This window comes from Lemur catta, chromosome 9, assembly GCF_020740605.2.
Source record: "Lemur catta isolate mLemCat1 chromosome 9, mLemCat1.pri, whole genome shotgun sequence".
Classification (NCBI taxonomy): Eukaryota; Metazoa; Chordata; class Mammalia; order Primates; family Lemuridae; genus Lemur; species Lemur catta.
This window is the reverse complement of record NC_059136.1, coordinates 72,685,040-72,790,477: the sequence shown is the minus strand read 5'-3', so window position 1 is coordinate 72,790,477 and position 105,438 is coordinate 72,685,040. Positions and strand designations below refer to the sequence as shown.

At 35.8% G+C, this 105,438-nt stretch overlaps 1 protein-coding gene and 1 non-coding gene across 4 annotated transcripts; both read right to left on the bottom strand.

Moving 5' to 3' along the window:
* Positions 1-26,222: 26,222 nt before the first annotated feature.
* SNX16 (sorting nexin 16) lies at positions 26,223-69,818 on the bottom strand. 3 transcript variants are annotated; one of them, XM_045560974.1, is made up of 9 exons: positions 69,640-69,818; positions 67,605-67,852; positions 67,378-67,517; positions 61,189-61,275; positions 56,484-56,632; positions 45,869-45,938; positions 29,700-29,836; positions 28,985-29,107; positions 26,223-28,242 (listed from the first exon to the last, which is right to left on the bottom strand). In XM_045560974.1, exons 2-9 carry the CDS (start codon positions 67,750-67,752, stop codon positions 28,146-28,148), a joined length of 951 nt encoding a protein of 316 aa, XP_045416930.1. In that variant the 5' UTR covers positions 67,753-67,852; positions 69,640-69,818; the 3' UTR covers positions 26,223-28,145. The 3 variants fall into 3 exon arrangements, with proteins under 3 accessions (XP_045416930.1, XP_045416929.1, XP_045416928.1); XM_045560973.1 differs by having other exon boundaries at positions 67,378-67,699; positions 67,805-67,852; XM_045560972.1 differs by having other exon boundaries at positions 67,378-67,852.
* LOC123645299 lies at positions 40,980-41,086 on the bottom strand. The gene has a single exon (XR_006737492.1). It is a non-coding gene; the product is annotated as a U6 spliceosomal RNA (small nuclear RNA).
* Positions 69,819-105,438: the final 35,620 nt, after the last annotated feature.

Below are 105,438 nucleotides of genomic sequence, written 5' to 3'. Positions count from 1 at the left end.
TGGTCTTGCTAAGTTGAGAAAATCTGTGGAGAAGAGTCCTAGAAAGGAAGAAAGGAAGTTGCTGCAGAGAGAAAGGAGGGCAGAGAGAGAAAGTGCCACAAGCAGCAGGGCACAAGCTATGCTCTGAATGTTTGTGTCCCCCCAAATTCAAACGTGGATGTCCTAACTCCCAAGGTGATGGCATTAGCTGGTGGGGGTCTTTTGGGAGTGATTAGATCATGAAGGTGTAGCCCTCATAAATGGGATTAATGCCCTTATAAAATAGGCCCAGAGAGCTTGTCCGTAACCTTCCACCATGTGAGGACACAATGAGAACATGCATCTATGGACAAGAGATTGAGCCCTCTCCAAACACCAAATTTGCTGACACCTTGATCTTGGACTTTTAAGCCTCTAGAATTGTGACAAATAATTTCTGTTGTTTATAAGCTACCCAGTCTATGGTGTTTTGTTTTGGCAGTCCCAACAGAGAGAGAGAGAGAGAGGGAGAGAGAGAGAAAGAGGTGGGAGGGGAGAGAGAGGGAGGAGGAGAGGACTCTGGGGATTAGCATAGGGGTCTTTTTAAGTCTTTGGCTGAGAACTGATCTGCATGCATGTATGAGAAGACTATTGATGCCAAGAAGAACTGCTGGAAAGACATAGGTAGATCAATCCCCAGAGACCACACAGGGCCAGGAATAGTTTGTACTCCTACCAGCCAGAGTGGAAATATTTCCTAATACAGGAATCATCAGGTTGAGTCCTCACAAAGGTATTGGCTTAGTAATGGGTTCAAATTATACCTGGACAATTTTGGGACCTTCAAAGGACCAAATGATTCCAAATGACCAAACTGCATCCCAAAACAAAGCCCACAAATACTTAAAGGAATATAATAACTAACAAGTCATGATAACAAAACAACTATAACAAAACACTGGCACCCAATAGCATAAAATTCACAAGCCCCAGCATCCACCCAAAAATTGTCATGATGCGAAGAAGCAGAAAAATATAACCCATAACCAGGAGAAAAATTAAACAGTAGGAACATATTCAGAAATGATGTAGATGATAGAAGGCAAGAATACTAAAACAGCTATTATAAATATACTCCATGTGTTCAAGAAAGGGAAGTAAAGCATGATCATGATATGTAGGCAAAAATGGAAGATATATAAAAAAAGACCCAAATTGAAATTCTAGAGACGGAAAATACATTATCTGAAATGAAAAATACAGAATACAATGAATGGTATTAACAGCAGATTAGACACTGCAGAAGAAAACATGAGCAAACTTGAAGACATAGCAACGGAAATTAGCCTGAATAAAACACACAGAGAAAAAAAAGACTCGGGGGAAAAAAAAAAAAAGAACAGAACAAGAATGAGCCAGGAGACCATATTAAGCAGCCTAACAAACATGTAAGTAACTGGAGTTCTGGAATGGCAGTGGTGGGCTGGGTGGGTGGGTAAGTGTGATTTGGGGGAGGGAACAAGACAGGAACAAAACCTCTGAAGATATAATGGCTAAAAAATTCCCCAGTTTGAATGAAACTCAATATACCTCAAGCAGAAATCCTTGCACCTTTTAATAACAAAAGTTATTGTGGAATGTTAAAGTGTCAAAACCACATGATTGAGGTCTAAGAGATGCCTAAACATGCCTAGCCAGTTCAACTATACCTCTGAGGTCTAAAGAGTATTTATTAGCCACATGAACTGAGCACTTCAAATACAGCTAGTACAATTGAGGAAATAAATTTTTAATTTCATTTAATTTTAGTTAATTTCAAATTTAAAAACTAGTACTCCATTCATGTATTAGAAAACTTTAAGTATGTTTGAAACAACTTGGGTATGTGAATCTACTTTTTCAACTGTAAAATTTATGAAATCTATATACAGACCAAGTATTTTGAATGGAAATTTGCATCTGATTTGAAATGCTCTCTAATTGTAAAATATACATTGGATTTCAAAGATTTAGTATATTAAAAAAGACTATAAAAATCTCAATAGTTTTATATCAATTATATCCTGAAATATTATTTTAGATATACTGGGTTAAACAAAATATATTATTAAAATGTATTTCACCTCTTTCTTTTTACTTTTTAAAAATGTAGTCACTGGGAAATTTAAAATTACCTATGTAGCTCATGTTATATTTCCTTTTTTCCTTCATTTTATTTATTTATTTATTTATTTTGAGGTAGGGTCTTGCTCTGTTACCTGGGCTAGAGTGCAGTGGCATCATCATAGCTCGCTGCAACCGCAAACTTCTGTGCTCAAGTGATCCTCCTGCCTGTGCCTCCTGAATAGCTGGGACTACAGGTATGTGCCAGCACATCTGGCTAATTTTAAAAATGTTTTTGTAGAGATGAGGTCTTAACTCCTGGCCTCAAGAAATCCTCATACATTTGCACCTCAAAGTTCTGGGATTGCAGACATGAACCACTGTGGCTGGCCTACATTGTATTTCTGTATATAAATATACATACAAAAATATATGATCCTGGACAAGACCAACTCTTCACTATCAATGAGTGTACAGATAACATATGATTTGAAGTACTAAAATGCTAAAGTACTAAAAATAAAAGAAATTTTTACAAAAGATGACATTTTACCTTGAAAAGAAAAAGATACTTTGAAATAAATCATAATGCTGCCCTTCTGCCTTTCACAACAAGGAAGGAGTGAAACAAATGAGAGAAAAACTGGAAAAGTAGATCATCCTTAGATTGGTATTAAAAAGAATACAGGCATTAATCCAACACTACAGTGTTTTCAGTAAAGCAACCTTAAAATGGGGAAACTCTTGTTTGGAAGTTATAAAATCTGGGATGTTGGCTTAAAATTAGTCCTACTACTTTAGAGAAACACTTCAGTGGTGGACCTATTTGGGTCATTAGCTGGTCTGTTGGTGTTCTGTATTTTTAAATGAAATGTTTTTTAATATATCAGTTAGGATATTTTTGTTTTGGTTGTAATAAATACATTCAAGGTAACTTAATAGAAAAAGCTTGGATTTATTGGAAGTGATTTGGATAGTTCCAGAATTGAAAGAAATACTTAAAATGCAAATCTGAGGAAGGTCCAAAAGCAGGGAGGATTGCTTTGGAGCTCCGGACAGCCAAACCTAAGAAACTCCTTCTTCTGAGTAGCCAACTGTTGGGAAAAGCAAGCTATCACTGTTTTCAGCAAGCTTTCTGCTCAAGAGTCAAATCCCAGAGCCAGAACATTTGAGAATCATTCATAACCAGAAGCACTGCCTACTTGTTCAGTGTTTGTACTTGTCTCTTCTAAATAACAACTCTATTGCTTTGCCCTGTCTGTACTCCCCTAATGTTTACGAAGTCTCTTTCTTCTGAAAAATAGCTCAAGTGTCTTGTTAAGTAGTACAATAAAACTTCTGATAAGCCCAGACACAAAATGATGCCAAGTAGACTTGAAGTTAGAAGAGGATTTGAGGCACTTTAAGAAACACTTTCTCCAATGAAACATTAATGTCTGTCTTAAATTAAGGAGACAGGAAAAAAGAAATGGAAAGATGAAATAGAAATTGACTAACATTTCATCAATTCATTCCCTAAGGCTGTAATGTAATGGTACCAAGATATCCTTATTAGTCCTAGCTTCTTTGGATTTTTCCTTTTTTTACTTTCTTTCTTCTTGCTAGTTTGCTAACTATAATACATTATCCAATTTGTTTTAGTAAGACACATACCATTGTAATATATATACTATTTGCTACTCCAATTTCTACTAAGTCTGTGCTCAGGCTCTATGTTTACCAAGAGTGAGAAAATGCTACATTTCAGATTTAATTATTCTTAGTTATTGAGTGAGCATCTATTGTTTTAGGTGCTGTTTTAGATTTTACGTGGCCTACATCCATTCCCCCTTCTGCAAGTAGCATCGCCTTGATTATACTTTAGCAAACTCCCTTCCTGCTTCTCAGTTTATGAGGGTCCAGATGGCTGACTCTGCCCTTATGAATGAGATTAATACTCCCATAAAAGTGGCTTCAGAGACCTTCCTCGTCCTTTCAACTTTTCTGCCATCTGAGGACACAGCATTTGTCTCATTTTCTCCTTTTACCCTTCAGTCATATGAGGATGTAACTTCTCTTTTTCTGCCATGTAAAGAAGATGGCCTCACCAGACACCAAATTTGCTGACACCTTGATCTTGGACTTATCAGCCTTCAGAAGTGAAAGAAATAAATTTCTATTGTTTATAAATTACCCAGTTTGTGCTATTTTGTTATAGCAGTAGGAACAGATTAAGACAATGTCTTATGTCTGTTTTGTTTCTCAATTTTTCCATTACTTTTTTCTTTTGTGTTAAATATATTCTGGTAGCATTTTAGTTCCCATTTAGTTTAGTTTCTTTTAATTTAGCTGACCACTAATAAAACAGAAACTTCAAGGAGTACATAAAAAATTAGCTTAGAAAATTCACTAAACAAACAACTACAGCAAGAAACAACAACAAACGTTAAAAAATGAGTTATAATATTTAAATGCATAATATTCAAAATATCTTACTTTCAAAAAAAATTTGAGAGACACAAAGAAACCAAGAAAATATGGCCCATGCACAGAAAATATATTCCACAGAAAGAAATACCATTTAATTTAGATTTTACTATATATTTTGAGTTATTTTCTTAGTGATTTCCTTGGAGATTACAATTAACACCTTAATTTACAACAAATTAGTTTAGATTACTACAAACTTAATTTTAATAATATATAAAAACTTTAACCCTATATAACTCCATCCTTCCTCTACTCTACCTTATGCTGTATAAATGACATTGTTATACATTATGTATCCATCAACAAAGATTTGTAATTATTGCATCATGAACTTGTCTTTTAAATAAAATTGAAAAAAAGAGGAGTTACAAACAAAAATACATTAATACTTGGACTACATTTTAGGCTTACAAAAATACATTAATACTATCTTTTATAGTTACCTATGTAGTTACTTTCACTGGTGTTCTTCATTACTTTGTGAGGATTCAAATTACTGTCTAGTGTTCATTTATTTTCACTTGAAGGACTCCCTTTAGCATTTCTTGTATGGCAGGTCTACTAGCAGTAAGCTCCCTCAGCTTTTTTTTTAATCTGAAAATGTCTTAATTTTTTCTTAATTTTTTGAAGAACAGTTTTGGTGAATATAGAATTCTTGTTTGATAGTTTTTTTTCTTTCAGAACTTAGTTTTTTTCTTTCAGAACTTTGAATATATTATTTTACTGCCTTCTGGCCTTCTGATGATAAATCAGTTATTAATTTTGTTGAGGCTCTCTTGTACATGATAAGTCTTTTCTTTCTTGCTACTTTCACAATTCTCTTTGTTATTGGCTTTTGAGAGTTTGATTATAATGTGTCTAAGTGGGAGCCTCTTCGAGTTCATCCTATTTGGAGTTTTTTGAGATCTTTAGATGTTTATAGTCATGTCTTTTATCATATTTGGTAAGTATGTGGTCATTATTTCTTCAAATATTCTTTCTGTTCCTTTCTCTCTCCTCTCTTTTTGGAGCTTTCATTATTTATATGTTGATATGCTTGATGGTGTCACACAGGTCTCTTAGGCTCTGTTCATTTTTTATTCATTTTTTTCTGCTCCTTATACTAGATAATCTAATTTTCCTAGCTTCAGGTTCACTGATTCTTTCTTTGCCTGCTCAAATATGCTGTTAAATCCCTCTGAGAATTTTTCATTTCAGTTATTATATTTTCTAATTTTAGACTATTTAGTACCTTTTTAGAATTTCTTTCTCTTTATTGATATTTTCTCATGTTCTTCTTTAGTTCTTTAGAAATTGTTTGCTTTAGCTCTTTGAATATATTTGAAATCACTGATTTAAAACCTTTGTCTAATAAGTCCAACATCTGGTCTTCCTCAGGAGCAGGTTCTATTAATGGCTTTGTTTTCATGTATAGACCTTACTTTCTTGTATCTTTGTGCATCTCATAACTTTTTGTTGATAACAAGATATTCTGAATGTTATATATTTGAATTTTGTAACTCATCCCTTAGGGTTTGTTGTTGTTGCTTTTTTTTGCAATTGCTTTTTCATTCAGTGACTTTTCTGAAGTAATTTTGTAACATCTGTATTCTTTGTTGTGTGTGTCCCCTAAGTCTCTGTTCCATTGGTGGTCAGCTAATAATTGAACAGAGACTTCCTTAGACACCTGGGACCAAAATATATTGTATAAAACAAAATATGTACAAAGTGGTATGTAACACTCTCTGAACTTTTTATGAATCCCTAATAACAATGTACATGATTTCTTGAAATTTCAGTAAGATTCTTGTCTTGAATGTGACATACAAAGTCTGTACTACATGAGAAGTAAGTTTTATATTTGGTCTATACATTTCTCAATTTATTCATTTGTTCATGTATCCATTCACCAAATACTATTTAATGACAGGTGTTGTGAATTTAAACAAGACACCAGATCCTGGTCTTAGGTAGATCGCAATCTAGCTGTGTGACCCTGGGAAAGCTTTTTAATCTCTCTGAGGCTTCAATTCTTTAATCATATAGTAGAAATGTTATTGTCAATCTCTTTGGATTGTTATGAGAATTAAATGGGAATATGTATGTAAAGATAGTGCAGTACCTGGTACAAATTCAATGCTTAATAAAGGTTTTTTTCCTGCACTTGTCTATTCTCAATGTAACAGAGGCCTTTTACATAACAACTATCACCATCTGTCATATGCTATTTGTATACCAACTGAGTGAAAAGAGTCTTATTCAATATTTTCTTTAGTTTAAAAAACATGGCTATGAAGTAGGTATCAATATATTAGATATTAATTAATTAATATTTGTAGCCATTAAGAGTATAGTTGAAAGTGTTTTTCCATTCTTGAGATACTTCACTCAGGCTAAGGGTTTCCAGTGCCTTCCAAATTGCTACAAAAAACATTAATTCATTCCTTTTTATGACTGAGTAGTACTACATGGTATATATACCATGGTTTGTTAATCCACTCATGAATTTTGAGGAGCTCTTGAGTTGATTCCACATCTTTGCAATTGTGAATTGTGCTGTAATAAACAGCGCAGGTGTCTTTTTGATAAAATGACTTCTTTTCCTTTGGGTAGATACCCAGTAGTGGGATTGCTGGATCAAATGGTAGGTCTACTTTAAGTTCTCTGAGAAGTCTCCATACTGTTTTCAATAGAAGTTGTATTAATTTGCAGTCCCACCAAAACTGTATAAACATTTTCTCTGCATGCACATCAGCATCTATTGTCTTTGGAGTTTTTAATAAGAGCCGTTCTGACAGGGTTAAGGTAATATCTCATTGTGATTTTAATTTGCCTTTCCCTGATGATCAGTGACATTGATCACTTTTTCATATGTTTGTTGGCCATGAGTCTATTTTCTTTTGAAAAGCTTCTGTTTATGTCTTTGCCCACTCTTTAATGGAGTTTTTTGTTTTTTTCTTGCTGATTTGTTTGAGTTCTTTGTAGATTCTGGATATTAGCCCTTTATTGAATATACAGTTTGCAAATATTTTGGCTCAAAGATTAAGCAACTTCCTAAGGCCAAAAAATTGCTAAATTAGGATTAAGAATTTGAATTCAAGTTTTCTTCAGTCCAATACCTTTACTCCTAACCTCTTGCCTGCATCTCTGTTAGTGCAAATGCTTCCCTCACAAAATGACACAGGCATAAAATCCTTAAGGAAATAATAGTTCCAGAGCAATTGGACCTAAGGAAGGGTCTTTTCCTGCCTTTCCTTGACTGTAGAGGGCAACAAAGAGCCAGTTGGGCCAGCATGGCCGGGAGCTAAAATGCAAGGAGTGAGTACCTCATAGTGTAAACATACATTCTACCCTTTCCTTGTGTTTTGCCTAGAAGTTTATTTTAATTTGGACAGCGCAAAATTATGTAGGTTTAAGTTGTGTAATAAACCCCTGGAAAGCTGGGCCAGATTGACAGGGCTTTTAAAATGTTAATTAATTAATTTTTCTGACAGCATTTTTTAAAGAACATTTCTCAGTTTTCCAAAGACAAAAAGCAAACACCAACCAGAAAGATTATGCCAATAACAGTTCAGACACTGTTAAAGATGCTCCCCTCAGCACCTATTTGAAAAGTTAACCCTTCTGTAGCACAGTTTCCCAAACAAGATTGAAAAGTTCAAGATTATATTTTAAAACTAAGGCTTAAAGGAATTTGAACTAATTTTACTTTGGTTTCTTTCCTGAAGACATTTGCTGGCAGGATCTAGAGCACTCGGCCGTAGCCAAAGGCTTCAGATGGCTGCAATGCTTGAAATCACCAGCGCAGATTCCGAAGTCCCGGGAAGCTAAACTTGTGACATGGACATCCCTAGAAGACCAAGGGTCATTATGTGTTCATGAAACTGCTTCTCTCTTCTTTTAAAATGTTTTGCTTTTGAACGGCCTTAAAGGTATTTAGTAAAATAACATAAATAAGATATGGATCAGGCTTGTGTTTAAGAAGAAGACATATCAGTGCTAAAATTTTGGGTTTCTAAAAGTAGTGATAAATAAAACAAAGTCTAAACTTAGAGAATGTTCATTTATTGTTTGAAGTAGTTAATTACCACTTATTGATGTGATCTTAAAACAATAAACTTTAGGATATAATTTGCCTGCCCCTTCATGAGCAATATACTAGATTGTGAGGTTCTTGAGGACAAAAACTGTAAACAAATGGCACCAACCAAATAAACAAAAAAACAGATGAACAGTGAACTGGTAAATATTTGAGTACCTATGCTTAGTACCAGGCCTACAAAGATAAGCAAGGCTTGTGTATCGTAGGAGGTGGTATAGACTAGTAGGCCAAGAGCACAGCTGCTGGTTTAGACTGTCTGGTCCAAGTGTTGGCTCCATCGTTTATTAGCTGTGCGACTGTTACAAGGTTATGTGGGGAGCAGACTCTGCGATGGAGAGTAGAGTGCAAGAGGTTTATTAAGGAGTGCTGTCAGCATCAACACTCATTAAAAAAAGGGAAGGAAGAGGGATTGGATTGAAGGAAAAGTGAGTCTCAAAGGAGGCCTCATGGCTGACCCCATGGGATGCTCTGAAATGACATCGGAGTTGAGGTGATCCCTCCTGGAGGTCACTCATTGACTGTGCCTGTCCTGGAAAGAGGGCGCAGCATTGGTGAGGAGTCCTGCAGACAACGGTCACACAGATGAAGCAGTAAGTTCTTTCTTGAAGGGGGATTTGGAAGGTACATTACAGCTTCCACCACAGTGAATGTACATAACTTTGTTGACTTTTTCTTGACTTTGTTGATGCTTATTTTATTCATTTGTAAAACAAGTATTAAAAAATATCTTCATAGGTTCAAATATGAAGATTAAATATACCAATACATGTAATACCTTGGTAGAGCCTGACACATAGTAAAAAGTCACAAAGTATTCTGTGTTATCATATTGTTCACAATTTCTCCAACAAATATAACAATCACTCTGTAGGACATCAGATTTTTAGAATTGAACAACAGTTTCTGCCCTCAAGAAGTCTAGTTGAGGAAGGGGCAGACACACCAAAAAGACAATGCAATGCAATGTGATAGGTGTTCCCATGTTGCTGGAACACCTTTGCCTTTCGCTGACCTTCTGGATGACCTGTTGTCTGAGTTGAGTCCTGAAGGAACTAGCCCAAGGAAGTGGTTGACAGGAGGTAGACAGGGAGGTGTGAGAGGGAATGCTGATGCCTAGGATGGCTGGAACATGGTGAATGAGGAAGTTGAGGCTGGAGAGGTGGTAGGAGTCAGATGATGAAAGTCTTGACTGTCCTCATATAGGAGTTTGGATTTATGCTGAAGGTATTGGAGAGCCAATGAAAAATTAAGTGGTGATCAATTTGCATTTAACAATGTTCAATCTATCACAAAGATAGAGAATAGATTTCAGAGAAGCAAACTGAATACAGGGAGAACCACTGAGACCCTGTAGTTGTTATCATGGTGAAAGACAATGAAAGGGTAAACTGAGAGAGTGGCAGTGCAATTTGGGAAAGGTCGAAGGGGAGGGAGGAATTATAGATATCCCTCAATTTCTGGTTTGGGTGGCTCAGCAGATGGTGGTACCATTCTCTATGAGATGAACGGTATTAGGGGAGGAGGAGCAGACGTGGTGGGGAAAGAAGAAGAAGATCAGTTTGGTATTAAACGTCAAAGTTGATGTGTTTAGTGCCAGTTGATTACTACAGAGCTGGAGCACAGGGGATAAAATGTAGAAGAGTTTGGAGTCAGCAAATTACTCCTGCAGAGAGAAGAGGATGGAGTGGAAGAGGAATGGCTAACATCCAGTTAGTGGAAATTGCAACCAAGGAAGAGGAGTTGGATAAACAGAAATCCAGGAGGTTTTCCAGTTTCTATGGTGTGTTTCCACAATATAGAAAAATGTCCCATTTTCAGCTAGTCAAGTAGCAGCTTTCTATCTTTAAAATTCTTTGAACAAAGTTACTTCTCTCAGAATATCAAACTCTTCCTCTAAAGGAAGATATGGATTAAATAAGAGGAATTTTATTTTTACAAAATAAGGTGACAAAAAGTTATCCAATATAGCACTTTTAGAAAACTAATTGAAAATGGAACTAAAGAAATGAAACTAAAAAAAATGGAGCTACAGAATAAAGAGAATGTTTATAAAGAAATAAAAAGAATGTGAGAAAATGAAAAGGGTACAGAATTATTAAGGCCTATGAGAAACAGACACATTTCAACATTGTGCAGCTATCATCCTAGTGAAAAACAGGTAAAATAACAGAAATGAATAAATTGGGAGGTTATTAAAATTCAAAACCAGTTGATAATAACTTCTAGCATTCAGATATAAAAATAGATAAGTCAAGAGTCAACTAATTACTTATGTTTCCATAATGTTTGTACTTTATGAAGGGAAAGGAAAAAATTCACCAAAATAGTCTACAGTAAATGAAATACACTCCTGTTTAGGCTATTTGAGACCTGGATGGGATGAATACCCCGATTCGGCTAGTGTAATTTCTTAGATGAGGTAGTCACTCACGACAAATCTCCTTGGAACATGTTTCATTTAGGTCAAGCAAGCCCCCTAAAACAGCAGCCCGTCCCAGGACCTGGCGATTTTCCATTTGCAGCGTTCCTGTCCTCCATCCCCCTTGGTAGCTTTTCCTGAGCGCGCCGGCGGGTGCTGCCACTCCTCGTCCCCACTAGGCGGCACTCGAAGCTCATCGCAAATGCGGAGACCGCGCACCGGCTGAAGTCTGGAGGCATCTCCGTCGTGGGGAATTGGTAACAGTTTGGATTTTATTAATTGAAACTTTAGCATTGAAAATGATTATTTCTAAACGAGGCAACAAGGCAGACCATATGGTCTAACTGGGTCTGAGTGCATGTAGTCTTTGGAAACCTGGTTTTTGCATCGTTTCACTCTCCTCTGCGATGCATCGTCTCAGACCAGTAGGCGGCCGGTGACGGTAACAGGGTTCGGGGGATACTTGGGGGCGGCCTTCTCGTCCCCAGTGCAGGTGGCTTGGGACTATGTAATGGAGAGATGCCTTGTTCTGCTGGGAAGTCTACTACTGCTTCTCAAGGGATTCCTAAGCCCCCACTGTCTTGCTCGGCTATGCATGTGGGAGTAACTCCTCTGACAGGCAGGCAAGGAGGGGCTGGTTTTCAGTCCGCCCTGGGAGGGGCAGGCCCACCGCGTGACCGCAGCAGTGGCCCTGAGAACAGCTCTGTCCTTACTTCTGAGGTTCCAGGCATTGTATTAAGTGTCTGCATTCTTCATTGTATTTCCTCCTCATGGGAGTCCTCTTAGGTAAACACTTATTGTCTCTACTTTTATAAATGAGGTCATGGAAGTTCTGAATGCGTCACTCTCTAGCTTGCCAGTGGCTGGGTGCGGGCTGTGTACCAGTTTCCTATTGCTGCTATCACCGATTATCATAACCGTAGTGTCGTAAAATGACACAGATTTATTCTCTCACACTCTGTAGGTCAGAAGTCCAACATGGGTCCCACAGGGCTAAAGTCAAGGTGTGGGTAGGGCTTCATTCCCTGGGGGAGGATCTATTTTCTGGCCTTTTCCAGCATGTAGAGGACAACTACATCCCTTGGGTAATGGCTGTCTTTCTCCATCTCCAAAGCCAGCAGCTCTCTGACCCTTCTTCCATGGTCATATCACTCTGTGACCATAGACAGGAAATGTTACCTGCTTTTAAGGACCTATAAGATTAAATGGGCCCCTCCCAGTTAACCCAGAATAATCTCTCCATCTGAAAGTCCTCAATTTCCTCACATCTGCAAAGTCCCTTTTCCCATGTATTTACAGGTCTGGGGATTAGGATGTTGACATCTTTGGGGGACCATTATTCTGTCTACCATAAACAGGGAAGTTTAAATAGACACTTGTAGTCTATTTTCATGAGTTGTAATCAGCTCATGAAAGCAAAATTCTGTTCAGTGTTTTGACTTTGTATATATATATATGGAGAAAAGATGTAAGACCTACCTCTTGGTAATGATTAAAGCACCTAAGCAATCTATACAGTAACTTCTAGAAGCCTAGCTAAGCATGATTATATAAGATTTATTTATTAAACTCTTACTGCCTCCCAGTCATCATAATGGGCAGTAGTCATGCAATGGTAAAAAGATAAGATCTTCTCTGTTAATACAGTTAAGTAAAGGGAGTTATACAAACAAGTATAATGAAATAATATTAATATTAGTGCTATGAGAGAACCCTGTACTAAAGAAAGTTACACTGAAGGAGGAGAGTTTAAAACTAATATTCTACAAGTTCTAAACCAGTCATTGACTTGCTGTGCTTATTTAACTTCTCACTTGTAGCTCCTGTGAAAACAAGGAATAAACCTTCCCTGGAACATATTATATGCACATTAAACTGTCATGAACCTCTTTGACTATTATGTTGCTCTTCTGAATGCTGGAAGTCTGCCCTGAATTTAGAAGGAATCTCTGCAGATGAGATAAAAGGGGGAAAAGATCATCTTGTTTGTCTGGACAGGGGAAATGGCTCCTAGGTCAAGATTGATTTAATAATATAAGTGATGGTCTACCAGTGGTGTGCCTCCCTGTATTTGTACCTGCTGGCTCCTTGTCGTTTACCTGACACTGCAACCAGTCCATGAGACAACAGATGGATTGGCTCATTCAACCCCCTCCCAAGTTCTACCACAGAGAAGATGAAAAGCATTTGGCTCACTCTCTGCTGCTAAACCTGAAACACGGGGGCCACAACCCTTCTTTAGGAACCTGTATTGGAAGTGAATGTGGATTCTGGGGTCAGAAGTGGAGGGTTGAGGGATAGAGACATTTTTAGAGGGGCTATGACTTCTTCAAGAGAGGATGTAAGATTTTGTCTTTCCCTACCTACTTCCTATGTCTGATGGAGTTTTCACGCTAAATAGATATTTTATTCTGCGGATTCACCTTCTAACTCCTGTCCTTACTCCATCCTTACCCAGGGGTTGTGGCACAGTCATAACACTTAAGGAGACAGAGTTTATTCCAGTGGGATCAGGATGAATCTTCACTGAGGCCATGGAGCTGGTATGTGCATGAATGGCATTGGGATGGGAGCAGTTCTTACCTCAGGTAGCCTGCAGCTACCTCAGGCTGGATGGGGGTTGTTAACCCTTGGTTGATGGTATTAAAATGTGGCTCACGACCCTCTTTAACAATCTCCTTCATCCTCCTAAGCCCAAGAGGTAAAACTGAAACCTGGAATCCGGGACAAGATTGAGAACTCTCCTTCCACTGGCTATGGTAAAAGTATAATTCACAGATGATGGCTATGATCTCTCATCCATGAAATCTTTATAGATATAACCAAATGCAGGAAACATTTGTATGAAATAAAGTAGCATCAGGATGGGAGCCAAAGAACCTTGTTTTTCATAATGCTCTATCATCCACTCACTGTGTTCATGTAACCGTTGTGTTTTGAGGTTTCATCTGTAAAATGTGGGCTTTGGAGCAGAAAACCTGGCAGGCTCCTCAGGCATAAATGCTCTAGGGTTTGAATCTAGCCAGGTACACTATGCGTGCAAACTGCCATCCTATAACCACCGCCAGAGATCTTTTCAAATCCCAGTTGCTTCTGTGGGCCTGGTAGGTTTGCCATGGGTGGCATGTATGCCCTGAGGATCAGTGTGGACCAGCCACTTTCTAAAGTATTTCTAGTGATGAAAGCCCCTAGGTCCATCTTACTTGTGAGTAGATTATAAAGTATTAATTGACTGGAATCTAAGAGTTCCAAATACCCCATTTTCAAATGTTATTTCCAAGATTGGTCACAATGTTCTCATATGCAGAAAACATGTACTGAGCCCCTGCAGTGTACATGCCTGCACTGGGACGTGATAAGCCGTGAAGGGCAGCTTAGAGTCAGTCTATGGTGGCGGATGGACTTCAGACGAATGAGCGCAGCCCACGGTGGTGAGTGGTCTACAAGAAGAAGGAAAGTACAAGGTGCCATGTGGCTAACCTCCTGGGCATTCCAGTGTAGCACATGCAAAGCTGGGACATAGCATGTCTGGAGCTTAGGGCTCCAGGTGGGGATTGGTTGGCAGAGGGACTGGAGAAGTAGCTGGGTCACAAACGGCCTTGCTCATCATAGCAAATGTCAAGCACATGCCCTACCACGCAGTGGTAGGTCAGTAATGTTTGCTGATTAAGTGCCTGAAGGTACACAGATTACAAAGTGTTGAGTAAATACCAAGTATTGAGAACAATACCTAAAATATTTCTGAGATCTTTCTTTAGATGGAACCCAAGCCTAGTGTACGGTGTTGCTATCATCTTTCCAGACTACACGCACATGGACAGGAATCTCAGCATGTACAGGTATACTGGTTGAATTGAAGGGAATTCTTATTTTCATATCTCTAAATTTAATTCACTTTCTTAGAGTGTATCCTGCCACTTCAGCAGAAGCTAATGACAAAAAAAAGTGGAATGAAGTTACTCAAATATTTCCTTTCAAGCATTTTTAAGTGTGTAACTCCCTATATAATTGATCGAGGACCCAACCAGTGCAGAAGGGCACTCTGTATGTTTAGTCACAGTGACCATTTTGTACCTTGAAAACAAATTTGGGAAGTGGCTTCCATATCAGTTTTTTATGTCTTGACAGCACGCAAAACCAATAGTATTCCTCTGACATATTTGAAAGGTGAGACTGAGCCAAAAGAAAAATGTTTCCACAAAAAAAGTTTAAAGGCATTTGATACCTGGCCACGAATAGATCAACTTCTTTAATTTCCCTATTTCTTTGTGTCCTTAAATACCATCCCTATTTGTTTAATGCATTTGCGTGGGAAGTTTCATTTTTACTTTCAGTGCTTTTAAAACAATTTGTAAGCATCACTCAATGAAACAAGATTTAATGGAAAGGCTGCAGAAGCAGGAAGTTGAGATTTCCCTAGGTAAGGTTTGGCTTTATTTCTCTATAGAATAACGTGTTGAGAAACTGTTGTGTTTGAAGCGTTGGAGGTGGGAAAGGGTTTAGAAAACTCAGTGAACTGAAAAAGGCTCTCATGGCCAGTGAATCAGAAGAAGAGTGACAGGAGATGAGACTGAAAAGGTGAGCTCCAATTTATTGTCACCTGGGGTGCATTAAAAATGTATTTCCATGAAATTATTTAAATGCAGATTCCACTATCACCAAGTAGGCCTACAAATGGTAGGCATGTGGATAATTCAGTATTGCAGGTAGCTTTCGTTTCTTGTCCCCAGAACGACTGAATGGTTACCTTTTTATAACAGCTTAGCGGGCACAGGGTGAGGCATAAATCCCTGACTGGCACACACATCTTTGCGTAGGCATGGAAGGCTGCCTCACTTAGCACCTGCACAACATCCACACTGACCTGGGGCTACGGTGCTGTTTCCTGGCCCACCGCAGATGCCAAGCACTCTGCTGAGCACTTTGCATACTTTTCACATGTTCTCCTTTCAGCACACCAGATTGGTGGGCATTATATTATTGCCTCCCTTTTACGTGAGCGCTGAGGCTCAGAAATGCAAAGGAATTCGCCCCACTTGGTGAGAGGCAGAGCCCAAACTCAAACTTAATGTCTGTCGAATTTTAGAGTATATTCTTAACTAGAATTAGATTAGAAGCAGGTGAACTTAGAAGGTTCTGGAGCTTTAAGAAGCTGGAGAAAATTAGGAACCATTTTGCAGACATGAAAAGCTCAGAAAAGTAAATCTAACAGATTTTTTTTTTTTTTAAGACGTGGTCTTGCTCTGTCGCCCAGGCTGGATGGAGTGTAGTGGAGTGATCGTAGCTCATTGTAGCCTCAAACTCCTGGGCTCAAGCGAGCCTCCTGCTCTGCCTCCTGAATAGCTGGGATTACAGGTGCATGCCACCATGCCTGGCTAATTTTTAAATTTTTTGTAGAGATGAGGGTCTCACTATGTTGCCCAGGCTGGTCTCAAACTCCTGGCCTCAAGTGATCTTCCTGCCTTGGCCTCCCAAAGCACTGGGATTATAGGTGTGAGCCACTGTGCCCAGGCCCAATAGATTTTTGGAAAATATTTTCAGCAAGGTATTCTAAATATATTGATGTACTTGACATCAATCTTTACTGAGTAATTATCAGTTAGCTGAAAAACAAAAGACAGTTCTAAATGTCTTTTATTTTATTTATGTCTTTCAGCACATACAATAAAGGTCTTCTTTTGAACATAAAGTTGTTCACATGTTATATTAATAAAAGCAGTTTCTCCAAGACCTTACTAAATAAATCCTTGACCAAGTACTTGAAGGATTGAGTCTGGCACGTACCAAATTATAAACCCCTCAGACCGAGTACCCTCCTGCTTTTGCCTGGCTCAGCTTTGTCTGCCACTTTCCTCTGATCGTCTTTCTTTTCTCCTAGATGCTTGAGTTTACATGCTGTTGTAATTTTTTCTTTTACCATGCACACTTTCATTAATTCAATTGGAGACAAATTCACTTCTGTCTTCTAACTCCTCTCCAGCTACCACAGGAAAAATTTTATTCCATTTTAGGCAAAAGAACAGCCCTTATTTTGATTATTAAGCATAAAATTAAAGCTAGTGATTGATAGACTTATACCAAAAAAAGAAAAATGTCCAGTGCTATCTTTTGATAAGCCCCTGTGTGGCAGGCCATGATATGACATGATATGCTTTTACATGGCAGTAGGTTTTGGCGGTGGATATAGCTTCACCCCAGCCTACTGACACAGAAGGCAGGAGGGAGCCAGAGGTTTTGTTCCTGTGATCTGTACACTCATGGCCCCACGTGCACTGTGTAAACCGCCAGGTCAGCTTCCATGAGGAATCAGGAGGATTTGGCAAACTGTCCTCACTGACCTATATATCCTTAAGGCATAAATCTTTTGCCTTGTTTGTTGACCTGTTTAGTCGAGGCAGTCGGAGTTGTCCATTTTTAGCAGACTTCGACCTTGTACCAGCTCTGTGTGTTTGTCCTCTCTTCCTCTGAAATCTCCTGTTAGATTGTTTATGAAAGTCTCCACTTACCTTTCATCTCTCTCAAGCCCCATGGGTCCAGATAAATATCTGCTGTTACATTATTCTTGTTTAATTACTAGTTCAAACCCATTTTGTCCAGTTGCAAACACGATACAAATTTCCAGTATTTTATAGATTAAAAAGGCATTGTAAGTTAAGTTTGATAAACCACTATTTATCAAATAAATGTGTCACTGGGAAATGCAGTTAGAACAAAAGCCATTTGTAAACTGGATAAACCCTATTCAGGCTTTCAAAATTTAAAATACAGGGTAACCAACTAGAATAACATGGTTAGTTAATGAATGACATTAGGTCTGTTCACCAGTATCAGTTTAATAAAGTATTTCCACTGTGTTTTAGGTTTTAGATGGACTCTCCTGAATGGCCAATGACAATGGTATTCAACACAGAGGTTGGATGTCAGATTCTACCCATTTACTTATGTGGCAGAATGGGTTTAGCATATTCACACTTCATTTAGGCCACACTAATGTTGTAGCTTGGGTGGCATTATCTTCCCTTTAGAGGAGACAGACATGTTGAGGAATTTGCCCTAAGTTAGTTGGTATTAATAGACATATTAGTTATTATTAGTTTAAAAATAATTTTAAAAAATACAAAGTAATACATGCTATTGTAGAAAATTGGGAGAATACAGGTTAATGAAAAGAAGAAAATAAAATTCCTTCATAATACCATTGAGTACAGATCACTATGGTTATTATTTTACTCTATTTATTCTTTCTGTATAAAAATACATAAATGCAAATCTTTTTACTTATATAATAAAACTTAAATCATACTGTTTTGTAAGCTGCTTCTTTCAATTAGTGATTTTCTATTGCTATAACAGGATGACCCATGTAATTGATGATGAACAGAAATTTATTTGGCTTGTGGTACTGGGTACTGGAGGCTGAGCAGTCCAAGAGCATGGCACTGGTGTCTGGTGAGGATATTTTTGCTGTGTCATAACATGGCAGAAGGCATCACATGGCAAGAGAGAGCAAGAGATCAAACTCACAGCCTCAAGCCCTTTTATAACTGGTATTAATCCATTAATGAGGGTGGAGCATCTATGACCTAAACAATTCCCATTAGGCTCCACCTCCCAACACTGTTGCATTGGGGATTACGTTTCCAACACATGCTTTTTGGGGGACACATTCAAACAGTAGTAGTATACTATGAACATCTTTAATATTCTTCTGTAGCATCACTTTATTGGGTATAAAGCAGTCCACTTTTTTATATGCCATAAAATATTTAAAAAATACTCTAAATACAAGGCAATTTAGTTGAAGTATTTGTGATAAATGTGATGCAAACCCTTTGAACTAAATCTTTACACGTCACATATATGTCCTTAGTTTAAGCCCATAGACTTAAACAATTGCTGGGTTGAAGGTTATGAACATTTTTAATGGTTTTGATATATGTTAAGTCAGCTCCAGAGGTACTATTATTAGTCTTAAACTAATTCACACTTCCACTGGTGATGCACAGAGTTCATTTCCATTACTCTGGTAAAAACACTGTTTTATAAAAATTCATGCTAATATTTTTCCTTCTTGTAGTGGCAGTGACATTTCTTTGATTACTAGTGAGATCAAAGTTTTTTCATTCTTTGAATTTCTTCTTAAACTTTGTTTTAACTATTTTTTAATTGACACATTGTAGTCATACAAATTTATGGGGTACAATTTGATGTTTTGAAAAATATGTTGTATTATGATCAAGTCAGGGTATTTAGTATATCCATCACCTCATGTATTTATAATTTCTCTGTGGTGAGGACATTCAAAAGCTTCTCTTCTATTTATTTTGTAACAGAATGCCTTACTGTTAACCATCATCATCCTATTGTGCAATAAAACACAAGAACTAATTTCTCCTATCTAATTGTGACTTTATACCCATTGACTAACCTTTCCCCATCCTCCTCTGCCCCTTCCCCTCCCCAGTGTCTGGTAACCACTGTTCTACTCTTTGCATCTATGAGATCAACTCTTTTTTTTTGGATTTCACATGAATGAAATCATACGGTAATTGTCTTTCTGTGTCTGGCTTATTTCACTTAATATAATGTCCTCCGGGTTCATACATGTTGCAAATAAATGGCAGGATTCCATTATTTTTTATGGCTGAATAGTATTCCTTTGTGCATATGCGTGTGTGTATCATATTTTCTTTATCCCTTAATCTGTTGTTGGACACTTGTGTTGATTCCACATGTTGGCTATTGTAAATAGTGCTGCAATAAACATGGGAGTGCAGATATCTCTTCAACATACCACTTTCATTTCCTTTGGACATATACTCAGTAGTGGGATTGCTGGATCATATAATAGTTCTATTTTAAATTTTTTGAGGAATATGCATACTATTTTCTGCAGCAGCTATACTAATTTACAATCCCACCAACAGTGTGTAAGTGTTCCCTTTTCTCATCCTCACAAACACTTATTTTCCTTTGTCTTTTTGATAATGGCCATTCTGACTGGAGTGAGGTGGTATCTGAATGTGGTTTTGATTTGTGTTTTCCTGATGATTAGTGATGTTGAGCTTTTTTTCATGTGTCCATTGGCCATTTATATGCCTCGTTTTGAGAAAGGTCTATTAAAGTATTTTGCCCATTTTAAAATTATTTGTTTTATTGTTGTTGAGTTGTTTAAGTTCTTTATATATTCTGGATATTGACTGCTTGTCAGATGTATACCTTGCAAACATTTTCTCCCATTCTTTAGGTTTGCTCTTCACTTTGTTATTGTTTCATTTGCTGTGCTAAAGCTTTTCAGTTTGATATAATCCCAGTTGTCTATTTTTGCTTTTGTTGTCTGTGCTTTTGAGATCTTATTTAAAATATCCATACCCAGTCTAGCATTGCAAAGCATTTCTTTTAATGCTTTCTTCTAATAGTTTCATAGTTTTGGTTTTACATTAAATCTTTATTCCATTTTGAGTTGATTTTTGTGTATGGTGAGAGATAGGGGTCTAGTCACATTCTTTTGCATATGGATGTCTAATTTTTTCAGCAACATGCATTGAAGACACTATCCCAATGTGTGCTCTTGGCACCTTTGTCGAAAATCAGTCGGCTGTAGCTGTGTGAATTTATTTCTGATCTCTCTATTCTGTTCCATGGTCTATGTGTCTGTTTTTAATGTGAGTACCATGTGTTTTGGTTACTATAGCCTTAGAGTGTATATTTTGAAGTCAGGTAGTGTGATGTTTCCAGCTTTTGTTCTTTTTTGCTCAAGATTGCTTTAGCTACTCAGGGTCTTTCATGGCTCCACAAAAATGATAGGATTTTTTATTTCTGTGAAAAATGTCATTGGTATTTTGATAGGGATTGTATTGATTCTGTAGATCACTTTGGGTAGTATGGACATTTTAACAATATTAATTTTTCCAGTTCATGAACACAGGGTATCTTTCCATTTGTTTGTGTCTTCTTCAATTTTTTTCATCAATGTTTTATAGTTTTCAGTGTACAGTACTTTCATCTCCTTGGTTAAATTTATTCCTAAGTATTTTTTTTTTTTGGTAGCTATTGTGAATAGAATTGTTTTCTTCATTTCTCTTTTGGATAGTTTGTTGTTGGTGTATAGGAACACTAGTGATTTTTTTCATGTTGATTTTATATCCTGTGACTCTACTAAATTTGTTTATTAGTTCTAACTATTTTTTGGATTCTTTAGGGTATTTTTTTTATATATAAGATCATGTCACCTGCAAACAGAGACAATTTTACTTCCTCCTTTCCAATTTGGATGTCTTTTATTTCTTTCTCTTGCCTAATTGCTGTGGCTAGGACTTCCCATACTACATTGAATAGGAATGGTGACAGTGGGCATTCTTGTCTTGTTGTCTTGTTCGTGATCTTAGACAAAAAGCTGTCAGCTTTTCTCTCTTCAATATTATGTTAGCTGTGGTGTTGTCAGATATAGCCTTTTAAAACGATTAAATATTAAAATAGTCACAGAACAAAGACAAAACTTTGTGATATTGTGCCATTATGGTATCTCCTTTGAAGGAAGAAAAACACCATCTGTTATAAGAAATTAATTATGAAATGAAAAACAAATTAACTGGATGATACACCTGGGTCCATCAGGCATATTTCCATGACACTTGTCACCACAGTGCACATGGAGTCATGAATTTCTGGTCTTCATTTTAGTACTGAAAACATATGAGTCCCTAATATGTTCTAGACCACTGTACTGTGAGCAAGGGATAAGAAGAACAAGAGGGGTAATACTCCCTAATTAATCTGAGTTCAGTTCTCTAAGGCAGGCCTGTCCCCTACATTTTAGACTATTTTATCCAACTGCCCGATTGAGAGCTCCACCTGGATTGCCCATAGTATTTCACATGTAGCAGGTCCCCAGCTGAATGTGTCCTCTTCCCCTCAACCTCCTCCTCCCTCTGTAAGTCTCTATGTCAGCACAACAATTTACTCCGAGAGTATCAATCCCCAAGATTTAAGTTTTCTTTCCAAATATTTTTTTTGCTAATGACCTCTATTTTCTCTAATAATTCCCCAATTCAGGCTTTTATAATCCTAATTATTTAGTAAATATTTTTGAGCACTCACTATGTGCCAAATCCTCTTCTAAGTGAGGAAAGGGGCAGAGATTAGAGGAAAATAGACAAAGCCCTGCCTTTTGGGGGAAGGACTGGGACTGGGGAGGAGAGCAGGTGAAATAGCTAATAAGAAAGTAAATAATAAATTTGAGATTAAGGTGACTGTTTTGAGGACTATTTTAGGTTGCCTAAAGAGGAAAAATCTAGCGAAGATTTTAAGAGAAGTCAGCCAGTGAAGAGTCTGGAAACGGCACTATAGACAGGGAATGCGGCAAGGCTGGGAGGTAGGAGAGCTTGGGACTCAGGGAACAAAAGGCAGCTATGTGGGCTGGCATTAGAGGAGCACAGTTGGTGGAGGGGAAACCATAGTTGGAGGCCATGTAAACAAGTGTGAATTTTACATTAAGTGAAATGGGCAGTCTTTGAAAGTTTTTAGGTAGAGAGAAAACATGATGTGATTTAGGTTTTTCAAAAAGAAAACTGTGGCTCCTATGGGGAAATAGAGTATAGTGGGGGCAAAGGTGGAAGCAGAGAGATCAATTAAAATACTGTAGTAATGGTTCATTTGAGATATTTTGGTGATTTGGACTAGGGTGATGGCAGTGGAAATAAAGAGAATTGGATAGATTTAAGGTATAAGAGAAATCATTCCCACATCCCCCAACCCAGGAAGACATATGTAATTGACCTGTCAAATTTCTCCATCTTGTCTATAAAATATGCTACTGACACTCATGGCGCCCCATTTTAGGACACCTGCATACTCTGGTTCCCCCGAGAGAGGTATGATTATTAAGAATCAGTTGTTCCCAAATTTGTGTATACCAGCTGTATTTGACAAATTTAAATGTTTACTAACGGTATATGAAACAATACTACTTGAGGAAGCTGGAGCTGATCCTTCTGCTTGGTATGCCCTTCTATTTATTCCACTTTTAAGAAGCAGCTAAAAAGTACTAGACTCCTACTTTTTGCCAATATTGCCATCTTTTCCAGTTCTCACATCCCCGTAATTCACCATGAATACCTGTGCCATATTAACCACAGTGATGCACAATTGTATATGTGGTTTGCTGGAAGGAGTCTTAGAAGTTAAGGCACTTTTGATATGTCTAACAGATGTTTCTCTCCCCTTTAGCTTTTAAAAGAAAAACAATTTTCCCCCTTTTCTTTGCTAACAAAATGTAAAATATTTTCCCAGACAGATGTCCCTTCTTTCATACAGATCAGTCTCTATAAAAAGCCTTATTACTCTGAACTCCTTGAAGGGATCATATGTTTCTTAATTTTTATAACCCAGTGCCAACACATACATCAATGCTTGTTGAGTGAACAAATGAAAGAATAGATTAATTTTTTGAACTGAGAATATCTTTGTAAACATTTAATGACACTACTTCCATACTATATCGTTAAGGACTGAGTGTTTATGTCTCCTTCCAAATTCGTAAGTTGGAGCCCTAAGTCCCAGTGTGGCTGTATTTGGAGATGGGGCCTCTCAGGAAGTAATTAAGGATAAATGAGGTCATAAGGGTGGGGCCTCGATCTGATAGGACTGGTCTCCCTATAAGAAGAGACACCAGAATGCTCCCTCAAAGCTCAGGCACACAAAAAGATCATATGAAGACACAGAGAGATGGTGGCTGCCTACAAACTAAGAGTAGAGGCCTTAGAATGAAACCTACCTTTCAGAGCCTTGATCTTGGACTTTCCAGGCTCCATAATTATGAGGAAATAAAATTCTGTTGTTTAGTCCACCCAGTAGTCTGTGGCATTTTATTACAGCAGCACAAGCAGACTAATATATATTACTATAATAATACATACACAAATGTAGCTCAATAGATTTTGTTTCATACATATTTCATTTGCCAAAAAGAGCCTCAGAAGGGATTTTTAAAATGTCTAATAGATGGTTTCTCCTCTTTAGCTTTCAAGAAAACTTTTTTTCTTCTTAAATTTTTCTTTGCTAACAAAATGTATAATATTGTAAACAGAAGTCTTTTTGTGAAAATCTTTTTTTGTCTTAAGCTTACAATCTACAATACATTTAAGATAGCTCTTATCTTGATACAATTAGTACAAAACCCACAACATACAGTGGCTTAACAAGTGGCTAAATCTTTGTGATTCTTTTACCCTTCTCTCATGCTTGTCACACCTCATGTCTGATGGTTACAGTAGCACCTCTGAACATCCATCTGAGATCAAAACAAGACAAAGGGGGAGAGGCTGTATCAGCAATGTGCTTGCCTTCTTATAGGAAAAGATTTCCCAGAAGCTTCCAGCAGACTTCCATTTATCTCATTGTTCATAATTGTGACTCAGGCTCAAACTTCGCTACAGGTGGAGCTGACAAAACAAGTTATTTAGTTTTTCTAATTCCTATCTTGGAGGTGGCAAAGCAGAATAGGAATGCAAATATCTCTTGGGTTAGCCAATCAACAATGTCTGCTATCCAAAGGAACTAGAAGGCTTGGACTGGTAGATCAGCTAATTCTAGAGAAAGAATTCTCTAGAGTTCTAGGCTTAATAACTTGAAGGTGGGGCTTTACATTTCACACTTCAGCCACTACTGACTAACATTAATAACTCTTTGATTACAATTAGCTAGGCTGCAAATATTATATTAGGGTATTTAAGATTTATTCTCATTCTCACCATATCTATTACAATAAAGTACTACTTTTCATTTATTGAGTATACATTGGCTGCATTGTTGTTTGTTTCATGTGGAGATAATGACACTAATCTATTTTTCTGTAAAAGATAAGATAGTGGCACTGAGGTTCTAATTTGAGGCTGTGATTGAGAAATGATATTTTGACTTTATTTACACTATGCTCTAAGCCAGAAATCTACATACAGCTTTACCACTAGCTAGCAGTTCTAAATTTGCACTCCATATTGACTGATCTTACTTCAAGCTATTTTTAAAAGAGAAGAATAATTTAGTTTTTTGTAATCATTGACATCACTCACTGATGGTGGTAATTGTGTTAGATCAGGCATAGGCTATGACAAGTTCTTACCTAAATGTAGCCTAAAATGCCATTCAAGTCTGACACTATAGCAGAACAAATATGTTTCAATAGAACAACTTAAATAGGGAAAAAATAGGGTTAAAAGAAAAAAAAGCCATAATTACCACATAAAAGCATAACTCATACAATTCTATATAGTAGCTACACGTGAACTACAATTTGGTTTAGAGCTGCCTAAAAGACAAAACAAAGAGGAGAAACAAAGAGAGTAATAGAGTCTTTAAGACAAAAACAAATCAACTGCTTAGGAGAAGCACAGGTTTTACTGCTACTGAGACCTAAGAGAATTTTTTCCCGTGGGTCCACATAAAAGGTACACTGTGCATTATAGCAGCCATCAGCTGTAGAAACATATGTATTGAAAATACACATTTTGATGATTGTTTTTGCTATTAGAAGCCAACAGCATAGCAGCAAAGTGCACTGCAGTGCAGTAAAGGTAATTCTATGAAGAGCCAAAATGTGGATCAAATATGTGGCTCTCGGAAGATCAAGAGGATAAAATTTAGATTCCTCTACTAGTTGGGAATACCAAGTTGTTTTAACATAATCCCAAAACTCCTCTATCCCTGTAAATAATAAAATCTATTTCAAAACAAATTATTTTTAGACCTAAGGCCACTTTTCCCTTCTAATATCACACACAGTTGAACGAAGCTACATAGATGATTTATCTAAGAAACAAGGCTTTCTAAAAAATGTTTTTTAAATGGCTAATCTCAGTGTAGATAAAATACATTTTAAAATGCTAAGTTTTATGGTTGTACTACCTAAATGTGAACTTAATTTTTAAAAGTTTAAGTTAAAAGATTATCCACAAAATGTTTTGTTTTAGTTACATTCAATTTATTATTATTATTGGTTACATTTGAAGTGCATTACACCTATTTACAGACTTTAAAAAATGATCAGTAATACAAAGTGTAAACTTAAAAAAATCATAGACTCATTCCACATGTGTGAAATGCAGCACATAAATATAATTCAATTTACAATAATGTAGGGGGTAGGGAGAATAACAGAAAGTGGAGGGGGAAAATAGTATTTAACAACTACTGTTGTACTGAAAAAATAATTTATTAAATGAATATAATACTGGGAGTAAAATGCATTAAAAAAGTAAAAAAAAAGTAAATTCTAAATATAAATAGTGATTTACCTAATTAACAGAATTTTTTCTTTACCCATTCAGAATTTTAAATATAATCTTCTGAAAAGCCAAATTATAAAAGTGTATGGTTCACTTTAAAGTCAGGCAGCACTATAATATCTAGAATTTGGCAAAGATCATCTTGTTTTATTAGACTCAAAATGGTATTGATTAAATGATTGTTCTGTTTAAGCCTTTTAAAAAGTCTAGAATGATAATTTTAAAATGAATAAGCAGACTAATTATATTTATTTCTGTCTCTAACGATAGTAAACACATTTCTAACACACTGTGGAAAAATGTTCCGAGTCACAGAATACTTGTGCATTTTGACAAAGACTTTTAAAATTTTTCACACTTTGGTAAAAAGTAGTTTCCTTTTTAGATCAAAGGGTAATAGCCATTAGATGTGTTTATCTGTGTCAGTAGGATTTCAAACAGACACATCTTAATATGTACATCAAGATACTGACAAACTTCTAAACATTAATAGTAGAGAAAAAAATGGAGATTGTTATTCTATTTCCCCCCAAAATTTCCCTCAGTTTTTAGAAAGCATATACAGTTCAATATACCAACTAGGATTTCAAACTGATGGCACGATTACAATGCATATTAACAGCAGTATGCAAAACAGTAGAAATAAAAAATAAATGAGTAACTTCACGCTATAAAAATGAAACAAGGCACTTCCAATAATTGTACACAAAGCTGAAATAAACATAAACATTTTTTTATCTCCTAGACCCTAGGAGACTTTTGTAAAAAGTGAAATAGTAAAGGCACTACATAATTCTTTCTCCTAACTCTACTTACTAAAGAAATTCACCAATTAAACTTGGCACAAAAGAGTTTAATTATCATAAAGTGCATCACTTGGCTAAACACATTAAAAAGAAAATCAGCCGTAGTACAGTATAACAACATCTTCACATACATAGAAATAAAAATGCAATGCCAGGAGTCAAGCTAGTTAGAAACTTTGCAGTATATATGGCTTTTTATTTTGTTTTCTTTTTTATATATCTTCCTATCTGATTAGAATCTATATTTTCAGAAGAATTTGCCTTGATTAGCAACAAGAGGTAGTGTTCTGAAAGCGGCAAACTCACTGAATTTACAGTATAGATTTAAGATAAAGATTATGTGGAAAATAAACACGTACAACATGCTAATAATCTGAGACACTTATAGTATAAAATCAAGGCTATTTTATCTCTTTAGCTATAGGATTACAGCTCTTTTAAATACTTTTCCTTTGGTATTAGAAAGTCATCTTCTTTTTAAAATAGCATTAACATTTCAAATAAGCAATTTTTATTTAAAGACAGTAAACATACCAACATTTAAAACTCAACTCATTTTTATCTTTACTACGATATTCACTGATTTAAACCATTAATGAAAATGTAACATGTCAGAGATACAAAGAAATACATATCACCAACGTAGTAACATGCAATTAATTTCCATTTCATTAATATAACTGGTGATTTAAAACATACACACATTAGTTTTGAGTAATATACAGGCGAAACATCATAATAATTTATGCACAGTATTTAAACATGGACTTTGATAACAAAATTCTAATGAGATTCTTTTTTAGAGTATTAAATACAAGGTTGGAAAAATACAATTAAAAGCAGCAGTGAATATATTTCTCATCCCAATAACTTAAAAAAACTTTATATAAACTTTATACATGTGCATTCTTGCTCTCTTCTGTAAATGTTTTACAGTTCTTTTTTTTCTTTTTAAACAGTATTTGCCACTCTATTGTAAATTTGCTGAAACATAAAAATGGAGGGAACTGCTTATGATATATTTATTAGTCTTCTTCAGCATCATATGCCACTTCTGCTACTTCTATCTCTGATATAGTATTTTCAGATTCGCTAAAGCTTAAGCATGGTTTATTATCAGCTCTGCAAAAAAGAGAGAAACATGTAAATGAAGGGATTGGATGCATGCTATTTCACTTCACTTTTACCTTCAAAAATCTTTTACTTTATGGGAAGAATATTTACATACTTAAAAGTACTTAATGTAAATGAATATTTAAATATTCAATCAGAAATATAAGTTATTGCCAGGCAACACCTTTGGAGATATGCTTTTTATTTTATTTTTTTAACTCTTTCAGCTCTCTAAACTCCATTTACCATCAAAAATCTAGTTTGTAATTACTTTTACCAACATAAAATTTGTTCTCATAATTATAGTTCAACCATTACCATGAAACTATTAACGGTTACATTGGATTTATATGTAATAATAATTCTATGTGCTTTCAAATACATTACCTTTTCATCATTCCTATTAGGCAAGGCAGGGTAGTTGCTATTATAGTATTGTACTTTTTGAATGGGAAAAGGGTGATATTGAGGGAGATTAAAGTAATTTGTCAAGGTTTACAAAATTAATGCATCAGCTGAGTCAGAGCCCAGTTAATAGTTTCAAAGTAAGCAATGAGAAAACTTATAACCTAATGCCAAAGACACATTTTTAGGGAGAGCCTAAAATTATCTATAGTCCCTCTCTGTTTGCTCAGCAGATTCATAATACAGTAACAGAGTTCATAAAAAAAAACCACCTCTATAGAGTATTAGGACCACTTTCTCCCAATTGTTCAAAGGATCAAGCTATAATAAACTAAATATTGTATACCTGGATTCTTCATCCAAGACATCCTGATCAACCTCAAGTGCAGAGGACTCCACCTTTAGGATCTGTCCACCTTCTTCTGTTCCTGACATACATGGTGATCCTTCAGGTTCTAAAGACAGTGTTCTAAAAATATGTTACAGCAACAAGTTATTTTCTATGAATAAAATAGGTATGTTTATTGTTGTGAGTGCATGTTGCTTCAGTAGTCTTCAGTTGTTAAATCTTAATATAGTCACATGGCTAATAAATAGCTCATTCTGGGAGTCAACAGAGAAATTAGTAGCTATGATTAATTTAAAATGATTTTTTTTAGCATCAATTCAGTATGTGCTGATGAGAAAGCAAACTAGAGCTTTTATATGTGAAAAGGTGGCATAAAAGCCTATAAACTAAGATATTATTTAAATAGGATAATGGTATTCTATTTAATAGTGGTTATTTACTTAATAATAATTTAACAATGATTAAATGAATAATGTTTATCTTGTTGAGCAGCTAGAGGCTTATTTTACTGGTGTTTCCCATCCTTCGAATGTTCAGTTTCCTAAATAAATAAATCAAAACAATTTTCCCAATCTGCAAGAAAGTATGCTAAAAGTTTCTAACTTTCAGAATCAGAAATTTCCTAAATCATATTAAAATACAAAGAGCATTTAACCTGGAGTATTAAGAGTTTAATTAGTCAGACTAAAAATACAAGTATCACAACACAAACCTGATTCTGTTCTCTAAAGTGTCTATATGAAGTTGCTTCTCATTGAGCTGTTTCTTCAGTGATTCTACCTCTTTTTGTTTTTCAAGTAGTTCTTTTTGTAAATGGTAGTTAGTCTCTTCTAAAGTTTCACAGAAAGCCTTAAAGAAAGAAAACCAAACACGTGCAGAAAAAGAATAAAATTAAAATTAATTACCTATGCAGTATCTTTCTTAAGAGCATTACTGAAGAGTCAAGGAATATAGATAATCAAAATAATATGCTTACAACCCCAAATGATTTGTTCTCTACCCTTATCTTTTTAGGCCATGCTATCTTGGCTTTCTTAGTCCCCATCCACCAGGGGGACTTACAACTACAAGTCCTTTTTCTTAAGAATTATTACTGTAATAAGCTAGTGTGCCTGGAGTGAGTATGTGATATCCTTGTAGTGTAGAATTGGGACAAAAATAACTAGTATTTACTGCTTTGGTTTCTATTCTCCTCAATCTATTTTTGCCTAGTCCTACATGATTACACTTAAAAAAACACTGTGGCTATTGATTCCATTTGTACTAGCAGAGTAGACATACTGCTGTAATAGCAACTTCCGTGACAGCACTTTCGACATTGCTTGGCCCTTGCCAACCCTTTCACCATATTCACTCAAAACTGACATTCTGCATACTTTATACCCAAGATGCTAAACATAGCTGAAATAAAGATTAGAATCCATGAAATCATACTATCACAAAGTATGATGCCATGAAACTATTTTGGTCACCCTGATAAAGCTTTCAGTGTTGCTGGTCAATTTTTTTTAATTGTTCTTAGCTATTATCTAGTGATAGTTACCTACCACTCTTCGTGTCCTCTGTGACTGTTTTAAACCCTTACCTTCCCACAGCCCAAATACTCTACACTATGTTACTATTGCTGCTCCCAAGCCCAGCAGATGATCTTGAATCCTACACCAAGGAAAAAAAATAATTGACTCTCAGAATCCTAACTATATTTGGATTCTATTCTTGCTAGGTAAGACCTGCTTAACTTCTTCAGAAGCTTGCTCTATCACTTAAATTCTCTCTCTAAAATTTTCAAACTTTCTGCCCTGTTCTGGTCCCTATACTGAATAAACTTGCTTGAAGTTTATTAGGAAAATTCTAAAAATCTCTCTATAAAAAAACAAAATTACCTTTACCACTCTCTTGCTCACAAGTCTCTCTAGTTACTAACTCATTGCCTTCCTTTCAAAATGAACTCCATAAAAAAATTTATTACCCCAATTTGGCCAAAATTATGCTATCAACTTCCAATTGTTTTTGTTAATCTCCAGCCCAGACCTTTCCTGATTACATAGGCATTATTCAATGCCTATTGCTCCTCTTCAATTGGATGGATCAATAGCAAGTCAAATAAAAAATGTTCCCAAGGGAACATCTTCTCTTATACCTAATCATCGAGCTACCAGATTGTCACTTTAGATCATTCTATTTCCCTATTTTCTATGGCTCAAGGGCAATCCAATGTTTTCTACCTTCTCATACTTCATCAACATTTCTTGTGTTTTTATCAGATACTTTCTATCTCTATTTCTACTGCTGTTAGTTCTTAACTAAACTCCAATATCAGTAAATCAATTGGCTTACCCATTGGTACTCTTCCAAGTCAGACCGTTTTTTAAAAAATAGATATGAGCATGTTACCTGTGATTCAACGCTGCCTAAAGGACAAGGTCGAGTAGCTTACCTTGGCAAATGAGGTACCTTATGATGTGCTACATGCCTTTCACCCCAACTTCACAGCTTGCTCCATTACCTTTGTTTTCCTCTGGTACTTTACACACCCCACGTTCCAACCAAACTACTCTCAGTTTCTCACATATTAGTCTTTATATAGATGGGAATATATAATACATTATCATTCTGAGGCTTGCTTTGTCAACTAACCACATATAATGACAATATAAACATCCTTACATTTAAAAATCTAGATATATTCACAGCATTATGAAAAAAATGAACAGTTTTCAATTATCACTTAAATAGGATCTAAGATCATATCAAAAAACAAAATAAAATCAATAATGAATAAATTCCATTAATAACTATGGTAGAATAGATAAACTAAAGTCTCCAGCTATAAAACACCTAGTTAACATCCCAACTTTTAAAATAGCTAAATGGACAGCAAACAAAGGTATATCTTGGGGGTCAAAAGTGAAGAGAAATTAAAACAAGTGCCACAAGCATGTGCACTGAAACTATAGCTGCAAGGAGTAGGAAGAAAAGCTGTATTTTGGTAACCTTGACTGTTGGGTTGGAATATCTGGCACCAGGCACATTTTGGGTTTTAGTAACAAAAAATGAGATACTCAGGAATAAAGCAACGGCCCAAAAGAGCTAAAGCATTATTAATAAAAGTCACTCATCAACATAGAAATACTTCAAGAAAGATTGCCTCAGTCTGGTCTCTAGGTGGGTGAGGTAAAGTCTCCCTGAAGAATCTAAAACCATGGGCCAATGCCTTGTGAATTTTAGGAAGAATAATGCATTCTAAGGAAGACAAATAAAAATAAATACATACCTAGATACAAGATAGTGAAACTGCAAATATCAAAATCAAATAGAAAATCTATTTATTTATTTGAGACAGAGTCTTGCTCTATCGCAGTGGCAGGCAGTGGCGTAAGCATAGCTCACAGCAATCTAAAACTCCTGGGCTCAAGTGATTCTCCTGCCTCAGTCTCCTGAGTAGTTGGGACAACAGGTGCATGCCACCACACCGGGCTAATTTTTCCATTTTTTGTAGAGATGGAGTCTCACTCTTGCTCAGGCTGATCTTGAACTCCTGGCCTCAAGCAACTATCCGCCTTGGCCTCCAAGAATGTTAGGATTTATAGGCGTGAGCCACTGTGCCTGGCCTCAAACAGAAAATCTCTAACACACCAGGAAGAAAAAACAGTTTACTATAAAGGGACAGCAATGCGCTGAGGGTAGATGTCACACAACAGTGTATGTCAAAGGCAATGGTAAACACTTCAAAGCACTGAGAAAAGTAACTATCAAGATAGAATTCTACACTCAGTTAAATCACACTTCAAGAATGAGAGCAAGATTAAAAGAAATTCGAACATCAAAGACCTAAACATTACCAGCACATTCACTGAAAGAACTAGTAAACTAGTACTTTTGAGAAGAAGTTAACTGAACCCCAAAGGAAAGAGCAAGATGAAAGAAGGAATGGCAAGGAATGAAAATGGTAAACACTCAGGTAAATCAAAAGAAGCATTGACGATGTGAAACATCATAACGGCTAACTTTGGAGAGGGCTATAAACAACTTGATTCTAAAATATTAGATGAGAACAACATATGACCATCAAATAAAAGACAGTGACTACAGAACTTAGAAACTAAGAGTAGAGAAAAAAGGGAAGAAAGAAAACTGATTAACTAACATGAAAGGGAAAAAAAGAGGAAGGAAAAAAGCAGCATTAAAAAAACAAGGTAAACAGAAAGCGTAAAATAAAATGGTAGAAATAAATACAAATATATTGGTAATTACTATACATATCAGAATAAACTCACAGGTAACAGACAGATTAGAAATATACTTATCAGGGAAGGGGCAAATGTTTGCTCTTCCCCCACAAAAAGTTATAGTTTTTATTAATACTTGGCAGAATGCATTTCAAGGTGAAAAACATTATAAGTCACAAAGAGTCACTATATAATAATAAAAGGAATAATTCACCAGGAATATGTCACCTATTAATACATAATTATAAGAGGAAATTTAACAAATCTGCACCATAATGGGTAAATGCAATAATACTCTTGGTAATTAATGGATTAAACAGAAAAAAAATCAGTTAAGATTTGAAACATTTTAACAATAAAATTAATGAGCTTGATCTGATGAACATATATTGAACTGTGAATATAATAATTTGGAAATACACATTCTTTTTAAGCATACATGGAAAATGTAGAAAATGTATTACATATATACAGATTGTAAAGACTGCAAAGCACTGTCTCAATGATAATAATTAGCAGTGGCCAGGTGCAATGGCTCATGCCTGTAATCTTAGCACTTTTGGAGGCCAAGGAGATGGGAGGAGTATTGGAGGCCAGGAGTTCGAGACCAGCTTGAGCAAGAGTGAGACCTTTTCTCTACAAAAGAGAAAATAGAAAAATTAGCTGGGTGTGCTGGTGCATGCCAGTGGTCCCAGCTACTCCGAGGCTGAGGCAGGAGGATCCCTTGTGCCAAGGAGTTTGAGGTTGTAGTGAGAGTTATGATGAAGCCACTGCACTCTAGCCCGGGATCTCATCTCAAAAACAAACCAAGAACAACAAAAAAGAACCAGTGTTATAGAGAACACAATATGAAAAAAATACAAATAAAAAATAAAAAAAAATGCTTAACATGTAAGAGCATTCTAAATGTATGCAGCAAAGAAGATATTATAAAGAACATTATAAAATATGAATAATAAAAATACTATTGCCGGGCGCGGTGGCTCATGCCTGTAATCCTAGCACTCTGGGAGGCCGAGGCGGGTGGATTGCTTGAGGTCAGGAGTTTGAGACCAGCCTCAGCAAGAGCGAGACCCTGTCTCTACTAAAAATAGAAAGAAATTATCTGGCCAACTAAAATATATATTTATGGAAAAAATTAGCCGGGCATGGTGGCGCATGCCTGTAGTCCCAGCTACTGGGGAGGCTGAGGCAGTAGGATCGCTTAAGCCCAGGACTTTGAGGTTGCTGTGAGCTAGGCTGATGCCACGGCACTCACTCTAGCCTGGGCAACAGAGTGAGACTCTGTCTCAAAAAAAAAGAAAATACTATTTATTAAGACCTATGAAAGGCAATTTGAGTGCAATTCAAAAGAAATGTACTAGAAACAAATGAAAAAGCACACAACTCAATAAGTCAAAAAAAGAAAAGACTAAAACCAAGCATAAAAAAGAAATTAATAAAGATAGAAGAACTTAAGAGAATCAAAAAAGCAAAAAATGCTTCTTTGAAAAGACTATTAAAATATACCAAATACAAGAAAAAAAGAGCAGTAGAAACAATAGTGAGATTGAAAGTAGATTTATTGCTAAAGATATGTTAAGAGATTTTTAAAAAATGTGAGACTACTAAGAACAGTCTTGTATCAATGTATTTTAAAACCTATCCAAAGTGGTCAATTTTAGAAAAATACAAATTATCAAAACTGATCCCCCCAAAACAAATAATCTGAATTAACTAAAGTCATTGAAGAAATGGAGTCAGTTGTGAAAAATCCACCTGTAAAACTAACAAACAAACTAAAGAAAATATCAGATCCAGGTTGTTTTACGGGGGAGTTCTAATAAACATTCAAGGAACAAACAAATGGTTCTGGAGAATAGAAAAAGACAGACTATTAATCAACTTATAAAACTGATATAATTTTGATGCCAGATCCAACAAGGGCAGTAACAAAAGGAAAATTATAGATGTACAAATTTAAATGAAATCATTTTATTCCAAATCCAGCAATTAAAAAAATTACTAAATGTATGCATTAACCCTACAAATGAATGTTTTATCATTTGAAAATCTATGAATGTAATTTGCCACACAGATTAAAGAAAAAAACCCCATATGATCATCTTTATAGATGCAAGCAAAAGCATTAATAACACACAAATACATATACTCTACAACGTCTTAGCAAAGTACGAATAGAACTTCCTTAATCTAAAAACAAAGACAATAAGTAAACAAACATAAACCTCAGCTACCACCAGCCTACAGAAAACACCATATCCAGTGGTGAAATATAAGATCATTTCCTTTAAAGAAGAGAGAAAAGGGAACTCTACTATAATGACTTCAATTTAACTCCAAAGATCACAGCAAGTACAATAATACAGGAAAATGAAATGAAAGATATTAAGCATTAGAAAGGCAAAAACATAAATTTTAATATTGCAGAGGATATGATTACCTATATAGAAAATCTAAAAGGATCTACAACCTAATGAGAGATTTCAACAAGGATATAACACAAAAATAAATATATACAAATCAATAATACATTGGTAATGATTTAGAATGTAATAAAATATCAATTATCACATCAACAAAACAAGAATAAATTCTATGGCTTTCCTTAGAAGTTTAAGAAAAAAAATCTAAACTTTTATTTAAAAACTTGAAAAAAATACCTTTATAAGAAAAGATCTATTGCTAGAAAGATTCAATATTATAAAGACAATGCTATTCAAAAGTAATCCATAAATGTGTCATAATTCCAAATAAAAGGGCAATAGGATTTTTTCATGGAACTCCCAAGTTGATTTTAAAATTCATATGGAATAGTAAATAGCCAAGTTGAAAGAAGAATAAGGAAGGGAACCCTTGCTCTGCCAGATATTAAAATTATTTATAAAGCTATAGTAACTAACACAGTATAGTACTAGCAGGGAGATAAAGAAAGAGACTACTGAAAAAGAATTGTGACCACGGACAGACCCATTCATACTGAATGATTTAGGATAGAAGAATTCTTAATTAGTAAGGGAAAGATGAACTCAATAAATGATGTTGGGATAACTGGTCATCCATACAGAAAAAGTTGTCAATTCAAGGACCTGAATGTTAAAAGCAAAAGTTTAAAGCTATTTAGAAGGATATTAGGAGAATATCTTTATGTCCTGGGGTATAGGGAGGAACAAAAACCATAGAAAATATGACAAGGGATGTGAACAGGAAATTTACAGAAGAGAAGTCCCGAACAGCTACTAAACATACAAAAGATATCTGAGCTGGCTGGCAATCAGGAAAATGAGGCTAAAATAACAAGATATTATTTTATATCCGTCAGGCTGACAAAAATTAAAAGGTTGACAATACTAAGTGTTAGTGATGATATGGAGCAATAGGAAAATATATTGTTTGTAAAAGTATAAACTGGTAAAAAAAATTTGGGGAATAATTTAAGCATTATGTAATAAAGTTGAAAAGGAAAATATTCAACAACCAAACAATTCCACTCCTAGGAATATACCTTATGTAAATTCTTAGGTTTCTTCCAAGATTAAAATCCATCCCAGTAAGGGGGTATCTTAGGAAAGGTGTATATAGGAGTGAAGACTGTGTCTTTATTAATAGAATAGTCACTGGAAGAACATGTTGTTGATGGAACTATTTAGCCCTGCTAATAAGACCAAAATGGCATGTATTCCTAGAGAACAAAAAATAAAAAACAAAATAGTATTATGCAATTAATTATAATGTTAATTAAAGGAGAACTTGTGATGTATATAATTTTCTTCTGTGATATGACAGAGAACAAACTGCTCCATCAGTACTGGAAAATCTGCTAGCAAATCATCCTAAAAAACCACTTTCATTATTTATTACAACTCACATTGCATTCTTTACCTGATTTTCTGGGTTTCTCAAATTTAGAAATAAGAAAATTAAGTTTTTAACTTATAGAATAACTGAAGATCAAAATTTAAGTGGAGAATGGATAAGAATTTTAGCTTTATTTGTACTCATAATTCATGTTTTTAAAAAAATTATTTTAAATAATTCATTTCTAATTAAAAACTATTCATTAACGCTAGTATACTAAGACCTCATTTTTCCAATTATTTTCTCTCCATATAAGTAATAGATCTGAATTTCCCAAAATGAAGGTAGACTTAATTTATACCTTTAACCTTTATTCCCTCTTTTAGTACAGGTATATGAGGGGATACAAATGACTACCTTCAATAGGGGGCAGGGAGAACCTTCAATAGGTTAAAGATTTATAGGACTGAGGCTTCATTATCATTTGAATAAGTTTAATTTTATATTCCAAAGGATGGAGGTTAATAGTCATTTTAGAATTTTTCTTGAAGTGAGAGGCTGCTTAAGTAAGTCTGCAGATGAAAGAGATATATATCTTGTAAGGTCACTGTAAACCTTATTTTGAAAGAGAAGAGCTAGCACAAAATTTCTTCAAAATTTATTGTCCAAAGAAACATTTATTTTCAAGTATAGTTGCAGGAAAATGAATTTATTTTAGAGAAAAATTCAAGAGATACATTCCATATTATTAATATTTTGTTGAGAGTATAAACTTAATACTACTTTGGTGATTTATTTAAATCAGTGGTTCTAAACCAGGGGTGATTTTAAACTTAGAGGACATTTGACAATGTCTGGAGACATTTTTGATTGTCATGACTAGGGGGTGCTACTATTGTCTAGTACACAGAGGCCTGAGATGCTGCTAAATATCTACAATACATAGGTCAGCCCCTCATTTACCCCTCACCACCGAAAAATTATCCAGCCCCAAATGCCAATAGTGTGGACGCTGAGAAACCCTGACACAAATCAACTTCCCCTCTTCCCCTACCTGACACGCACTAACTCATGTATATTTTGAACTAAGAGATACAAAAAAGATATTCATTTGTTTTTACAAAAAGCCAAATGTAAACATTAAATATAAACTAACAGCTGTCTTGCAGGAAGAAAGAATACTGTATTTTAAAGGAATATAAATCATAGAATTCTTGAGCTGGAAAAGGAGTGATAAGTGATTAGCTTCTTAAGCCCAATGTCCATTTAAAACAAATTCTAACTTTCCAAACAAATTCTAGATTGAAGTGACAAAATGGTGGCCAAAAGGCTAAATGTATCTCAGAAGGCTGAATGGGGCTCAAAGACGTATTTTGCTAGGCCAGTTTTTAATTTTTAATAGAATTTTAATGCATTTAGAGAGAGCATGCCCTCTCTATTTTGTCACTGTACATACAGGTTATTTTTATTTTTTATAATCCTCAAAGGAATTTCAGTCTTTGATTTCTTTATTATTATTTTTTTTATTTCAGCTCTTCATGGGGGTACAAAAGCTCAGGTTATATACATTGTCCATGTCCCGCCCATCCCCCTGAGTCAGAGCCTCAAGCATGTCCATTCTCCAGTCAGTGCGCCTGGCACTCACCATGTAGTCATACCTCCATCCTCTCCCCCCACCCCCCACCTCCCCGAGTCAGCACCTTCAAGCATGACCATTCCCCAGACAGTGCGCAACGCACTCATCATATAGGCATACACCCATCCCCTCCCCTCACCCCCCCCCTCTCAGTCTGATATCCAATTGGTATCCTTCCCTGATGTGCATTTAGGTGATGATTATCAGGGAAACCAATTTTCTGGTGAGTACATGTGATGCTTGTTTTTCCATTCTTGGGATACTTCACTTAATATAATGGGTTCCAACTCTCTCCAGGAGAACCAAAGAGATGTTGTATCACCATTATTTCTTATAGCTGAGTAATACTCCATGGTATACATATACCACAGTTTACTAATCCATTCGTGGATTGATGGGCATTTGGGTTGTTTCCACATCTTTGTGATTGTGAATTGTGCTGCTATAAACATTCCGGTACAGGTGTCTTTGTTATAGAATGACTTTTGTTCTTCTGGGTAGATGCCCAATAATGGGATTGCTGGATCGAATGGTAGGTCTACTTGAATCTGTTTAAGGTATCTCCATAATGCTTTCCACAGGGGTTGCACTAGTTTGCCGTCTCACCAGCAGTGTATGAGTGTTCCTGTCTCTCTGCATCCACACCAACATGTGTTGTTTTGGGATTTTTTGATAAAGGCCGTTCTCACCGGAGTTAAGTGGTATCTCATTGTGGTTTTGATTTGCATTTCCCTGATGATTAGGGATGTTGAGCATTTTTTCATATGTTTGTTAGCCATACTTATATCTTCTTTTGAAAAATTTCTATTCATGTCGTTTGCCCACTTTTTGATAGGGTTGTTTGATTTTTTCTTGCTGATTTTCCTAAGTTCTAAATAGATTCTTGTTATCAGTCCTTTATCTGATGTGTAGTATGAGAAAATTTTTTCCCATTCTGAAGGCTGTCTGTTTATTTTCGTGACTGTTTCTTTGGCTGTGTAGAAGCTTTTTAATTTAATCAGGTCCCATTTATTTATTTTTGTTGTTGCTGTGATTGCCTTAGGGGTTTTCTTCATAAATTCTTTGCCTAGACCAATGTCTGTAAGAGTCTTTCCTACATTTTCTTCTAGAATTCTAATCGTTTCCCATTTAAGGTTTAAATCTGTTATCCACCGTGATTTGATTTTTGTGAGAGGTGAAATCTGTGGGTCCTGTCTCAGTCTTCTACATGTGGCTATCCAGTTTTCCCAGCACCATTTATTGAATAGGGATTCTTGTCCCCAGAGTATGTTTTTGTCTATTTTGTCAAAGATTAGATGGCTATATGAGGATGGTTTTATATTTGGATTTTCTGTTCTGTTCCACTGGTCTGTGTCCCTGCACTTGTGCCAATACCAGGCAATTTTAAGAACCACAGCCTTGTAGTATAGTTTGAAGTCTGGCAAATTAATACCTCCCATTTTGTTTTTATTGCTTAAAATTGCTTTTGCTATACGGGGTCTTCTCTGATTCCATACAAAGTGTATAATTATTTTTTTTAAATCTATGAAAAATGATGTTGGTAATTTAATAGGGATTGCATTGAATCTATAGATTACTTTGGGTAGTGTAGACATTTTAACAATGTTGATTCTTCCAATCCATGAGCATGGTATGGTTTTCCACCTATTTACGTGTTCTGCAATTTCCTTCCTCAGTGTTTCACAGTTCTCTCTATAGAGGTCCTTTACCTCTTTAGTTAAATATATTCCTAGATATTTTATTTTCTTTGTTGCTATTTTGAAGGAGAACTGGAACCAGACAAGGCTGCCCACTGTCCCCATTACTTTTCAACATAGTATTGGAAGTCCTTGCAAGAGCTATCAGGCAAGAGAGCAGAATCAAGGGTGTCCAAATAGGGACAGAAGAGATCAAACTCTCACTCTTCGCTGATGACATGATATTGTATCTGGAAAACCCCAAGGACTCAACCAAGAGACTCCTGGAATTAATTAATGAATTCAGTAGAGTCTCAGGTTACAAAATCAATACACACAAATCAGAGGCATTCATATATGCCAATAACATTCAATCGGAGAACGAAATTCAGTCTTTGATTTCTGATCCTTGTTCTAGATCATTCTAATGAAACTTTTTGGAAGAGGAGTCTATTATTCTCACTAAATATTCTAAAACATCTATGTCCAAGTTATAAAAAATACATGTTTCTCAATAAAGCTGAATTTTTAAGATTGCCAGCAATAGTTCATAATAGTAATATAGTTATGCATATAGTAGTATATATATCAGGTTCACTTACAAGAACAATTTTATATGAAACAGATCAATGACAATTTTTTAAAAATTTTTTTATAATATGGAATGGTTCACGAATTTCCGTGTCATCCTTGCGCAAGGGCCATGCTAATCTTCTCTGTATCGTTTCAATTTTAGTATATGTGCTGCCGAAGCGAGCATGACAATCTTAAATAATTTAGTCTCATATGCAGATAGTTCACTTTAGTCTGCATAGAGAGAGATGGTAAGGTCCACGAGTAGGACATATTTCTTATTTGATCATAGGTCAATCAGAGTAGAGCAGGCCATGAAAACATACAGCTTTGCAAATGGGAATTTTGGAGTTTAAAAGCACAATAATTGGAATGAAAAATTAATTACAGGCTCAACAGAAGATTAGACATGACAGAAAAATGAATCTGTGAATTTGAAGATCAACAGAAGTTATCTAGTCTGAAGAAGGAGAAAAAAAATAATTGAAGAAAAATAAATAGCACTTCAAAGACATGTGGTACAACATAACGTGTACAAATATAAAAGTAGTGGGAGTCCTAGAAGGAGAAGGGAGAGAGAAAAGGACTGAAAAAATATTTGAAGAAATAATGGCTAACAAATTTCCAAGTTTGATGTAGAACATTAATTTACCAAGTCCAAGAAGCTCAATGAAGCCAAAGTATGAAAAACACAAAGAGATCCACATCTCAATACATCATAGTCAAACTGATAAAAGTCAAAGACAGAAGATCTTGAAAGCAGCAAGTCAAAATGGCTTATCATGCACATGGAAACAACAATATAACTAAAGGTTGATTTTTGACCAGAAACAACAGAGGCCAGAAGGCAGTAGAATGACACATTCAAAGTACTGGAAGAAAAAAAACCTGTTAGCAAAATTATTTTTCAAAAATGAACATTTCCAGATAAAGAAAGGCTATGAGAATTTGTTACCTGCCTTACTAGAACAACTAAAGGAAGAATCTGAGGCTGAAAGGAAGTGATACCAGAGGATAACACCAATCCACAGGAAAAAACGAAGATAGCCAGAAATAGTAAATATGTGGATAAATAAAAGAGTCTATGAAATATTTTTTCTCATTTCTTCTCTTAACTTCTTCAAAAGACAAATGATTATATAATCAATTATACTGTATTGTTGGGTTTATAACATATAAATACATATATAACAACAGCAACAGAGAAGGAAAAGGAGATATATTGATACAAATTTATATTTTAGGTAATTAAACATGAAATGTACGATTTCAAATCAAAAGTTTAGTTTATTATCTCTCAAACAAGAAGCAGTACAATTAAAATATGTGCCTACACTATCAACACAGTTTTGCCATCTTGTCATCTTAACTGTAGCTTGTTTATGCCAGCAGTGAAGAAGCCTGGGGAGCGACTGGTGATGAAATTGCGAAAGGTGTTTTCCACCTTGAGAACTGAGTATTGTTCCTTGCAAGTGGTCCAAAGCTTGGAAGAAGTGGTAGGCAATTGGAGCAAGGTCTGGTGAATATGGTGGATGACAGTGAGTTTCTAAGTCCAGCCTCTGTAGTTCCAGCAGTGTTGTTTGTGTGACATGTGGTTAAGCCTTGTCTTGCAAGAGGATTGGCCTGTCTCTACTGATCAATCTCAGCAGCTTAATCGCAAGCATCCTCATCATTTTGTCCACTGGTTGCAGTAGACATCCGCTATAATCAATTGACTAGGTTTCATGAAGCTGTAGTGGATAACATCTGCTCTGAACCACCAGACACCATTAGCTTTTTTTGACGAATATTCAGTTTTAGACTGTGTTCGGCACTTCATCTTTATACAACCATTGTGCCGAATGCTTGTGATTTTCAAAAAGAATCCATTTTTTATCACATGTAACAATATGGTGTAGAAATGGTTTGCCTTTATGTCATGACAGCAAAAAATGGCAAGCTTTGAGATGATTTCTCTGTTGACGCTTGTTTAATTCACGCAGAACCCATCTATCCAGCTTCTTTACCTTGCTGATTTGCTTCAAATGGTCCAATATTGTTGGAATAGTAATGTCAATCCTTACTGCTAATTCACGCATAGGTTGAGATGGATTCGCTTCCACTACAGCTTTAAGCTCATCATTACCCGCCTTGGTTTCAGGTCACCCACATGGCTCATTTTCAAGATTAAAATCACCAGAATGGAACTTCTCAAACCATCCATGTACTGTGTATTTATTAGCCACATCCTTCCCAAACACTTTGTTGATATTTTGAGCTGTCTGCACTGCATTGGTTCCACAACAGAACTCATATTCGAAAATAAAATGAATTTTTGACTTATCAATGGTTTCACAGAAATTGCATTAAAATTAATCTGAAAGATAATCACAAGTCAAAACGTGTGTTTTAAAGAATGAGGATGTACCTTCACAATAAAAATAAAACAAGAAGTGTCAAAGTAAAAAGTCACACATATCAACTATGAAACTTAGTACTTAAGGAATTTGGACATTTCATGTTTAATAACCTAATATTACTGGAATTAAGTACTGTTATTCTGAAGTAGATTATAAAGATGCACAATGTAGTACCCAGAGCAACCACTAAAAAATAACTGAAAAGTAAAAAATACTACAGAGGAATCAAAATGGCATACTATAAATATTTGTTTCACAGAATAACAGGTTGTAAAGTAGGAAGAGGAAAGAAACAAATAGAGAACAAATTGCAAAATGGCACATGTAAAAGATGGATGTCAGAATGAATAAAAGACCAAGACCCCATTATATGCTATGTACAAGAGACAGACCTTAGGTTGAAAAACACAAACAGATTGAAAAAAAGGACAGAAAAAGATATGCTAAGCAAACAGTAACCAAAATAGAGCTGCAGTGAATAAGACACTATCGTACTGACATTAGGATAGACAAATAGATCAATGGATTAGAATTAAGAGTCTAGAAATAACCCCTTCCTTTTATGGCCATTTGATTTTTGACAAAGGGTCCAACAACATTAAATAAAGGGAATTGAGAAAAATTAAGACATCTACAGGAGAGCCTTACTTCACACATAATAAAGTTAACACAATATGGATCATAAACATAAATGTAAGCTAAAACCATAAAATTCATAGAAAAAAATGTATGAGAAAATCTTCATGACCTTGGATTACGCAAAGAGTTCTTATAATACAACACAAAAGTATAAGCCATAAAAAAGTAGTAAAATGAACTTCATTAAAATTAAAAAATTTGTATTTCAAAAAATACCATTAAGATGGAAAGACACATATAGGCTGGGGGAAAATATCTGGAAATCATATATCTGATAAAGGATTTGTATCCAAAATAAAGAACTCTTATAACTCAATAAGACAAACAGCCAGTTAAAAAAATGGGCAAGACTTGAATAAACATTTCATTGAAGAAAACATGTGAATGGCTAAACACACATGAAAAGATGATCAATATAAAAAATCATTAGGGAAATGCAAATTAAAACTACAATGAACTATTACTACATACACATGAGAATGGCTATGATTCAGAAAACAAATAATATGAAATGTTTGTGAAGACATGGAGAAACTGGAACTCTAGTAGAGTACTAATGGAAAGGTAATATGGTATAGCCACTTCAGAAAACAGTTTATTGGTTTCTTTAAAAAGTTAAACATAAACTTGCTATATGACCAAGCAATTCTACTTCTAGTGATAAACCCAAGAGAAATGAAAACATGTTGACACAAAATGTTATATGAAATTGTTCATAGCATTACTCAAAATAGCACAATACTGGAAACAAGCAAAACGTCCCATTTTGTTTGTCCCTCAAAATGTGGTATATGCATACCAATGAAAAACCATGCAGTAATAAAAAGTAATGAAATAATGATAGAGGCTATAACACGGAGTACTCTCTAAAGCATACTAAGTGAAAGAAGCCAGATGCAAAAGATTGTATATACTTTATATTAGGCATACTGTATACATAAAAGATTATGTATATTGTATACTAATTATATACACACATATTTTATGATTTTATTTATATAAAATACCCAGAAAAGGTAAATATGTAGAGAGTGAAAGCAGATGAGTGGTTGCCTGGAAGAGCAGGATGACCTCACTGCAAAATGACTCGTGGGAATTATTTTTGAGGTGATGAAAATATTCTAAAATATTCTGGATTATAGTGATGGTGGCACAACTCTTTAAATTTACTAAAAGATTATTAAATTGTATATTTTTTAACAAAATGGAATAGTAAATGGGTGAATATTATAGATGAAAATTTTACCTCAGTAAAGCTGTTTTAAAAAGGCTATAGCATTCACTCTAACACAAAGAACTGACTCAGTTTGATTGAAAAACATTACAAAAATCTACCAATTAAATCTGTTCCACTTAAACGCCATTAAACATTTGGGGGAAAATTTTGCATAAAATCCCAGCTAATCTATTATGACCAAATCTGTTTTGTGAGTCTAGCCTATAGCTTCAAAAAATAGGCCACTTGAACACGTCAATTAATGTAATTTGAGTAGCATCAAACGTGAGCTGAATTGATGACAATCACTTCTACCTCTGAAGATAAGTTTTAAATTTGATTTTAGCTGTAGGTTCCTTACTTTGAAACTTAGATGGATGAGAACTGAGGATATAAATAGTACTAATAAATGTAATAAACATAAATTTCCAAATCATTTTATTTTTTTGAAACAGTAAAAATAAAGAATGCAGGATTTAATTTTACAGCTTCATTGATAATATGACATGTTTGAATTTTTATTTTTTCACTGAACTAAGTCCATGTATTTCAATAAAAGAGACCTTTGACTGAAACATTAAAAGCTTTCTGTGTAAAACTATCATAGTCTGAAATTATAATATTTTGCTGTTTGCCATTCCATTTAAGAAACAATGTAGTTATTGTACTGTATTATTTGTTCCTCTTTTCATGTGATATATAATACAGCACTTACCCTGCTTTCTTCTAGACTATCAAATGGACCTGGTGGATCATCCAGACAAAGAAATTCTCTCACTGCAAGGCTTTTCAAAGGCAAAAAAAAAAAAAAATTAGCAAAGGGGAAAAAAAAAAATAAGTTCACAAAAGATAGCAAAAAGCAAAAGTTCTTTTGAAGCTATACAGTGTTTTCAAGCAAGTTGGTTTTATTGATATACCAAAATAAGCAAGTTGGTTATGTGCTTTAATTCAAGTAACCAAATACAAATATCAAACTATAGAAGATACAAAGATTTTAAGCTATTTTCTGTGATCTTATGAACATAAAGAGACTGCAAATTTATTGTTACATATAAACTACAGGACATAAAACATAATTCAAAATAATGGTTCAAGAGACCAACGTAAATAGTGAATAGCTTCTTTATGACTTTCAAAGAAATATGAGTCTGAACTAGATTAACAAAGTCATTATCCTTTTATGAATAAATGCAATTTCTAATTTATACTTCACTTGTTTTTCCTTCAGTAGATGCTTTTAAATTGAAAAACATTTACCCTGAAACAAGTTAAAGATTGACCTTGCAATCATGTTTATTATATTAATTTACTTAAATATTTTCTCCAGGTAGTTCAAGAGAAAAAATTCTCACCATCCCATCTCTGAATAACCAAAATTTTAAAATAATAATGACAATATGGTAGTGTTATGCTTATACTTTGTAATTTTCGTAAATAGGTTAAGGAGGTAGATAACCAAATTTTATTATAACAACTGCCCCTTTTCTAAAAAGCAATTTTGGACTGAGAGACAATTATGCACATTATATACAATTACAGATAATTACAGACAATTATATGCAAGTCAAAATATAAATGTGGAGACAAATTTGTTTTCCATTTGTAAAAGGACAAGAATATGATTTCTTGATATACTATATAAAGGAGATGTCAACTTAGGCTGAAAAGGGAATGGGGCTTTTGGGTTCAGACTAGGTCAGACAGACTGATGATGACATGGGGTATTCACGAAAAGATAAATGGGATTTTTAGTGAAATTTTCCAAAACGAAAACCAGTATGAATATAGATAAGTGGTATTAAGAAAATAATCCAGAAGATCTCAAAGACAGAACAAAAAAGTTGGTGGTGATGTGGCACCCAGAAGAGCAAATTTCTTGAGAACATAGATAAAAAATAACACACATTCAGGGAGATTGGGAAAAGACTTGAGTATTCATAATCATTGAATAATACTGAAAATTAGAAAATTAATTCTTTCACTGAGCTAGAATTTTTTTCCCAGAAACTTCTGAGTCTCATTTCTGGTTTTGGGGGCCAGTCAGGGTAAACCTAAGTCCTTTTTCACATGATAACCCTAAATATATATCAAGAATGTTATCCTATTTCCTGTAGCTGTATATCTCCAAGAAGCAATACTAACATTTTTGGCACACACAGGGCTTTCACACATGCTATTGTTTTAATTTTCACAACAATCATATGAGGTTGCTGTGATATCCTATAGGCATAATCTCCATTTTACAAATGATACCAAAGTTCAGAGAGATAAAATGACTTGCCCAATGTCAAAAAGTGCAAATGCTGCAGTTAGACCTTCAGTGTGTCTTCTGAGTGTAAACATATGCTCTTTTTTACCTTTAAATTCTTTTGGCTTATGTTTTCATTCATTTGGATTCTCCTTGTGTGACACTTATCTCTGAACACATTCTACTTGTCTGTATCCCTCTCTAATTGTGGCCTCTAGAATACTGTAATTGGTCTAATAGTACAGAGTAGAGCACCACTACCACACAGTCTTCTGGTTTAGGTATTATACTCCCATCTACCCATTATTTACATTGGAATACCTATTATTAGATAAGAATGATCCATAGGAAATAAATTGATCTGGGATTGAGAAGTCAAAAGTTTATATGAAACCCTGAGGGAACAGCATTGCTAAGAAACATATGGAAGGGTCTTGTTTAATATTTTCAGTATATGACAACCTAGTGTGAGACATTATTTTCCTATAGGTTTATACCGATTTCTTCATACTTTAATAACATTTTTTGGTTCACAAATTACTCTAATTATTGGACTGCTGCTGCTAGGAAAGGAAAAATTTGTTAAGAAGTATATCTACCTATCTAGCTCTTTCTATATATATATCCCTTTTTATACCTTTGGTTTATAGTAGAAATTTAGCCAAGATCAACAGTGATGTTAAGAATATATCCAGCTAGAGGAATCTTTTTTTGGAGTAGCAGTTCTATTTCATTCTCTTTCCCTAAAAATCTTTATGATTTATGACTCACTAGAGTTCTACGTAAATGAAATCCAATGGATTCCCTAAGTTTTTTTCAATTTAGTTCCAATGTTATACTCCATACTTTACTTTCTTTAATCTGTTGCATAAGAATAAAATTTGATACTAGCTTTACAACTTTACAAAACTTTTTCAGTGGTTTACTACATTTCCAGTAGGACTTGGTAGATGAAGACAACCAACACCCTCAACTCTTATTTCTATCCAAGCAGAGGGCACACAGCAATCTTTGGGAGATGGTAGTGTTTGAGATAACACCACCTTTCTTTTTAGAAATTCTGATACATTTTTCCCCCCTAGGAAAGGAAGCCTTGTTTGCGAATCACTGACTAGCAAACTTTAATATTTATTGAACAATAAATATTGATTGCCAATGTGTGCCATGGTTCTGCTTAGGGATTATCTATATATTATCAGTGCATGATTTATAAACAAATCAAGTGAATTCAATCTGGTATGTAAATAACAAAGAGTCTCTATTATTAAATGGCCTATAAATTAAATGGAAATCAATTTTAAAAAAAACTTATACATATATATTTTTTACTTGTTCACTGATAGGTTCAACGTAGACTCCTAATCTCTATTCTGTGTTCAATTTCTAATACTTTTACTTCTATTTGACTATTATAATGAATAGGTAAGAAAGATAGCAGGAAAGGAAAGAAACTTACTAAAAGAAAATCCAAAAATCTTGATTAAAAGGCAAGGAAAGATTCTATATTTTTCTGTTCCTTTTATTATGTGGAGTACCTTTTTAGTGTGTTTGGGAAAACTATATTAAAATTAAGATCAGGTGTTGTCATAAATTTCCTGAAGATAGATGAGGAGACCACTGATGGCACCTTTCAGCATTGTTTTTATTGTTAGAGCACATCTGCACCAACTTCAACTTTCTTATATTTTTTCAAAAAAATTTTCTTTAAAAGAGTTTTAGTGTATTTTCAAACTATGCTCTTAGTAAACTGTTCCATTGAGTGAATCTTCAGCTTATGTTTGCTGTTGCTTTTCCCTCTTTTTATTTCTTTCACAGGTATGTATCTGTTTACATTTCACAAAATTTTTTAAAAAAGACCAGTAACTTAATAGCTAAATGTGCTCTTTACCTCAAAATTTATATTTTACAGGGAAAAAAGCCCTTAAGACTAATATACACAATTCATAAAAAGGTCAATTAAGAACTAAGTAAAAAAAAAAAGGTACAAAAATACTGATACCAATTCTGCCAAAACCAAATACAGCACAGAAAGTCATTGCATAAAAATATTCTTGAGGGATTTCAGACTGAAGTGTTGTATCAGTTAGTATTTCTCTTTAGTATTCTCTACTAATTAAAAGAAAATAACAAAAAATAGATATTATATACAACCTTGAGGATTAAATACAACTCAGACCTTAAGGCTGGTGACAGAGAGGGTCACAGAGGATGAGATGGGTAGGTGGCTGTGAGGCTTGCTTAGCTTCCTGTGGTGGATGTGAAAGCTTGGCAGTGGGGACCTAGTTTAGATCTTGATCATCTCTCACCCCATTAGTGTCCCTACCATCAATTTTATCCCTTCTAATTCAGAATATTTCAAGAACCCATCTGTGGTTCCTCTAGCAAGGAGGAACAAAGTCAAGCCCTTGGTGTTGGAATAAAGCACCTGCCTACCTTCAAGTTTCAACTTTCTTTCTTAGTTGACACTCGGCAATAGTATATCCTCAGGCCTATCCTGCTGTTTCATGCTTCTATGCCTTTACTCATGTTTGCTGCTATTATCCTGGCCCATCCTTCCCACCCCTATGTGGCTCTTACTTATTCATCATGACTTAGCTTATCTACTATCAACCCATGAATGTCTTCTCTGACTAAATCCCTTCTCTACTCCCTACTAGGTTAAGTGTTCTTGTATGTATTACCACAGCACCTAAAGCCCTTTCATGGGACTTACTGTGCTACATTAGTAGTATTGTCTATTCACCAAGCAGTTTGCTCCACTAAAAAGTAGATGACAAGTTCCTGGACTGTCATCTGAATCATCTCCAAATCAGTTAGCATAGCACAGAATAAGCATTCAACACATAATATATTTTCTAATCAGAGCTATTCAATTAGAAAATTTATATAACTATTAAAAGTATCAGAACAGATAGCTATCCACTAGTATAGATGAAAATTATAGTATAATTCTCGAATTTGAGACGGATTTTAGTTTTCAACAAATACTCCTACTTTCACAAGAAAGTAGGCTCAAGACTAAAAGTAAAACAAAAATCTTAAGAGTTAAAAGAAGGTTAGAATCTGACTTTCTGATGCTGTAACTTCAAGATTCATAAAGAACCACAATAAAAAGAGAGGGATATGAGAAATTTAAAGTTAAAAGGGGATTTTTAGAGAATATGTAGCCCAAATACTTCATTTTCCAAAGGAGGACGCTGATTAAAATCAGTTAAGCAATTTGCCTAAAATTATTTCGCTATTAATATTAAGCCCAGAAAACAGCGTTTTACATACGGTCTCTGAGACCCAATTTAATTAGGTAAGAGTTTACATGTATCTGATTATACATTATTTGGCTTTATTGCATATTTTATAACTATTTATAATTTAATTTCTACCAAACTAACATTTTGTGGCAAAAAACCATCCAACCAATGTTAGCAATAATGTGTTGATTTTTATGAGATAGGGTTATATGAGCTACTACATATATAACAGAATTCTTATATCATTTTATATAAATACTAAGATAATCCAACTTCTCTTCATAATCTTTTGAAAAATTTTTATTTTATTGTTTTATTTTCTTAATTTTTTAAGAATATCTTTACATATAAAACAACTTAGATATATTAACAAATATCCTATGAAAAGACAGTTCAAGTTGAAAATGTATAAAACAGTTACAAGTATTCTTGTTCAAGAAATATAGAATTATTGAATTTTTACAACTAGAAGAGACCTAAATTGTCATCTAATCAAGTGTATCTCATTTAGTAATTTCCTATTTAATACCATTGATAGTTATCTGCCTTTTTCAAATACTTAAGCTAAAAAGAAACCCACTTTTTCAAAAGGCAGAAAATTTTTGTATTGGACAGCTTAAAATAGAGGCAGCTCTTTCTTGTCTGAGCTGATAGTGCCTTCTTCCAACTTCTCACTGTTATTCCTGGTTCTGGTGTTAGCCTTGCTATTAAAAATGAGGTCCCTAGCCAAGCAGTATCAGCATCACCTAGAAACCTGTTAAAAACGCAGATTCTTCAGCCTAGAACTGCTGAATTGGGGTCAGCATTAACAACCCCCCAGGTGATTCTCAAGCACACTAAGTTGGAGAAGCACTACTCTTAAAGCTAAATGTGTATGATTAATCCCTCTCCCCATCACAATCTTCCACATATCTGAAGATGGCTATTATATGCACCAAGAATTTTCTCTTTTTAATATTTTCATTTCTTTCAATTGCTTCATCAAAAAATGGTTAGATACAATTTTATTTTTTTTAAGCCAAGAACTGCTGTTAATTCAGATCCACCTTAACATTTTTTTTAATTGATGTAGCATTTGAAACTCTGAATTTTGGTGCTGAAGCCCAGATGGATGATAATATAAAGAAAAACATAATTTTAATCTCTGTATTTTAAAGAATTAAAAAGGAGAAAAAATTTGGTAAATAGGATATACGTAGAGTGCTTATGAAAACAGAGAATAGTAAAATACTTGCTGTGCTGATTAATAATGTAATGATTTCCAAGAAGCTCAAGACAGTGTAAAACAATAAATAACTACATCTTAACTATGACAGATTGTGCAAATGTAAGACTATCTTTATATACTCTTCACCTTGATAAACTGAGCTGCATGTTGTTCCTAGTATACGACCTGTACCTTCTTGCTTCTGCATTTTGATTATGACATTTCCTCTCTAGAAAGTTCTTCTTCATCTTCCCTTTGCTGATCCAAGTATCACTAAATCTTTAAAGTGCAGCTCAAATACTATCCTCTGGGAAGCCTTCTCTAATTCTCCTGGCAAAAAGTTCTCTATCTTTTTCTCTTCTAAAAGAGGTCTCTCTATTCATTATGATTTTTTGGAGAGTTTCTTCTTCCTAACAGTTTTTTTTGAAAATGGGATCAGTATCTAATTCATCCATGTGTAGTCATAACATCTTATAGTAAGCTCTAAATAAATATTTACTGAACAGATAAAATCTCTAGTAAATCCTTTTACCATGGAAATATAAACACTGTTAATCTGTACACTTACTTTGTATTTTCTAAATGCATCTGAAATAATATTCTCTTAAAACATTCAAACCAACAGTACTTAATATCCTTTCAGTTCTTATTTTCTTTCACTTCTGCTTTATTATAGCTGGAGAAGTTGTAACATTAAGAGCTGTTCACTGTGTAATGACAAGCTCTTAGCCAACATGAAAGTTAAGAAACAAATGTGTTGTAAGGTGCCACGGCTATAAGAAAGGAAAGTGAAAGAACAATTAATAAACAATTTTGATGTATAACCAATTAATATCAAATACTTATTTGGCCATCTAAAGGTAGTGATTTTTTTCTATGCTGCCATTCCAACTGTAACAGAATGCTAACACGCATCCCAACAGGTAACTGATGCTTTATGTAGTGATTCTTAAATGCAGTTTTATGCTTTCATAAAGAAGTGCTGGAATTTTGTCTTTCTTTTTTTCTCCCTTGGAAGGGATTTCCCCTCTTCCTTTTTAGTTGTAAATAATGAAAGAATCTTCTTTTATTCTTCCCCTACATTTTTAGATACAATCAAGGTTTTGTCTGGTGAACAACCTTATGACCCAACTACTATTTGAATTTAGACCGCAGAGATGGTTAAAATCCTGGCTGTGTAGTACAATAGTCATAATAACACTGATGACAGAATCACTGCTGTAATTCAGCCCATGACACATTGAAAATCAGGTATTTATTTCACAGGATGAACAGTACTGAGGGGTGAGAAAATATAGTCTCAAAAAAAAAATGCAGGAAAGTACTATGCCAATTTTAATGGATTGACCTTCAATCCATTAATAGCTATTTGGCAACCTCAGACTTTCTACATATCTTCTAATTATTTGTTTCTGACTCATATCCATTTTCCTACGTATAACTTAATCATGCCTTCCAGGCTCTCAAATCCCACTTCTAGTATTGCTTGATCACTGCAAACAGCATTGATCTCCCTCTTCTCTTAGTTTCTGTTACTTTCATAACCTTTATCATACCAAGTGGCAATTCATACATGCTCTTATTTTGTTCAAACAGAAGCCTGATTTCTCTAAATGAATTTTAAGACCAGTGAGTTTATCCTCTCTTTTCCAATACCCTTCTTGGCATGATACACAGTAAATGCTTATGATACAGATGAATAATCCTTGCTCTTCTTCCCCCACTCATGTTTTAAACAATACATTATTAAGAAACCTCTTACATTTGAAATAAAAAATGCTACCCATTACCCATGAATAAGATAGTGGGTGCCAAGGCATAAGTACCCTATTTTGAATTCAGTTGAAGTTATCTTACTGCATTCCCTAAATGTCTGATGATCTGACAAAAGTGGGTAAAATAAACGTGAGGCACATTGGATTCTTTCATGCAAGATTTCTTAGATCTTTCATAGTCTAGAGATACCAAATGAAATCTTTCCCCAACTTACCTGGCCAAGAAACTTTTCTTTCCCTGAAATGTCTCTTTATGAATTGAGCAAGACCCTTAGCACTGTTCTCAGCTAAGCAGTTTTAGAAATGACAGCATATTGAATGGCCCTAGTAATGTCCACCTTAGCAACTAAGATTATCAGTAATCAAAAAAAAAAGATGCATCTGAATATTTCAACTAAGATACACTTTCACTACTTAAAAAATAAAGAAATCATAAGATGAGTTAATGTGGTTCATATTATTTAATATTTCATTAGATAAAAATAGAGGATAGTCATTTATAGAATAAATTTGATTTTAACTCACACCAATATTTTCAATACAGAGACATAAAAGTTTATTAAATAAGGGACAAGAGAAAAGAGATAGGATATGTTGACGTCTTAGTGGTAAAAGTCTTTTTTTATGGTACGGTATATTTTCTTCAAAGCCTTTCTCTATGATTTTAGTGTTTGTTGGTTTTTATTCCTGCTTTGTGTGTCTGAATTAACACTAATCTTTCTTCTTTATATTTTGAGATAAAAAAGTATAGAAAAGTAGGGAGCACCCATGTTCCCACTACCTGGACCACATAATCACTGTCATATTTACTTCAATCTTTTTCTAATAAGCAATACAACAGTTCTGTCATTCATTCAAGATGTACTTATTGAGAGTTAACTGTGTTAGCACTGTGTTAAGCATTGGACATTTAATTGAATAGAATAGCCACACGACCTGTTGTTATATATCTTATAATCTGGTGGAAGAAACACAAGTAATCACAGAAATAATAATAACATTTTGAAGTGTTATGAAAGTACCAACTAGCCTTTCTGAAGTGGGATTTCATAACAGAATTCAATCCTACTGAAAATTATTTAAGTGACTATTTTCTCAATTCTCTCAGGATTGGTACATAGCTAATATCATCCTAGAAGTATAGGAAGAGAGTTAATTCATTACATACAATGGGTGTCTTAGAGCATTAGGAGCTGATTCTCAGAACCAGTTGAGAAGGGCAAGTATGGGCACTATGGGAGAAGTGACCTAGTCTCTGATGGTGGTGGTGGTGGTGGGTAAGGGGTCAGCCAGCAGGCCAGTTACCTAGGGAAGTGAAGTTTGTGTTGAAATCTAAAGGATGTATCAGTTACCTAGGCCAGGGCTGTGTGGCGTAGTAGTGTAAAAGGTTGTCTTTTCAAGAAATAACATATTTCAAGCCTCTAAGGGACAAAGGAACAAGGTGATTTTGTAGAATTAAAAGAAGAACAACATAGCAAATGTAAAGAGAATGGGAAGGAATAGCAAAGCTTGAGGTTAGAAAAAACAGGCAGGCAGGCAGGCAGGGACCAGAAAAAAATGACTTAGTCAAATTGCATCACAAAAGATCACTGTGGCTCTAATGGGCAAGAGAAATAAGAGTGGATGAGGAAGACCAGAGGGTAAGCTTCTGTAGTAATTGAGGTAAGAAATAATTGCTTAGAGTAGGGTGGTGATGGCAAAGATGGAAATGACAGATTTGAGTGGCAGTTAAAAGGCAAGTGAGGAATTTGTCAAGAATGACTCAGATTCTGGGTAGACAAAGCCGAAAACGGGGGGAAAAAGTCTGGAGACTAAATTTCAAGTGTGTTTTTAGGTTTGAGGTAACTGAGATATCTGAAAAAGATGTCAAGGAGGCAACTGTATATATGAATCTGGAGTAGAGAGAAGGGTCTGGTTTGTAGCATTATATTAAGGGAAAACAAATGAGGGGGGATGGGCAGGGATCTTGAGAAGTCATCAAGAGTCTCATGCTCTACCGACTGAGTTAGCCGGGCAGTCTTGAGAAGTCATCAAGCTTAGGTAGCACACATAAAAAGCAAGATGTATTATGTATAGTATGTGTGTGTTATGCAGAAAAAAGGTGATATACATAAAGACTGAGAAAAAGGGGTAGATAAAGTTAGATAGATGGTTTTCTTAATTATTTTCCTCCTCATGTGAAAAACTCTAAAGACAGTTATAGGCATGGGTATCTATAATATGTTATTGTTGCACTGTAAATGCTATTTTTTTTCAAAACAGTTCTAATTTATCTGATTATCTATGTTCCAAAATTAGATATCCAGTTGATATTAAATCATTAAGCAATTTTCTTGTAAATATATTCAGAAGTAAAAAATGCTTATAGCTCCATTCTTTTCCTTTTTAAATTTTTTTGGGATTTTTACTCTACCTTCTATGTAAATTAAGCCAACTCCATAATTTTCATAATTTTGCATTATTTTAGAGAAATATAAACAATATTACCCTCAAAATTATATAGTGTCATATTAACCAAACATTTACTAATATGTGAGCCATTTTGTTTAAATTATTGCTAAAATAGTAAATACTAAAATCAAGTTTACCACTGGGTGGTTTTAGTACATGATATGCTGAATTTTTCTCTCTACAGACTTTTAAAAATAAGCTTTAATAAAAATGAAATGTCAAATAAAGTCCTCATTGAAAGAAAGCAAGAAAATCCCATGCAGTGCTTTAACAGAGAGGATAAGAGTTACCATCCTACCCTATATTTTTGCGCTTAAGTAACTACAGTCCTAGATTTATTCTGTAGTTTAAGTCAGTTGTTGGAATGCTTTCATAATCTCTTATTTCAATTTGTTACATACCAGTTAGCAATGTCCTTGTGAGCTATTAAATTTTGAAGAAATGCTTGTAATCCTAATTGTCTATCTTCTAAAAAGTCGGCATTGTAATTGTCTTTAAACCAGCGTTTTGGTGGAAGTGCTAATCGAAAGCCTGGAAACATCTCTTTTAACTGAAAAATAAGAAAAAAACAAATATAATATTTAACTCAATTATATCAATTTTACAAAATCTATCCTGTTGACTATGTAGTTATTCATGAAATAAACTCAAAATAAGAGAATCAAATTCAGCTAAGCTTTTTATCCCTTGTTTTATTTCTTTATTTCTACCAGTTCTATATACATTGGAGTTCTAGTCTTTCAACATCCTTGCCAAAACTTGGCATTATCCCTTCTTTTCAATGTTAGCCATTCCAGTGGGTGTATAGTACCATTTCATTGTAGCTGTAATTTGCATTCCTCTCTTGACAAATGATGTTGAATATCTTCTCGTCTGTTTATTTGCATTTGCATATCTTCTTTTGTGAATTATCTGTTTAAATCTTAATCTGTTTAAATCTTTTGACTTCTCTTTTTTAAAAAATGGGTTGCCTTTTTATCATTAAGTTACAAGAGTTCTTTCTAGATTCCAGATACAAGTCCTTTGTCAGATATGTATCACAAATATCTTCTCCCAGCTGTGGCTTAACTTTTCAATTTAACAGTCTTAACAGATGTTTTAAGTTATCTAATTCATCCACTGTTTCTTTTGTGGTTTATGCTTTTTTAGATCATAAGAAATTTTTGCTCACTCTAAGGCTGCAAAAATTTTCTTTTATGTTTTTTCCTAGATGTTTATAGTTTTAACTGTCATATTTTGGTTTATGATCCATTTTGCACATTTGGCTTAAATTTTACTTTCTTAGGGAAGACATTCTCAATCTTCTAAACTAGCTTAAGTCTCCCTTTATACATTCTGTTCAGATTACTATGTGTAACAAATTACCTGTAAACTCAGTGGTATAAAATAACCATTAAAGCTTATGAATTCTGTGGGCCAGTAATTCATATGGGGTACCATGAGGATGACTTATCTCCATTCTGCAATGAATTGAGGACTCAGCTGGAAGCCTTGAAGGCTGGGAGCTAGAACTGTCTTAAGATCACTCACTCACATGTATGGATGATGCTAGTTGCCGGGTAAGACCTTAGCTGGGGCTGTCAGCCACAAGCCTAACATTAGCCTTTCCAGGTGTCCTGGATTTTCTCATAGCATGGAGGCTAGACTTCAAAAGGGAACATCTCAAGAGAGAAAGGCAGAATGAAACTGTATAATTCTTGTAATCTAGCCTTGAAAGTCACATAGCATCATTTTCTTTTAAAATTTTATTTTTTATTTTTAATTATTATGGGTATATAATAGTTGTATATCTTTATAGGATACATGTGATGTTTTGATATAGGCATACAATGTGTGTCAATCAAATCAGGATAATTGGGGATCAATGCCATAAACTCAGGCATTTATCATTTCTTTGTGTTAGGAACATTCCAATTCCACTCTTTTAGTTAAAGTATACCCTAACTTATTGTTGATTATAGTTACTTTGTTGTGCTATCAAATATTGTTCATTCTATCTATCTAACTATATTTTTGTACCCTTTAATCATGCCCACTTTATCCCCCTCTTCCTGCTACCCTTCCCAGCTTCTGGTAACCATGAGGTCAATTGTTTTTAAGATTTAGCTTCCACACCGGTGTGAAAACATAGCATCATTTTCACTGTCCTCTATTGGTTTGAGTAGTCACAAGCTCATCTGGGTTCAGGGGGTGGGGAAATAAATTCTGCCTCTTGATGGGCAGTGGCAAGAGTCTGGAAGGGCATATGGGACTGCAGATATTACTGTGGCCATTTTTTTTGAAAAGACAATCTGTCACACATCGTCAAATAATGAATTTATTTTTTTAATGACATTTATCACAATGTAAATAGGGCTTATTTAATTTGGCTCTCCTACTAGACCAGTGATTCTAAATTTTGGCTGCATATTGGAATCACCCAAGGAGTTTTAAGAGATATTAATGACCGTGTCCTATCTCTGACAAATTAGGATTTAATTAGCTGGAGTGAAGCCTGAGGACTGTAATTTTAATTTAAAATTTTAATTTTAAAAAGCTTTCCAGGGGAGTCCAAAGTGTAATTAAGATGGAGAATCATTTTACTACATTACAATTATTATGCCTTAGTCATAGGTGCATCCTTAATGTCTAGCATAGTGCCTGCTACATAACAAGCAGTCAATATATGTTCAAAAATAAATGAATGAAATGAATCCATGTACATTTACATTTCTATACTTAAATATAAAACTAAATATTGTAAGTACAAGAAAAGCTAGCAAAAGGGAAAAATGCACAGGGTAAAACATTAAGTAAAAATGTAAATTATAATTGTCTATATTTCCATAAATATGTGAAGATAAAATAAATAAGGCAAAAAACAGAAAATAATTTGTATAACTGAAAACCCTGATTTGACTTCAAGACGTAAGTGATATTTTTGTCTTTGGAGCTTTGTTATTTAATGTATCTGCAATGAAAATAAAATAATAAAAGTCATCAGGAAAAAATAAAAAATCTTTTTTATTAATCTTAAGCTTCGTAATTTAAATATGGTATGTCCAAATAGTTATTTTTTCTCTTAAAAATTTTTCCATAGAAAAGAGGGAATTGTCCCACAATTAAGTACTTCAAAGAAAGAAGACAATAAGGGATAGAGAAAACACGACCCAACAAAAGAGAGAAATGAAAAAAATCACCAGAAAGACAGTGAAAGGCAATTTCAGGATGCCACTTATGAACCACATGTTGAGGGCAAATCGGTTGAGGACAGAGCAGTGTGGCTCAACTGCACTTTAAAAAGGATAAAATAATTTAGCAGTCTATATTTTACTTTTTTATTTAAACTGAGGTTTTCAGAGTGGCAGAAACTTTTTGGCAGCTGGATAGTTGCAAAGTTACATGGGTTTCCTACCACCAAACATTACAAGAATGTACTAACTTTAGAAGTTTCAAGTAGTCTAAGGGAGGACAGAAAAAGTGGCAAATGGGAGAGGACAGGACCAGTATGGCTTTCTCTATTAAACACCTGTCAACATTGGGAAGTAATTTCTGCATGTTCTAAGATCTTACTTGGCTTCTCAAAACACCATAAACCACTTACTTCTTTTGGAAAAATGGTCTTTCTTTTGGTTTCCACCCACCCTCCCTGACCCCATCTGGTTTTCCTCTAGCTCTGGAAGCAGCTCAGCTGTTTTGTATTATAGCTTAACTGTAATTTACTTAATTCCTCACTTTTAGAAATTTAGGTTGCTTCCAATTTTTAACTATTAAAAACTAAGTAAGACAGAAACCAAACAAAAATATATAAAGCACTGTGATAAGTATCCTTAGAACTATGTCTTTCCCATATTTATGACTGCTTATATAGAATAAATCCTAGAAATGAGATTATTGTGTCAAATTATGCAAAACTTTAGGGTGTCCTCTAGGAAGACTCACACTTCCAGTGCTGCATGATACCATTTAAATGTCTGGTAACTGGACAGATGAAAAATAGTTTAGTTTTTCTTGTGATATTGTTTTTCAGATATATCGGTCATTTATATTTCTTTTGTGAATTACCCTGTTCATAGCATTTGTTGTATCTTTTACGTTTGGGCTCACTTTTTTACATTTATTTTAAAGGTTCTTAATATATTGCATTTTATTATTATCTGCTCTGTTTCATATGTGCAGTAGACGGAATTCTAGATGGCCTCATGACCTCTGCCTCTGGTGGTGGTTCTATGATTTTGTTATGGTACTATGTCACATAGCAAAAGAGATTTTATAGCTGCAATTAAAGTTATTAATCCTAATCAGCTGCCCTAAAGATAGCGAGATTATCTGGGTGGGCTTTATCTTATCACATGAGCCCTTTAGACTAGAGTGTTTTCTCTGGCTGGTGGCAGAAGAGAAAGTTGGAGATTCAAAGCACAAGGATTTGGACCACTGTTGCTGGCTTTCAAGATGGCGGGGTCATGTGCAAGTACCAGAGAGCATTCTCTGTGAGACAAGAATGATCTCTGGCTGACAACCAGCAAGGAAACAGAGACCTTGGCCTTACAACTTCAAGAAAGTAAATTCTGCCAACAACCTGAATGAGCTTGGAAGCTGATTCTTTCCCAGAGCCTCCAGATAAGAGTCCCGGCCCAGCCAACAGCTTGATTTTGACCTTGTTTGATTTTAAGCAGCAAACCCAGATGAGCCCATCCAAACCACTAAATAATAAATAGGTGTTATTTTAAGCAACAAAGTTTGTCGTAATTTGTTATGCAGCAAAAGAAAATTAATATATGTTAAAAATATTCTTTTGTTTATTCTTTTGTAGTCATATATAATATTATAAGTTAAGGGATCTCATTATATACATCTTTTTCAAATGCACAAGATTATTTCTGTTAGTAATTTTAAAGTATCACATTTTTACACCAAAAATAACTTTATTTTTCCCACAAAAATGAAGTTATTTGTAAAGATGGGATTTAAGGCTATTAAGGAGAAATATTTATTTTTCTTATGAACTAGCAAAAATTTGAATTAACTCAAATAATTAACAAAGAAAAGAATCCAATACAGCAGAAGTGTAGGGAACATAATAATTCAAAATTTAAATGTCAGTTTTGGATTTATTAAAGTACTTACTTTGTCATTAAGCCTAGAGAAGTCAGTGTATCTTCTGAAAACTACCCAGCTTTCTTCTGGGGTTTTCTTTACTAGTATTTTATATACCTATGCAGAGAGACAGAAAGAGAGAGGAACAGATATATATGTGTATATATGTATATATATATACACACACACACACACACACACATATATAAAGGTAAAGATATGTACAAATTCAAACTTTTAATTTTTAAAACTTTTAAAAAATATTTTTAAAACTTTTACTTGATAACCCAGACTATAACATTATGTAAAAAATATAAAAAATCATTTAGACCATCAGAAGTACAAATAATCAATGCTGGCAACAAAAACAAGATTTTTGTTTTAAGAAATATGAAAATAACAAATTTGAGATAAATTTTTTCTGTGCACACTAATTATAATGAATTCATCAGCTTCCAAAATATGTTTTATATCACCATATTCTAAAATTGATAAAAGAAACATGCTTTAAGAAGCTTTGAAAAATAGCCACTTTTTTCCCACACAATTTAATTTTTTTAAACTTAATGGCTATCAAGCAAAGTTTTCAGATAAGTTTAATGTTGTTTTATCTTCAAGGATGACATATCAGCCTGAAAAAAAAAACCCTCATATTAGATGAAAGTTTACATTTCTGTAAATATGTACAATTATCTAAGCTATTGAAAAGAAAAATTTGGTTGAAGCAAGTCAACATATTTTAAAAAGCATATAAGAAAAAAGTAGATTCTATTTTTTTATAAATATAATTTTAGAATTTATTATGAGGAGTATTATTTATGACAAAAATCTCAGAGAAATATGTAGTAGCTTTTGGTATGGTATTTTGGGCTAAGCTAAATGCACAGTATATATGAAGTACTCAATAAATATCTCCTAAATGAGTGAAATTCTCTTAAAAAGAGTTAACTTCTTCTCTTGATGTCTGCTGTACAATAATTTTCAATTGCAGCCTTAGAGCTGTGTTTTAGCCACACGTGAACACTCGAAATGAGACTAGTCCAAATTGAGATGTGCTGTGAGTACAAAATACACATTGGATTTGAAAGACTTGTGAAAAAGATGTAAATGGTTTTTATTTAAAAAGTTAATTACTGATTACATGGTGAAATGATAAGACTTTGCATATATTATGTTGAATAAAATATTATTATTAAAAATAATTTCGACTGTTTCTTTTTAAAATTATAAAGGTGATTCACATTTGTGGCTCACGTTATACTTGTATTGGACAGTACTGCTCTAAAGACAACTATCTAGGGACTGTAGATCATCCTTACCATTTGATTTTTCTCCCACACAGACTCCTCTTTCCGCTCTTAAGGGGGAGAATCAGCAAGACTTATGGATAAATCCTTTAGGTTTGAAGTAAAAAACAAGTAATTTATCTTTGTAACATATGAGGGTGGGGAACAAGGTAATTGGATACCCTTTAAAGCCTGCAGAAAGTTCTGATCTATTAATAAGAAAGTTGCAATGGGGATACAAAAGAAAGATTCTTTTTAGGAGTCATTCATTAAAATAAGAGAGAGAAATTGACCTCAAAACTTTTCAGTATGAATGACTCATGTATGATAAAAGTTCACTTCATATAACAGTTAGGTTTATCTAAAAACAATCCACATCAACTTTATTTTCCTGTTTTAGAAAATGAACTCTCCCTTCTAACTAAGCTATTCTCCACTGTGGTCCCTGAACATTCCTGTTTCTCTAGGAAAGATAATGTACAGACTTTAGTGTTTTATCTTTTCTAAAAAGTGCTTTTTCTATCTTTCTACATGTTTAAGTAGTGCTTTCAATGAAAACTTTATGTATGGTACTGATCATTCCCTTCTCTACGTTCTAATAGTAGTTGTTTCTACTCTTTATTTGAAACTTAGTATCTAAGTCCTTGTTTTTTTAAATATATACAGAAAAATGCACAAATCAAAAGCATACAACTTGACAAATTTTCACAAAGTGAACACACCCATTTAACTATTAATAGTACCATGAGCAAGAAACAAAACATTACCAATTAAAGAAACCCATCTTATGCCTACTTCCTGATCCTATTCATCACTGATCACCATCACCACTGACTTTTTGTTTTTAAACACACCCTTTTCAAAGACTTGATATTTTATAGATCACCAAATCAACTGTTGGTCCTAATACTTTCTTATAAGTTATAACCTATTTTCTTATAAGTTATAAGATAAAGTCAAAGGAATATATCTAGGAAAAATCATTTTACAAACCAGACTTCCAAGTTTGCATCTTCAGCTCAGATCTCTTCCCTAAACTCAATACACACACACACACACACACACACACACACACACACACACCATATATATGTGCATGCATTCACATACATGACACCTCCATTTCAATATCTAATAGACATTTCAAATCTTCCATGTCCCAAAACAAATCCTGATCTTTCGCCTCAAAACCTGCCATCTAATTAAATGGCAACCACATTCTTCTTATTGTTCAGGCTGAAAACTTTGAGATCATCTCTGACTTCTTCCACACACCACTTCCAAATCATTAGGAAATATCGTTGGCTCTACCTTCAAAATCGATCCAGAATCTGATCATTTCTCAGGACTTCCTCCACCACCCTAGTTCACACCACCATCATGTCTCCTTTGGATTACTGTAAGAACCTACCATCTGCTTCCTGCTTCTACTCTTTGCTCCCCCAAATCTAGTCTTAATTCATTAGCCAGAATGAACTTTTTAAAACATTAAGTCAGATCACAGGACTTTTCTTTTAGAAACCTTTCTGGGCTGGGTACAGTGGCTCAAGCCTGTAATCCCAGTACTCTTGGAGGCTGAAGTGGGAGGATTGCTTGAGGCCAGGAGTTCGAAACCAGCCTGGGCAACATAGTGAGATCTCATCTTTACAAAAAATTTTTTAAAAAATTAGCTGGGCATGGTGGGGTGCACCTGTAGTCCCAGCTACTCAGGCGGCTGAGGTGAGAGGATCATTTGAGTATAGGACCTGGAGGCTGCAGTGAGCTATGATCCTGCCATTGTACTCTAGCCTGGGTGACAGAACAAGACCCCATCTCTAAAATAACAGCAACAAACACAACTTTTCAAGGATTCCCATCTCATGCAGAGTAAATCCAAAGTCCTTACAATAGCCTCACGCTGTATGTGATCTGTGTGCCACACTCCCCTGCCTTTACTTATCATCTCATTTCCTGTATTTCTCCACATTGCTTACTCTGCTGTCAGCTACAAGAATCTTCGTAGTTAACCCATTTGTGTGGAAAGTTCTTTCCTCAGATAGTCTCATGGCTCATTCCCCGTTAGTACTAACATCTTTCCTGTGAGGCCATAACTGACAACACTATTTAAATCCCAACCCGTTTCACGGAAACTCTCTCTCTCTCTTCCTTCTTTCATCTCTCTGTAGTACTTATCACCATGTGACATACCAGCAGTCTTTTTATTTACTTATCTGTCATTCATTCATTCATTCAAGTTGCTATACTATTATTACCCAGAACAGTACCTGATGCATAATAGGTTATCAAAAAATGCTGAGTTAGTAACTAAATATGACAAATTTCATATCTGTCATTCACTTCTTCATTTATAGTGTCTTGAAAGACTTTCTATTTTTATACCACTGTTTTAAATTTGGCCACATACTTGCATTTTTGCATATATCACCTGTCTCGGTCTGTTAGGGCTGCTATAACAAAATATCATAAACTGGGTAGCTTATAAACAACAGAAATTTATTCCTCACAGTTTTAGAGGCTGGAAAGTCCAAGATCAAGATGTCAGCAGATCTGGCATCTGGTGAGGGCCAGCTCTCTGGTTTATAGATGACACCTTATACTGTGTCCTCACATGTGGAAGGGGCAAAGGAGCTCTCTGGAGCCTACTTTATAAGAGCATTAATCCTATTCATGAGGGCTTTGCCCCTATGACCTAATCATTTCCCAAAGGCCCTACCTCTTAATACCATCACCTTGGAGGTTAGGGCTTCAACATACGAATTTTGAGGGAACACACATTCAGACCACAGCATCACCTCAATGAATACTCATTCCTTCATAAGGAAATAAACCATCAGTTTATTATAATTTCTAAAACTGCTCTCTAAAAAGACAGTTCCATATAAATTTCCCATATCACCAGTCTTATGATAACTTAATTTTAAAGAATGTCTCGTCATAAATTATCTCAACGGTTTTTTTCTTGGAGGTCCTCTCATACTGTCATAAATATACAGTATGAAACACTGAAGTAAACATAAAAATTTTACTGCAAGAAAAGCCAAAAGAACAAGCTCTTTGAAATAATAAGTGACTTAGCAAGGTCACTCAATACATAAAACTATATAGGTCAACATACATAATAAATAGATATACAAGGTCCAAGTATATAAATTAGCAATGAACAATTAGAAAACAAAACAAAAAAAAGATATGTCTTATAAGAACATCAAACTACCCATACCCAGAAACAAATCTAACCAAAAGATGTAAGATCTCTGCACTGAAAACAACAAAACATTATTAGAAGAAATTAAAGAATTAAGTCAATCAATTAGGTTCATAGATTTGAAGACTGAGTATTACAAAGATGTCAGTTCTCCCTATATTAATCTATAGATTTAACAAAATCCCAATGAAAATGGCCAAGAATAGCCAAGGCAGTCCTGAAGACCACCACCACCACAATTAGAGTACTTAAACTACTAGGTATCAAGACCTATTACAAAACTTTACTAATTAAGACAGTGTGAAATTAGTAAAGGATGGAAAAATAAAACACAGAAGTAGACTCAAACATTTACGGTCACAGGATTTATGACAAAGGCAACACTGAAAATACAAAGGAGAAAGGGTAGACTTTTAAATAAAAGCCTGATTAATTGATTCCTCCCCCCCCCCCCAAATGGCTTGACCCACACCATGGTCAAAAATCAATTCTAGATGGTTTAAAAACTCTAAATGTGAAAGGCCCAACAATAAACCTTTTAGAAGAAAACAAAGGAAAGTATCTTTGTAACCTTGGAGTAGGCAAAGATTTCAAAAAGTGCAAGCCACAAAAGAAAAAAGAAATTGGACTATATTAAAATTAAGAACTTTTGTTTATCAAGTATATTATTAATGAAGTGAAAAGGCAAACCACAGAGTGAGAGGATAGTCACAAACCATGTTAGCTGGAAAAGGACTTAAGTCCAGAATGCACAGAAAACTACAAATCCAAATAGAGGTGACTTCTCAAAAGAAAAATGGACAAAAACCTTGAACAGACATTTCACAAGATAATATCCAAATGATCCAAAAATAAAAAAATTCTTCATTTTAATTTGCCTTTAAGAACATTAAAATTAAACCCACAGTGAACTATTACTCTATACCCACTAGAATACCTAAAATGAAAAAGATGTTAAAACACCACGCTGGGAAGGTAAAGACCAAATGGAACTCTCATATACTGCTTATAGGAATGTACATCGGTACAACCACTCTGGAACACTGTTCATCAATATCTTCTGAAGATAGACGTATGATCTAGCAATTTTACTCTTAGGTAGAAATCAAACAGAAATGTATCCATGTGTCTACCAAGTGGCAAGGTACTAAAATGTTGAAAGCAGTAGTATTTGTAAGAACTCCCAAATGGAAATTATCTAAATGCTCTTTAACAGAAGAATGGATAAATTGTTGTATATTCACATTAAGGAATATTATCGGTAATAAAAATGAGCTACCTACAATTTATGCAAGATTAAGGTTGAATCCTACAAACATGATGCTAAAGAAAAGAAGCCAAACCCAAAAGAGTATAATCCCCATAATTCCATTTATATAAAGTACTAAAATAAGACAAAATTAATCTAGTTTATGAGAAAAGTGTTGGGTGAGTGGGTCCTGACTGGCAGAGAGCATAGGGTGCTTTTAGGATATTAGTAATGTTCTGTTTCTTGATCTATGTGCTAGTTACAGTTACACAGGTGTGTCTGGTTTGTGAAAATTTATTAAGGTAAAAACAAAAGTTTACTATATCTTGCCAGAATTTAGTGGTATAAAAACCATTAGAATTTTATGTTCAAGAAATTATAAGCACCAGGCTTACATTAATCAATTTAACACTGATTTAAACGCACAGGTTAGCCAATCTTTCACTTTCTACTATTATATAACGAAAATCCATACTTACAGTAAATTTAGCTCTTTCTTCCATCACCTCATAACCCAGTATAGTAGGTGTAGATGGTCTATCTTCCCAATTCACCATTTCAGGATTTTGTTCCTCAGTTTCTCTTGGTCTAGCAGAATACTCAATGGAAGAATCTGCACCTGTAAATTTAGTCCTAATGAGGGGGCTGCTACAGACAGATGAAGTACTATCCATTTGATCAGGAACACTTGTCTGTTTACAATTACCCATATTTGAGTCTTCTAACTGGCCTTTGGAAGAGTTTGAGCTTGTTGAGATACTGCCAAAAGAAGAACTTCTTTGATTTCTGTTGGTTGTAAAACTGGAAGCAGAGTTTCCTATGGGCATAGGAACTGGGACATAAGGAGTTGCCATCTTCTTCTGGTCTTTGCAACAAACCTAAACACGGTTGAGTCCAAATACTTACAGAACAACTAATATGCAATCCATTATTTTCTTCTTAGGAATTCACTATCTAAAAATGAGAAGGATATATTAAAGATTAGTCTTTAATCTGGAGCAGGATCCAAAAGAAAATAAAATGTTCTTTTTAATTTTATCACGCTCCTATTTTATTTGGAATGCAAACACACCTCAAATCCTTTTCTTTAATGCCAATTATCTCTAAGGACTTCCACTGGCAAGGTAAAGACAGCAAAACTATTTCACACCTTTTCTTGACCCTCTTTAATCCCAATTATCTCTAAGGACTTCCACTGGCAAGGTAAAGACAGCAAAACTATTTCACACCTTTTCTTGACCCTCATGTTACATGTTATCTGCCTCCTCCACTACTTTATTTCCTTGTGAAGAATTTCTGTAAAGTTCGTTTTAACTGTTTTTGACTATATAAAAGAGTTGGTAGCAGAGAGTGGTGAAGACCCTCCTTAAGCTTTATTCCATGCTTACCATCCTGAAGTACTACATATAGTACAGGAGGGAAGGAGGGAAGGAGAGAAGGGGGAAAAGAAAGGGAGGAAAATTATTCTCATGATCTTTTGATTTAATTAGTGAAACTCTCAAGGCTTACACAGAGTAATAACAGTAAACCAGAAGCTTAGATGCTATATGGGAAATATCAACTGCCCCTAAAGCTACATTTTATAGAACCCAGGATTCCAGGATCAAAAGTATTTTTAAAATAAACTTGATCAAGTAAATCCAATAAAACTCAATGAACATTAAACTTATACCCAACAAGATTAAATGATTAAAAGTTTAACTGTTCTTCAGGTTCCAGCTCATCACTAATTCTGTGTTGCAATAAACTGAGGGTACTTAACAAATCTTTATAACTCATACTCAATAATGTCACCAAACGACTAGTATGTCTTGTATCAGAATAATATCATAATCATACAAAGAGAAAATGGTTTAAACATAAGAAACTGTAGTAACTACAGATCAACAAAATGACAAGACTACACATAACAACAACAGGTCTGCTTGCTCAACTTCATCCACGACACTCTCCTGGTGAGAAAGGTAAGAAACCAATCCTCTGGACTTGGAAAGAGGCTGAAAAAAGATTTTTCACTCAGCACTTGGCTCTGGGCAACCTCCCCATTGTAAAGATTCAAGAAACTTGAGCTGCTGATTCACCGCTGCTCCGTTCCGCCTGATGGCCTTCCCCAAAAGAAGTAAATAAGTCTGAAATCTCAACCTTCTCAAGGCCTGTGTGATCTACCTGCCCTTTGCCACTCCACTACCTGGGGCTTCCGGGCTGTGGGGAGGTCGCGTGTCAATACAACCACTGACGTCCAAAGCAGTGAGCACTACTCAAGCGTTAAGAAAACGTGTTGTGCTCATTAGGAGCGTCTTCGCTGTTGCCCTTGCGTGGAGATGCTCCCTGGACAATCATCTCGGTCTCACCCTGGAAAACCTCCAGCAGGTGAGGTGGCCCGACTCTAAGCAACCCCGTGGGCGAGAGAAGCGGGTGGCGAGAGTTAAGTGGAAAATCCCGGGCACAGCTCGACTCTGGGAAGGTACGGTCGGGTTCAGCCAAGGGTCTCCGACACTTCGGGCGGTGAGACCTACCGCTCCCGGGGCTCCCGGGGCTCCCGGGGCCCAGAGACCCTACGCCTCTACCGCCGAGTGAGCGGCCAGCGCCTCCCAGACACACGGCGGAGTCGGCGGGGGCGGGGAGACACCCCAGAGGCGCTCCTCTACGCCCCCCAGGGGCCTCTAGCCGCCCGCCAGCCACCGAGGGTGCAGGTGTCACCCGCGCGAGAGACCGGACAGCGCCCGCCACCCTGTCCCTACCTCAGCCCACTCTGCGATCCCGTCCGAGCGCTCTTCCCGGTGACGGTGAAACTGGTCTCTCCTTCACTGCAGCTTTTCGCCTCCTCTCACAGCACCGAGACGCCTCCACACGAGCCTCCGCCTCTAAAGCAGCTACTCCCCGCCTCCGCCCGGCGGTCGGGCCCCGGCTCCCCGCGAGGAGGAAGGAGGGGCGAGTCTGGGACGCCTCTCCCGGAAGTGACGTCACGGCGAGGGCGCCGGGCCCGGGAGGCGCGAACGGGAGTTGTCCCGCCCCGGCTCTCTGGGAGGGAGTTTAAATCTAGTCCTATGGCTGGAATCCGACGTTACCTGTACTAGCTTTATTTTTCCAAGAGAACTTTTGCGAAACGGAAGCTACGATACCTAGTTTACCTGACAGGTAATAAGAAGACTACAGTTCCCAGGAGGAACTACGGTCAACATCGTTCTGGGCTCCTGCTTTTCGTCATGGGACTTGTAGTTTGGGCTGATTCTAGTTGGTTATAGATTGTTTTCCAGAATTAGCAGTGCTTTAAAGGGTGACAGTTGATTCGAAGAGTAGGAAGATAGATCACTACACTGTGGCAGATCCGTCCTACATAATTCAGAACTTTTCATTGTTAGAAAACACCTGAAATTCTTTAGTGGTTTTTTACCATCTGGGAAGCAATTTTATCCCAAATGATTATTGGGTTTGCTAGACTGGCGCATCTGAAGACCGATAAAGTTCTCAGGAAAGCCGTTCTTTGATAGTCAAATTCCAAGATTCAGATCAGTCTACAGGCCTTATCATCATTAGAATTGTGCAATTTGTTTTAAAAATCATTCCATGATTTCTAAGGCTTTGGAGCAGTCCCAAGACTGGGAAAAACTGATAGTGGTAATCTCAGAATGAATATAGGAGGATAATCTGGTTTGTGGCATAATCATGGTTTTGGTTTGAGAGATGTTGCTCTGTCAGTGTGAATGAAACAGAAAAATAGGATCATACAGAAACAGTGGACTAAAACATAAGTAGTTTTCAGGATAGACTTGGCAGTCTTGGCCTTGAGGTGGCTATTGTATCCTTGAATTCTGTAAGTAAACAGGAGTAAGTAAGAAAAGCAAAGATGAAAAGGAGCTTTGAAATATGTCCCTCATTTGTGGACAGGGCAGCAGGTGGTAGCAAAAGAGACTTGTGATGAGGAAAACCTGATAGTCCAATATCTGGGAAGCAAAGGAAAATTAAACTTTCAAGAAGTAAAGTGTGTAAACACCATAGTTAGGATAAAGATCTAGGCCCTTGAAATTGTGCAAGAAGAACTTCCTTCACAGATTATTGAAGAAAGCATAACATACATATTGCATGTTTTCTTTATCTTCCGGAATATCTGGTATTGATAAATGTCTAGATTTTATTTTCAAGAAATAAAGTAAACATCTTTAGTAATCAAGAAAGAATATCCTGTGGTTGGTCAAAGTAAAGTTATTACATTATCACAGACCATATCTGATGGCTCGTGTCTATTTATGTAATATTTTAGTTCAGCTCCTGGGTACCTTTATACAGTGCCTACAATTGAATTGTTTACATTTGGATTTGTAGAATAATAGAAGATTATTTATTCTGCCCCTTTCATTATTTTAGTTTTATATGAATACATATTCCTAGAAGGGCAAGATATAATTTTATACAATGATAAATAGATATTGATAATAGGGGAGAGGGAGAAGGTAAAAACTACAGTAGAAAAAAGCATGTGCAAAGGGCAGGCATTTCCTGAGGTGGCTTCCTAGATCCAAACATTTACCCCTTCTTGAAAATTGGTCTCTTCTACAAGGCTGGACCCCCAGTGACCATATTTGTAATAGATTACTCTTTTAACAAAGATTTTTTGTCATAGTTGATGTGCTGTGCTCAAGGAGGACATTTGACCCAAGTTGTGTCCAACAGCTGCTCTTTCCTAAAATTTGGGGTGAGGGGAAAAACACAGGTTGGAAGTCATAGGAACTAGAGTAAAAGTAAAGAAAACTAAAGTCCATGAAGTTCCACTAAGGTCCCCGGTATTGATCTTGTTAGACTTTCCTTGGATATCATAAGATAACCTAGCGTTCTTTCAATAGATTAGCTTTCTGAATAAATCTATCCAGAGTTGGTTCTTTTACTTAAAACCCAAAAATACAACTAATGCAGCAAATTGGAATGAGGTGAGCTGAAAATGAATAGTAGATACTGATAAAATGCCTTCTTAGGTTTTGCAAATAGCTGTCAACAATTCATAATCTAAGATCTTAAAACAAAGTATGGTATTTCATAACCTGTTGTCTGTTTCTAACATAAAAAACAACTCCTCAATAATTTATAACTAAAATAATATAAAAATAACTCCCTCATTAATTATAGGCAGTCCCTGGGTTACAGACAAGATACGTCCCTGAGAACAACTTTGGGTTGAATTTGTATGTAACTCAGATCCCTGATGAATAACGCATGTACGGTAATAATAATGATAATAATAATACTATAGTGGCTTACATGTGGTAATAATAATACAGTGTACTATCGTAATAATAATAATACCCCTGTACTGTAATAAGTTGCAGAAACTATTGTGCTATTTCTTTAATTCAAACAAACAGAACACAAAAAGAAACTCATATAAAAAGTTTAGATAGAAGATAGGAGAAATTTCAAAGAAGACTTTTAAAGGTTAACGCACCTAATTTTGCATCAATATCTTGCTTACTTGAAGGGGCATTTTTGAGGCCAGAAGGCGGGCTAACATTGATCGGAAGTTGATGATGGAGATGATGCTGGAAAGGACGGAATAGGTGCTGGGGAATCAGGATTTGATTCTGTTCCAGGAGGAGGGGAGCTTACCACTAAGGTCTGTTTCTCGAAAAAGGTATTGAAGGTTGTCGCACAGTCTTTTTCTTTTTTTCATCATAAATGGCCTTGTAGCAGCTGATGTTCTCCCTAAGTACATGGTAAACTTTTGCAAACTGCTCAATGTCGGGATCTTGTTCCTCAAGCTTAGCAAATCTTGTTTCAGTGACATGAAAGGCTTCAGCTAATTCTTTTGTCATAAACTTTCTTGGTTTGGGATCTTCTGATTCTTCATGTTCTTGTGTTTCTATCAGCTGCTTCTCTATTTATGAGACTAGCCACTAGTGTAAAGATGCTACACCAGTGAACCGCCTACGCGTTGTGGGTTTGTTTACATGTATGGAAGAAACTAGTTTCTGAATTATTAAGTTAATTATTTAATTACAAATTATCCTCATGGGAAGCCTTGGGAGCCTGTTTGTAAGTATGGAATGCTCTAAGTCGGGCTGTCCGTAACCTGGGGACTGCCTGTATTTTGGTTTAATTTTATAGATTCCCTAATTCATGTATATTGTTTTCCGTAGGAGTTTTACTCAGTCTTAATATTCAGTATCTGTACTCCTCCTGGCCTCTGTTTTCTCACTGCCATGAAATTGTGAGTCCAGAGAAAGAACCACAAATGATCTATTCTTAGAGTAATGGGAGGTGACCAAAGTAGTAACAGGGCAACATGACAGCTGACTTTATCTCAATGGACCTGTGACCTGTACAGTTTTCTAAACCCAGGGTAGGAATTATATGATATTTATAATGGTATAGAGATGATACTCTTCAATACTGCTACCACTGATTAGTGATTTTCCACTCATCACATAGCATAAGGAAAGCATGTATGGAAATCCTACTGGAAACATACAAAGAGATCGAATTCTTCTTCAAAATTAGAGTCATAATCTTAAAACTGAAAGGAAGCATAATGATAATGAGGAACAGCATCTATTTTATAGCTAAGAATCCTGAGGAAAACAGAGGCTTGATGATCTTCTTGAAGTCACAGAGCCAATTAATCCTTGTCTCTCAAACTAGTAAATTTCTCACTACACACAATAAGACAACATTTCTTGAGCACTGCACTCTGTTGTGTCCTATGTGTCTTTCAGCTTTCTAATATGTCTAGCCTCTGGTGTGTTCTCAATTAGCATTTGATACCTGAGACATCTTGAAGGATTTTACGTACGAGGAAGGTACTGCACTGGGCCTTTAAGGGTCAGTAAAAACTGAATACGGAAAGAAGTAAGGCAGGGCACACCAAGCAAAGTGAAAGACTTGAGAGAGGACATAGCAGATTATGGGATATTGTGGGACAGTTAGGAGACCAAGCTGATTGGAATGAAGGGAGTGTGTTAGGGTGTAGCTTGGAAAGAGAGAGATAAGGTCCTGCTTATTACTCAAGTCCACTTCAAATCAGATCTTATCAGTAATATTATATCTTCCTGCTTCCCTCAATTGGAATTAAGTCCAATTAAATGAAACTTATGAAACTAAGCAGACTAATGAATCGGACATTATTGTACATTTAAGTCTTTGTCTTAAGTAAGTTTGAGATTTACTTAACTCCTGGCATATGTGTGGAGAATTTAGTCTGTTCTGAATTCCCAGTTCCAGGAGTTTCAACATCCCAGTTTGTAAGAGACCTTTCCAAAAAAAAAAAAAAAAAAAAGAAAGAAAGAAAAAAAAAAGTTTCCAGGTAGAAAACAGAGACTTGGAAGGGCAGCAAGTCTCCAGTCTGTGGACAACACCAGGATTTCTATCTAAGGGAGCTTGTGACACCTCTTCAGGGAGGACTTAAACATCTGGGTTACCTCTGAGTCTTTTGTTTGGGTTAGTCTGGCTTTTTTTATTTTCAATATGGGGCAATAATAGTTCTTCTTCATGCGGTTATTGTGAAAAATAAAAATTATCATTCCTATTAAGTGCTTAATACAGTGGTGAAAGGAACAATAGCTATTGTCTCCTGAGTGAATTAAGCAGCTGAGCTACTTTAAAAAGAAGTAAGCATTATTAATAATAATGTATATTGATATTTGTTGAATGAATAGCAATTAATTGAGCAGAGAACTGTGTTGTTGACTTTGTGTCCATTAATTAATTCATTTTTTGACCCATATTTCTCTGTAAATTTTTTTCTACTGATTTTTATTTACTTATTTATTTTTTCCAACTTTATTGAGATACAACTGACAAAATTATATAAATTTAAGGTGTACAATATGATTTGATATTTGTGTAGATTGTGAAATTATTACCATAATAAAGTTAGTTAACACATTGCATTAATGTATTTAATCCTTACAATAAGCCCATGAGATAGTGCTATTATTATAGTTGATATTTCACAGATTGACTTGCTGAGAGGTTGATTAACTTGTTTTTTTATGAGGGAGTTATTCTGATATGTTATCTTTTGTGGCACAGTTGAAACTCAAGCCCAGTTCTGTCTGTCTCCAGAACTCATGCTCAGATTCCCACTCCACCATACACTCTCCATTACTGTAGTAGGTGGAGCTTGGACCTCCAAAGAGCCATTCTTGGCAAGACATTGGTTGAAAACCGAATCTTTGGACTCAGTTCCAGGAACTCCTGAGTTCTTCATGCATATTTAATACACATAGTATCTAGCCCAAATGATTTCACTTTTTTTTCTTTCACTCTAGCATAGTTTATGCATCCTAGCTTTGGCTCCTGAAAATATTCGTCTTGATAAACATGTTATCCTGTGCCTGTTCTGTCTCTAGCTTTTCTATTATTATTATTCTGACTTAGTCTCTTGTATTAGTTCTGTTGTCTCATTGGCTTCATTTTCCATGTTGAAAGACTGGATCAACTGGATAGATTGGGAAGGAGTAACCAGGTGATGTATGTTTCTGGAAAGGAGATAAGGGGTGTAGTTGGGTAAAGGAGTATCCCAGGTAGAAAGGTATAAAGGATATTATATGGAAGTTGCTTGATAATGAGAAACAATGTTATTTGAATTGAAATAAAAACTTGAAGACATAAAATTTGAATTTTTATATGATTGTGTCAAATGGCCTCAGCTCTGTGAGGAGCCAGATCTTAATACTCACTCAAGAAATATTTGTTGAGCACCTACCATATGTGCCAGTTATTGTTCTAAGCCTACAGGAATTTACCAGTAACAAGATATGTAAGGTTACTCTTCTCATGGTGAATGTTTATGTAGGGATGGTTAATAAACAAAAGAAATAAGTTTTAAGCATTTAGCTAGATTTATATTCTTTGAAGACAGTAAAATAGAGTAATGCGATAAGAGTGCCTAGAGCTGAGGGAAGTGAAGTAATTGTATATTGGGGCACCAAGTAAAGTGTGTCTGAGAATGTATCTTGATGGCTGAGATTTTAATATTTAGAAGAAAGCAACCTTGCAAAAATCTGGTGGTTGAGCATTCCAGGAAAGCTGCTTCACATGTTCCACAGGAGAAAAAAGGAAACTAGTTAGCAAAAATGCTCCCTTTTCCTTCTAAAAGCTCCAATTCTAGGAAATAAGATGCCAGATGTTTCTCTAATCACACATGTGATCCATATGTCTCTGAAACATTGGGTTTTTAACATTAATATTCAATTCCTGCTCATTTCAAACTCTAAATTCCTTGTTAAGGAATTCTAGTCTCTTGTAAATTTTTCTATTTTCTAAGTATTCTTGGTGTCCCCAAGGGGTATATTCAGTGCCCCAGGGAATCTGTTCTAGTTTTTGCTCCCTGTCTCTATTGCTGGATGAGCTGCTGTCACTGCCTTTGCTGCTGGCTGAGTCGCTGCTTGCTTTGACAGCTGTACGCTAGCCTTTGCCCTAACAGAGATTAGTCATGCAGTTTCTTGAGTTAAACTCTGACACCATGGATGCAAGCTGGAGATCTTCCAGTAATACTACCTGTCTCCATTGAACCAGAGACCCACAGTGCAGCAGGCCTCTGCCAATTGAAATGGAGAAGCTGCTTTCACTTTTGCTTGAATCCTGGAATGTTACAGAGTTTGGCGAGTCAGCCCTTTCGGTTTTGTACATAGTCTCTTTTCCTCAGGGGGCATCCTACCATGAGGGTGCCTGAGTTAGCAGAAACTCCTGTAACAACAACTCTAGGAAATTCCTGTCCTATGAATCTTGGTAAGAAGTCAGAGCCCATTTCCCACTTTTTATAGTGCTAAATTGCCACATGCTTGGTTTCTCAGCCTCCCTCGACACTAATGTATATATACATGCCCTAGGTGTTGCTAATCAGATGAACTGTTTCCCATGTCTGCCATGTTGGTGTCTGAGGTAAACGGTCTAATGCTTAGTGGTAGCAGCATCCTCACAAGACTAGTTTTGTGGTTTGGTTTTAAGTTTTGTTCCTGGCTACATTGTCCTCAAGTGTTCTGTAATTTCTGTGAGCTAGTCAATCAATATCCTCTAAAAAGTATCTTTCTTCTTAAGTTGGACAGAGTAACTTTGGGCTGCTTACTATTAATACATAGGCATGTGAAGAAGGGGCCAAGAGAAAGGTTAAGGGAAGAGAAGGCTTATTTCTTATGCTTGGGGGGAAATATTCTCTTCTTCTCTTCAATGGCATATGAACAAGGAACCACAGGGTCCTGACTGACATGGACAGTCATCTTGCAATGGCAAGGGAATCAATCACTTTGAAATGAAGCCAACATGAGGATAGAGGTGAAGAGGGTTAAAGCATCTGGATGATATCATTGAGCCTTTGATTTACCATACCTAGAGTCCACTCTGATATTGGACTTGAAATTACCTGAGATAATAAATTTCCTATTGATAAGCAAGCTTAAGTTAGGAATTTCTGTTGTTACTACGTGTACTACAATAAATACAAATAATAATACCTAGCCTTTATTGAGAACTTAAAATGTTGCAGGAATGTTTTATTCATTCAACCATTATTTATTGAGCATCTACACATATTAACCTATTTAATTGTTATAATAATTCTAATGTTACAACAATATAGTACAGTCATGCGCTGCATAACAATGCTTCGGTCAATGATGGACTGCATATGTGACCATTGTCCCACAAGATTATAATGGAGCTGAAAAACTCCTATTACTTAGTGATGTTGTAGCTGTCATAATGCAACATATTACCTTTTTATGTTTAGATGTGTTTAAATGGATAAATACCAGTGTGTTATAATTGCCTTTAGAATTCAGTACAGTAACATGTACAGATTTGTAGCCTAAGAGCAATAGACTATACCATGTAGCCTAGGTATGTAGTAGGCTATACCATCTAGGTTTATGTCAGTATACTTCATGATATTTGCACAATGATGAAATCGTCTAATGATATATTTCTCAGAGCGTATCACAATTGTTAAGCTATATAAGTCTCTATTATGTGTGTAGCTGTATGTATACACTTACATAGCCGTATGCATAGATATAAATATGTATATGTAAATATATATAGATATAGACATGCACATGTATATGGATGTGGCTATATGTAGAGGTATGGCTATGGCTATGGGTATAGATATAGTTATACACATAGAGTTGCAACTATGCAACTAGGTGACAAATGAGATTTCTATTTTGTCCTGAAATGGAAGCTAAAACCCAGAGAAGAGGAAAAAAGTTATGTCCTTAGGATATAGTGCACAAGCTGTTGGAGCCAGCAATATTTTCCAAAATTTTTACTGAGGAGTGCCAGTTCAGAAAATTGGCCCAATCACCATCACTCAAGCACTATTAGAGAAGGCCTTAAGAGACAGGATAGTGTTCTCTTTTGGAAAATGCAGTGTTTGTGAAGAGAGACTATTTCTTTCCCATTACAATAGTTAATAGTTTAACTAACATTTTTTTCTAGTCTTGTAATCAGGATGGCTAACTACTCAGCCTGGGATATTGCCCTGCACCCTACTTCTCTCAGGCCATTTCGCATGTTAATACCAGGCTCTGAATTAGATAGTATACTTTGGGGGCATAAGTAATAGAAACAATGGCTCAAACTTGCTGAAACAAGAAATAAGAAAATTTATTGGCTCAATTACCTGAAAATCCAGAAGTAGGACAGATTTTAGGAATGGGGAGATTGCAAGACTTAACGGTTCTGTTTTGCTTTCTGTGGTGTTACGCTAATTAGCCTCATGAATGTAGGAGGGCTGCTAGGAGTATTCAACTATATGTGTTTCCCTATTTGGTCTAGTGGGAGAGAGAACTTTTGTCTGAATATTCCAACCAAGAGTCCTAAGATTTATCCTGATTTAACTGTTTAAGTCACATGCCCAACAATACGCCAATGACTGTGGTCAGGGAAATAGAATATATTTACTGTTTTAAGTCAACCAGGGTTTAACCTTGAAGTTGGGAACTTTGAATCAGCTTTATATAAAATATATGGGTTGCATGGGGCATGGAGGTGGATATCTGAATTAAAACCAGAAAACTCTTAGGAAGGGAGAATAGAGCATGGATGCTGAAAAACAACCAATAATGTTCTGTCTAAGGAGAGGTTAATGACCTAGAGAGGTGATCAATAATGGGGATATATGCAAACCCTAGATAAAAGGCAGAAGAACTTGCATTGTATCCCAATTAATAGGTAAAGATGTACAGCTTCTAGAGAAAGTTTGGGAGAGCTTTGAAAAATTCTTTCTCAGTAAAGATCCTCTTATATTATACTTTCATTGGGATCTGTATTCATTTGTGGAAAGCCATGTTAGGTGGTGTCTAGAACAAGTTGAGGAAGGGTACCTCCCTGTGGTGACCCATTGGTAGAAGCACTGACTTCATTGTGGCTGCTTAGCAATGAGGAGCACCTGCCCTCTGACCACAGTGCAGCTGGAGAAATGGTAATGTTGACCTTCACTTCCAGTTTTCCCTTCCCTAGAAATGAAGAGATACATTCTGTGGAACAGAAAAGGAAGGAATACACCACTTAGGCTTATTTACAAAAGCTAGTTGAATGTTTCTATCTGAATCAGCACTTCAAAATCATCATTTCTTCAGTGCCTGTCTCCTCTCTACCTAGCTATTCCTCCCGCTTTCTATTTTGGTTTGTGATGATATTGCAACCTACTGGTCACTCAAAGCCAAAAACTTGGGATTTGTCCTAGATTTCCCCTCCTCCATTCTTTACCCCTTGTCAGAAGCAAACGCTGTCAATTGTTTTTCTATGTATCTTCTAAAACTTTTCTTTTCCATCATCACTACAAATACATACCTAAGGCATTTACATATATTGCTTTGGACTGATAAAATCAGCTCCAGATTGGTATCCCTGACACTGGACATCCATTCTCTACTTTGCTACTAGAGTGAGCATTCAGGAACACAAATCTACATGCATTATAATTCACCTTCTCAAAATCCTTTATTATTTAAGTCACTTATGAGATATTAATAAAACACAAAATCCTTTAGCCTGGCAGCTGGCACCCAAGGACCTTTATGATGTGGCCCATGCCTACGGCTTTAGCTTCATCATTTCTTATTTTCCGTTTCTCTCCCTCTTGTCCAGGTGCTGAATAATCACTTGTCATAAATGTGAAATGCTTTGTTTCCTTGGTTCCTGCTGTTTCTTCCCTCTCCTATGAAAATCTCTATTCATGAAGCTCACACTTTAAATCCTCCGTGTGGTTTTTCATAAGTTTTCCAAGGTTACTTGGCATTTTTTCTTCTATGCTCCTGTTTGTCTTTTGTATAGATTTTGGCCTTTATCACACTGTGTTGAAATTGTTTCCGTATTTGTTTCCCATTCATTTAGCCCACATTTCTTGAGCACTTTGTATGTGTGAAGCATAATTCCAGGTTCTGGCCATATAAAACATAAATATATTTACTGACTTCAGTCAGCAGTTAGGTAGAGGTAGGCATTTACATCAATAAAAAATATTCTAAATGAAAATATTCTAAGTGCTTCAATGGATCTCTCAAGAGGGTACCTAATCATAAAGAAGTATAAAGAAGAAAGAGGCAATTTTACTTGGAGTTGGCAATTACACGTCAGATTCAGTGCTAGTCGCTTTATGTATGTTATCTCATTTATTCTTTTCACCAACATAGATACGTATATATTTCATACTAATGGGTGCCACACTATGAACTAAGAGATACAGTGCTGACCAAAACCGAATTAGTTGTTGCCCTCATGGTATACCCAGTATAGTTGGGAGGAGATAGACCAAACAGACACTAATCCTACAGTGCAGTAAGCATCATAATTGGGTAAAATAGGTGTTCTCACACCAAGGAAGTATGCCAACCCAGGCTTCAGGGAGGGCAGGCAGTGAAAACTTCCTGGAGGTAAGAGCATCTAAATTCACAACTGAAGGATGATTATGAGTTAGGAAGGTGAAATGGATAGAGATAGGGGTGGGTTGTAGATTGTTCCAGGCAGAATAGTATTTCCCAAGATCTGGAGGTGAGAAACAGCACAGTAGAATCAAGTGTACTAGGGCAAAACATTATGAACATATACACTTGACTTTTAAGGTAGAGGAGTTAATAATGGTTATTAGGTCTTTTGCACAACCTAGTAATGGGCTGCTTTAAAAAAAAGTAAGGAAAGTGAGAGAGAGAGACACACACACAGAGAGGAGACTGTCTTACCCAGGAAGTTCCCTATGTGCTTCCCTTCTGAGAAAATGAAGGATGTCTAGAGGCCTGAAACTGCTGGGTTCTCTGTCTGTCTGGCTGTCCTAGACCTTTCTACAGTAGGTTAACTTGGCTCTTTAGCTACCTGACTGGAGCGAGAGAGAGAGACTTTTTACCAGCTGATCAGAATGGGAAACCTGGGGAAGAAGAGTTAGCTAAAAGAGATGCTTAGGTAGCTTTCCATGGAATTCTTTGTAAAACTCCTATGCCACTTCTTTAAGAACCCCATAGTTAAGTTCTACTCTATCCTTCAGATTTTTAGAGATAAGGCTTATGTACCTGTGGTTGGAATACCACATAGAGACTGGATTCTGTGGGTCCCGGGAATTATTTGCATTTCAGAAGGGAATGTAAGAAGAGAAATAGAAAAAGTTCGTAGAGTCCATACCACAGAGTGTAGAGCTGTGTAGGCTCAGGATGGAGAAGAGGAGGTAAAAGAGGACTGACCAGGTCATAAAAGGCCCTGAAAGCAAGATTGAGGATCTTAGAAAGTAACTGTTGGGAATGGGGAATGGGCAATGGGAACACAGGGAAAGGGATCCAGAAGCAGATTGTCATTTCAGACAGATTACTCTGTTCCTGGTGTCCAGAGTAAATATGAGGGAGGCAAGACTGAAGGCAGGGAGATGATTTGTGAGGATCTGTAGCGATCCTTAGAGACGTTTGGTCAGGCACTGAATAGAGACGTTTTGGTCAATGACGGACTGCATATGCCATGGTGGTCACATAAGATTATAAAACTGTGTTGTACCATACCCTTTCTGTGTTTAGATATACTTAGATACACAAATACTTACCATTGTGTTCTAGTTGCCTACAATATTCTGTACAGTAACATGCTGCACAGGTTTGTAGCCCAGGAGCAATAGACTATACTATATACCCTAGGTGCAGTAGGCTGGACCGTCTAGTCTATACACACTTGTGTAAGTAAGTACACTCTATGATGTTCACACATTGTCAAAATCGTCCAGCAATGCATTTCTTAGAAGGTATCCCTGTTGTTAAGTGATGCATGACTTTAGTATGATCTTGAATTTCTGGAAAAAGAAGCAGAAATTCAGGGAGGTGTTTGACAGTAAACACAGAAGATTGGGACTTTGGACTGTCAGGATCTAAAGCCCAACATTTTTCTTAGTAGAATAATACTTCCCTTTGTACTATGCTGTACTAATCTTTGAAAGAAGTTTGGTCTTTTTATTTTTGGGCTACAGTACCTCTTCTGGTTATCCATTGATTCTTAACTGTCACAAAACTCAGTGACTTAAAACAATACCAATATTTATTTCACTCCTGCATCTGCTATATAATCAGAACTCAGTCCTGCTCTCCTCAGCAACACCTGGGTGGTTTGAAGGCTGGGGATTTGGATCATCTGTGAGCTCATTCACGTGCTCATTAACAGCTGATGCTCATGTTTGCCTGGAACTTTAGCTGGGGCTTTTGGCCAGAGCACCTCCATATGGCCTTTCCTTTTGTCCTGTCCCTTCTTTCCTCACAACACTTGGATTCCAAGGGTTGGAATTCCAAGGATGGGTGTCCTACGGGAGAGAGAAGACCACACTGAAGTTGTATCACTTTTTCTAATTAGCCTGGGAAGTCACTACATTCTATTTATTAAGAATGCCTCACTAAGGCCAACTCAGATCTGAATAAAAGGGAATTAGACTTTTGATAGGAGGAGTGTCAAGGGATTTGCCAACATGATTTAAATCCACTACACTGCCTAATAATAATAGGTAATACTTCAAAAGCACTTAAATATAGCAAGCATTTTTCTATAACCTTTACATATATTGAGTCATTTAATCCTTTGACAGTCTTATATTGTTATATCCATTTCACATATGAAGAAATCTAGGTGCAATAAGCTAAGTTTTTACTTAAGACCATACAAGTAATAAGAAGTGTCATCACTATTAAAGCCTAGACAATCTGGCTCTGGTGGGGGGCGAGGGGCGGGGGGGGGGGAGCGGGGGTGGGGGGTGCGGTGCGGGGCGTCTATGTTCTTAACCACTATGCTCTATTGTCTAGAATATAGTCTGGACCAATATATATTTGTTGAATGAATTAATGTTTTGTATTTTGGGATTCTCTATAATGCCATTCTTTAAGTGAATGACTTCATATGCCACCCTGCACTGGACATTGAATGGGAGATATGCTCTTGTACAGGTGAAGAAGGAGCAATCAGGGATTTCTACGTAAGTGATGGATGAATCTATTCAGGGTAACTTCCATTTAGTAGCTGCCTTAGGTATCATGTTCTATTACAGTTACTCAGGAGCCTGGATATTTTCTAAATAAATACATTATGATAACAGTCTCTCTCTCTTTCTCTGTCTCTCTGTCTCTTTCTCATACACACACGTATGCACACACACACACACAACACACAAATCATTGAATGAGTCTATCTATGTGTATATCTATCTTAGATTTTTTTCTCCTTTCCTGAAAGTGGTTTTATTTCAGTAATACTCACTTTAAAAGAACAATTAAGAGATAATATATTCTCTATGGAAATTGTTTTTTTTAGAGCTGCTTACATGATACAGTTGATTTAGAATCTAGGAAGAGCCACCTTGTGGCAAAATTTTACATTTAATATTATATATTTTTAAAGGAAAAATTATAAGCAGGTCTAAAATCCATTGCACAGAAAAATAAAAGGTATTGATGTTGTGTACAAGTCAGGTAATATGGTTTCTGAGTTTTATGGTGTTGATTTTAACATTAGCAAATATTATTCAAAGGTATTTATTGAGAATCCAAAAAGCCTAGAGTAAAAAATGCACAAGATGCTACATCTGCTAATAACTTTATATTTAAAGTGCCCATTTCAAGGCCCCAGTTGTCTTCCAGTACTCTCAGTCTCAGCACTAATTTGGACTATAAAAATGAAAACTTAAAAAGTATATTCAGTTAGATTTTTTCTTAAATTTAATTTTAATAAAGCTTAAGTTACATATTTCATTATATTTACATAATATCAATTTAAATCATGTATCAATAATCCAGAATATTAAATTTCCTTTTTGATTCAATTATTATATTGCTACCTTTGCAATGTTTCCTAATTTTCTTTCCTATACCTTGGCAATTCACTAAACTATACTTCTTTCAGTTGATTCCCAAATTTTCAAGTCTTTCATAAAACCTTCTCCATTTAATAAATTTACAGCTCTTAATGAGTGCTCATAATGTACACTCAGGAATGAATAGCCAAACCATCATAGAGCTCTCTTTTTCTTTCCCCTCCTCCACTGGGACTTTGAAAACTTGCTGGAAGTGCAGAAGTTAATTCAGCATCTTACTATCTGCCCTTCCCTTCTCTTGCCCTATCTCATTTCCTTCATTCCTGGTCTCTAAATTTCATCTGACATCAGTGCTTGTGTGGTAATGGTGTGGTCAGGATAGGTGGTAATGGTGTAGGTATTGGCATGGAAATATAGCAAGGAGATCTGGAATCTAAATATCACAGGTCAGAGGACAAGAAACAGGGATGAGTTGGAATAAAAGAGGAGAGAAAGGGAAAACATTGGGCCGTATCATTACTGCTCACTAACAAAACCCTCTTTCTCTGGCTGCTGCTTCCTTTCTCATTTCTCAGCACGTTTCTTCCTCTGAAACCTCTTCTCTCATTCAGCCTCCAGTTTTGATTATTTTCCTTTAATCAGCTATCAGTTTACAGATCATTCTTAGAATGTTGGTTCTCAAAATTTGGATCTCAGGACAACTTCAGGCTCTTTAAAATTATTGAGAGGACCTCAAAGAGCTTTTGCTTTGTGAATTATACAGTTTTGTGCTGGAGCTGACTTTGTACTGGCTCACAAGAGCTGCTTGTTAAAATTTCAAGAATTTTGTTAGATGGTTGTTTAACAACGAGCTCACAAATTACATTCTATAAACTTGCAATTAAACAAATTCTATTAATACAAATATAATAAATACTCAAAACTAATTACTTCCTAATTATTTTACTATTGTCTGTACTTTTGCTGTCATTTGCATCCATTAGATCTATATGGCAGAAATATTATATAATGGTATGCTATTGCACAGGTCTTACAGACAACATGTGGTGGCTTAAAATGGACCCATGGTGGTAGTATTTATAATTGGCAAATACTTAATATCAGGGATTGATTTATTGTTTTGTTGATTGTCTAGACTTAAGAAAATTAGAAAATAAAGCAGATTAAACTTAAGTGTTTTGTGTCTAGCAATGAAGCTGAAAATTTTAGTTTAATGAATACAATTTATACAAGACTGAGAAATGGTCCACATATCAGATTTAATGACAATAAAGATACTGAGAAAAAAGTTAGTGGATTGGGATGAAATTCTATTTATTAAGTCATAGTTGAATTGCAAACATAGTTTGGCTAGAGATTCTAGAGTTAGGCAAAAGTCAATGAAAGAATTCTATGAAAATCAATTAGCTATATGGAATTTACAATATAAAGCATACATATTTTATTATCATTTGTAAATTTTGTGTTATATATTCTTCATATCAGTGAAACATAATGAACTAATATATGTGTGCATATACACATTTTTTTTTCCCTAGAGTGCTGGTTGTTATATATTTACTAGCATAGCATTTTTTGTACATATTGCTATTTACTATATTAGAAATGAAAACTGAAAAATTCTAAAAATATTTATTAATGTATTAAAAACAATAATAATAAGCTCATTACTTGCAAACATGAATAACATTTTTTGAGAAACATTCTGTATTTTATGGAAAATAGTGGGAATATTGGCATTGTTTTACATTTTGAAAATCTCATTAATATTTGTCTTAATAGGAGACACCTGAATTCTCTCATATGCTTCTGCATTTAATTTGTTATATATATATGTGTATATATATGTTGTGTTGGTTGAAGTTTATAAATACAAATACAGATATGTAATTAGAAAAAGCAAGAATATTTCAATAGTCTTTCAGATAATTTTGAATATTTTTTGATACCACTCCAAAGCTCAAGTGGTAGTTTCTTAAAAGTCAGTTGTGATGTAGAATCTGAAGCTGTATTAATGAACTTTTCATTTTCTGGTACATTTAGATCCTTTATCTACTTTGAGCTTTGAATCATCTTTCCTTTATGTAGGTTTAGTGAAACATTTTGTAGAATTCGATTTTAATTTATGTATTGTTTTGTTGAGTATTTTTTATAGTATTTTTAGTGGTTGCTCTTAGCATTACATTATTTATACATAATTTACCACAGTCTCTTTCCAGTTTGAAATCGTATCTCCTTTTATATCCCTTTACTGTCTTCTGTTTATAATGATCTTAAATATTTATTCTACATACATTTATAACCATCTCAGTGTTTTTGTTTTTCATTCAACCATCAAATATAATTTATAAAGCTCAACAGAAGAAAGAAGTGTATTATATTTACTTTTTTTCTTTATTTCCTTTTTTGTTTCTTTTTGCTTACTATAGTCTTTCTTTTTTCCTGATGTTCCAAAAATCCCCTTTAAGAAATCATTTTCTTTCTGTTTAGAGAACTTTCTTTAGCCATTCTTTTAGGGTAAGTCTACTAAAGATAAATTCTCTTAATTTTCCTTTATCTGAGAATGTCTTGATTTCCTTTTTATTCCTGAAGGATATTTTCACTGGATAAAGAATTCTAGGTTGATAATGCTTTTCTTTTATCACTTGTACTCCTTTGAGCATCCTTGATTTCTGATGAAAAATCTGATGCCATTTGAATTTTTTTCCCTTATAGGTACAGTGTTGCTTTTCTGCTGGCTGCTTTCAAAATTTTTTCTTTGTCATTAGTTTTCAAAAATTTAAATATGATGTGTTTTCATGTAAATTTCTTTGGGTTTATTCTGTTTGGGATTTGTTTAGCTTCTTAAATCTATAGTTATATCTCTTGTCAAATTTGGGAAATTTTTAGTTATTGTTTTTTTGTGAACTTTTTTAGCATTGCCCTCTCCTTCTGTGACTCCAATGACACAAGTTATATCTTTTGTTATTGTCCCACAGGTTCCTGAGGCTCTGTTCATTCTTTTTCTAGCCTCTTGTCTTTCTGTTACTCAGATTGGGTAATTTTTATTGTTCTGTTTTCCAGTTCATTGATTCTTTCTTCTGTCTCCCCCATTCTGCCTTTGAGCCCATCCACGGAGCTTTTATTAATAATTTCAATTATTGTGTTTTTCTTTTCTAAAGTTTTCATTTGGCTCTTCTTTATATCTTCTGTTTCATTACTGACACTTTCTGTTTTTTTGCTGAGCCTCCCTGTTTTTCACTTGTTTAAGATGTGTTTATAATTGCTCATTTAAGCATTTTTATCATGGATGATTTAGAAATCTTTGTTAGATAATGCTAACATCCCTACCATCTTGGTGTTGACATCTATTGATTGTCTTCTTTCATTCTGTTTTAAGATCTTCCTGGTATGACAAGTACTTTTTAATGGAAACCTGACTTTCTTTGACACTTCTCTGGCAGGGAAAATGATGGGGTGAGTGGGACTGTATTACTGCCCAGTGAGAATAGAAGCCTAGCTTCTCCAGTCAGCCTCCATTGACACAGTGGGCATGCTCTTCATTATTGCTGGGTGGGGGTGGAAGTTCTAGCTTCTCATATGATCTCCACTGACACCACAGTGGGGTAGCCTTATTACAGATGGGCGATAGTGAACACTCTAACTACTCATTAAGCTTCGTCTGACTCCAAGCCAGTGCCTCTTTACTGCTAATTGGGGAATGAAAATGTCAGATCCCTACTTGGCCTCCACTGACACCACCCCAGTAGGGGAGTTGGGGTACTTTGTTGTAGCCTCACAAGCATGAAAGTCTAGGCTCTTCACTCAGCTTTTTCTGGCTTGGGTGGAGGGGGGTGGTCACGAATTTTTTTCTGTGGTGTTTGGCTGGAGTAGAACTGTTAATGTGTACAATTTTTCAATCTTGCTAGGATGCTCTGTCCTTGGATATTTAACTAGAAAGAGCAAGCTTTTCTTAGGAGTTTTTTTGGTCTGTGTCTGTTGGCATTTTGAGTTGCCAGCTTCTTCAACTTCAAATCTTGTATTGTTAAAAGAAAAACTTTAAGCAAATTAAATATAGCTGAGTTTATTTGAGAAAGAAACAATTAAGAAACCAGGCAGTACTCAAACCCAGAAGAGGTTCAGAGAGCTCCAACCAGCAGTTGGGGATGGCTAGGATTTTTTTATAGGCCAAACACAGAAGCAAAGTAGAGAAATCCTTTGATTAGCTACAGCTAGGCATCTGCCTTATTTGGGCATGGTGTGATGAGGCATATGCCTTGTTTGGGCATGGTCTGCTCAGTTGGCTGCCTGTGATTGGCTGAAACTTGGCTGCTAATTTTACTCCTAAGTTAGGTTTAAGTTTGTTTAGATACTAAGTTAGGTTGCAGTTCATTAAGTAGGCACTTATAATATGGGAACAGCCTCAAGATAACAGCCTCATGCTAATTTTTTTTTACAGAAATATTAATTTTAGTTATTTTATTAAAGGTGTACAGTGTTTTTGTTACATGGATACCTTGTATAACGCTTAAGTCAGGGCTTTTTGTATGCCCATCACCAGAATAGTGTTCATTGTACCCAAAAGATAAGTGTTTATCCCACCCCCACCAACCCTCCACCTTTTATGGTTTCTCATGTCCTTTGTATTGCTTTGTGCTCATCTGTAGCTATCATTTAGCTCCCACTAATTAGTGAGAACATACAGTGTTTGGTTTCCCATTGCTGAGATACTTCACTTAGGATAATGGTCTCCAGTTCCATCTAAGTGGCTGCAAGCAACATTATTTCATTCCTTTTTGTGGCTGAGTAGTACTCCATGGCAGGTGGTGTGTGTGTGTGTGTGTGTGTGTGTGTGTGTGTGTGTCTATATACATAAGCACATTTTCTTTATTCACTCATGAATTGATGGGCACTTTGGTTGATGCCACATATTTGAAATTGTGTAATAATTGCAATAAACATTCAAGTACAGGTGTTTTTTTGATAGAAGGACTTCATTTCCTTTGGGAAGATATCCAGAAGTGGGATTGCTGTATCAAATAGTAGGTCTATATTGATTTCTTTGAGGAACTTCCGTACTATTTTCCATAATGGTTGTACTGCTTTCCAGTCCCACCCACAGTGCATGAGCATTCCTGTCTCTGTGTATCTATGCCAGCATCTATTGTTTTTTGACTTTTTAATAATGGTCATTCTGATAGGGGTAAGGTGGTACCTCATTGTAGTGGCTGGGTGATTTCCTCTCCACTGATGTGGGCATTACAGGAGATTGCTTTGCCCGGGTCTCCCCATGTTGGTGACAGTGGATGTTTGGGGAGGCTGTCTAGTCAGTGGCTGCAGGTGTCGGGGCTAGGAGTGTTCTCTCTATCTAGGTCTAGGTGTAATGGTGGTTCATTGCAGGGGGTGGCTTGTGGCTAGCAGGTCTGTGGTGGAAAGCTGGACCCCAGGCATGACCTGGTGTGGTGCTCTGGGAGTGTGGCCCACCAGCCAGCATGCAGGGTTGGCAGACTTTTTGTGCTGGTCAGTGCTTGAGGCTGTGGGGGCATGGCCCACTGCATGGCATGTGAGTCTGCAGGGGTGTGACCTGCTTCTTGGCCCACAGGGTGGGATGGCATGGCCTGCCGGTAGCACAGGGTCCTAGGAGCATGGAACTTCATATGATGGGCAGGGTGAAGATGCTTGTTCTTCCAGTTGGTGTGTGGGTCTGCAGGGGTGTGGGTCTTGGTGCAGCAGCACACAGGGGCAGGGGGCTTGTTCCACTGGTCAAGGCATGGAGCCATGGGGGCTGGGCTGCTGGATAGTTATGGCTGTCTGTTCACACAGGTCCTGCTGAGGCTGCTACCAAGGGACATCTCAAGCTTTATTTGAGTTCCCTGGTTGGTGTGGGGGTGGGGTGTGGAGAGGACACCTGGTGCCCAGTTACAGACGTGTGAGAGCATCTGCTTTCCCTGTTCCCTCCCTGTCCCGGCAAGGGGTGTTGTTGGGGCAGTTTCAGTGAAGCTGATCCCTGTGTAGACTGGGAGCTACGGACCTGAGAGCTCAGAGCAGTGTCAGCTGTGGCAACCCTGGAACTGAGGCTAGTGGGTCCCTGCTGAGCCTGCTATCCCATGCAACTTGACTATTCAATTTCCAAGCAGTTCCCTGGTCAGTACAGCGGCCCGCAGTGGTGGTGGGGTCCCCACTCAGCTTGAGTGGCAATCACCCTGCGGGGAGCGTGGAGCCCCAGCCCTCTCTCCTTCTTTTTTAAATTTTTTTATTATTATTTTTTGAGACAGAATCTCACTCTGTCACCCAGGCTAGAATGCCATGGCATCAGCCTAACTTACAGCAACCTGAAACTCCTGAGCTCAAGCAATCCTCCTGCCTCAGCCTCCTGAGTAGCTGGGACTATAAGCATGCACTGCCATGCCTGGCTAATTCTTTCTAATTTTAGTAGAAATGGGGTCTTGCTCTTGCTCAGGCTGGTCTTGAACTCCTGACCTCAAGTGATCCTCCATCTCTGCTTCCAAGAGTTCTAGGATTACAGGCGTTAGCCACTGTGCTTGGCCTCTGGGCCTCTCTCCTTTATCACTTCCTCATGTGTAGGCATCTTTCCAAGGTACCTTTTGATCTTGGCACGTGGAACTCCTCATCCCTGTCTCCTTCACTCTGAGTGCCTCCCTTCGGTTCTCTGATGATTTACAATGGTCTCTGCAAGAGGGTCCATCTGCAGGTGAGCATCTACTTGTAGTTTTTGGTCCTCTCCTAGAAAACGGTGTGTGTGGCTTCTTCTAGTCTGCCTTCTTGGCCCTTCTCCTCTTGCTAATTTTATTTAACAATTTCCCCCATTTGGTCAGCCTTTCAATCTTGAGAGATTGACCAAAACTTTGGGTATTGATACCATTCTCTGTCACCATAATAATGGACTTATTTGGTCTTAGCATGGAATTTACAGGTTGAGTGATACTTTTTGTTCTCTTTGTGTTTTTGTTGCTCTAACTGGAGTGAGACAATTTGATGCACAGTAGATGGATGTATACAAGCATTTAAGACTCTTGAGAAAATACAGTGTAACAGGAAGACTACTATGATGAATATCAGGAGGATAATACTGAGAGACTGAAGTGTACTCCTTAATAGGAGTCCTATTAAGGAGTCTAGTTCTTTTAACTAGGTTGATTATTTGTTGATTTCTTGCAACTGAGCTTCTGTCCTATCGGCACATTTATCCAAGTGAAGCTAGAGGTCTTACCTATCACACAAACTCCTTCCCCCTATGCCCATATTCCGCCAATAGGTAGTCCAAAGCAATCCTGTTATCTAAAACAATGTTAGCATGAGAATTTTAAAAAGTTTTCAGGGCAACTATAGTCTTTGCAGGAGAGTCAGTTATAGTAGCTAATGTTTGAGACAGATTTTTAATCACAACCTTATTTACATTTATGCCAATCCAAGGATGGAACATTTCACCAAAAGATGCCCATTTAGAGAGATTTATGTCTGCTGGCAAATTCCTCTTTATTCTGTAGTGCAAGTTAAGAGGTGTCGATCAATGTTCAGTTTTTAATTGGTCATGGAGTGACGGTAGTACTATTGGAATCTCTAAGCCACATTGTCCTCTAATTTTTCATTTATTGAGTTATGGAATTACCCATGCATTTGGTAGGATCATTAAATCCTCCACAGATAAAAACATATACTGGACGAGCACAATAAACAGGTCCCTATGGTATGCCTTGTGAGTTAGAAATCACTAGTAGGGAAGCCCTAGTAATATTTATCCAAGGTTCCATTATTGAATCATTGCATGGTGGGAGGCAACTGACAATTAAAAAATTAGGGTTATACATTTGTCTACAAACTGTTGAACTATCTTTGCCTTGGTTTTCTTATTCAACTTCTGGCATAATTTAACTGCAAAACTCTCTATAGGTTTGTCTACTGTTAGATTTAAACATGGAATCTGAATATGTGAATATAAATTCCTAACTCTATAGAAAGGATGAGATTTGTAATTTGAACAAATAATCACACTGAGAATACCAGTGAAATTTGTTACAGGGTAAACTTGAGGATCTCTAAGATCACATGAGGACTTAGGTTTAACATCATGTCCAGCATTCAGTGAAGTCCTCTGCAGAAGTTATTATTGTGAAATCTTAATTATTATATTATCTTGCCACATATAAGCTGAAACACAGGAAAAAGTAGAAAACGGACAAAGTTTTCATGATGACAGAGGAGAGAAATCTTGATCTATGGAAATCTTGGGAAAATCGTCTACATTTAGGAGTTGTCTGCTTCTAAGGAGAAACCTCCCTGCTAAGTTTTACTTTGAACTCTCCTACAGGTATATGGCTCCATGAGTTTGGAGGGGCTCTCTTGAGTTGAGAGAGATGGATCCATGACTCGAAGTCCTAAAGTTTTGCTGCAGGTATGGCTGGTGGGAAGAAGTTGGTATGGTCCACTCTAATGGGGTTCAAGAGCAGTATCTTTCTGGTGTCATTTCCAAAAGACTTAATCTCTGAGTTCCAGATCATGAAAGGTCTGCTTGTTCTCAGTTGGTGGATCAAGAAAAGCTTCTTTTACTTGGAGAAAATATACTTTTGGCATAACAGTAATTATTGTTTCTTAATACATTTGGGCATTACAAAATGTATTTTGACAGTGATAAATCTGGAGAAAAGCTATGGTTTTCCTATATTTTATTTTCATGGCAGATGTACTATTTTAAGGAAATATTTAAAAAGCTGAAGTTTCTACCTGTCAATATAAAATTTTCCCAAGAAAAAGATAAACAACACATTAAAACTTCACAATCATACTGTAACCCTTGATTGTATTTCCTGAAGTTGCTTGGGCTGAATAAAATTGTTTGTGTGGTAATGAGTTTTAGAAGAAATGAAGAGAATGGAGGAATTGGAAAATGAAGTATAGCCATTAATTGAAAAGACGCTGTGATTGTTTCTTTCCAATCTAAATCAAATTATAACAGTGGTTTCAGGCAATTGGAAAGAGGAATTATTCTTTGGAAATAATGACCTCATTATATAACAAAAATATACAAATTAAAAATTAACTTTGTCTTTCTGCTGAAATAAATGATTTAAAAGTGAAAATATTTTTATCATTTATTTGCAGAATTCATTTTTTTCCCCTCAAAATAATATGAGTGTTAGAAGAAAGGTGTCTGATTCTTTACTAGAATTTTCATTTGGGCTGCCATGAGTTATAAAGTACCTATGCAAAGGAAGTTTCATGATATGTATATTTCACTATGTATATATAATATATATGTATAATATTTGCCCTATATAAATATATATGGGGTAAAAATGTTTATTATTTTAATGGGTTTATTTTCATAGAAGTTTCAAAAAATTACTTTTTAAATTTACAAGTTGAAATGAATATGATTTAAATTTTTAGGAATATAATCTACATTTCCATATTATACATATTAATACAAACATAATCCCAGTACATTAAAAACACAATATTGGACATAGAATGTCCCAAATTTTGATGCTTATAAAGGAAGCACATGCCATCATCATGTGGCATCGGGGGGGAAGAAACACTTTCAAGTATATATTTTTTAGCTTTTAGGGAAAGTGATCTCCCTAAACTCCAAGTCAGTAGACTTTTTAACAATGTGAAATAGTACCCATTTATAACCTCAAGAACAAATACTAATTGTCCAAATCCAATGTTAGAAATAATTCCTAAAGCCTTCAATCATTTTCCTTTTCCCATTTACCAGTACATGGACCATGCAAATCATTACTCAGGCATAACTTTTCAACTTTCGGAGTCTTGTATTGATTATGGCTTCTACATTTTGGAAACTGAGAAATTTGGTAAAATAATATAGTAATACTTATCTTCCTATTTCTCCATCTATCTAGTTAAAATATCTATTGATCTATTCTATCTGCCAGTCTATCCATTCATCTCTCACCTGTCTACCTACAGCACATACCCTGTGCATGCGACTCTTCCTTCTACTGAACATATATTAATACTATCTTCTTCTGCATATATATGTGTACAATGTCAGCTATGCTTCTTTCCTATTTTTGTATAACATTGAATAGACTGAACTTTTAGAGTAGAGGCATTTGGGATAAATGATGAGAGAATCACATCAAGTCAGTTCATCTTTGGATTGTGGTAATTGTTTAAAAATTCTTTCTTATTTTGAACCAAAACTTCAAATTCTGCCCTTTGGGCTTTTGCTATTCTACTGACAAGCAGCAAACCTTGTCTTTCCTGAAACACCAATCTCATTTCATATCCTACTGTTCCTTTCTTTTTTTATCTTCAACCCAATCCTCTCCTATAGGCTTTCACATTCTGCTTTGGGGCTTTGTTTTAGATACATATCTTTGAACAAAAAGTATTTGTGTGGGCAAATATACATATGTACTCCCCCCACCCCGTTTTCTGACTGTTAATCTTATTCTCCACAAGTCTTAGTTGCAAGCTGTCACATATGTTCATAGCAGTGTGCAGAGTGGGGGTAATAAAATAAATTTGAGATGCTAAACCAATGTGATTAAAACAGCCTTATTGGTCTAATTCCGATTCCTTCTGTATGCTACTCTCAAAGATAAATCTTCTGAAAATAGCCTTGCTCAAATCAATTTCTCAAAACCTTCACTAGCTCCACAGTGTTTAAAGAATGAAGCACAAATGCTATATCAAGGTGTTACAGACCCTTTAATCCATCTTGCCAACTTTATCCACTGCTAGTTTTTCATCATAAACTTTGGCAGAATAAATCTGCTCATTATTCCCTGATAGGCAAGGTATTGTAAAAGGGTCAAGGTGCCTGTGTTTAATTTTTGCTCTGCCATCTTTTCGCTGTATACCATGTATAAATTAGTTAAATTTATCCAATTTAACAAAAAAATTATGTTTTACTAAAAAAGGACTAATAATATCTACTCTGTGGTTATTATGAGGAGTAAAAGTGGTAATGTATGTAAAAATACAGAGAACTGTGCATGACACGTGGTAAGAATTCAATGTATGTTTGCAAAAAATGGCAGGTGTGCTTCACTGAGTTTATTTTCACATACCATCCATTTGTCCTATAAAATTATTACTTGTTTTCTTTCTTTGTTTAAGCCCTCCCTTCCTTAAGACACATTTCATATAGACTCTAATCTTTTTCATTCTTTGGTAACATCCCCCGTTCTGACTTTTCTGTGTCATTGATGCAGTGCTAATTTAGGTAAGGTGATCATGTTATTTATCGTTCAAGCTGGGACTCTTAGTATTGAAAGTGAGTGCTCTTGTTTATTACATTGGGGCAGCAGGCATAAATTGGGTCTGACCTGGGCAAAGAGACAGATGGTTACCCTGTGTATAGTGGAGCTTTAAGTTATCAAATCTGTTATTATCAAAGCAAAGCAAACTTTATATTTGTATGCAGATTGTTATGGCAAAACTCCCATCAACTTAATTGTCAGGAAATGAGGTTCATCAAAATGAACCTCAGCTGTTTCTGGCTATTCCCAGAGTACTGGTTCTCATCTGTTCAGGCACAGACACCTCAGTTTCTTGTGTTTGGGCTTCCTCATTTGATCCACAGTCTTCTGCCTCTGCGACCTCTGAGTCTTATGAGACAGCCATTCCACCTGGTGCTGCTGCATTGCCCAACTCCACTCTTCTCGTTTGTATCATTCCTTCCCAAAATGCATACACCTGGGCCTTTCTTAATTATCCACAACACAAATGAGACCATTATAATTTTTGCTTAGGCTTTACTGAAGTATCTGCTATAAACTGCAGGGGCTTATAGCAGAGAATTCCTAAGAACCACTGCCCTAGATTATGCCCATGCTTTTTGTACAGGCTTATTCTTTGCCTTGATTTCAGCCTGTCTCTGAGCAGGAACAGCTCAAACTATACCATTTGAACCACTCCACAATTCTCAGACCTTTTCATGTAGCAAATGCTCCTGCCCAGAAGAAACCAGTTTCCTCTATACCCAAGTTCTCCACTCCCACCGTCTGGTTTAACTCCTTTTAGAATGATTGCTATTAGGAAAAAAGCTCCTTTCTGGGGAAACTCTACCCCATTCCCTTAGGATGTGGTCTGGTTCTATGTCCTTGATAATATAGTCGTAAGAGCCTGACATCACTATATTTTCCTAGGACTGGGTATTTAGCTTTATTCATCATTGCCTTGTTACAAGTATCTTCTACTTTATTATGTTATTTATCTTTTCATAAATATGGTCTGTATCCTCAACTAGATTGTGTGTCTTTGGGAGCAGGTATTCTTTTCTTAGCAAGTTTCCTGAAACAGAGACTGTGCTCTGTTGTTGGGTGTGAGGTGGTAAGGTGATACAAAACACTCAGCTTGTGAAATACCTATTCCTTCCTCAAGTATTGTCCTCTCAAGTATTGTTCTCTTATGTAGAACAACTTGCCACGACCCTCTGGGTTTCCTTGCCAGAGCCATGTAGCTTACTGATCTACTCAGTGCATTGTCCTTCTGGCCCATGCTGCTTACCTTGTAACATAGCTTCCCTCCTGGGACAAGCCGGTCTTATATTCTTGGCCTCCAGCACAGGGCAGCCCAAACTTTAGTGAAAGGAGAGCTTGATTGGGAAGTGAAATCCACAAGAGATATTTGTCACAAAATCACTGTGAGTGATGCTAGGCTTACCATGATGATGGTGTTAGGAAATCTCCCCCATCCCCCCAGCATTATCTTTCTCTGAAAATATCTGTCAGTAGAACTTCAGTGGCCTATTCTGGCAACTCCTCAATTGTCTAATACAAAAGTAATTTTCTCAAGTGTAAATTTTCCTCTTTCAATTCTAATAGTTTTCACTTAATAGTGTCTTTGCCAACCAACACTTCCTGTGTGTGCCGCCTTGGATATCAAACATGACACAAAACAAGAAAGGTCTTACTCTTTTATGAGTGCAGTGTTTCCTTCTATCATTCATGCTGACCTGGTGTCAGCAGCTGTTTTACCAGACACTATCATCAACGCTTACCGTTAACCATAGAGCTGTATTATGAAAGGAGAGGAGACAGAAAATGATGAAAGAGTCAAGAAAGGTAGCCCTAAATGAAAAATTTTACTATTTATTATAATTTAATAGTTTTTAAAAGGTACATATCCATTTTAGTTAAATATATTGAAATCTTCCACATAATAACATCTATTATTCTTTATAATTTCACTGACTGTTATATAGTTTAAATGCTTTGCATTTTTGCTGGGCATTATAGTTTCTTTCTGTTTTTTTAAACAAGTTATTAAATTGTAACTTAATCTTTGGTGATAGATCAATATTATTTATATGCTTTATTAAGAAAATTTTATTAGAAAAATATGAAATTTTTTTTGAGAGTCTTTTACATTCATATTTGTTGGGGATTATTGGAATAAATATTACCTCTTTTCCCCAAGGAGCAAGGCAGATGGAAGTCTAAATGTTATCTTCATTCCACATAAAGCTACTATTTCAGAATGTGGCCTATATTTGCAGACAAACATGTTTCTTAAAACTGAATTTTGGAATTAGACAAATTTTCTCACCAAATCATAACTGTCTGGAATAAGGAAGCCTTCCTTCAGCCCATATACAAACACATCCTAAAGCAAGGGGCAGAAATCTAAGACTGGAACTGAACAGACAGCTCACTTGTTGTAGTCAGGGACTTCCTAAGAGATTGGAAAGGGTAGACAGGGTTTTGCATACTCATTTCTCCTTCCAGACTTATCTGTCATGTAAGTCATTCTAGGAATCAATTAATGAGGGGGTGGAGAGAGGCCAGAAATGTTTTACTAGCAGGATAGTAGGAAATATTGCATTAAAGGAAATATCAGGAGTAGGAAGTAAACATCTGTCACCACTAAAATTTCCTAGGTTTTTCCTCTCTTAATCCATTGGGTTTTACTACTAGGTCTTTGGTCAACCAAAGGTATGGCCATACCACCAGGACAGGGGAGCAGCAGCCTCTCAGGATGACCCTTCCCCTGCTTCATTGAGGCTGCTCTGCAAATACTAGTCATTGCTCCTTTGAGTACCCACTGGGAACACTGGTAGACCCTCTAGATTTTGCACACAGAAGGCTCTAAAATGGGTCATAGCAATACACAATAAAATTAACTCCTCCAAGACCACTTTGTACTGAAGGCTGAATGAAGTTTACTTATATGCTACTTTACGTCCCCAATATGTCTGGCACATATCCAAAATGGCTTGTCAGAAGTTCTTCACAGAAAGAAAATTACAGATCATAAAATACAACCCCCTTCATATTATCAAATTCCCAGGGAGAAGTTAAAGTTTTAAACTTAATTCCCCTTTCACGTTGTATCTACCAGGTCCTAGTAGGAAGCAGATGGCACATTCAAACTGGGCCATTGAGAAGACTTTAATAAAAGGACTGTTTATACTGGTATAAACACAGTGTAGGGAAACCCAAAAAGATGGGCTACACTCTAGGGTTGTCAACCGACTGTGCTTGTCACCACTGTAGGTCTGAAGAGGCGCAGGGAGGGAGAGACTCACAATCTGAACAAAGCAGTTGGATCGAGAGAGACGCCACAAACTCATGGTAACCCAGCAAATAAGGAAACTAAGGGAAAAATACCCTGACCTATTTTACTTTTCCTCCCGTCCTATTTGGCACTTTCCACTAGCTGAATCCAGAGAGAAGTCAGATGGAAGGGAGACTGTGCAGCCTCTGGGGTACAAAGCAGGTTAGACAGTGGATCTTGAGGAGCAAGCAGGAAAAAAAAAGCTCATAAATTCAAGTTTAAGGAAAAGTGTGAAGAAAATAAAGTCCAAAATCAAATGACCTTGTGTTGTAAAATGCTTAAACAAATCCATTCTTTTTACCTTAATATTCTGCTCAGTCTCAGCTAGAGGGGCTCTGAGTGCTTGGTAGAGTTGGATTTCTTTTAAAAGCTGCAGCTTGATCTCTCTCTTACTGAAATAGCTGTAGATCCTTCAGGGCCTCAGAAGTTGTATTAGTTTAATGCCAAACGATTTGTAAGCTACACTTTTAAAGAATCCAAATGATAAATAGGACACACCAGATGAACACAGCTCTAGGCCCACACCCAACAAATTGTGAAATGAGACAGTCTCCAGTCCCTAGAACAACAGTTATACAAGGCAAATAATGTTCCCAGGATCTAGTCTTATCAACTATTGTTGCTAAAGACCACAATATAGGCTCAATGTTATCTGAGTGAAAGAGCTCAGACTGAGAAAATAGTCTTGGTTTAGCCTTTTATAATGCTATAATGATTTTATTATGCTGTAATTCATAAACTCATTTGGGAGAAATCAGCAAAAGGTTAGTTTTGGCATTATATATATAGGGGAAGACTCACCTCTGTGAGCTTTCTCCTCTCCCGGGTTATGGAATTTGAGATACTGCTGCTGTTTTTCAAAGTTTAGAATTCCTTTTTTTTTTGGAGACAGTGTCTCACTTTGTTGCCCCAGCTAGAGTACAGTGGCATCATCATAGCTCACTGCAACCTGCAACTCCTGGGCTCAAGTGATGCTCTTGCCTCAGCCTCCTGAGTAGCTGGGACAACAGACATGTGCCACCTTGCTCAGCTAATTTTTCTATTTTTTTGTAGAGATGGCATCTCACTCTTGCTCAGGCTAGTCTTGAACTCCTGAACTCAAGCAATCCTCCCATCTCAGCTTCCCAGAATGCTAAGATTACAGGCATGAGCTACCATGCCTGGCCTTAGAAATTCTTAATGGTGGAAGCTCCAGACAGCAAATCTTATTTGAAGAAACCCTCTCTCATACCATACTCAAAGCCTCTTATTTCTACATTCCTCCTTTGTACTGTTCATCTGTGCCTGACATTGTTGATATAATCCTAGAACTTTACAAGTACAGTATAGCACATATAAAATTCAGGTGCAGCATGTGCTAAATCCTTTCAGCATAACATCAGCAAATGTTGTTGTGTCTGCTAATGTTTAATAGGCCTATGTGTAAAAAGATTTTCGTATGTTTGAATCTTTGCCTCAGCCATATCTGCCTAGGAAGCCGCACCTGTGTGGTCTAGGGTCAAGCAGTAGTATCCTGTGTCTTGAGCCTGTTCAAGTCTACTATAGATCAATCCTTTGATGAAGCTTACTACCCCAACATTCCTTATGACTATCATCCGGTTTAGTCCTGGTGTATGTGGCACTGCCCATGAAGGAAGAGCTGCCATAAGCTGTGGTTATCACCAAATGAAAAAATATCATGAAGCCTAAGGCATAAAGCCTTTCAAACCAGATTAAAACAAAAAAACAAAAACAATTGAAAACATCTAGATAGCCTGCTATAAATTTCTACACATGGTCAAAGTCAAAACTGAAGCCATATTTCTTAGCTACCCTGGAAGAGTCTCAGTGACCACTGGTGTATGTCAGTCCCCCAAATTTTAATTCTCATTACAAGGACCATGGCCCCATATACCAGATATTTCCTTTCTCAAAAATAAATGTGGGCCTCTTTACCCACCATAGGGTAAATCTTATGTCTTGACCTGGAACAGTAAAAAGCATAATCTTTTGAAGCGAATTTGGTTCCCAAAAGAAAGGAGAGAGGAAGAGCTAGGTAATATATGCCCAGTCTCTCCTGTGGCAGCCATGAAAACGCACTACTTACATCTTCTGTAGCACTGAGCATAATGGACTGACTACTCCAATTTCTGCCCTTCTGGATCCAGCTCTGAAGCCATGCTACCTGTGGAGTACTCCACTGAGTGACCAAGTACTACTTGGGGACTGGTGCTGGCCTATTCCTACAGACTCTTTTAATGTTCAACCTTGTCTTGAGTCTCACATTGGCTTTGCCAAACCTCTCTTTGTATAGCACTGCAATCTGAGACTCTGCTTAGCCAATTCTACTCAACAAGTGTCAGTCCTACGTCACATTGTGAAGCTTCTTTCCCTCCTTCCCTGGCTCCCTTCCCTTCATCCTTCACCGGCATTTCCCCCAATGAACCTCTTGGATAGCTAATCCAATCTTGCATCTGTTTCTCATTCTGTTTCTTACACACCTTCCAAACTCATCCAAGTGTTGGGTAACTCTGCTCATCTCTGCTAGGACTGAGTGAAGAGAGGGAGAGGGACAAGAGTGTGAAGCCCTAAAGTGTTCTACCAGGTGGAAGATGACATCAGAATTGGGAAATAATCTGTCCTCCCTACGGTTTCATTAGGAGAAGGTTGAGAATTTAGAGTATATATATCTGATCTTTTGTCTGCTTCAAATGTATCTACATCAAAATACTTCTTAATAGAGTTGCCAGAAGCAAAATATTGAGCAGGCACTTGATATGGCCCACATAGCTTTTTCTCAATCATGAGAAAATACTTATGATTAATTTAAGCAATTGAATGAAAATCAAATAAGTTAATTGTTGAGTTTTTTAATTTCAATTTTCAAATAATTGCTGCTGCATCTTACAAATGTTAGGACCTCCTGATTCTTTTCTTTTCTTTTTTTTTTTTTTGAGATAGAGTCTCACTTTGTTGCCCAGGCTAGAGTGCCGCGGCGTCAGCCTAGCTCACAGCAACCTCAAACTCCTGGGCTCAAGCGATCCTACTGCCTCAGCCTCCCGAGTAGCTGGGACTACAGGCAGGCATCACCATGCCTGGCTAGTTTTTTCTATACATATTTTTAGTTGTTCATATAATTTCTTTCTATTTTTAGTAGAGATGGGGTCTCGTTCTTGCTCAGGCTGGTGTCGGACTCCTAAGCTCAATCCACCCGCCTTGGCCTCCCAGAGTGCTAGGATTACAGGCATGAGCCACTGCACCCAGCCTGATTTTTTCTTTTTATTGCATTTCCATTTATTTGGTTAAATTGTTAGCATCCATTCAGTTGCCTACCATAGACATTTTGATTCATCTCTTTCCTTCATGGTCCATAACTAATCAATCATCAAGTCCTTTAGAATGTATTACTGAAAGATATCCAGGATCTATTCTCTTTTTTCCATTATTTCTGATAGTGTTCTCATCATTTCACTTGACCTTCAGATTTTCTACCTTCAGTCTCTTCGTTATTTCAAACAATGCTTTTTCTAACGTATAATTCAAATTATTTTACTCTCCTGCTTAGAAATTACTTCCCATTACCTATAAGCTGAAGTTATTAATAAAACTCTTTATCATGATGCAAAAGGCCTTCATAATCTGACTCCAGTCTCTCTTTTGAGAGTCATACTAATAAATCCCTTCTCCTCATGACCCCTGTTGTAGTCACACAAAATCATTGGATATTCCTTGTACTTGCTGGTTATTTCACTTCTGTGTAAAATTATGAATGTTATTTGTCAGGCTTTGAGTTGTAATTTCCTCTTCTCACTTTCCTTCTTCTGATAACTTCCTCTACATTCTTTAAAGCCTGGCTCAAAATCACCTCCTCTAAAAGGACTTCCAAGGTTTTCCCAGGTGGAATTAATAATTTCCAAGATTTTCTGTTAAGACATCACATGTATAGATCTACAGTAGCACTTTTAAATTATATTTTAATTATTTTTGTCCATGTGTCTTTGTCTCTTTTGGTTATGAACCAGGCAGTTCTGGTTGGCTGATAATAAACATTGTTTAAATGAAAATTTTACGATGTCATAGAAAAAGGGTCTAGAAATAATTGACATTAAAATGTGTTTCTTATTTAACATATATATTCCTGATCAATAAATAATAAATAAATAGTAAATAATATATAATAAATAATATGAGTTAAAGTAACAGAGTCTTGCTATAAGCTAATTTTCAATATTGTAATTTTTGTTAGCTTTTAGCCTTTATCCAAAGGGCTGTAATATGCAGAATTAATTAAATTATATGATTACAGCTGAGTGTAAGTTCCCCAAAAAGTTTTAGCTTAGGGTATAGTGAAGTCATAAGTCCAAAACTTATTGAATAGTTTACATGGATTGTGTCTTCTTGTTCCCTCTTTTTTTGTTTTTAGCCAACTGTCTTAATTAGAAACAAAAATAACCAATATAAGTGAAAGGAACCCATAGTTGAATGTACTTGTCAATTTTGAACTAAATTACTAGAGAAAATACTAAAAATGCTTGTAGCTGATAAATATGAGTATATAAGCAACATTAATGCAACATTCATACTGAGTACAGATTCATTTTACCAACCTTTTAATTGTTCTTACTGAAAGAGGAGAGAACATATATCTCTGGTCTTAGTTTCTTCAGCTGTGAAATAAAAGAGTTGTACTAGGGTTATTCATTTATTCAAGAAATGTTTATGTGCCAGATGCTAGTGCTGGAAATACAAAGATGAGAAAGATAGATAGAGTTTCTATCGTCTAGTGACTTAAAAGACACAGGTGAATTTTAAATTCTTTTTTCACTCTAGAGTTTCATAAACATGACATGACAGTATAAATTAAATGAGAAGGATTATAAAATGTTACTCATATTTGCTTTTAAACTTATTTAGAAAAGTATTTTACTGAAGTTTATATGATTAAAAATTCTCGTTGGAAGACAAGTTTTAATGGCTGAGTTGTGATAAACATTTTGTCATTGTTTTGTATAGTAATTAGCCCTTAGCTTTAAACAACAGAAAATTGGTCAATGTATTGACCACACATAGACTAGGGTTTACTGAGACATATGCACTTTAATTCCCAAACAGAGTTCCTTATAGAGATTTCACTTTACACATAGATTTTTACTCAATTCTATATTGGCATTATTGTCTATGGCCTTGCATATGACTTGGTAATGGAGACAGAAAATTTTTCTATTGCTTTAAATATTGCACAGAAGGGAAATTTCATTTAAAAATATGAATTGTCTAGCCCCCTTTAAAATGAACATTGGATGATAAGTAAGGAGGAAAAAGAAATAAGCAAGTATTTATTTTCTTAATAAATCCTCTCCATGAAGATTTTGAGGACTAACAAGAATGACATAAAGACACTCAAAGAAAGATTATAATTTTGAATCCATATTATAAATGTTTTTCATTTTTAATTGCTAAGTATGTATTTGTTAATACCATGAGTGATGTTTCCACTATCAGACTCTGATTATATTTAAAGTATCAGTCTTTAAAATCAGAAAACCTGCCAGTTTTCTTTTTGTAAAATCATTCCAACAAATTGCAGCCATAAAAATGTATGACAAACAAATCAATTCTAAAGTGGGTACCTTTTGGCTCACTTTTCCATTTAAAGATTGCAAAATTATGATGACATTTTTAAGCTATTAAACCAATGTGGATTTTTTCCTAGTAATTTTATGGCTTTTATATGAAGAATCATGTCTGGTAACTAAGATTATACTATTTATTATTCAGTATGGAGAGAATATCCATCTTCTATTATAATGGCTGAGCTGTGAGGTTTAATGTCCCCTGGGAAAGAGTCAGATATAACAGAGGAAAAGTCTTTGCTGGAAAGGAAGCAGAAGTGGGATATCCTCCTCTTCTGACCTTGTCGTAGGATTTGGAGAAGGAGAAGAGAAAAATAGAATTGGAAAAGAGGTCAGATTTCCATACCTTCATATTCCCACTGTTGGGATAGAATCCAGTGTATGTGGTAGAGACATCTAAACCTGTGTTGAAGAATCTGATCACATCACAGAGTCTAAGGAAGCCAGCTCAGGAGAGACTGCAAAATTCAGGAAGAATCTCATATTTGGCTTTATCCAATATGGCAAGAGTGAAAGCACAGGTATGGTGAAGGGAGTTGGCTGATAGCCAACACGAGGCAGGATTCTTGGCTTCACAGGTGTTTACAGAGTGGGAAGAGATTAAGAAACTTCTTGGCCTCTAGTGAGGGGGTTTGGAGGGGCTGAGAATGTCAATGGACCATCAGATGCCCAACGTTGAGACAAAGAGTCCTCTGTGTGAGTGACCTCATAAGCAGAGTCAAAGGTCTAGGACTTCAAAGCTTTATGGTGGATGCCATCATGATTCCTCAAAAGAGTCATCACACAATAGCAAGCATGAGTTAGATCAGACTATATTGCCAACAGCAACTAGAAAAGATCCAGAGACATACTATGGAGATGCAAGATCACCTTCTGTCATAACACCATGTACACCTAGGACACACAGACACTATATATATAAAGGAAGAATCAGGAGAGAGGGAATGTTCCAAATAGTATTGCTACCTAGTAAACTACCCACACACTTGTGTAAAACAACCATTTTAGTATGGATATAGATTTGCAATTAGAAGTTTTGACAAGGCACAATGGGGATGATTGGTTCTTCTCCACTGCATGATGTGTAAAGCCTCATCTAGGAACACTTGATGACTGGGAGTTACTTGATTGCTGGGACTGGA

What these genes read in the sequence shown, in the direction of transcription:
- SNX16 (XM_045560972.1), bottom strand. Translation starts at nt 67,752, where the DNA reads ATGGCAACTCCTTATGTCCCAGTTCCTATGCCCATAGGAAACTCTGCT. An exon ending in CACAAGGACATTGCTAACTG is followed by an intron (nt 45,939 to 56,483) that starts GTATGTAACAAA and finishes GCCTTTGAAAAG; the next exon opens with CCTTGCAGTGAGAGAATTTC. An exon ending in ACTTTAGAGAACAGAATCAG is followed by an intron (nt 29,108 to 29,699) that starts GTTTGTGTTGTG and finishes ACATATTTTTAG; the next exon opens with AACACTGTCTTTAGAACCTG.